This window comes from Ambystoma mexicanum, chromosome 4p (genome assembly GCF_040938575.1).
Source record: "Ambystoma mexicanum isolate Mex_15411 chromosome 4p, UKY_AmexF1_1, whole genome shotgun sequence".
In the NCBI taxonomy this organism is placed as follows: Eukaryota; Metazoa; Chordata; class Amphibia; order Caudata; family Ambystomatidae; genus Ambystoma; species Ambystoma mexicanum.
Window position 1 is genome coordinate 819,772,947 of NC_090927.1, and position 144,179 is coordinate 819,917,125.

Sequence of the window (144,179 nt, forward strand, 5' to 3'; positions counted from 1 at the left end):
GCTTGGTTAAGGAGTTGAAGAATAAGTTGCGACGATTAGGGTACTGACTGAGTTAGGAGACACATTTCATGAGCACATCAGAGACTGATTTATGGTGAAGTGTAACCAAGCCAAGATACGTGAGAAACTGTGACTCAAGAATGAGCCTTCCCTGGATGAGGTGATAAAAATAGAGTTGAACATTCTTTGAAGTGCAAATGCCCAAAAAGGAAGGGGTCAAGAATATGATGAAGATAGAAATCAGTAGTCATATCAAGAAGAAACACAAGAAGAAGTAGAAGAAAGAAATTAACAAGGAGAGAGGATTGAAAGGAGGAGAAGGAAACATCAATGAGAAAACTTGCTACAGATGTGGTAGCAAGGACATCTCTCTGGGGCATTAAATTGTCCTGGAAGAAAGGTTATGTGCAAGAAATGTAATCGGCGGGGACACTTTGCTAAATACTGTAGGAACTTTAAGGTGCACAATAAAAATGTTAATGTAGTGTACAATGACCTACATTCAGAAAATGAGTCAGATGATCGTGATGCAGGGGTGGGGGCAGAAATATGCCCTGTAAATGTGGTTGAGGAGTGATGTGAGATCGATGATGAGAGTCCTATTGCTGAGGTTAAGGTGAATGGTGTACCTATACACATGATGGCAGATTCTGGTGCCAAGGTTTCACTTATTTTGCAAGATGCGTGGAAAGGGAAATTAGGGGGGAAAGAGGGTGGGTTAATGCCTCCGGATATTAGTCTCCTATGGTACAACATGTATAAGATAGAAATTCAAGGCTATTTCGTAGAGTCTTCTAAGTGTAAGAGGAAGGGTAAAATATAGCTCAGGTCAGGGTAGCATTTAAGAGTGAACCTGGCTGGTGCCATCCATTGGAAAATGCAGGCCAGTTGAAAACACTTCTTTTTCTGACTTAAGGCCAAGCGACATGGAAAGAAATGGAAGGAAATGGGCCTACTTACACTTTATTAAAATTGACAAGTACGCAAGTGGAGAAAGGTACTTTTCACGAATGAACTGACACTTTGAAAGGCCTACTTGGCGCATTGGGGCACTCATGTTATTTTTACTGTTATATTAAATAAAGATATTACACATGGATAGATTCAAAACTGCAGCAGTACACGTGGGATGAAAAGAAATAGTTGTACATTTGGAAGCTAAAAAGGAGGATGGATACCTGACATTTAAGAAATAAAATGAAGGACATAGTGCATTCATCAGGAAGAAAGAGACATCAATCACATCATATAAAATTACAACATGAACCAAGAAGGGCCTATTTCATTTGGTGTTGATTTGAATACTGCTTCCTTCTGTAACTATGGACTATCTGTGTGGAGAGAGTGAACTTATTTCTGTTTATACAGTATGTAAAGAAAAATGGTCTTTAGGAACATCAGGCCTAAATTTAATCTCAAGTGCAACATGTTAAACATAGAGTGCCAATGGGAAACGATATTCCTTTAGGACGATGCAGTTAAATGGCTGCTGTTGTTTATTTCCTGCGAGCTGCTGGGTATCTGGAATTGTGACCCCGACCTTTGGGGGCTGGGTTCACCAAGGTGCCCGGCCTGTAAGTTCAGTTAAAATATAAAGAAATACAAAGCTAGAGATCAAATTTGTGGTGAATTGCTGATAACACAATCAGCGGACACGACCTTCAAGGTCAGGTTCCCCATAAAAATTACATTTAGTTTTGAACAAAGACCCTTTGAAATCTGAACTCCAGACCTGTTGGGGCTCGACCCACCAAAAACAATGTCTGGTTGGCAATTAGTTGCTGATAACATGTCCTGCAGAAGTGATCCTGAGGACAAACTTCTCATAAACTGTACATTAAGCACAGAGCTAGGCTCTGAAGCCAAGCAGAAGAAATGTTAATATAAACACAGATAAACCAGATGGCTGGTCACATGCCTTCAGAAGAAAATACAAATTACTGACAGGTTATGCCCTGCCATTGATTAAACATTGAATACTGTTTTTCCTTCATAAAAGGAGCAATTTCTGTCCCATAGAGCCCACTCCACGTTCAAATTAGGCAGGAGAAATATCCTATTGGGCCCCTGTAAAAACGAAATTTTTGTGATGTACTTAATTTAAGTTATGTGGAAAATTATGATTTATGCCATGTCCATACACCTGGGAAATAGGAATGTTGGCACAGTTGTAGATCATGAAAATAAATTGGAGATGGTCCCAATTTGAGCTATTTCAGCATAGCAGAAAACTGTGAAAAATGGTAGTTCTAGCTCCGCTCAGGAAGGGGCATGCCAAAATAAAATTAGTATGGTCTGATCCGCTGTAAAATATAGAACCCATATATGTATATATTCAGTAAAAAAACTTTGTTAAAGGGACGTTATGGTTAAGTTGCGCTACTAAAAACCTATGAAATTCAGTAAAAAAACTTTGTTAAAGGGACGTTATGGTTCCAAGTAAATCCGAAAACCCCCTGAAATTCATATGCTATGGTAAGCTAAGCAACCATTACTCGCGCCACCACTGTGCACTGCTAAGACTAACACCAGGACATCAAAGATGACATCACACATCACACATCACTGATGACATCACATGTCTGCCTCACCCTTTTTTCATTTATTGACATATGTAGGCCACATGGTTTTCTTCAGTAACAGTCAGGAACTAAACATTGAAAAGGTACTATATTTGTACACTTATTCTTCAAATATGTTCTTACAGAAATTCCCTTAGGGTCCAGTCACATCGTATGAAATATATATATAGGGGAAGACACAGGCTTGAAAGACAGCAATCATTTCTGTGCATGAAGATAATCAGGCAAGTTACAACTGTTCTAAGAACACACTATGTGTCCAGGATGTCTGTAAAACCCAAAATGGAGGTGTCCTGAGGACACTATACATGTCTGTACTGTTCGCGGGCAAGGTGAAACTGTTCTAAGAACACACTTGGTGTCCGGGATGTCCGTAAAACCCAAAATGGAGGTGTCCTAAGGACACTTTACCTGAAGTCCGCGGACAGTTCACGGACATCAAAAATGTTGGGGTGCTGCCCTTTCAAAATCATTGCACTTTTCTCTGGGAGGAAGTGGTGGCTCTGAAAAGAGCCTTTTGGTGGTTTATTTTTGTATTTGAAAATCTTGAAATAGTCAAAACCTACTGCAAAAAAGATGGCTGTAATTCCACAAAAGGACGCAATGCATTTTGGACATTTCTCAGAAAAATCTGATCACCAGCATAAGTAAGATGGAATCCATCTCTACGAAAAATGTATGTGCTACGAAACATAATATTTTCATTGTGAAAAGAGGATATGCCAACATCTCTTAGAAAGGCACAAACAGCCTTATTGACATTGCTCCTCGCTTTCTCTATTTGTGGACCAAATGAAGAAGAACGCAGCCACATTTGTCTCTGCGCAATGCGAGAAAATATCACTTGGGAATTTGGAAACATGTCCATGATCTTCCCAAGTCCTTCTTTCATCGTGAATTCGAATACGGGAATTGCAAAGAAATTCCTGACACATGTCCAAACTGTTCCCTCCACAATGAATTATCATTATAGCTGGATGAATCTCTGTCTCCAAACTAGCAAGTCTAGCCACTTCATTCACGCACTCCATGCCAGTGCACTTCCACATGAGGGAATCCAAGATCTGCAGCTACTCCACAGTGTTGTGCATGAACCTCCAAGCAATGTATCCATGAGTCTCCCAAAATCCACACAATCTGTTTTCTGAAACACACAGCCATAGCTAACTGTTCTTCTCTCAGGAAAAATACTTTCTGACAAACTCTCTCCTTACACAACACACCCACTAAACTTTACTAACCAATCAATTGCTCTTCTCACTCTCATTTACATGCCTCTCTACCCCAAAATCCCCATATGTAATACGCGATGTCCGCAGATTACCGCCATGTCTGCGGACATATCATAACTTGGAAAGCCCTTCCACCATTTCCACTTCACTCTCTGTGCATTCCTACATTGGATACAGCTAACCACTCACACAACCATCCACCAATCACATCCACAACTTCTACATCTAACTCCATCATCAGAGTTCAGCACTTCAAATGTACTATTGTTCACTCTGAGTACAAGTCTTATATCATTGGAAAGCACCTACTACACACACTGCTCTACAAGTCACCAGAATTTCCACTTGCAGCTACATGCATATCCACATGCATGAATGCAAACTACAGGTATGCATATTTTCTTGTACAGTATATGTACAACTCTTATAAATGCATATAAACAGAGTAACTGCCACTTAAACTGTATAACCTATAAAATGAACTTACTGTCATTTTCCTCATCTGATATAATCAACTGTCACTTCCAAACCTGTCTGCTATCTAATTTTTTTTTTACACACACACACCTATCTAAAAAATTATAATATTAGAAGATGGGAGAAATGACAATATAATAGTGGAAAAACACTTAATAGTGTATTATAAAATTATACACAGCCAGTAAAAGGTCATCTTCATACACTCACACACATAGACACTGTAATTGAAAAGCTCCCAGCTGCAATAACACCAATACCTGTAAATCACATCCTTCTGCTTTATTATCCACACCTTCACAAATGCATACATGCCATGCTTTTCTATACCGTTTCTGCCATTTACCTTATAAAAATTGCAAAATAAATATATCGTTATTTCTTCTTTCTCCTAACATCCTATAACAAAGCTTTAAAAAAATCAAGTGAGTTTCATATACTTAATATTCTGCTCATTTGCAAAGCATGTTGAACTGACATATTGTAAATGAAATATAAAGGCTGCACATAGTCAAATGAGACTGCATGCATACACTATGTTCAGATATTAAACAAGAATACTACTTCAAAAATATTCAAATGAATCTCTCAATTAACATCACTGCTATAAACACACAAAATGACTAACTTATTTATTTTACAATTGCAGTGAAGACCACTCTCCTGGAAAACAGCAGCATCTGAACTACAAACACCAACTACGAAGAAACCTGCCCATTCCACAAAAAAGAGTAAGTACAATACTACCATACTTTCTCTGCCTAGCCTTTAAATCTCTCCACAATCTTGCTCCTCCGTATCTCTCCTCTCTCCTCTCTTGCTACACTCCCTCCCACTCCCTTCACTCTGCTGGCCACTTTCTTCTCCCTGTTTGTCCTTCCACTTATACCACACCTCATTTCCGCTCCTTTCATCTCCTAGCCCCCCTGCACTGGAACTCTTACCTCTCTCACTCTGCTCTATTTCTACCTTTTCCTCATTCTACAATTTCTGCAAATCTCTCCTTCTCCATTCCCCAACATGAAACCCCTCCCACCTTCTTGCCTCCTCCCCCCTTGCCTTATCTCCTTAATCATCTCCCTCCCCTCTCCCCCATTCTCACCATCAACCCCATCTGTTTCCCTCCTCCTCCTCTTCCCCACCCTCCCCTCTCACTTCTACTGCACTACTCACCTTCTTTCCTTCACTTTAATTGGTCTACTTACTGTTTTCTTGGTCTGATTCGCAATTTTAAATTGTTTCCACTGTTACTGTCATAATTTTACTTGTTATATTTATCATCTTGTTATTAAAATGTATTACTCAAACACACTGTGCGGGTGATTCGTGTAATTTGTGCACCAAAAAAAACAAGATTTGTGTACCATTGTACCCACATATCACCATTTATTAAACAGGGATTAGCACGCAGAATGGCACACAAATCCCCGTTTTTCAGAGCACAAATAACATAACTTAGCCCCTAGAATATTAGTATTACAAAACAAAGAATAGTTTTAATTGTATACCATGTGATTTACTATTAGTGCTTATCCTCACCACTAGCTCACTCTTTACGGTCATCTGAACCGCAGCTTAGTAACACACAAATAGAAGAGTAGCCTTCCCAACTAATTGAAGATGTCCAATGCACAATCGCACACCACCAGATTCATCTTTACAATCATGCTCAAACACTCATGCATACAGCACACATACATTGCATAACAGCCCAACCCATGACTTCTATTTTTTTGTTTCAACAGACCCCAGAGAATGCCTACCAGAAAGCAAGTCTGTAGAAAGCAACGCAGAAATAGAGCAAATGAAAATAAAAATGTCCAAAATAAGCATCCATCTCTAGCAGAGTTTGTACAAAAAGTTCAAACAAAACAGCTAATACAGTCATTTAGCAAAACTAAACAATCTTCCAGTACAGAAATTTTGCCTCCTGTATCAAAATGTAAAAGAAAACAGAAAAAAGATTAACAGAAATGCAAGTACCACTACTGCTAAAACTGCTCCTATAAATGTTGATATAGCAGGAAGTAACCATACCAAAAAAAGTATATTAACAAAAATGTTCCACCACAGAGTCCTTCAGAATCTTATAAAATCAGGAGACACATCATGCACAACCCTTAAAAACTAACTAGAAAATTAATCTTAGAAGCTTTGATAGACAGTGCAGTCCTTCTCAAAAGAAAGTTATTTAGTTTAGTGTTAAACAGAATGAAACCACTAACAAAACTAAGTACAAAATTACAAAAAAGCTTCTCAATAAACAGAATGTCAACAAAAATAACTTCTTAAATATCTGTGGAGGTGAATGGAGTCACACCACAAGCACAGAACCATATTTCAATGAAGTAGCATACAAACAAAATCAAACAAACACAATTGCCATCCATAGCAGTGGACGAGGTTATGAAGAACTTAACAATACCATAATGGAACAAGAAATATTGCTTACAAAAATATCCCCAAAGAACTCAGAATCAATTCTCCATTTGACTGAACCAGAACGTCCAGTATACAAATGGTCATGCACGTCAATGTGTAACATTGCCAAAAAATCTTTCAAATCTTTACGCCAGTTCCTCAATCAATATGTGAAAGGCAAAGACAAAATCAAAATAAATTGATACTTGTCCAGTGCGCAAATACACAGGACTGCAAGGACATTCATTGGCCTGCATTTGAGGACCTATTTGCAAAAGCAGCTTCCATCATATCAAAATGATATCAACACATCATTCAAGTATAGGAAATCTAGTCTATAAACTGTACTATGCTAAAAGTCCTGCTTTAGCACTTGCCAATTTAAATAACAATCTTCTACATGGTACAGCCAAAGACCTACTCGAAGAAATCAACCATATCCAGAGTAAATATTTTGGAAGTGAAAACCACTTACAAAATGCAATATCTTTACAACAGACTAGCAACAATTCTGCACATGGCAACCTTCTAGTACACACATACAGAAAAAAAATACTAAAATTCAAAAGTACATCCGCTGAAATACCAAACCATGTGTGTGTGTGTTGCCGCAGAACTTTTTATGAAAATAACGCAAAAATGATAGACATAACATACAAAATAGAAGACAATGAAGATTCCAAATGGTTTGAAATAGCTATCTACCTTATAGCAGAAAACAAATACGAAATAACTGACCCCTTACAGTTTGCAGTTACTGCACTACAAAACTTGACATCAATCAAACTCCTTCAGGTGCTATCACAAATAATTTGGAATTATTCCCTCCACCAAAACCCCTGCAGCAACTCAATTTATATGAGAGCATCATAATTCAAACAGTACACCCATTCCAAGCAATAATACGCCTTCAACCAAAAACAGCAAAATTACCTCCCTCTGAATTGGTGAAAGGCATTCGCGGCAAAGTAGTATATTTACCATTAGATCTAAAAGAAAATGTACACACTCTGGGAGTGCAACGTCCAATAGAACAATCTTTAACTGTCTTAGTAAATGGTGTACCTAGAAAAGACAACAAATATTGGCAACAACTGGTAGATTTACATAAAGTTAGACAAGCCTAGCAGTATCTAAAAGACAATAATGAATACTACAAAGAAATAAATATTGAAGAAAACTTAAGAGAAACAACTGAACTAATACAAATGTCACCGGAAACTGGTCAATTTGAACTTCTAGATCCTGCTACAATATCCAATATTTTAGACCATTATACAATTCATCCATTACACTCTAAAGACACCATAGATGATGCACTAACATACCAAATGCGACAAACAAAAGGCTCACCAATCAGCATATGGGAAAAAAGTAAAGAAGCACATGCTTTTCCTTTACTCTTTCCTACTGGCAAAGGAGGAAGGTACGATGATAGACCCACTCAGATAACAGCATCAGCTTACCGCTCATTATGAATGTATTCTGAAGATCCCAGATTTAGACAAAATGTGGAATACATATTCCACCTAGTCTTTGAAAGTGAACTAGCAACTCTATGTTACGGAGTTGCACACATATTAAAATCAGGAACCCACTTAGAAAATATGTCAGAAACGCAATTACTACAAAAAGTGCAAAATAAAGATGAAGTTTTACAATCAAGGATTACAAATCTGTTAGCAAACATGCGTGGTACGAAAGAGTACTGGTTCCGATGACACAGAAATGTACGTTGCATAAGAAACCTTGGCCCACCCACTTGGTTTGTTACATTAAGTTGTGCAGAATATGCATGGGAAGATCTACATGATTTTCTACGCATATCAAACAAAAACAAAACAAACATAGATATACTAACACCTGGGAAACTTTGCTCTCTAGATCCTGTTAATGTTTCAAGATATTTCCATCACCGCTTCATTGCTATGCTACACTTTATTTGTAATAAAACTGTTCCTCCCCTCAGAGAAGTGCAACACTTCTTTTGGAGAAAAGAATACCAATCCAGAGGAGCACCACATATCCACGTGCTTTTATGGATTAAAGATGCTCCTAAATTTGGTCAAGACAGTGATGCCACTGTGTTACAGTTTATCGAAAAATATGTCACTTGTGAAATTCCAGCAGAAGCAACCAATAGTGATCTTCATGCACAAATTGTACAATTTTAAAGACACAAATGTGGCAAATATTGTCGTTGCAAATACAAAATCAAAGGGCAATAATACACCAAATGCCGTTTTGGTTTTCCTAGACCAGTTACAGAAACAGGTGAAGTGAACAACTTCATGTCTTCAGTTAGACATAGTGTTAAAGGTAAATCACCTAAAATTACATATTACATAAAAAGAACAGAACAAGCAAAATATATCAATGATTACAATGCAATCATTGCCCTATTGTGGAATGCAAACATAGATGCGCAGTACATTGCAGACAATTCCACTGCAGTTGCACGATATGTTACAGCCTACTTAACAAAAGCAGAAAAAACAGAGCTTCAAGACTTCTGGAATGACCTGTCATCAGACAAAACACTGTCTCAGAAATAGTACAGCTTGGACATAAAAATGCTCTCCCATAGAGAATGTGGCTGCTATGAAGCTGCAGATCGTTTAACCGGTACTGCTTTGTATGGAAAATCTGAAAATATAGTATGGTTAAGTCTTGGTCCTGCTAAATCTAGAAAAAGAGTTCTCAAATCATACGTCGACATATCATTAAAAACTCCTCAAAATAAATAACGATATTACATGTCACTGCTACAACTCTTTAAACTACGGAGAAAAGAAGAAGAAATACTAGATAACTATGACTCCTATGAAGACGCTTTCAAAGCAAATGAAAGCACTATCACCGATGTAAACTTTACACAGTACAAAACAATGTTGCACAATGAACAGCAACATGAAGAAGAACTCCAGGCTCAACTAGATAAGAACACTCCTGACGGTTGTCAACCTTCTGTAACAGGAAGCCAAGAACCACTGGGACAGCCACTAATAGCAAATGAAGCAGAATTAGCTATGACAGAAGTAGAAAACGCCATGTGTCAGTATGAAGATACAGAAGACTTAAGTACACTACAATAAAAACTAAACAATGAGCAACATAACATTTTTCAAGAAGTAAAAAAAGAAATTGCACATGGTGTACAACATGAAAACAAAGAATGTACCTGCCAAAATTACAAACCTATACTATTATACGTCAGTGGTGAAGCTGGTTCAGGCAAAAAATTCTTAAAATCATCAGCAAGTTCCTTCAACAATTGACAAACAATAAACTGTCAGCTGTTGTAACTGCCCCCACAGGTTTAGCTGCCTACAACACAGGGGGTGTAACTTTACATCGATTACTACTCCTACCAGTAGAACACCAAAACAAATTAGAATATTACAAACTTTCTACAGAAGCTGCAATGGAACTACGCAGAGTGTTAAAACAAATGAAAATGCTACTAATCGAAGTGAGCATTGTCTCCAACCTAATGTTGGCTTTGATTCACCTCAGATTACACAAAGTACTTAAAACAAACTATGAAGAGCTCTTTGAAGGAAAACACATTAGGGGTCGATTCATGGAGCAAACGTGCAACGAAAATCCCAGCGCAAGCAGGTACAAGGTGGCGCAAGCGTGAGAAACCCAGCGCACGCGTGCGATTTGAGGAAGACTCTGCGCGTGTTTCCCGCTGTCCGTGCGCCAAATCCTGCCATGGCGCACGCGGGCACACACGGCGTGCAGTACGCGCACAGCAAAAGCGCACATAGCGCAGCGCACACAACCAAAGTGGGCGGAACAGTGGGCGTAACACGCGGAATGGGGATCAACGTGTGAAAAAGAAGGCGTAACTGGGGAAGTACTGCAGGGAACTACACGGAACGGCCACACGCACGCGAACAACCCGTATTCATGGATTCGAATACGGGAAACCAGCGCACGGCAAAAGATGCACACGGGCGTCAAAGCGTCCGCCACACTAAGGCAGGCGGAAACGTCCCCGCGCACAGTATAAAAGTGCACGCAAACAACAAACACGTATATACAGCTACGATGAATGCCCCATTTGTCGCAGCACTGATCGTGGGACACCGCAGGAGGAGGAGAATAGCCAGGGCACGCATTTTCGCACCACGGACAAGCCTTTTTGGGATGCCTGACAACCAGGTCTACGGCAGGTATATGTTTCCACCCCATATCATCCTAGACCTGGTCAGGGAGTGGGAAGATGACCTTACATCCCCCACCCTTTGCTCCCAAGCATTGAGCCCCTTGGATAAGGTGCTCAATGTCCTGCATTTCTTGGCCACTGGGTCATTTCAGCGGACTACTGCCATAGTGGGGGGGGGGTCTCACAGGCCACGCAGTCACGCTGCCTACACCAGGTACTGGCAATCATGACAGCGCGCCCCTCTGTCCGCAAGCACATATACATGCCCAGAACACCTGCAGAAAGGCAGGCCGTTGTCCTGGATTTTTTCAGGCTGTCCGCAAGCACATATACATGCCCAGAACACCTGCAGAAAGGCAGGCCGTTGTCCTGGATTTTTTCAGGGTGGCACACTTCCCCAAAGTGCTTGGTGCCATAGATTGCACCCATGTGGCCCTATGTCCACCTAGGGCCACTGAGCACATCTACCGAAACCGCAAGCACTGGCATTCCATCAATGTACAGGTGATATGCAATGCAAAGGGAATCATCACCTCTGTCTATGCAAACTACCCTGGCTCCACCCATGACAGTTTCATATACAGAATGTCCACCCTGAGCCGGGCCCTGGAAGCTGGGCAGCATGGCGACACCTGGCTCCTAGGTGAGTACAAATGCCCTTGCACATGCATGCATGTCACACACACACACACAAATACACAAACCCCAATAATCACAACCATTTACACCTCCCCAGGGGACAGTGCCTACCCTCTGAGCAACCACATGATGATGCCAATCCGGAACCCCACCACACCACCCCAGGTAAGATACAACGCCGCCCATATTGCAACCATGGCCATAGTGGAGCGCACATTCGGAGTGCTCAAGTCAGGTTTCCGCTCCCTTGACCGCTCTGGTGGGCAGCTACTCTATGCACCCCCAGTAGTGTGCAGGATCATTGTGGCAGCATGTGTCCTGCACAATGTTGCAACATGGCAGGGCATACCGGTGGACATGGTGGTGCCCCCACATCCCCAACCACAGGCACAGGCGCTGCCCATGGGAGGAGACAGGGCACGTGGCGAGGAAGCCCGGACCCAGCTTGTGGCCACATTTTTCACCTAAACTCCCACCCCTGCAGAGTGCACACAGGCCTAGCACATGCCAGGTGTCAATCGATGATGACAAAGAGACAGTCAACTGTCACAACCCTACCTCCCTGAGATAGTTGCCATGGAAGTGCCACATTGTCTGCATCCCTAGCTACTTAAACACAAGCTATCCTGTGTGACCAAAAGGCACACATATGACATGATATGGCATTTGTAACGTGCCTATACACAAGTGTTTCAAGGTGCGACGAGGCAGGGAGGGGGGAACAATGGAAGACAGACAACGATACTACTAGGCCAGGTGTCATTTAGATTGCGCAAGTGCAGGGGTAGGAGGAAGGGAAAAGGGGAAGGGGAGGGGGGACTGCAGTACAGGGTAAGTAGACTAAAAAACAAATAAATAGGCCAGCTGGTGGCAACTGCAAAGGTAAGTGCAGACAAGTGCTGGGAAGGGGGGGGGGCTGTAGGGATAGAGAGACAGTCCTGCAGTGCAGGGGTTGCCAGGGAGGCAGTGCAAGTGGAGAGTGGCTGGGCCAGGGACCGAGGTTGGTGAGAGTGGCCCAGTTGCAGATCCAGTGCAGTTCCAGTGAAGAATTTAGCAAGGGAGAGGGAAAGAGAAAGCAGAAGCAAAGAGGAAGGTCTTGAGGTGCTTCCGGAACCGGAGATGGTTCTCCTCAAGTTCCAGTGAGGCAGGAAGGCTGTTCCAGAGGGAGGCACCTGCCGCGGAGAGAGATCTACCCCCAGCTAGTTGCTTTGAGAAGCGGATGACCCTGACATGCAAGGTGTGAATCACACACACCTGCAAAACAGGCCATGACCATCACTGTTATGTCACTCAAACCCTCCCAAACCACAACATGGCATGGCAAGCAATATCCATACACCAACACAGTACCAATAAGGTACACATTGCCATGTCAGAAATGTACAGTGGCATCAGACAATGATGCCTGACATGGAATCAGATGAAATGACTGACCAACAACCTCCCACCCAAAATAAGTCATTCCCAAATGCATTACAAAAGTTGTAGACGTAACATAACAATGAATGCCTGTCTACATGCACCTTGTGCATTGCAAAATCAACACTGCAGCTTCTGTGTGCTGTGTCCAACTCCTGCAACACACTGCTCAGCGCACAGCACAGTGAACAGCTATTGTGTGTGATGCACACCCTGAGCATCACATCTAAGCGACAAACCACATCAAAAAGCAAATTAGGCATGTACAGGATCCATAATTGGTCACAGAACATGTGCTGCAGGGACACAGTGGGCACCAGAAGGCAAACAGAGTGTACACGTGGATATCCAAGGGTGGTTGTACATGTAGTGCAAGTGTGTGGGTCAGTAAGGACATGCACTCAACATATGCATGCGCAATCAAGTGACCATCAGTGTCCTCTACACATCACATGTGAACATTCACCATGTGTACACCCCAGCATGTCAAACCACAACTATCCCCTCACACCTGAAAGGTAAACACAACACATGAACAGGCATTGATCAGCAGAACACAACATGTACATAGGATACCACAATTACAATGTCAGGGTTCCCATCACACTGCAGGGCAAGGCAACTATCAACAACAAAACACCCCCCTCCCTCAAAAATGACCATGACCCACTGAACAACTGCACCTGGGTCATGGAGCCTTCAACCCTCTATTTCACCTGGCCACAGGATCACCCTTCCCCTTCGTCACCATCTCCCACCTTGTGTGTAAAAAGGTGCCTGCACCCTCAGAGTCCACCATCATTTGCAAAATCACAAAATCCAAGCCAGAAAAACGAACCAGAACACCCTCCAGTAGATGACTTGACGTAGCAGTAACTCACAAAGGCCAAAAACTACCACAATGATGTAACAACCAAGGTAGCACAGTAAAACAATGTCACAACAGGATGTGAACCATGGGTGGTACATAACATAGAATGATGCACCATGTACGGATGTGTACTGTCACAGGTCCTGTGTACAGGCGCAGGAGTGGCACGAAACAACCACCCCCACTGTGGCCCGGGTGCCTGCAAGGTCAAACTCACACAGGCCTCCTCTGAGACCCTGGTGGGGAAGGAAGGTCAGGGATATGCAGTCGGGACAGGTGTTGGCACACTGGATAACTGGAATGAGTGGCAGTAGAGGGGAGGAGGAATGACACATGAAAGTAGGGAATGCACGAAAATGTACTACCTGCATGAACACATACACAATCCGAACAAACTTGGACATCATTGTCATGGCCTTCTGTAGTCCAGGCTTAGGAGTGGCACGAACCAACCACCCCCTCTAGGGTTTTGGTGCCTGCAAGTTTGGGGCTTACACAGGCATCCGCACCCCCAGCGGGGAAAGAGGGTTAGGGAACGTTGCTTGGATAGGTACGGGAAGCAGGAACACCGGGTAGAGGGTACAGGGTTTAAAATTGGATAGGACTCCGGGTGATTAGGGGAAAACAAACATACCAAATTGAATTACACATTCATCCATGCATTAGTGCACCCCCCAGCAAGCCTATGCAGAGCAGTTTGAAAGAAAAACAACAAGACACTTAGCTCTGGTTTTGAGTGCTGGCCTCCTGCCTGCGCACTCTCAGGTCCGGTTACAGGAGCACTTCAATGCTGCAAAGAGAGCCACAGTTAATAATCTGTCCGTGCCCATAACACAAAAACACACCACCAAACATGCCCCATAGCAACAAACTACTCTACAAACAGACAATCTGGTGTAGATGCTTCGTACCCATATGTGACATTACCCCTGTGATGGGTCATACACAGTCAATGCAGTAAGTCAACCGCCGGTGGGTGCGTGGCAAATGGAACACCAATGTGTCACAATTCGCACAACATGCAATGTTCCCTGGGTAAGCAGACAGACCCATATAGCAAGGCATGCCTTCAGAACAAGTCGTGTTCCACCATGACCGAAACAAAGTAAGCAGTGCATGTTTCAAAATGTACATGGAAATGAAATGCACTGCACCCGAGTATGTCCCTTGCTGTATGTCCCTGTGAGCTGCCCCTTTCCATGTCTCGGAAGGCTACATGGTTGATACAAGTGCCTCGATGGACCTTGGTGTACCGGAGGGTATGTGCCACTGCCCCTGCAGGTGCCCCAGACAACCTTACAATCAACAGCCATCAGTCCACCAACACATCTGAGCTGCATTGTGTGCTTCAACACCAATATTCTTCCAAGCTCACCCTCAGTGCTGTTACTAAACCTGCATGTGCAACTCGCCTGGTGCAAGCTTTGCTGTGTTGTGGCCCCCCTGTGCTGCTCACCTTGCCTAGAGTTCCTTGGAACACGTCAGCAGTTCTAGGATGTAGGTCTGCAATCCCTGTGCCTCTGCTTGTGCACACATGTGCATGTGGGCACCAACAAACGTGTCCAGAATTCAGACGTCCAATGGGCCATGTCTGCTGGCAAAGGTGGTCTGGAGACTCATCCCCCTGCAGAAAGGGCATGAAACACATGATTAATGCTTTAAAGTCATCTGTGTGTGTCTCTTCAGGCATCTCATTTCTGGACCATGTCAGAGACTTACATCAGAAATCACACCATCAGTCCGTCTTTCAGATCCAAAGTGTGGAACACACTATCTACGGCATGAATTGCAACAAGCACGTTTACAGTAAAGATAAGAAACATACTACACAATGCATAGCAATGAATGTACACATTAATCATGAAACACCCCATCTAGCAAAAGCTGAACAGTGGACAATAACACCGCAATCATCCCCATTAGGGGTGTCAACACAAGTTACACAGCACCAGACATGCCACAGATATGACAGTCCAAAGCCCTTGTGTAATAGGCTGTCACACCGATCCATCCTTGACAGCCCATGGATAAGGGAGGCAGGAGTGGCATATGTGAGTCAAGGACCCCAAGCAGCAAACACATACACAAGACAAGCCTGAAGGGCCCAGCTGGAACAGACAGTGGATGCCTTCAAAAGCCACAAAACACCGCACTGTCACATGAAAGCACAATAGACAAGCAATTTTAAACTATATTAACTAATTACACTAACTATCAAAAACCTACATTACCTAATTAAACTAACTATCAAAAAGAAACTTAACTAACTAAACTAAAAGAAAAATCAAAAATGGCCACATACGACCCGGGAGGGAGGGGAGGCACCCAGGAGAGGGGAGGTACAGGGTGCTGCTCAACACACACATGCGATGATGCTGAGCCAAAAAAAAAACCTCCATGGGCTCAACGCCTGCACAGCCCGACCTATGTGGGAGATAGATGGTCGTCCGAGTCTGGCTCATCCTGGAAAGGAGGACGTGGCACAGTAGCCTGGCCACGCCTAGCCGCAGGTTGCCCCTCATCGGCAGCAAGTCTGCCGGACGGGTGAGCCTGGTTCTGTGTGGCGATGTGACGTAGGTCTGCATGCAGAACCTCACGTGATACACGTGCTTCCTCTTGCAAGGTAGCACGTGTAACACGGAGTTCCTCCTGCAAGGCCTGGCTGGACAACCGCTGCACCTCCCGGCAAGGCTGTAGCTCAGCCGAGATGGTACGCTCAAGCTGTGCAAACCTCTCCTCTGCCCGCTGCCTCTGGGACATCATAAGGACACCCAGAGTGGATTTGAGGGAAGCATACTCCCCCCTCAGGGCATCCATGTGCGCCTCTGCGTGAGCAGCAATTGCTTGACGCAGAGACGACATTTCAGCCTGGCGTGCCCTGTCTGAGGCCGCCATGCCCAGCCTGAGCGAGCGGGCCGTGGACCGTGCCGCCTGCTGCTGGAGAAGCACCTGCCTAGCAGGGGGGAGCACAGATCGGGCCACACGCTCCATGCTCTCAGCAATGTTCTCCATTGCTGCCCCCTGCCCTTCTGTATTGGCAGTCATGTCTTGCTCCCACTCAGTATACTGCGGTTGCGCGCGGCGACCGCGTTGCTGGGCTTGACCCCTGCGGGACCCAAGGACCGTGTGTCCTCGGTGTGTTGGCACCGCCCGCAGCTGCACGACTACATGCCCCCGTCAACGTGATGTCCCAGGCACATCAGTGACTGGTGTGGAGGGTGACCCTGCGTCCCAATCCACCACGGGCGGAGGAACCAAGACTGTCTGATCCCTCAGTGCAGGTGTCGCGGACAGAGGAGTGTCCACATCAGAATCACTCACCCCTGACACATGGACTTGATGCTCATCCAACTCAACATGGACGTCAGAGTCGTCATCAAGGCTGGACTCATAGGCAGCCAGAGACAAGATGGACTGTAGCACTTGGGGGTTTTCGTGGCCTACCACCCCACGACCCCCACTTGTGCCGGGTTGATGTAGTGGTAACAACCCTGTGTCTGGCATGACAACACCATCCTCTGCCTCCATTGCGTCATCACCTGGAAAATAGAGAGAAAAAAAGTCACTACACATGTCAGAAGCACACAACACACACACACACACCGACAACAAACGCATCAGGCAGACATGTGACACACAACATATAACCTGGCATGCATGCTGGGTCAACTTTGAATTGCTTCTGTGATCAGACCTGTTGAAAGGTGGCAGTTTCCATGGAAGTGGGTCTATGCAGTGCAGAAAATGTGTACGCCACTCACTACCTACATGTACAAGGACTCCATGATGTGTGTCAGGAAATGTGAAGGCAGTGCAAGGTCAAATTCAGGCATCACGTGCATTGTGCATTCAATGTGTACCATATCTAGAAGCCAAGCACCCCTCCACCCAAGTACAAACGCAGGGATGCCTAGCATGGTATCAAAAGGCTGACCATAGACCTGTGTATTGACAGGCAGTGTTGACTGGCATCAACAGCTTAATGTGATTCAAGTGACAACACTGCAAATGATGATGGGACAGTAAGCAGGACACATGATGAAAACTCTGGAGGCCGCCCACGTGTGAAGAAGACACTACAACAGTTGGACAGAGTCATTGGCCATTAAACAGGTTGAGGCCTGTGAGCCACACAGATTGTCAGACCCTAAACATGTGTGCAACGCAGTACTGACCCACAGTTGACATGGGAAGGCTGATGAGATGCCATGCAATGTATGTCACCCAGGACTTGTATTACAGTGATCATCCAGTCAAGGACACATAGGGGCATGCGTGCAATGCACATGGAGCATGAATGGGCACTCATGTCCCTGCGGGACATCTGACCTATGCACAGTACAAGTGAGATACCCTGCATCAAGTACTATATCTACACAGGACGCATGAACAGGAAAGTACACATTGGCAAGATTGAAGCAGACCAGTGCAAAGGTGGAATTGGGGTGCAGAGTGGTGGAGGAGGGGCAAGGGAGCATGCCTACATGGAGTCCCCGCATGCAGGGAGAGGAGACATGCACGTCAGTCATGCAATGACATTGTGACTGGGCTGAGAGGAATGTCACCCCACGCCACATGCAGAAGGGCCAGTGAGCTGGAACATGGACCAGAGGGGCATACTTGTAACCAGCATGTCAGTAGGGTGCAATAGTGGTGATGCGGACAGTCCCCGTATGCTCCACATGTCCACCATCCAGCAGAGCAGACATGCATCACGGAAGCATTGCAGTACTTACACATCAGAACCATGTACACTTCGCATGTAGTGGCAATCATGCACAACACATCACACAAGTGAAACACACACGTCCTCAACAAACACGCATCAACACTCACTGGACTGGGCATCAAAGTCCAGCATCTCTTCCACTCCTTCGACCAATTCAGGTGGTATGAACTCCGCAACGAGTGCCTCATGCGGAGTAAGCTCTTCCTCCTCTGGTGCAGGCCAACCGCCAGTCACCAGAGTCAAGTTGTAATTAGAGGCACGCTTAGCCTTAGTGCTGCGTTTGATGTCATTCCAACGCTTATTGCACTCTTGCGCCCTGCGCACCTCATGGCCGAATGAACTGACATGTTCCGCAACATGCTTCCAGTGGGTGTCACTTTGGGCAGCCGTAGTCTGACTATTGGCACCCACTAGCATGTCACGGCTGTGGCCCCGCACGTAGCCCACGAGGAAGTCCAGTTCCTGCTTGCAGAAAGGCTTCTTCCTCGACGTGCAGGAGGTCGTGGCTGTGTGTGGGGTCCCAGCCTGTGCTGCAGGTGCAACCTTCCTCCTCTTGGACTGTGGCGCAGACCCTGGCTGGCTAATGCCGCCCTGACCAGTATGGCCAGTGGGTTCGGTGGATTGAGCCAAGGGAGTGGCAGGTGGAGGGACGACCAAAGGCCTGACTTGTGTCAGTGGCATCTGGGTGCCCTCTAATGGACCCTGCGCAGCAACATCAGCTGTGACAGGGTCATTGACCGCAACGGTCCTGGTTGGCAGACTCACAACCGGGGTGTTGTTGGGTGCATCTGCCCCTGCACTTGCCAACACCCGGCTGTTCGGGGCAGCAGATGACATAACTGCCCCAGGGACACGTGTCTTGGTCTGAGCAGCCCTGCCTGCCCCTATGGTTTCCCTCCTGGCCTGTTGGAAATCTACCAAGGGCTCCTCAAGTGCCAACGCAGCCTGCGCTGGCCGACCCTGAGCCTGGGTGGCGGTGTCCACAGCTGCACCTGCAGCTACCACTACCCTTGGGCCCGTGGCAGTCGATGGAATGGACTGCCAGGTCACACGGGCGCCAGTGCCAGATGCAGAAGCTGCATCCCCGGAACCACAGGGGGTGGTAGCATGACTGCACCGACACATGGCACAACATTGTGCTCAAGTGGTGCACCCCTGCCTCTTCCCCCTCTGTGGCCGCCCTGGACACCCTGGAGTCCCCCTACTCCCTGGTCACCACGGCCACGTCCCCGACCACGCCCGCCATGAGGAGTACACCCAGCTGAGGCGCCCCTCACCTTTGGTGTCCTCCCAACCATGGCACAGATGTAGTAGTGCCGGCACAGATGGAGTAGTGCCAGTGGGAGGTGTACACCACAATTGACCTGGGCAATTGGGGTGAAGGGGGTGGGAAGCAAGATGTTAACAGCCCCCCTGCACCTGCAAGGCTGTATGTGACCCCGGTGATGTAGTGACGGGTCACGCAACGCTCAGGCACCCCAAAACTGCAGTAAAACCGTGCACGCAACCCTGTAGCCTACGTGCGGGGAATCAACCTCCCGCAGTACGCAGTGGCACCCAGTAATACGAATAACGCGGACGCGTGGGACACGCAGGCTACAATGACATCGAAAATGGGTGCGATACACAGGGGCACCCGCAGTGGGAAAAATAGCGTGTGCGACTCACCGTCTGACTAGCGTGATGCAGAAAAACACGCATAGCCAATACCCCCGCCAAAAGAAGAGATACATCCGTGATAGCTGTGAAGTTGTGATGGCGCGCGAAACAAAAGGAAGCAGCAACACACGTCGGTCTCCACGAAAGGCACGTGCAGCAAACTGCTGCCCCCGCTCACCTTTAACCCGTGCTAAGGGAAACGCCTGTGCGCGTCATGTCACTTACGCGCATGGGCCCTTTCCTCGGATTACACTCATTCCCACGTGTACGTGCAGTTTTTCACGCACGCTGAAATGCCCATGCAAGCCTGCGCGCATCACATCACAGAGGCGCTTGCGCTTGAAGGGCCTTCTGTCCAATGAAATTGCGTATGTGTGCAGACGCGCTTACGCGCTAAGGGCCTTTCCTCGAATTACAGAAGTTTCACGTGCCAAATCACTCTGTATTAAGCTGGCCATGCGTAAGCACATGAAAGACCACGCTCCTGCCCAAAAGGCCGAATTACTGCCCCCCAGAGCTCCGAGCAGCCTCCCACAAGCCATCTGCTGCTGCCTGCCTGCCTGCTGCCACCATGCCCTGCCATTTGGTGCCTGCACATCAGCCATCTCTAGGGGTCCAGTTGCTGTGTCCACCCCTGCTGGAACAGAAGACTCCCGACTGGGGTACCATCGCTCCACAGCCCAGCCCCAGGACCCAGTTGCCCACCCACGCCTGCCTCGGGGGTCGCCATGTCGGGGCAAACACCATCCGAGACCACTAGCAACCCCCAGCCAGAGGGGCAGAGGGCCACCAGCTTCAGTCAGAAGGAAGTTGGTGTCCTGGTGGAGCATGTCCTGGGGCATTATGATGTCCTCTTCGGATCATCACGCGCCGACAAGGATGGAGGGGACAGGATCTGGACGGACATCGTGACTGCCATCAACACGGTGGAGGTGGCAGTCCGCAACTTCCAACATGTCAAGAAGCGCTGGGAGGACTTCAGGTCCAGGACCCTCAACAAGGCCCGGCGCCTCTTGAAGGCAGCGGATGCTAAGGGGCGCCGGGGCCACTTGTCGGAAGATCAGATGAGGGTCCTGGAACGCATATCCCCAGCGCTCCACGTCCAGGTCCTTGAGAGGCAGACCCGTCTGGAGTCAAGCGGTAAGTGGCCAGGCATTGCTGTGTGAGACAGGGCATGTTGTAGTGTGCTGGTTGTCTGATACTTGCCTGTATGTGTGACATAGGCCATGTACGCGTGTGTGTGTGCAGGGACATCATGGTCATGCATGTGAGACCAGTAATGTGTGAAGCACACGGTTGGTCTATGTGTTTAAATGCTACATGGGGAGCCCTATGCGGAATGGACACATGAGAGCATGCCAGTCTCTGTTCCTGGACATGGGTGGGGGTGAGGGATGGGTGATGATGCCATGTGCATATATGGTTTCCATGTCTGTGTGTCTGACCTGTGTGTCTGTGACTTGTGAATGCCATGGATGCATGACACATGTCTGTGTCAATGTTCAGATCCACTGATGCAGCCTAGCGATCCTTGCATCCTCTGTGTCTGGGGTGTACGAGTCCAGATGGATGAAAGTACGGTGAAGTGTGTGAATGTGATAGGCATGACCCATGAGGCATGTGAGTTCAAAAACAACATTGTATGTTTCAAGAGTCCCTTGGACATGTTTGCTTATGTCCATAGCATGCGCCATGCCTGTTACTGCATGTTTTTGCCTGCACTGACCCATGTGTTGTGGAGGGACATGGTGGAAGTGATCTTTGACAGTGCCACTCATCTGCTACTGCTTCCTGTCTAGGGGACCATTGTACAGTACCCTGATGCTTGTGTTCTATGTCTCCCTCTACGCAGCGCAAAGTGAAGAAGAGGGCGGAGACGGCGCTGTGGAGGAAAGCGTCAGGGATGCCCCCACGGCTGCAGCGGAAGGGGTGGGTGAGCCCCCACAGGGGCTTGCAACGGCGGAAGACGGTATGGAGCCATCCAGGTTGGTGGTTTCCACAGAGGAGGAGGAGGCCGCTACTGAGCCGCACATGGGGCCTGGTGGGGGCATCCCTGCTGGTGCAAGTGGTGCAGTCCAGGGGCAGGGGCAGGAGGCAGCACAGGTCGCCGTGGAGGTGCCTGTGCATGTCACTGTCCCTGAAACTGTGACTGCACCACCATGCACCAGCAAGGATGCCCCATCCCAGGCCCGTCCGCAGGTAGGGGGGATGTCCATGTCATCTGACTCCCCTCCACCTGCGGACGAGGGGACCCCTGGCCGTATGGAGAAGGTCCTGATTGGTGTCGCTTTGCGCACAGGTGTCATTCGTGATGAGGTGCGTGCTTCCCGGGGAGAGCACGCACGTCATCACGAAGAGCACCGTGCCAACGTGGCCCAGTTGGGAGCGGTCGTGGTCGGGGGTCTCGTACATGTGTCGGGCACTTTGGCGACCCTCTCCTCCCCTGTGGAGGCTATGCGCCAGTCGTTCTCCATGCCGTCTTCCGGCCCAGATGCCACCAGGGCCCCCTGTGGACCTGCCCCGACCAATGCAGCCAACTCGGTGGGGATCCCATCCCTGCCACAGTCGGGAGTCGGAGGTCTAGCAGGGGTGGACACACCAGCAACTGGACCCCAGCAGATGGAGGATGTGACGGCATCATCGGGCAGGGCACGTGCACGACGGCGTCGGTGGATTCCATCAGCCTGGATGCCGTCGTGCTGGCACAGGCAGTTGCGTCGGAGGCAGCAGCAGGCTCGACGTGGGAGGCATCATGGCTCGGGGCCATCAACATCAGGGGTGCAGGCATCGGCCGGAGGGCAGGAGAACCCTGGAATGGGAGTGTCTTCCGTGTGGGAGCGGTTGGGCCAGTAGATAGGTGCGGAGTGGCAGCAGGCAGAGGAGGAACGGCTCACAATGGTCAGGGTGGAGAACTCCATGCGGGGGGCGCTGAGGCGGGCTGAGTGCCTCGAGGGTCTTTGCAGGGAGTTGGAGCTGGACACTGCTTTATCCCTGTGAGACCTCGGGGCCAGGGAACATGCCCGCCTCCAAGCCATTGAACAGGAGTTTGATGATGCCCTGGCCCATGACAACCGTTCGACTAGACCGCTGCCCTTGTAAATAGTTATGTAGTTAGTGTTAGGTTTCCTTTGCTTTTTTCTTGATCTTGGACCTTTTGGACAATGGCCAACATTTTTGTATATAGTTTTTTTATTACGTAGTATTTTTAGATAGGTTTCATTTCTTCCGTTGGGATCTTGGACCCTGGATTGTTTATCTGTATATAGTTGACTGTTGGATTATGGTTTTTTTTTATTTACCCATGGAGCAATGGTTTTTGGTTTTGTTTTTCCCTTGGATGTACTTTTTTGAACTGTGACTTTGGACACCTTTCCTTTGGATTTTGATTTGTGGTTTTTCATTATTTTACGGACATGCTGCTTTTTTTATTTTAAATCCCATTGTCGTTTGTTTATTTTTAATCCCATTTATGTTGCTTTTAATACATTTTTTTCATCAAACTTCAATGTGTAGTATCATATCATTGGTTTCATGCATGTCATGATATGGGTTTTGACATTCACTTACACCCATTGTGTGTATGTGAGGGACATGTGTTCATTTACATACTTGCCATTGGGGTTCTATCATGTAATTGGCAATTCTGAGTGGGTGGATGCAATACTTGGGTGGGTGTTTGGCATGTGTAGGCTGCCCATAAGGGCCAGGGATCTAGATTGTGATGACGTGTTGGCTGGGAGACATGTGTCAGGGCCTGCTGGCAGGTGCCTCACAATGCTGGGGGTGGGGGTGCAGGGGGACATGATTGGGACATGAGTGGGGGCCTGCTGGCAGGTGCCTCGCAATGCTGGGTGGTGGGGGTACAGGGGGACATGAGTGGGACATGAGTGGGGGCCTGCTGGCAGGTGCCTCGCAATGCTGGGGGGTGAGGGTGCAGGGGGACATGATTGGGACATGAGTGGGGGCCTGCTGGCAGGTGCCTCGCAATGCTGGGTGGGTGGGGGTGCAGGGGGACATAATTGGGACATGAGTGGGGGCCTGCTGGCAGGTGCCTCGCAATGCTGGGGGGTGGGGGTGCAGGGGGACTTGATTGGGACATGAGTGGGGGCCTGCTGGCAGGTGCCTCGCAATGCGGGGGGGTGGGGGTGCAGGGGGACTTGAGTGGGACATGAGTGGGGGCCTGATGGCAGGTGCCTCGCAATGCTGGGGGGTGGGGGTGCAGGGGGACATGATTGGGACATGAGTGGGGGCCTGCTGGCAGGTGCCTCGCAATGCTGGGGGGTGGGGGTGCTGAGAGACATGTGTGGGGGCCTGGTGGAGGGTGCCCCTGACTGGTGGGGGGTGGGGGTGTAGGGAGACAGGAGTGGGGGCCTGGTGGAGGGTGCCCCACAGTGCTGGGGGTGGGGGTGCTGGGAGACATGTGTCGGGGCCTGGTGGAGGGTGCCCTGCACTGCTGGGGGGTGGGGGTGCTGGGAGACATGTGTGGGGGCCTGGTGGAGGGTGCCCCTGACTGGTGGGGGCTGGGGGTGCAGGGTGACAGGAGTGGGGGCCTGGTGGAGGGTGCCCTGCACTGGTGGGGTTGGGGGTGCAGGAAGACAGGAGTGGGGGCCAGGTGGAGGGTGCCCCACAGTTCTGGGGGGTGGGGGTGCTGGGAGACATGTGTGGGGGCCTGGTGGAGGGTGCCCTGCACTGCTGGGGTGTGGGGGTGCTGGGAGACATGTGTGGGGGCCTGGTGGAGGGTGCCCCTGACTGGTGGGGGTTGGGGGTGCAGGGAGACAGGAGTGGGGGCCTGGTGGAGGGTGCCCTGCACTGCTGGGGGGTGGGGGTGCTGGGAGACATGCATTGTTGATCAGTAGTGCAAGGTGAAATGTGGCTTGGCTGGGGGGCATGCCCATGGTAGATGGGCTGCCTGCGTACATGAGCAGGGGTGCAGGGTAGTCCCCCGTGGTGTGGGCTGCCTGCAGGGGCCGTGGAGGTTGTAGAGCAAACACCTGGGAGGACCCACACGGCCAATTCACGTGTGGTACTCCCCGGAACCCCTGAAATACACGTACCCTGCTGAAATCATGTGTGAGACTTCCCGCGCACCCCGAAATATACGTACCCAGGGCATTCGCATGTGGAACTTCCCGCGCACCCCTGAAATACACATATCCTGCTAAATTTGCGTGTGAAACTTCCCGCGCACCCCGAAATACACGTACCCAGGACATTCGCGTGTGGAACTTCCTGCGTACCCCTGAAATACACGTACCCAGCTGAAATCGGGTGTGAAACTTCCCGCGCACCCTAGTAATACACGTACCCCGCTCGCACGGGGCCAATCACGTGTGGAACTTCCCGCGCACCCCTGAAATACACGTACCCTGATGGAATCGCGTGTGAAACTTCCCACGCACCCCTGAAATACACGTACCCTGCTGAATTCGCCTGTGGAACTTCCTGTGCACCCCTGAAATACACGTACCTTGCTGAATTCGCGTGTGGAACTTCCCGCGCACCCCTGAAATACACGTACCCTGATGGAATCGCGTGTGAAACTTCCCGTGCACCCCTGAAATACACATACCCTGATGGAATTGCGTGTGAATCTTCCAGCGCACCCCTGAAATACACGTACCCTGCTGAATTTGCGTGTGAAACTTCCCGCGCACCCCAGTAATACACTACCCCGCTCGCACGGGGCCAATCACGTGTGGAACTTCCCGCGCACCCCTGAAATACGCGAACCCTGATGGAATCGCGTGTGAAACTTCCCACGCACCCCTGAAATACACGTACCCTGCTGAAATCGCGTGTGAAACTTCCCACGCACCCCTGAAATACACATACCCTGCTGAATTTGCGTGTGAAACTTCCCGCGCACCCCAGTAATACACGTACCCCACTCGCACAGGGCCAATCGTGTGAGAGACTTCCCACGCACCCCAGTGATACACGTACCCCGCTTGCCGTGCTGGTACAGGGTTAGCGCAGCCCTTTGCGCTGGATTGGGGGTTTTGATGGCTTTTACCTGTGCAAGGGGCGTTCTTGGGGGCGTAACTGGCGCTGCTGCAGGGTCGCTGCGCCACTGTGCGCCACAGCTGGTTTTGGTGGCTGGAATCCATGAATACGCTGTGCGCAGAAATGTATTTTGGTGCACGCGGCTAGCGCAGGGATTCGCACGCGCACACTGTGCGCCAGCCGCGTGCGCCACTTGTGCACTGAATTCTATGAATTACCCTCATTATTGTTTTCAGAGATCTTCAATTGACACCAGTGAAAGGTGAACCAATTTTTAAAACCTTAGGACACAAACTCTGCCGGAAAACAATTGGTAGCATAGGAAATGTCAACCTTTGGCAACATTTCCAATACAGAGAATTAAAAGAAAAAATGTGACAGTCTACATACCTCACCTACACCAACATTTTAAAAAGTATTAGAGTTGGTGTACTATCTCAAGAAGCACAAGCAATATTAAAAACCCAGCACATCCATGCACTTTATGGGCATAACTCATGTGCTACTGATGTTATGTAACAATTAGCACACAATAATATCAATTGTATGGCCTTATTGCCAACTCTTTCAAGCTGTTCCAAATTCAATTAAACAATGTTGAAAAAAGAAATGCAACCAATAATTGAAATTTCCGCAACAGACAAACTGGACGTACATGGTATGACACTATCCATGTGTGAACAAGCCACAACAAGACTAAATACCTTAGAAAATTCTATCTCCAACACAGCTGGTTTGGAAAAAATATAAAAATTATCCTTAAACTGTAGAGTAATGCTTAAACGTAACCTTGACGTGGAACAAGGACTAGGTAATGGTGCACTGAGTACAGTTGTTGGCTTTCAAACATACCCACGTGACAATAACATTCAGTTTGTCAATATTCTCTTTGACAAACTTTCAGAAATAAAAAGGATAGGCCGCTCAACAGCTCGATTCCTTCTCTTCAAAGACATACGCAGAGAACAATTTTCTGAAACTCTAGCATACGCAGTCACCATTCATAAATCACAAGGTCTTACCCTAGACAAAGCATTGATAGATATTGGTAACACAGTCTTTAAAGAAGGCATGAGCTACGTAGCAATGTCACGCTTACGTACACTTGACGGTCTATTTCTAATCAACTCTGATGCAAATAAACGCTGATATGCCTTGCATTTTAGAATACAATAGACTACGTTCTCTATACACCCCCATCAAAAAACATATCCTGTTCCATAAAAAAAAAATGTTCTAAAAGAAGCATAATTCAAACAGAAATGCAACAGGATCTCACTGCAAATCCTCCAAAAAGACAAAAGAAACGAATAATTCATCAATTACCACAACCAAAGAAGAACCAATTACTCAAAGTAACTCAGGTAGTTCTTCAAAGAAGCAACAAACACTCCTAAAAAATGACTTGGACACAGACCTATCTGGTCCATTCAAATTTTCAAATATAACTGGTATAAGTTGCTACGCAAATGTAGCAATGAATATTCTATTTCAATTACCACCAATTGTTGAGAACATTTACTTACACAATACAGACCAATTGTGTTTGCAAATGTTAGTACTTCACAGAAACGCAAAAAAAAATCCTGACAACACGTATAGTGTTCATGGAATAAGACTGTGCTGGAATGGTGAAATTCACTATAAACTCACAAGAAAATCCACAAGAATTTCTAATGTACTTACTACAAGTACTGTAAAACAAAAACATACCTATAAATGAAATCTTCCAGATTTCATACATGTGGAAACATACATGCACTCTCTGCAACAATGTGACACAGGAATAAATCCTTAATGAGCGCTTCGTGTATGTATCCATACCTAATTGTGAATCCGTTCCATTTCAGCAACTTGTACAAAATGCAAACCATGCTAGATTATGTACTACCTGCAATTCAGATAATCGATCCACCATACTAATACAAACACATAGTAAATACATAATACTAATGCTTCTACGTTATAATGCAGATGGTACCAAAAACAACTGCAAACTGACTGGATTCACACATGGTCAAGTATCACTTGGTAAGAAAACCTTCACAACAATAGGTATAATCTACCAGGCAGGAGCCACAACCAATCCAGGTCACTACACTGCATATATTAAAAAGAAATGTGGTTGGTTAGATTGTAATGACAGTACCATTAATCCAAAGCAAAGATTACCAGCAAATCTTTCAAACGCTTATTTAATATTCTAAAAACCAAAATTTTATAACTAATCTGTACTTAAACATTAACAAAACTTCAATTAAATAACTATACACTGTTTCAATACGCCAAAAGGTATCTAACTGCCCCAAGATTCTACAACAACCAAACAGATAAACGAATACCACTAAATTATAACAAGAAATAAACAAGTAAAAAACGTCAACAGGTATCTAACTGCCCGAATATTTTGCAACAACCAAACAAATAAATCAATACCACTAAATTATAACATAAAATAGACTATTAGAATACGCCAACAGGTATCTAACTGCTCCAAAAATGTGCACCAAGCCAACAGATAGAACATTAGTCAAAAACAGCAAGAGAACAGTATAAACAAACAAACAAATAGACTGTAGCATAACAAAAAAGGTTTTTTATCTACCATACAGGAGGCACAAACGATGCAGGTCACTACACTGCATATATTAAAAAGAAATGTGGATAGTTTGAATGTAATAATAGTACCATTATTCTAAAGCAGAGATTACCAGAACATCTTATAAACACTTCTTAATCTTCTTAAAACCAAAATTTTATAACTAATATGTACTTAAACATTAACAAAACTTCAATTAAAAAACTATAAACTGTTAGAATACGCCAACAGGTATCTAACTGCCCCAAGATTTTCAACAACCAAACAGATAAAACAATACCACTAAATTATAACAAAAAATAAACAGTTACAATACACCAACAGGTATCTAACTGCTCCAGAAATATGTAACAAACCAAAAGATAGAACATTAGCCAGAAACAACAAGTGAACTCTGAAAACAAACAAACAAATAGACTGTAGCATAACAAAAAAAGTTTTTTTTTTAATCCGACATGGATTTTTTTTTCTCCCACAGACCCAATGATTTGAAAAACAAACCCAGAAACTGAGCAAATAGCACAGTACACTGGTTTGTAATCTACTAAATATGAGGGCCAAAATGAATAAACAATGTCTATTATTCAATGCTATAAGTCCTTACAAACTACCAATACTAACATGATCTTTTCTTTTATCACAGAAATTGACAAAGAATATATGCACTGCAGTTACCAAACCAAACAGTAAGTATATTACAATAAGTACAACGCATAAATACTTCTCCATAACACAACAACTGAAACAAACAGTGCATATAACTTCAGTCTTGAATGCATGGCCCATGCACCCAAGACTCTAGAACCTCCACAACCACCACAGCATATCACACCCATGAAAGCTTATAACTTCGGTACCTATAACTTTGGTCTTGTGTAGGCCCTGGCCACAATCACCACATACACCCAAGACTCTAGGCCCTGACCACAACCACCACATGCACCCAAGACTCTAAGCCCTCACCACAACCACCGTATGCACCCAAGTCTCTAGGCCCTCATCACAACCACCAAATGCACCCAAGACTCTAGGCCTTGCCATAACCACCCAGGCATATCACACCCTGATCTATGGGTGTAATATGCTGCAGTGGTTGTGGCCAGGGCCTAGAGTCATGGGTACATGGCCGTAGGCCTTCAGCCATGCACCCAAGACTCTAGGCCCTGGCCCCAACCACTGCAGAATTCACACCCATAGATCACACCCATAGAATCAAACATTTTAACCATGCCATATAGCGTTTTTAATGTCCGTGGACACCATGCGTGTTCTTAGAACAGTTTCAACTTGCCTGCGAACAGTACGGACAGGTATAGTGTCCTTAGGACACCTCCATTTTCGTTTAATTATGGACACCCCGGACACCATGTGTGTTCTTAGAACAGTTTCACCTTGCCTGCAAACAGTACGGACAGGTATAGTGTCCTTAGGACACCTCCATTTTCATTTAATTACGGACATCCCAGACAGCTTGTTTGTTCGTATAACAGTATCACCTTGCCTGCGAACAGTACGGACAGGTGTAGTGTCGTTAGGACATCCCCATCTGGGTCGATTGCGGACATCAAGGACAGCGCAGCTGTCCGCGGACTCAACGAACATAACGGTGGTGCCTACCACCTAAATAGATACAATATTTGAACCATCTCTTACCCCCCCCATTATCCCCAAACAGTCTTACAGACCAACACACTTGCCAAAATTGTATTTCCCCACCATTTGTCACCGCGCAAATTTGGTGGAAATCCATCCAGCGGGTTGGGCTGTAGGCATGAGCAAAGTTTTGTCCCCATTCAGGGGCCTACTCTGAAAGTTTGGTGAGGTTTGGTTCAGGGGGCAAAGTTATAGGGGAGGTCCCAAAACGTCTTTTTTTCCCATAGACTGAATGGGGGAAAAAATTTGCTCACGCCTACAGCCCAAACCGCTGGATGGATTTTCACCAAATTTGCAGCAGGGGCAGTGGCTTGGTCCCAAAAGCGTGCTTTTGTACATTTGCTGAAAATCCGTCCAGTAGTTTTTAAAAAAATTACCAAAAAGTATGTAAAAAAAAAAAGTGTGATATCTATGTTCGGTCTGCGGACACCTTTCCCTGTTCGCTCCACGGACAGTGTCCTGATTGGTTAAACAGCTTGCGTCATGTCCGCGGACATGCGACGTGTCCGCTGATTGGATGGTGAAGAGCGTTAAGTGTGTCAGATTTTTGGAAACGCCTGCCATCTTGTATCCGCGAATGTCCCCGGACAGCGCAGTGTCAAATGGTGGGGAAATACAATTTTGGCAAGTGTGTTGGTCTGTAAAACTGTTTGGGGATGGTGGGTGCATGGTCGAAGGCCATGCACCCAAGACTCTACGCCCTGGTGGCAACCACCGCAGCATATCACACCCATAGAATCAAACATGGGTGTGATGTATCGGTGTGATGTGTTTTGGAGTTGTGGCCAGAGTGTGCCCAAGTCAGAAGTTATAACTACTGAAGTTATAAGCTACCATGGATGTGATATGTTGTGGTGGTTGTGGCAGAGTGCCTGGGTGAAGGCTGTAGGCTGTATACTCAATGCTCTAGGTCCTGACCACAACCACTGCACCATATCACAGCCATAGATCACATCTATAGATTTGATTATCTTTCAAATGGTTTCAATTATACTTACTGCATGATTTGTTGACATTCAATACATTTTTTACATGAGTTTGGTACCTGGATGAAGTATTCTTTTTCAAGTTCTGTGATAAAAGAAAAGAGCATGTTAGTGTATGTATTCTATAAAGACTTATTACATTTCATAACAGATATTTCAGATTTTTTTTTTACCCTCATATTTGGTTTACAAACCAGTGTACTGTGCATTTTGCTCAGTTTCTGTGTTTGTTTTTGAAATCATTGGGTCTGTGGAAAAAAAAATCCTTATCAGATTAGAAAACCCTTTTTTGTTATGCTACAGTCTATTTGTTTGTTTCCTTTCAGTGTTTACCTCTTGCTTTTGGTTAATGTTCTATCTGTTGGATTGTTGCAGATTTCTGAAGCAGTTACATACCTGTTCGCGTATTGTAACTGTCTATTTTTTTTTAAAATGTATTGGTATTCGTTTATCTCCTTGGTTGTTATACAATCTTGGGTTAGTTAAATACCTGTTGGCGTATTCTAACAGTTTATAGTTTTTTCATTGAAGTTTTGTTAATGTTTAAGTACAGATTAGTTATTAATTTTCGGTTTTAAGAAGATTAAAAAAGCGTTTGTAAGATTTGCTAATAATCCCTACTTTAGAGTAACCATCCACATTTTTGTTGCAGATTTCTGAAGCGTTAGATACCTGATGGAGTATTCTAACTGTAATTATTATTTGTTTTTAATTTAGTGGTATTGATTTATCTGTTTGGTTGTTATAGAATCTTGGGGTATTAGGATACCTGTTGGCGTATTCTAACAGTTTACTGTTCACTTGCTCCTGGAAGCCTCGTTTTAGCAAAAGGAACTTTTACCTGCTCTCAGCTCCTGCCACAGCACTGCGAGCTAAGGGAAGCTCTTGCTGTGCCCAGACCGCTTCCTGGAGGAGGCAGAGTCTATCGCCGTCACGTGACTCGTCACGTGATTCCAACTGGGCTTTTAGCCAGTCCCCAGCCGCCCGAGCGGGGTGTTCACTTGCTCCTGGAAGCCTCGTTTTAGCAAAAGGAACTTTTACCTGCTCTCAGCTCCTGCCACAGCACTGCGAGCTAAGGGAAGCTCTTGCTGTGCCCAGACCGCTTCCTGGAGGAGGCGCAGTCAATCGCCGTCACGTGACTCATCACGTGATTCCAACTGGGCTTTTAGCCAGCCCCCAGCCGCCCGAGCGGGGTGTTCACTTGCTCCTGGAAGCCTCGTTTTAGCAAAATGAACTTTTACCTGCTCTCAGCTCCTGCCACAGCACTGCGAGCTAAGGGAAGCTCTTGCTGTGCCCAGACTGCTTCCTGGAGGAGGCGGAGTCTATCGCCGTCATGTGACTCGTCACGTGATTCCAAATGGGCTTTTAGCCAGCCCCCAGCCACCCCTGCGGCGTTAAGCCCGACGGTGTCAAGGGCGCTGACTGTTTTATGGCTGTTTGGTGCTGGGGTGCCATATAACCTACCTACACTGGGCCCTATACAATCGAACCGAAACACTACGAACTTCAGTGGAGGTAAGGGCTGTGAAGCTGAACTTTACTATTCCATGAAATATTGCTAAGTAAGCAAATATACGTGCCATCAGGAGACTGCGGAGGTGTTAACAACCTCTTTGATCCTGGTTACCTTTTAATCGTTCAAATTGCTCAAAATGGTTAAACCTAAAACTTCCAAAACCCGCTACAACTTGAGGAGGGGTAACGGTGCCAAGGACGATCATATACCTACTGTTAAAGACAATAAGATTGTGCATGAGGGGGAGAAGCCCGATAAAGGCACTATACCTGCGTTATTCCAAAAGGTCATGCCTAAAAAAAATAAATTGGGCTCTGACCTTTTAGGTGATTCCCATGAATCTAATCACAATGGGAGTCAACCATTGGATGTTTCTAACTATGAGGATATTGATAACAACTCGCTGTTGAATCTCTGTCTGTCCATACAAAAATCTATGACCCCTCTCCCAGGAGGTGGAAATCCTGCCACCAATGGTGGTCAGACAGTTGAAGCGCAGGTTTTGCGTGCGACAGATGCATTGGCAGCATCATTCGCTGAGCCTCAAGACCTGATACCAACTGGTGGCACTATCCCTAGCAAAGTTGAAGACCTACAATCACCTCTCCCCGATATCCCATTATCTACCTCGGATAGGGACCGCCTTTCGGCCTCACCTAAACTGTATATCGACCTGGAAGGGTCAGCCGGGGCCGATGAGATCAGGGGAAATGATAACTCCCATTCCCAAGCAACATCAATTGCTGAACTCCAAACATCGATGGGCACCATGCAATTTGCCCTAAAAAGTCTACTAAAACTTTGTGGTAGAATTCATGTTAATACAGTCCTCCATCTGGGTCTACCCGACCCTCGAATCCTGCAAGACACCGCCCATCTGGAACTTGCGAGTTTCAAAGAAATCTCTACAACTGAGGCTCCTTCTATTAATGAAGAAAGGGCATCTGATTTAATGGAAGGGGAGGTGGCTCCTATATCCAAGAAGCAACGGAGACTGACTAGACGGTTAAAGAACCAAAACGTTCCTGTGATTATAGCCTCCCCACTCCCAGCAGCAGCACCCATGCCAATAAAATCTAGGAAAGCACGGAAAAGAGCCCGCAGATCAAAGAAGCGCCTGAGTGCACAAGCAGGCAAACTAACTAGCTGGTTACTGCCTGATAAACCTTATGAGATCTCGTATGTCAGTAGCAATGATCAGGAGCCAGGATCACCAATCTATTCAGAGGAAGAATCTAATGTATATTCTACTCCACGCAGGAAAGATAAATATCCACAGAAATCTTCATCAGCCGTGAAACAAAACGATAAACCTAACAATACTCTATTGAAAATATGCTACATTAAAAATTTCAATCAAATGAATGCAAATAAATGGCTGAACAGATCTCAAGTGCTGGCCAAACTTCATCTAATCCCACAACTGCGGGTTATACGGTCTGAAGATTTCTCCTTTGTGCAACCTTTGAAAGTACCCAACCACAATGTAACTGCGCTACACTGTGAGGTACATGAAACGATCGAGCTAATTCGTGCTCATAAATCTAGTCTAGCACAGGTGGGATTGGGGGTTGATGTAAACAAAGAAGAAGAGGACCCATTAATACCAAGCATAGATAGCACCAGGAAGACCAGTCAGGCCATAATGCCTAACCTCCCTACTAACAAGAAGGTACAACTAAGTGATATTCAAAACACCTTGAAATGGCTGGCTGACTCACTCCCTATGGTCCTCCAAAAGCAATGAACTTGTTCTCTTTTGTCTTGGCATACTCAAGGCTTCACTCATCTTCTTACCTCTCAGGGTTCTCTTCCGCTTATTGGTACTCAAGATTTTTTCCTACTCCAGGAGACTTGGCTCATGTCACCACTTCTCATGGATGGTTATGCTATACACTACTGTCCAGCTAAAAAAGGACCCAGGGGTCGCCCATTTGGTGGATTATTGATTGGAGTGAAGAATACCATCCCTAGTATCAGGCTATCGACAATTTATGAGGACTATATCTGTGCAATTGAAGCAGTACTAGGGATGGATGTCACAGCGATAAAAGTGCTCATAATCAATGTCTACAACCCCTCGGGTGCTAAGCATCGAGAACTAATACAAAAAGCACTCCACGATTTAATTGGCAAATGGAGAATGAACACCGCGTCTAACCACATTATTTTTGCCGGCGACTTGAATTGTCATATTATTGGGGCCCGGGGATCTGTTCACACTAATGGCCTACACCAAGACAGCATAATGGAGACTGCATTAGAGGATACTGAGGGTGAATGCTGGCGTCTATTCTTCAAATGTTGGGATTTGGAGACAGTGAATGGTCGAACCCAGAGTGATAGACCAGGAAAGAGTACCTGGCATCAGGGATTGTATCAGAGTACAATCGACTATATTTACACCAGTACCGGAGTGGCAACTAAGGTCCTCGATATGTCAGTAACCCAGAGCCCTTGGAGTGATCATAATCTGCTTATTTTGACCATAGAAACTATTCTTTCCATTCCTCAGAATATCCATAGCGGTGAATTCATTGTAAACTATCCAGCAAACCGAATTATCTGGTCTGACAATAATATTATTAAGGCCTCTAGGGTTACTGACCTATGGAACTTAGACTATGCAACAAAACTAGGTGCCATGTCGCCCGATGAAACTGAAAACTGGATAACCAGTTTCTCGGGGGAACATGCGATATGCAGACGCCCATTGGCACTGAAGGAAATGTCCTCGAATCCCCCATTTGATAAGATAATTCGCAATGCAAAACGTAAACTTAGGGGAGATATAAGGAAACTCAGAACCACTAACCATTCTTTAAATCTAATTGCCCTCAATACTCGAAAATTAAAAAATAAATACCATACGTGGTTAAAACACTATAAAAAAAATCTGAAATTGGGCAACTGGTGTAAAACAGTAAGTGTGCTTTGCTCCAGAAATTCCCGTAATATATGGGCAATCCTAGGGGGAGCAAAGAGTAAAGGGAGAATCCCAATGCTGAACCCAATAGGTGCCCAGGAATGGGTTTCCTTTCTTGAAATGTGTAATGGAAGTGGCGCTGGGTTCGAAGAGTCATCTGGTTATATCTCCCTAATACCTTCCCCCTTTACAGTCACTATTAATGATCTATTAAGTAACATGAAAAACTTTAAAAAAGTTCATCAAAAAGTAACATCAAAAAGCTCAACTTACAGCTATAATATGTAGGTTTACCCAGGATCAGAGAGGTTATTCAATCTGGGGTGCAAGACAACTTTATGTGCAGTGTTTCATACCTATGGTCACCTATGGGCTAGAATCATTGACTAACATGAATCTAGACTGGCTTCAGCTCTTGGAGGGGAAATTCTGGAGACGTATACTTGGTCTCCCCCAATGCATCCCGGTGGCAATATTACGTTTAGAACTAGGGCTTCTTTCCCTTAAATCTGTTGTATTGCGTAAGAGAGCTGAGCTTTACATTAAGATTAAGAACAATCCAACTAACCCCTTATTGAAATGTGTAAATGATCTTTTGGGAGGCTGTAAACAGTCTAAATTGGAGCAAGATATGTTGGCGCTGAGTGAGGTAAGCGGCTGGTCCCCGTGTTGGGGCCAAGATAACCAATAGATGTTTTACTGTCTGCAGAAGTCCATCGCACTTTGGGACTGGCAGGAGAATTATGTGCATTTGGCTACCTTGAAAAGTTATAGTTTTGTGACTTATGTCCTCTATACTTTCCGAAGAGTCAATTATATCTCAATCTCTGCCCTTCCCCGGCGTTGAGACGTTTCATCTTGCTCCTGCGCATCAATTATCTACCCACATTAGTAAATAGACCTTGGGTTCATGTGTCTCGACAATCTATAAAAAACTGCAGAGTTTGTGGTATTTCATCCAACTCTGAAACAGCAAGACATGTGTTAACACAGTGCCCATCGATGAGTCACCATTATTCCAAGTATTTCAGAATTTATGTACATAAAATGGATCATCTGGGATCTCATGAGTTCTGGAATTATTGTATTAACACTCTAAACTCTAGGCTCCATAACGCACTATTTAACATCTGGTTAATTCCCGAAAAACAAATGAGTAGTTGTGATCAGTAAGAGGTATCATTCTTCGCTCTGATCTTAATGACCTGACCTAAGATCTGATTAATTTGAACACCCCCTTCAGGGAAATTTGCTTATTAAGTGTGTTACTAAGGTTTTCTTCTGTCAATATACATATTAAGTATATGTATTTATACGAGAAAGTCCAATGAATTGATTGACATTTGATGTACTGATGTATTAATTATTAAGTAAGTATTCTAATTTCTTGTGCCTTCCTGTAAATTTGTGTTAAATGTGTAAAGTTTTATTTTTTTTAAAACTGTATCACATTACAATAAATAAATATTCTAACAGTTTATAGTTTTCTAATTGAAGTTTTGTTAATGTTTAAGTACAGATTAGTTATTAAATCTTTGCTTTAAAAAGATTAAATAAGTGTTTGTAAGATTTGCTGGTAATCTCTGCTTTAGAGTAATGGTACTATCATTACATTCAAACCATCCACATTTCTTTTTTATATATGCAGTGTAGTGACCTGCATTGGTTGTGGCTCCTGCGTGGTAGATTATACCTTTTGCTGTGAAGGTTTTTCTACCAAGTGATACTTGACCATGTGTGAATCCAGTCAGCTTGCAGTTGTTTTTGGTACCATCTGCATTGTAACATAGAAGCATTAGTATTAAGTATTTACTATGTGTTTGTATTAGTAAGGTGGAGCGATTATCTGAATTGCAGTTAGTACATAATCTGCCATGGTTTGCATGTTGTACAAGTTGCTGAAATGGAATGGATTCACAATTTGGTATGGATACATATATGACGCGCTCGTTAGGGATTTCTTCTTGTGTAACATTGTTGCAAAGAGTGCAGGTATGTTTCCACATGTATGAAATCAGGAAGATTTCATTTATAGGTATGTTTTTGTTTTCCAATACTTGTAGTAAGTACATTAGAAATTCTTGTGGATCTTCTTGTGAGTTTATAGTGAATTTTACCATTCCAGCACAGTAGTCCAATTTTTGTCTTATTACGTGAACACTATACGTGTCGTCAGGATTGTTTTTCTATGAAGGACTAACATTTGCAAACACAATCGGTCTGTACTGTGTAAGTAAATGTTGTCAACATTTGGTGGCAATTGAAATAGAATATTCATTGCTACATTTGCATAACAATTTACACCAGTTACATTTGAAAATTTGAATGGACCAGGTAGTTCTGTGTCCAAATCTTTTTTTCGGAGTGTATGTTGCCTCTCTGAAGAAGTACCTAAGTTACTTTGACTAATAGGTTCTCCTTTACTTATGGTGAATGATGAAGTATTAGCTTCTTTTACTCTCTTTGGAGGATTTGCAGTCAGATTCTGTTGCATTTCTGTTTGAATTAGTTTTCTTTTACAACGTTTTCTTTTTTGTGGAACAGGATATGCTTTTAGATTTGGGGTGTATTGTGAACGTAGTATATTGTATTTTAGAATGCAAGGAATATCAGCGTTGACTTTACTTGCATCAAAGTTGATTAGAAATAGACCTTAAAGTGTACGTAAGCGTGATAGTGCTACATAGCTCATGCTTTCTTTTAAGACTGTGTTACCAATATCTATCAATGCTTTGTCTAGGTTAAGACCTTGGGATTTATGAATGGTGACTGCATATAAAAGAGTTAGAGAAAATTGTTCTCTACGTACATACATATCTTTGAAGAAAAGGAATCGAGCTGTTGAGCGCCCTATCATTTTTACTTCTGAAAGTTTGTCAAAGAGTATATTGACAAACTGAATGTTGTTGTCACGTGGGTATGTTTGAAAGCCAGCAACTGTACCCAGTGCCCCATTAACTAGTCCTTGCTCCACGTCCAAGTTACGTTTCAGCATTACTCTACAGTTTAAGGATAATTTTAATATTTTTTCCAAGTCAGCTGTGTTGGAGATTGAATTTTCTAAGGTATTTAGTCTTGTTGTGGCTTGTTGACACATTGGTAGTGTAATACCATGTATGTCCAGTTTGTCTGTGGAGCAAATTTCAATTATTGGTTGCATTTCTTTTTTTAACATTGTTTCATTGAATTTAAAACAGCTTGCAAGAGTTGGCATTAAGGCCATACAATTGATATTTTTTTACGCTAATTGTTCCATAACATCAGTAGCACATGAGTTATCGCCATAAAGTGCATGGATGTGCCAGGTTTTTAATATTGTTTGTGCTTCTTGAGATAGTACACCAACTCTAATACTTTTTAAAATGTTGGCGTAGGTGAGGTCTGTAGATTGGCGCATGTTTTCTGTTAATTCTTTGTATTGGAAATGTTGCCAAAGGTTGACATTTCCTATGCTGCCAATAGTTTTACGGCAGAGTTTGGGCCTCATTACGACCCTGGCGGTAAGGGGTTTACGCCAGCGTTAGCTGCGCCGACCCCTTACCGCCAATTACGAGGTCCCCTAGCGCCATGGTGCTTTTAACACCTGCTTTTAGCAGGTGTTAAAATCCATGGCGCTAAGGGACCATGGAGTTAATTACGCCACCGTAATTTATGGTGGCGTAATTAACGCCTTCCCCACTCCCATTATGCCCTATGGGGCAAAAATGGGAATGGGGAAGGGTAAATGGGGATTGGGGACTTACCGCCCCTCCAAGGTCGGAATGGGGCGGTAAGTCCGCCAACCACCATGGCGTAAACGTAGTTTACGCCATGGTGGTAAAGTCACGGCCCAGGCGGTAACTTACCGCCTGGGTCGTAATGAGGCCCTTTGTGTCCTAAGGTTTTAAAAATTGGTTCACCTTTCACTGGTGTCAATTGAAGATCTCCGAAAACAATAATGTGTTTTCCTCCAAAGAGTTCTTCGTAGTTTGTTTTAAGTACTTCTTGCAATCTGAGATAATAATAATAATAATAATAATAATAATAATAATAATAATAATAATAATAATAATAATAATAATAATAATAATAATAATAATAATTTGGCATAAATATAGTGCTACAAACCCTCAGGTATCTGAGCGCTGCTTATTATTACCCACGGTGTGTGATGAATCAAAGCCAACATTAGGTTGGAGACCATGCTCACTTCATCTATTAGTAGCATTTTCATTTGTTCTAACACTCTGAGTAGTTCCATTGCAGCTTCTGTAGAAAGTTTGTAATAATCTAATTTGTTTTGGTGTTCTACTGGAAGGAGTAGTAATCGGTGTAAGGTGACACCACCTATGTTGTAGGCAGCTATACCTTTGGGGGCAGTTACAACAGCTGACAGTTTGTTGTTTGTCAATTGTTCAAGGAACTTGCTGATGATTTTGATTAAGAATGTTTTGCCTGAACCAGCTTCACCACTGACGTATAGTCGTATAAGGTTGTAATTTTGGCAGGTACATTCTTTATTTTCATGTTGTACACCATGTGCAATTTCTTTTTTTACTTCTTGAAAAATGGTGCGCTGCTCTTTGTTTAGTTTTGATTTGAGTGCAGTTAAGTCTTCTGTATCTTCTTCATAGTGACACATGGTGTGTTCTACTTCTGTCATAGCTAATTCTGCCTCATTTGCTATTAGTGGCTGTCCCAGTGGTTCTTGACTTCCTGTTACAGAAGGTTGACTACTGTCGGGAGTGTCCTTATCTAGTTGGGCCTAGAGTTTTTCTTCATGTTGCTGTTCATTTTGCAACATTCTTTTGTACTGCATAAAGTTCACATCGGTGATAGTGCTTTCATTTGCTTTGAAAGCATCTTTGTAGCAGTCATAGTGATCTAGTAACTCTTCTTCTTTACTCCATGGTTTAAAAAGTTGTAGGAGGGACATGTAATATAGTCTTTCTGTTGAGGAGTTTTTAATGACAATTCGATATGATTAATTAAACTTGGTTTGGTAAGTTTTACTTAGCTGCCTTCACAATCTGTCACTATATGTCTACCTTTGCTTTCATCAGGTTTTATAGTATTTTTGTATGCAAAGTTTTGGCCTATGTGGTATAGACACATGCTTCCCAAAGTGGTACTCCTGTTCGGGTAGTATGTGTCTAGTAAATTGTTTTTTAAAATGTCTTGGCTGTTTGGATCATTTTTGGCTATTGTTTCTATGTCGTCATATTATTTGAGAACTCTTTTTCTAGATGTAGCAGGACCAAGACTTAGCCATACTATATTTTCAGATTTCCCATCAAAGCAGTAACGGTTAAATGATCTGCAGCTTCGTAGGCACGATATTCTCTAAGAGAGAGCATTTGTATGCCTAAGCTGTACAATTTCTGAGATAGTGTTTTGTCTGATGATAGGTAATTCCAGAGTTATTGAAGTTCTGTTTTTTCTGCTTTTGTTAAGTATGCTGTAACATATCGTGCAACTGCAGTGAAATTGTCTGCAATGTACTGCACATCTATGTTTACATTCCATAAGTGGGCAATTATTGCATTGTAATCATTGATATATTTTGATTCGTCTGTTCTTTTTATGTAATACGTGTTCTTATATGATTTACATTTAACACTATGGGGCCTCATTACGACCCAGGCGCTAATGGGTTAACAGCGCCATAAAAGGCTGCGGTGCCGTTAACCTATTAGCGCCTAATTACGAGGTTCCTTTGCGGGACCCGACCTTAACGGCTGGTGTAGAACAGCCGTTAAAGTAGGGACCCGCAAAGGGAGCTTGGTGCTAATTATGGTGCCGCAATTTGCGGCACTGTACTTAGCGCCTTCCCCATTCCCATTGAGCCCTATGGGGCAAAAATGGGAATGGGGAAGGGTCATGGAGGAAGGGGGAATTACCGCCCCGCCAACCTTGTAATGGGGTGGGAATTCCCCCTTTCTCCATGGCGGACTCGGTAATTTACCGGCATGGACCACGGTGCTAATAGCACCATGGTCTTCTGCCAGGGTCGTAATGAGGCCCATGTCTAACTGAAGACATGGGCCCTCATTACAACACCGGCGCTAAACCATGGCGCTATTAGCACCATGGTTGGTGCCGGTGTTGTAACGGGTCCGCCATGGTTCAATGGGGAATTACCACCCCATTACAAGGTTGGCGGGGCGGTAATTCCCCATTGAACCATGGCCCTTCCCCATTCCCATTTTCGCACCATAGGGCTCTATGGGAATGGGGAAGGTGCTAAGTACGGTACTGCAAATTGCGGTACCGTACTTAGCACCAAGGTCCCTTTGCGGATCCCTACTTTAACGGCTGGTCTAGATCAGTCGTTCAGGTCGGGTCCGGCAAAGGAATCTCGTAGTAATGCGCTAAGTGTTTAATGGTGCCACGGCCTTTTACGGTGCCGTTAAACACTAAGCGCCCAGGGTCATAATGAGTCCCATGAAGTTGTTTACTTCACCTGTTTCTGTAACTGGTCTAGGGAAACCAAACCGGCATTTGGTGTAGTATTTCCCTTTCTTTTTGTATTTGCAACGACAATATTGGCCACATTTGTGTCTTTGAAATTGTACAATTTGTGCATGAAGGTCACTATTTGTCGTTTGTGAAGGGATTTCACAAGTGACATATTTTTGGATGAACTGAAAAACAGTGGCATCACTGTCCTGACCAAATTTGGGAGCATCTTTAATCCATAAAAGCATGTGAATATGTGGTGCTCATCTGGCTTGATATTATTTTCTCCAAAAGCAGTGTTCCACTTCTCCGAGTGGAGGAACAGTTTTTATTACAAATAAAGTGTAGCATAGCAATGAAACGATGATGGAAATATCTTGAAACATCAACAGGATCTAGAGAGTAAAGTTCTCCAGGTGTTATTATATATCTATGTTTGTTTTGTTTTTGTTTGATATGCGTAAGAAATCATGTAAATCTTCCCATGCATATTCTGCACAACATAATGTAACAAACCAAGTGGGTGGTCCAAGGTTTCTGATCATACAACGTACATCTCTGTGACGTCGGAACCAGTATTCTTTTGTACCACGCATGTTTGCAAATAGATTTGTAATACTTGATTGTAAAACCTCATCTTTTTCTTGCACTTTTTGTATTAATTGCGTAGCTGACATATTTTTAAACTGTGTTCCTGATTTCAATATGTATGCAACTTCATAGCATAGAGTTGCTAGTTCATTTTCAAAGAGTAGGTGGAATATGTATTACACATTTTGTCTAAATCTGGGATCTTCAGAATACATTCGTAATGAACGGTATTCTGATGCTGTTACTTGAGTGGGTCTGTCATCGTATCTTCCTCCTTTGCCAGTAGGAAATAGTACAGGAAAAGCATGTGCTTCTATACTTTTTTCTCATATGCTCATTGGTGATCCTTTGGTTTGTCACATTTGGTACATTTCTAGTGCATCATCTATGCTGTCGTTAGAGTGCAATGGATGAATTGTATAATGGTATAAAATATTGGATACTGCAGCTGGATCCAGAAGTTCAAATTGACCAGTTTCTTGTGACTCTTGAATTATTTCAGTTGTTCCCCTTAAGTGTTCTTCATTATTTATTTCTCTGTAGTACTCATTATTGTCTTTTAAATATTGCAAGGCTTGTCTAACTTTATGTAAATCGATGAGTTGTTGCCAAATTGTTTTGTCTTTTGTTGGTAAACCATTTACTAAGGTGCTTAAAGATTGTTCTATTGGATGTTGCACTCCTAGAGTGTCTACATTTTCTGTCAGATTTAATGGTAAATAAACTACTTTGCCACAAATACCTTTCACCAATTAAGAGGGAGGTAATTTTGCTGTTTTTGGTTGAAGACGTAGTATTGCTTGAAATGGATGTACTGTTTGAATTATGATGTTGTCATATAAATTGAGTTGTTGCAGGGGTTTTGGAAATAATTCCAAATTATTTGTGATAGCACGTGAAGGAGTTTGGTTGTTGTCAAGTTTTGTAGTGCAGTAATTGCAAAGTATTAAAGGGTCAGTTATTTCATATTTGTTTTCTGCTATAAGGTAGAGAGCTAATTCAATCTTCATTGTCGTCTATTTTGTATGTTATGTCTATAGTTTTTGTATTAGTTTTATAAAAAGTTCTGCGGCAACACACACACACACACATGGTTTGGTATTTCAGCGGATGTACTTTTAAATGTTAGTATTTCTTTTTTGTTTGTGTGTAGTGGAAGGTTGCCATGTGTACAATTGTTGCTAGTTTGTTGGAAAGGTATTGCATTTTGTAAGTGGCTTTCACTTCCAAAATATTTTTTCTGGAAATGGTCAATTTCTTCAAGTAGTTCTTTGGCTGTATCATGTAGAAGATTGTTATTTAAATTGGCTACTGCTAATGCAGGACTTTTAGCATAGTACAGTTTATAGACTAGAATTCTTATAGTTGGATGATGTTTTGATATCATTTTGATATGATGGAAGGTGCTTTTGCAAATTGGTCCTGAAATGCAGGCTAACGAATGTCCTTGTAGCCCTGTGTATTTACGCACTGGACAGGTATCCATATTTTGCAGCAGTTTCAGTTTGATTTTGTCTTTGCCTTTCACATATTGATTGAGGAATTGGCGTAAAGATTTGAAAGATTTTTTGGCAATGTTACACATTGACGTGCATGACCATTTGTATACTGGACGTTCTGGTTCAGTCAAATGGAGAATTGATCCTGAGTTCTTGGGGATATTTTTGTAAGCAATATTTCTTGTTCCATTATGGTATTATTATTTTTTTCATAACCTCGTCCACTGCTATGTATAGCAATTGTACTTGTTTGCTTTTGTTTGTATGCTTCTTCATTAAAATATGGTTCTGTGTTTGTGGTGTGACTCCATTCACCTCCACAGATATTTAAGAAGTTTTTTTTGTTGACATTCCGTTTATTGAGAAGTCTTTTTTGTAATTTAGTAATTAGTTTTGTTAGTGGTTTCATTCTTTTTAACACTAAAATAAATAATTTTCTTTTGAGTAGGATTGCACTGTCTATCAAAGCTTCTAATATTAATTTTCTACGGTAGGCTTTAAGGGTTGTGTACAATTTCTCTCCTGTTTTTATAAGATTTTGAAGGACTATATGCTGGAACGTTTTTGCTAAAATATTTCTTTTGGTATGCTTACTTGCCATTATATCAAGATTTATAGGAGCAGTTTTAGCAGTAGTGGTAGCTGAATTCTTGATAGTCACTTTTTGTTTCGTTTTACATTTTGATAGAGGAGGCAAAGTTTCTGTACTTGAAGCATGTTTTGTTTTGCTAAATGACTGTATTAGCTGTTTTGTTTGAACCTTTTGTACAAATTCTGCTAGAGATGGATGCTTATTTTGGATACTTCTTTTTTCATTTGCTCTATTTCTACGTTGTTTTCTATGGACATGCTTTTTGGTAGGCATTCTTTGGGGTCTGTTGAAAAAAATAAAGAAGGTATGGGTTGGGTTGTTTGGCGATACATGTGTGCTGTGTGCATGAGTGTCTGAGTATGATGGTAGAGATGTATGTGATGGTGTGTGATTGTGTATTGGTAGCTACAACTATTTGGGAAGGCTATTCTTCTATTTGTGTGTTACTATACTGGGGTTCAGATGACAGTAGAAAGTAAGCTAATGGTGAGGAGAAGCACAAATACTAAATCCAATGGTATAGAATTAAAACAGTTCTTTGTTCTGCAATACTAATATTCTAGAGGCTGAGTGATGTCATTTTTGCACCGAAAAATGGGGATTTGTGCGGCATTCTGCCTGCAAATCCCTGTTTAACAAATGGGGATTTGTGGACAGAATGGTGCACTAATCTTTTTTTTTTGGTGCACAAATACCACGAATCAACCACCCAGTATGTTTCAGTAACAGTAAGAATATTATGCCAGTATTGTACTTACTTTTTTGTGTGGAAAGATTAGGTTTCTTCTGAGTTGTTGTTTGTACTTCAGATTCTGCTGCTTTTCAGGAGAGTGGTTTTCACTGTAATTGTAAAGGAAAGAAGTTAGTCATTTTGTGTGTATATAGTATGTAGTTTCCTTTGACTATGTGCAGTCTTTATATTTTATTTAAAATATGTTTGTTCAACATGCTATGCAAATGAGTATAATAGAAAGTGTATAAAGCACGCTTGGTTTCTTAAGGCTGTGTTATTGGATGTTAGGAGACAGAAGAAATAATTATATACTTATTTTGCAACTTTTATAAGGTAAATGGCAGATACTGTAGAGAAAAGCATGGAATGTATGCATTTGTGAAGGTGTGGGTAATACATCATAAGGATGTGATTTACAGGTAGGGTGTTATTGCAGTCGGGAGTTTTTCAATGTTAGTGTCTATCTGTGTGAGTGTATGAAGGTGCATGACCTTATCCTGGCTGTGTGTAATTTAAAATACACTACTTAGTGTTTTTCTACAATTATACTGTTATTTCTCCCATCTTCTAATATTATAATTTTTTAGATAGCTGCGTGTGTAAACATTTGTTTAGATAGCAGACAGGTTTGGAAGTTACAGTTGATTATGACAGATGGGAAAAATGACAGTAAATTTATTTTATAGGTTATACAGATTAAGTGACAGTTACTCTGTTTATATGCATTCATAAGAGTTGTACTTGTACTGTGCAGAAAATATGCATGCCTGTAGTTTGTATTCATGCATGTGGATATGCATGCAGCTGCAAGTAGAAATCTTGGAGACTTGCAGAGTAGGTTTTGTAGTAGGTGCTTTCCAATGATATGAGACTTGTACTCAGAGTAATTTACAGTACATTTGAAGTGCTGAACTCTGATGATGCCGTTAGATGTAGAGGTCTTGAATGTGATTGGTGGATGGTTGTGTGACTGTTTAGCTTTATCCAATGAGGGAATGGCACAGAGAGTGAAGTGGAAATGGTAGAAGGGCTGCCTAGGTTACCGATATGTCCACAGACATAACAGAAGTCTGCGGACACCGCGTATTACATACAGGGATTTTGGGGTGGAGAGGCATGCAAATGAGAATGAGCAGAGGAATTGATTGGTCAGTAAAGTTTGGTGGGTGTGTTGTGTAAGAAGACAGTTTGTCAGAAGGTGTTTTTCCTGAGAGAAGAACAGTTAGCTACGGCTGTCTGTTTCAGAAAACAGATTGTCTGGATTTTGGGAGACTCATGGATACAATGGTTGGAAATGCATGCACAATGTGTGGAGTAGCTGCAGATCTTGGATTCCCTCATGTGGAAGTGCACTGGCATGGAGTACGCGGAATGAAGTGGCTAGACTTGCTACCTCTCTGTGCTAGTTTGCAGACAGAGCATCATCCAGACATAATTATAATTCATTGTGGAGGGAACAGTTTGGGACATGTGTCAGGAATTTCTTTGCAATTTGCGATGAAAGAAGGACTTGGGAAGATCATGGACATGTTTCCAAATTCCCAAGTAATATTTTCTCGTATTGCGCAGAGACAAATGTGGCTGCGTTCTTCTTCATTTGGTCCACAAATAGAGAAAGCAAGGAGCAATGTCAATAAGGCTGTTTGTGCCTTTCTCAGAGATGTTGGCATATCCTCTTTTCACAATGAAAATATTATGTTTTGTAGCACATACATTTTTCGTAGAAATGGATTCCATCCTACTTATGCTGGTGATCAGATTTTTCTGAGAAATGTCCAAAATGCATTGCGTCCTTTTGTGGAATTACAGCCATCTTTTTTGCAGTAGGTGTTGACTATTTCAAGTTTTTCAGATACAAAAAAATACCACAAAAGGCTCTTTTCAGAGCCACCACTTCCTCCCAGAGAAAAGTGCAATAATTTTGATAGGGCAACACCCCAACATTTTTGATGTTCGCGAACTGTCCGCGTTAAGTGTATATGTATGTTAAGTGTATATAAAGTAATACTTATTAATTGGTTTATATAGAGAAGTGACTACCATTAGGTTCACTATCTTCAGACATTTTATCACGTGGGAAATTCTCTTCAAGCCACTCCAAAGTACTGGACATTTCTGTTAGAAAAGAAAGTTATATCACTTATTTTGTATCTAATACAGACATTTTACAAATATATAATAAAAAAGAAGTACACTTACTAGCTTCTGGTAAGTTGTGTTCTTACTGTTTGTAGCTCTGATGTTGCTCCTAGTTGTGCAGTTTCTGTGAGGTAATTATGTTGGAAGACTATCTTTCTTCTTTTGGTATATTCCATTTTAGTACATATTGTATTTAATTGAATGGTTGATGTGTTACAAATATGGGTTACACTTCTTATTTATTACTGCATATAATGTGTATGTGTGCTGGTTTGTGAACTTGTGCAGTTTTCATATGGTATGATATAACAATTTAAGATACCCCCTGACTTTTTGGGTAGTGTTGCTGTTGTCCGCGGACATCAAATTCAGTAGCAGGGGTTCAGTATGTTCTATGTTACATGCATATAAAGTCAGGGATATTATTGTTAAGCTATGCTAATAAAAACCTATGAAATTCAGTAAAAAAACTTTGTTAAAGGGACGTTATGTTTAAGTTGCACTACTAAAAACCTATGAAATTCAGTAAATAAACTTTGCTAAAGGGACGTTATGGTTCCAAGTAAAACCGAAAAAAACTGAATTTCGCCAGTTATGGTAAGCTAAGCAACCATAACTCGCGCCACCACCGTGCACTGCTAAGACTAACACCCAGGACATCAAAGATGACATCACAAATGTCATTGATGACATCACTGATGACATCACATGTCTGGCTCCCTCTTTTTTCCTTTACTGATATATCAAGGCCAGTAACAGTCTGGAACTAAAAATGCACTATACTATGGTACAAACTACTATATTTGTAGACATACTTCAAATATGTTCTTACAGTAATTCACTTAGGGTCCACTCAAAGGGGAAAACACAGACTTGGAAGACAGCAACGCTTTCTATGTATGAAGATGATTAGTACGGTTCTCAACACTGTGTTATAGTTCTGTTGTTTTTTTATTACTGTACTTTCCCTGGATATGCTCATATTTGTACACATTGCACGTACAGTACTTTCCTTAGGGTCTAGTCACAATATGTGATAGTTATACATAGGTAAGTAGTAGCTTTGAAGCAGGGCAATCATTTCTGTGCATGAGGATAATCAGTTAGGTTATGAAGATTGTCGGATAATACTGCTGTTTTTTTTTTACTTCACTTTCCCTGTATATGCTCTATTTGTATGTGTTGTTGTCAGTTTGTGTTTTGTGTGCAGTAATGCAATAATGTAGTAACTGGGTTTTATTAGCTACTTATTACATGTTTCACAATATGCAAAACTCTAATAAGAAAGCAGTTATCATTTCACTATTCAACATGGCAAGATTATGAATATTCCACCTTCATCGTGTATGCTGCACACACTGCCTATGTTTCTGCATGAGTAGCTTAGTATACTGGATAGAACTTCATAATATGTTTTGCAACTTTGGGAAAAAAACGAACGCTTTTCTTGCCTGCTGCTGCCTGCTGCTGTGCCCGGCTGTCTTGCGCTGGGAGTTACCAAGAATTTGCGCTAAGTCACACGCTTGCTTCCAGGAGGAGGCGGAGCACTGTGGCTGTCACGTGAACAGTCACGTGACATTTCCTCGCCACAAAGCACAGCCCAATCCAGGCGAGCAGCGTGTGTTTTGCAACTTTGGCAAAAAAACAAACGCTTTTCTTGCCTGCTGCTGCCTGCTGCTGTGCCCGGCTGTCTTGCGCTGGGAGTTACCAAGAACTCGCGCTAAGTCACACGCTTGCTTCCAGGAGGAGGCGGAGCACTGTGGCTGTCACGTGAACAGTCACGTGACCTTTCCTCGCCACAAAGCACAGCCCAATCCACCCTTGCGGCGATAAGCCTGACGGGGTAAAGGGCGCTGGCTGTTGTGCGGCTGTTTGGCGCTGGAGGAGCGCAATACAAAGCTAACAGATTGACGGATAAACAACATCTGGGTGATCTTACCCAGAGCTGAGATTGGAGTCCGGTTGATCTCACTGCTCCGGATAAACAAGGTGAGCTAACCCCGCACTATAAGTAGATATCCGATACTATCTATTTCTGAAAGCCGATCAACAAGAGCATAACGCCAGATTCTAATAGCTTATCTTCTGGGTGGGGTGTTGTCAGGAGTCTGCGGGGGGCCTGACCCCTTTTGATCCCTTTGATCCCTAATCCCCCACAATACAGAGAGTACTCTAAATCTGAGCTGAGTTGAACACACACCTGTAGAGTCTCGAGCACTCACACCAAAAAGAGAATGACCGATACACAAGGCCCTATTGGAAAACTTAACGCGGACCTATCAGTACAGACTAAAACGGCGTCTGATGGCCGCCTACACGCGGAAAGCTTGATAACCCCCACAAACAAGATTACAGTTGCGAAGATGGAACTCGCTGGCTACCTCACGTAAACCCCCACGGCGGCAGTCGAGCAAGCCCGATTGCAAACCCGAATGCAAGTCAGACTGTGACGGTGACTGCACGGGTGAGATAAACCGTTCATCATCAGCATCTGACCCCGAAAATAGACAAGATCTAGACCAAGATCTACACCAGATGCAAATAAGAGAAGAACAACTGAAAACTAATAATAATAATAATAATAATCAGCGACATACTATAAGTCTGCAGAACGCGGGGGAAAACCGGATAGCAAGCTGCCCAGCGGCGTTACGTCTCGCTCCCCTTAACACAGAAGGAGCCCCAGAAAGTGATCCTTCAAGCGCGCTCCTGAGTAATGATATCTGCGACGCCGAGTCAGGCACTAATGGTTCTCCTCGTAAACTACTTCTAGAAATCGACATGAGCCAGGCCTTGATCCCCGATGAAAGTGGCATCTCACCACAGATCATCGAGACAGAAGTGACGAAGGAAAGCCTAACCACAAATAGATATGACTCCTCCTCAATCTCCTCGAAGAGCTTACCGGCAAACGGAGAAGCGCATCTGCATCTAAAAATGGGACTTAGGGACGATTGGGTCGGTTCTCCTAACGACGATGAAGTTTTCCATCAAGCATGTCATGACACAATCGAGACCCTTCGTATCAACGAGCCTACTGCTATGGGATCCAACAGGAGAAATTCACTGGAGGTCGTTAACAAGATACTAAATGACATCACACTAATAAATAAAGCACGAGGCGCCTCAGCAAAAGACAGACTGGTCACTCCGATCCACGAGCCCAGTGTCACCGAGGCCATTGAAGATATTGTAGATGTAATGAAGGAGACCTTGGGAGCTCCGCCTCTATCACAATGGAAAAACGCCCACGGGAAACGTAGGCGTATCAACCACAGCCTATCTCCTACCCTACCGTGTTCATAGAGAAAAGGCACAAAAACCCCTCTACAGACTTTAATGAGACCAACAACACCCCCATCTAGGCATGGAGGTGCCCCCGAGATGAGACAATCACCCCCCCCTTCGTCATCACAGTCAGACTCTTCCTACTCAGAGTCACAGTACAACAAACCAAGGTGCCCCAAACCTCGAACGCACCAATCCCCACAAAACAAGCATGAGGAGTTTTCCTCTGAACTAGTCGGATGTATAATGAAAGAGATTCAACCGCTTGTAATGTCTTCTCTCGCAATATCTATAGCTCCGTTCCTAAAACTATACGAGCAAGTAAATGGGAACCTCAGAGATCTGTCCACACTAGTTGCAATGATCAACTCAAAACTGGTAGGTCTGGACATGGAAATCACACTAACAAACCAAGTGCAACGAGAATCCAACAAAAGAATTGAGGCTTACCTGAATACTCTTCTGAATCAAAGGAAAAATAACAGATAGGAAAAAAAGTTACTGGCAGAAATCGCTAAAGAAGCACTCAACCTTCTAAAAACAAGGAAAACCCCAACGGAGTTTGCCAACGATGAATGCATTAGTATCCATCCGGATTCTCAAGAGCTGACCTGCATGAACAACAAAACATGTCCTCAGGCGAGCACCAACCTGGAGCCCGATCTGAATAAATGGGTTTCTCCATCGCAACAATCCGAGAGCATCTCAATCGGAAGCCAAGGGGTGACGAGCCCTCTGCCACCACCTATAGATCTAACCAAAGATGATGCCACACAGCAGAAAAGTTTACATGAAGACATAAGATCGGAGGAGATAAGAAATCCTGAAGTACTTGATAACGCGACAAAAGTTATTTCACCTAGCATGCACCTATAGGATCAACTTAACAAGCCTTGCTTTCAAATAATCTTAGATAAAACGAGATCGACACTGAATCCAGCTTCCCTCGATCCACAAACACCAACTACCTCAACTGACATCGAGAAATGTGCCAGACTGCAAGATTGCGTCTCTGGCCATCTTGACACTGAGACTGAAAGGAACAATGGCATCTTTGCGATCTTCAAGCGAAACACTAATCAGACTACTGGGACACACTTAAATCAAACTAGTAAGCAACCTCAAATTAAAAAAACCAAAAATCAATGCACTAAGAACTCTCGACGTGGCAACAACCCCAGAAAGTTCTTACGTAACATAAAAACAGTAAGGGGGTAATTCATAGAATTCGGCGCACAAGTGGCGCACGCGGCTGGCGCACAGTGTGCGCGTGCGGTAGTCTGCGCCAGCCGCGTGCGCCGAAACATATTCAGGCGCACAGCGTATTCATGGATTCCAACATCCACAACCAGCAGTGGCGCAGAGTGGCGCAGCGACCCTGCAGCAGCTTCAGTTACGCCCCCAAGAACGCCCCTCGCGCAGGGAAAAGCCATCAAAATCCCCAATCCAGCGCAAAGGGCAGCAGCAAACGCAGAGCGGGGAGCGTGTATTTCAGGGGTGTGCAGGTGTTCTCACACGCGATAGGCCTGGGTACGTGCATTACAGGGGTGCGCGAGAAAATCTACACGCGATTGGGCTGGGTACGTGGATTTCAGGGGTACGCGAGAAATGCTACACGCGATTGGCCTGGGTACGTGGATTTCAGGGGTGCGCGAGAAATTCTACACGCGATTGGCCTGGGTACGTGGATTACAGGGGTGCGCGAGAAAATCTACACGCGATTGGGCTGGGTACGTGGATTTCAGGGGTGCGCGAGAAATGCTACACGCGATTGGCCTGGGTACGTGGATTTCAGGGGTGCGCGAGAAATTCTACACGCGATTGGCCTGGGTACGTGTATTACAGGGGTGCGTGAGAAAATCTACACGCGATTGGGCTGGGTACGTGGATTTCAGGGGTGCGCGAGAAATGCTACACGCGATTGGCCTGGGTACGTGGATTTCAGGGGTGCGTGAGAAATCCTACACGCGATTGGCCTGGGTACGTGTATTACAGGGGTGCGCGAGAAAATCTACACGCGATTGGGCTTGGTACGTGGATTTCAGGGGTGCGCGAGAAATGCTGCACGCGATTGGCCCGGATACGTGGATTTCAGGGGTGCGCGAGAAATCCTACACGCGATTGGGCCTGTGTGAGTGGGGCAGTGTATTACGTGGGTGTGCGGGAAGTTGAAGAGGTGAATTGCCAGTGTGGGTCCTCCCAGGTCTCCCCTCTACCCCCTCCACGACCTCTGCAGGCAGCCCACACCACAGGGGACTACCCTGCACCCCTGGTCATGTCCCGCAGGCAGCCCATCCACCATGGGCATGCCCCCCAGCCAAGCCACATGTCCCCTTGCACCCCCGCCCCCAGCAGGCCCCCACTCATGTCCCCTTGCACCCCCACCCCCCAGCACTGTGGGGCACCTGCCACCAGGCCCCCACCCATGTCTCCCAGCACCCCCACCCCCAGTCAACAGGGGCAGCCTCCACCAGGCCCCCACCCATGTCTCCCACCACCCCCACCCCTCCAGTCACCAGGGGCAGCCTCCACCAGGCCCCCACCCATGTCTCACACCACCCCCATCCCCCAGCCACCAGGGGCAGCCTCCACCAGGCCCCCACCCATGTCTCCCAGCACCCCCACCCCCCAGCACTGTGGGGCACCTGCCAGCAGGCCCCCACCCATGTCTCCCACCACCCCCACCCCCCAGTCACCAGGGGCAGCCTCCACCAGGCCCCCACACATGTCTCCCACCACCCCCACCCCCCAGTCACCAGGGGCAGCCTCCACAAGGCCCCCACCCATGTCTCCCACCACCCCCAGTCACCAGGGGCAGCCTCCACAAGGCCCCCACCCATGTCTCCCACCACCCCCATCCCCCAGCCACCAGGGGTAGCCTCCACCAGGCCCCCACCCATGTCTCCCACCACCCCCACCCCCCAGTCACCAGGGGCAGCCTCCACAAGGCCCCCACCCATGTCTCACACCACCCCCACCCCCCAGTCACCAGGGGCAGCCTCCACAAGGCCCCCACCCATGTCTCCCACCACCCCCATCCCCCAGCCACCAGGGGCAGCCTCCACCAGGCCCCCACCCATGTCTCCCAGCACCCCCACCCATCAGCACTGTGGGGCACCTGCCAGCAGGCCCCCAACCATGTCCCACTCATGTCCCCTTGCACCCCCACCCCCCAGCAGGCCCCCACTCATGTCCCCTTGCACCCCCACCCCCCAGCACTGTGGGGCACCTGCCAGCAGGCCCCCAACCATGTCCCACTCATGTCCCTTTGCACCCCCACCCCCCAGCAGGCCCCCACTCATGTCCCCTTGCACCCCCACCCCCCAGCACTGTGGGGCACCTGCCACCAGGCCCCCACCCATGTCTCCCAGCACCCCCACTCCCAGTCACCAGGGGCAGCCTCCACAAGGCCCCCACCCATGTCTCCCACCACCCCCACCTCCCAGTCACCAGGGGCAGCCTCCACAAGGCCCCCACCCATGTCTCCCACCACCCCCAGTCACCAGGGGCAGCCTCCACAAGGCCCCCACCCATGTCTCACACCACCCCCATCCCCCAGCCACCAGGGGCAGCCTCCACCAGGCCCCCACCCATGTCTCCCACCACCCCCACCCCCCAGTCACCAGGGGCAGCCTCCACCAGGCCCCCACCCATGTCTCCCAGCACCCCCACCCCCCAGCACTGTGGGGCACCTGCCAGCAGGCCCCCAACCATGTCCCACTCATGTCCCCTTGCACCCCCACCCCCCAGCAGGCCCCCACTCATGTCCCCTTGCACCCCCACCCCCCAGCACTGTGGGGCACCTGCCAGCAGGCCCCCAACCATGTCCCACTCATGTCCCCTTGCACCCCCACCCCCCAGCAGGCCCCCACTCATGTCCCCTTGCACCCCCACCCCCCACCACTTTGGGGCACCTGCCACCAGGCCCCCACCCATGTCTCCCAGCACCCCCACCCCCAGTCACCAGGGGCAGCCTCCACAAGGCCCCCACCCATGTCTCCCACCACCCCCACCCCCCAGTCACCAGGGGCAGCCTCCACAAGGCCCCCACCCATGTCTCACACCACCCCCACCCCCCAGTCACCAGGGGCAGCCTCCACAAGGCCCCCACCCATGTCTCCCACCACCCCCACCCCCCAGTCACCAGGGGCAGCCTCCACAAGGCCCCCACCCATGTCTCCCACCACCCCCAGTCACCAGGGGCAGCCTCCACAAGGCCCCACCCATGTCTCACACCACCCCAATCCCCCAGCCACCAGGGGCAGCCTCCACCAGGCCCCCACCCATGTCTCCCACCACCACCACCCCCCAGTCACCAGGGGCAGCCTCCACCAGGCCCCCACCCATGTCTCCCAGCACCCCCACCCCCCAGCACTGTGGGGCACCTGCCAGCAGGCCCCCAACCATGTCCCACTCATGTCCCCTTGCACCCCCACCCCCCAGCAGGCCCCCACTCATGTCCCCTTGCACCCAGGTCCTGACGAAACGCAATCATGGCAGTAATGGGCAGCATACCCAGCACAAACACCCAGCCAAGGATTGCATCCACCCACATAGTAGATGCAATTACATGATACAACCCCAATGCCAAGTATGTAAATGAACACATGTCCGTCACACACACATATACAATGGGTGCAAGTGAATGTCAAAACCCATATGATGACATGCATGAAACCAATGAGAAAATACCACAAATGTAAGTAATAAATATATGTATTAAAGATGAAAATGAAGTAAAGAAATAAAACACACAACAATGGGGATGACAAAACAAATGGTCCATGTTCGAGAACTAATAGAAAAAATTAAAAAATAATGGAATCCAAAAACTAATGTAGTCCAAAGCAAAATAATGGGGGGTAAAAATAAGGAAAAACCATTGCCTCATGGTGAACACAAATATAAATCCAACAAATGTTTTTCAAACATCAAACTATGCACAAGAATATCCCAGGGTCCATGAGCCCAACACCATAAATGAAACCTACTACTACTAACTAATAAAAAAAATATATACAGAAAAGTGGCCATTGTCCGAGCGGTCCGAAAAAATATAAAAAAATAAAGGAAACCTAACACTAACTAACTAAAGAACTATATACAATGGCAGCGGGCAAGTCCTGCGGCTCACTCTGTGATGTTGCCGGCCAGGGCATCATCGAACTCCATGTCGATGTCCCGGAGGCGGGACTCTGTCCTGGCCCCGAGGTCTCGCAGGGACAACCCCGTGTTCACCCCAAACTCCCTGCGAGCTTCCTCGAGGCACTCAGCCCGCCTCAACGCCCGACGCATGGAGAACTCCGCCCTGACCATGGTGAGCCTCCCCTCTTCCGCCCGCTGCCGCTCCGCACCTATCCGCTGGACCAACTGCACCCACACGGAAGACACTGCCATCCCAGGGTTCTCCTGCCCTCCGGCCGATGCCTGCCCCTCTGATCTTGATGGCCCCGAGCCATGATGCCTCCCACGTCGAGCCTGCTGCTGCCTCCGACGCCACTGCCTCTGCCAGCACGACAGCATCCAGGCTGATGGAATCCACCGATGCCGTCGTGCACGTGCCCTGCCAGATGATGCCGGCACATCCTCCATCTGCAGGGGGACAGTTGCTGGTGTGTCCACCCCTGCTGGACCTTCAACTCCCGACTGTGGCAGGGATGGGGTCCCCACCGAGCTGGCTGCGTTGATCGGGGCAGGTCCACAGGGGGCCCTGGTGGCATCTGGGCCGGAAGACGGCATGGAGCACGACTGGCGCATGGCCTCCACAGAGGAGGAGAGGGTCGCCAGAAGGCCACACACATGTAGGAAACCCCCGACCATGGCGGATCCCAAATGGTGCACGTACGCACGGTGCTCTTCGTGATGAATGCATGCTCCTCCCGGGAAGCATGCACCTCATCACGAATGACAGCCGTGCGCAACGCGACACCAATCAGGACCCTCTCCACACGGCCAGGGGTCCCCTCCTCTGCAGGTAGAGGAGTGTCAGATGACATGGACATCTCCCCTACCTGCGGACGGGCCTGGGATGGGGCATCCCTGCTGGTGCATGGTGGTGCAGTCACAGTGTCAGGGACAGTGACATGCACAGGCCCCTCCACGGCGACCTGTGCTGCCTCCTGCCCCTGGCCCTGGACTGCACCACTTGCACCAGCAGGGATGCCCCCACCAGGCCCCATGTGTGGCTCAGTAGCGGCCTCCTCCCCCTCTGTGGAAACCACCAACCTGGATGTCTCCACGCCGTCTTCCGCCTTTGCAAGCCCCTGTGGGGGCTCACCCACCCCTTCCGCTGCAGCCGTGGCGGCATCCCCGCCGCTCTGCTGCACAGCGCCTTCTCCGCCCTCTTCTTCACTTGCCACTGTGTAGAGGGAGACATAGAACACAAGCATCAGGGTACTGTACAATGGTCCCCTAGACAGGAAGCAATAGCAGATGAGTGGCACTGTCATACATCACTTCCATCATGTCCCTCCACAACACATGGGTCAGTGCAGGCAAAACACATACAGTAACAGGCATGGCGCATGCCATGGACATTGGCATACATGACCAAGGGACTCATGATTCATACAATGTTGGTTTTAAACACACATGCATCATGGGTCTTGCCATCACATGCACACACCTCACCGTAGTTCCATCCATCTGGCCTCGTACACCACAGACGCAGTGTATACAAGGATGACTAGGCTGCATCAGTGAATCTGAACATTGTCACAGACATGTGTCATGCATCCATGGCATTTACAAGTCACAGACACGCAGGTCAGACACACACACATGGACACCATACGTGTACATGGGACCAGCACCCATCCCTCACCCCCACCCATGTCCAGGAACAGAGACTGCCATGCTTCCATGTGTCCATTCCGCACAGAGCCCCCCATGTTGCAATAGAACACATGCACCAACCATTTGGTTCACACATCACTGTACACACATGCCTGACCATGATGTCCCTGCACACACACATACGTACATGGCCTATGTCACACATACAGGCAGGTATCAGACAACCAGCACACTGCAACATGCCCTGTCTCACACAGCAATGCTTGGCCACTTACCGCTCAACTCCAGATGGGTCTGCCTCCGAAGGATCTGGGCGTGGAGCGCTGGGTCTACGCGTTCCAGGACCCTCATCTGGATGTCACTCAGGCGTGCCCAGCCCCCCTCCGCGAGGCGCCGGGCCTTATTGAGGGTCCTGGACCTCAAGTCCTCCCAGCGCTTCTTGATGTGCTTGATGTCGCGGGTTGCCACCCCCTCCGCGTTGATGGCAACCACTACATCGTCCCAGATCCTCTCCCGTCCTTCCTTGTTGGCGCGTGGTCTTCCGAAGAGGGCATCATAATGCCCCAGGACATGCTCCACCAGGACACCAACTTCCTTCTCACTGAAGCTGGTGGCCCTCTGCCTCTCTGACTGGGGGTCGCCACTGGTCTCAGATGGTGCTTGCCTGACATGGCGACCCCCGAGGCAGACGTGGGTGGGCAACTGGGTCCTGGGGCTGGGCTGTGGAGCGATGGTATCCCAGTCGGGAGTCTACTGTTCCAGCAGGGGTGGACACAGCAACTGTACCCCTGCAGATGGCTGATGTGCAGGCACCAAATGGCAGGGCACGGTGGCGGCAGGCAGGCAGGCAGGCAGCAGCAGATGGCACGTGGGAGGCTGCTCGGGGCACTGGGGGGCAGTGATTCGGCCTTCTGGGCAGGAGCGTGGTCTCCCGTGTGTTTTCGCGTGGCCAGCTTGATACGGAGTGATTTGGCACGTGAAAAATCTGCACGTCAGCGTGTAATTCGAGGAAAGGCCCTTAGCGCGTAAGCGCGTCTGCACGCATACGCATTTTCATTGGACCAAAGGCCCTCAGCGCGTGAGCGCTTCTGTGACGTGACGCGTACAGACGTGCATGGGCATTACAGCGCGCGTGAAAAAATGCACGTCCACGTGTAATGCGCGTAAGCGCGCGTGAAAAACTGCACGTCCGCGTGTAATGCGCGTAATCGCGCGTGAAAAACTGCACGTCTGCATGTGACGTGACGCGCGCGTGCGTTTCCCTCAGCACGGGTTAAAGGTGAGCGGGCCCAGCAGTTCGCTGTACGTGCCTTTCGTGGAGACCGACGTGTGTTGCTGCTTCCAGTTGTTTCGCGCGCCATCTACTTCACAGCTCTCAAGGACGTATCTCTTCTTTTGGCGGGGGTATTGGCTACGCGTGTTTTTCTGCATCGCGCTAGTCAGACGGTGAGTCGCAAACGCTCCTTTTCCCACTGCGGGTGCCCCTGTGTATTGCACCCATTTTCGATGTCATCGTAGCCTGCGTGTCCCACGCATACGCGTTATTCGTGTTACTGGGTGCCACCGCGTACTGCGGGAGGTTAAATCCACGCACGTAGGCTGCAGGGTTGCGTGCACGGTTTTACTGCAGTTTTGGGGTGCCTGAGCTTTGCGTGACCCGTCACCACATCACCGGGGTCACATACAGCCTTGCAGGTGCAGGGGGGCTGTTAACATCTTGCTTCCCACCCCCTTCACCCCAATTGCCCAGGTCAATTGTGCTGTACACCTCCCATTGGCACCACTCCATCTGTGCCAGCACTATTACATCTGTGCCATGGTTGGGAGGCCACCAAAGGTGAGGGGCGCCTCAGCTGGGCGTACTCCTCGTGGCGGGCGTGGTCGGGGACGTGGCCGTGGTGACCAGGGAGTAGGGGGACTCCAGGGTGTCCAGGGCAGCCACAGAGGGGGAAGAGGCAGGGGTGCGCCACTTGAGCAGAATGTTGTGCCATGTGTTGGTGCAGCCATGCCACCACCCCCTGTGGTTCCGGGGGATGCAGCTCCTGCATCTGGCACTGGCACCCGTATGACCCGGCAGTCCGTTCCATCGACTGCCACGGTCCGAAGGGTAGCGGTAGCTGCAGGTGCAGCTGTGGACACCGCCACCCAGGCTCAGGGTCTGCCAGCGCAGGCTGCGCTGGCACTTGAAGAGCCCTTGGTAGATCTCCAACAGGCCAGGGGGGAAACCATAGGGGCACGCCGGGCTGCTCAGGCCAAGACACGTGTCCCTGGGGCAGTCATGTCATCTGCTGCCCCGAACAGCCGGGTGTTGGCAAGTGCAGGGACAGATGCACCCAACAGCACCCCGTTTGTGAGTCTGCCAACCAGGACTGTTGCGGTCAATGACCCTGCCACAGCTGATGTTGCTGTGTAGGGTCCATTAGTGGGCACCCAGCTGCCACTGACACAAGTCAGGCCTTTGGTCATCCCTCCACCTGCCACTCCCTCGGCTCAATCCACCGAACCCACTGGCCATACTGGTCAGGGCGGCATTAGCCAGCCAGGGTCTGCGCCACAGTCCAAGAGGAGGAAGGTTGCACCTGCAGCACAGGCTGGGACCCCACACACAGCCACGACCTCCTGCACGTCGAGGAAGAAGCCTTTCTGTAAGCAGGAACTGGACTTCCTCGTGGACTACGTGCGGGGACACAGCCGTGACATGCTAGTGGGTGCCAATAGTCAGACTACGGCTGCCCAACGTGACACCCACTGGAAGCATGTTGCGGAACATGTCAGTTCATTCGGCCATGAGGTGCGCACGGCGCAGGAGTGCAAAAAGCGCTGGAATGACATCAAGCGCAGCACTAAGGCTAAGTGTGCCTCAAATTACAATTTGACTCTGGTGACTGGCGGTGGGCCTGCACCAGAGGAGGAAGAACTCACTCCGCATGAGGCTCTCGTTGCGGAGTTCACACCACCAGAATTGGTCGAAGGTGTGGGAGAGATGCTGGACTTTGATGCCCAGTCCAGTGAGTGTTGATGCGTAGTTGTTGAGGACGTGTGTGTTTCACTTGTGGGATGTGTTGTGCATGATTGCTGCTACATGTGACGTGTACATGGTTCTGATGTGTAAGTAATGCAATGCTACCGTCATGCATGTCTCCTCTGCCTGCATGCGGGACTCCATGTGGGCATGCTCCCTTGCCCCTCCTCCGCCACTCTGCACCCCACTTCCACCTTTGCACTGGTCTGCTACATTCTTGCCAATGTGTAGTTTCTTGTTCATGTGTCCTGTGTAGATGCTAACTTCCATCTTAGAAACTGCCAGACATATGCCGTGTGGTACAGCCTTAGTACTCGATGCAGGGTATCCCACTTGTACTGTGCATGGGTCAGATGTCCCGCAGGGACATGAGTGCCCATTCATGCTCCATGTGCATTGCACGCATGCCCCTATGTGTCCTTGACTGGATGATCACTGTAATATGAGTCCTTAGTTACATACATTGCCTGCCATATTATCGGCCTCCCCATGTCAACTGTGGCTCAGTCCTGCGTTGCACACATGTTTAGGCTCTGACAATCTGTGTGGCTCACAGGCCTCAGCCTGTTCAATGGCCAATGACTCTGTCCAACTCTTGTCGTGTCTTCTTCACACGTGGCCGGCCTCCAGATCTTCCATCATGTGTCCTGCCCACTGTTCCAGCATCATTTGCAGTGTTGTAATTTGAATCACATTAAGCTGTTGATGCCAGTCAACCCTGCTTGTCAATACACAGTTGTATGGGCAGCCTTTTGATACCATGCTAGGCATCCCTGCTTTGGTACTGGGGTGGAGGGGTGCTTGGCTTCTAGACATGGTACACATTGAATACACAATGCATGTGATGTCTGAATTTGACATTGCACTGCCTTCACATTTCCTGGCACACACCATGGAGTGCTTGTACATGTAGGTAGTGAGTGGCGTACACATTTTCTGCACTGAATAGACCCACTTCCATGCAAACTGCCACCTTTCAACAGGTCTGATCACAGAAGCTATTCAAAGTAGACCCAGCATGCATGCCAGGTCATATGTTGTGTGTCACATGTCTGCCGGATGCCTTTGCTGTCGGTGTGTGTGTGTGTGTTGTGTGCTTCTGACATGTGTAGTGACCTTTTCCTCTCTATTTTTCAGGTGATGACGCAATGGATGCAGAGGATGGTGTTGTCATGCCAGACACAGGGTTGGTAATACCACATCAACCCGGCACTAGTGGGGGTCGTGGGGTGGTAGGCCACGAAAACCCCCAAGTGCTGCAGTCCATCCTGTCTCTGGCTGCCTATGAGTCCAGCCTTGATGACGACTCTGACGTCCATGTTGAGTTGGATGAGCATCAAGTCCATGTGTCAGGGGTGAGTGATTCTGATGTGGACACTCCTCTGTCTGCGACACCTGCACTGAGGGATCAGACAGTCTTGGTTCCTCCGCCCGTGGTGGATCGGGACGCAGGGTCACCCTCCACACCAGTCACTGATGTGCCTGGGACATCACGTCGACGGGGGCATGTAGTCGTGCAGCCGCAGGCGGTGCCAACACAGCGAGGACCCCCGGTCCTTGGGTCCCGCAGGGGTCAAGCCCGGCAACGCGGTCGCCGCGCGCAACCGCTGTATACTGAGTGGGAGCAAGACATGACTGCCAATTCCGAACGGCAGGGGGCAGCAATGGAGAACATCACTGACAGCATGGAGCGTGTGGCCCGATCTGTGCTCCCCCCTGCTAGGCAGGTGCTTCTCCAGCAGCAGGCGGCACGGTCCACGGCCCGCTCGCTCAGGCTGGGCATGGCGGCCTCAGACAGGGCACGCCAGGCTGAAATGTCGTCTCTGCATCAAGCAATTGCTGCTCACGCAGAGGCGCACATGGATGCCCTGAGGGAGGAGTATGCCCCCCTCAGATCCACTCTGGGTGTCCTTATGATGTCCCAGAGGCAGCAGGCAGAGGAGAGGTTTGCACAGCTTGAGCGCACCATCTCGGCTGAGCTACAGGCTTGCCGGGAGGTGCAGCGGTTGTCCAGCCAGGCCTTGCAGGAGGAACTCCGTGTTACACGTGCTACCTTGCAAGAGGAAGCACGTGTATCACGTGAGGTTCTGCATGCAGACCTATGTAACATCGCCACAAAGAACCAGGCTCACCTGTCCGGCAGACTTGCTGCCGACGAGGGGCAAGCTGCGGCTAGGCGTGGCCAGGCTACTGTGCCACGTCCTCCTTTCCAGGATGAGCCAGACTCGGACGACCATCTATCTCCCACATAGGTCGTGCTGTGCAGGCGTTGAGCCCATGGAGGTATTTCTTTTTGGCTCAGCATCATCGCATGTGGATGTTGAGCAGCACCCTGTACCTCCCCCCTCCTGGGTGCCTCCCCTCCCCCCCGGGTCGTATGTGGCCATTTTTGATTTTTCTTTTAGTTTAGTTAGTTAAGTTTCTGTTTGATAGTTAGTTTAAATAGGTAATGTAGGTTTTCCATAGTTAGTGTAATTAGTTAATAGTCGAGTTAGTTTAAAATTTGTAGTCTATTGTGTTTTCATGTGACAGTGCGGTGCCTTGTGGTTTTTGAAGGCATCTACTGTCTGTTCCAGCTGGGCCCTTCATGGTTGTCTTGTGTATGTGTTTGCTGCTTGGGTTCCTTGACTCACATATGCCACTCCTGCCTCCCTTATCCATGGGCTCGCAAGGATGGTTTGGTGTTACAGAATTTTACACAAGGGCTTTGGACTGTCATATCTGTGGCATGTCTGGTGCTTTGTGACTTGTGTTGACACCCCTAGTGGGGATGATTTAGGTGTAATTGTCCACTGTTCAGCTTTTGCTAGATGGGGTGTGTCATGATTAATGTGGACATTGATTGCTATGCATTGTGTATTATGTCTCATATTTTTCCTGTACACGTGCTTGTTGCAATTCATGCTGTAGATAGTGTTCCACACTTTGGAAGTCAAAGACGGACTGATGGTGTGATTTGTGATGTAACTCTCTGACATGGTCAAGTAATGAGATGCCTGATGAGACACACACAGATCACTTTGATGCATTAATCATTTGTTTCATGCACTTTCTGCAGGGGGATGAGGCACCAGAGCACCTTTGCCAGCAGACATGGCCCATTGGACGACGGAATTCCTGACCCGTTTGTTGGTGCCCACATGCACATGTGTGCACGAGCAGAGCCACAGTGATTGCAGACCCACATCCTAGAACTGCTGACATGTTCCAAGGAACTCCAGGCAAGGTGAGCATCACAGGGGGGCCACGACACAGCAAAGCTTGCACCAGGCGAGTTGCACATGCAGGCTTAGTCACAGCACTGAGGGTGAGCTTAGACGAATATTGGTGTTGAAGCACACAATGCAGCTCAGATGTGTTTGTGGACTAATGGCTGTTGATAGTAGGGTTGTCTGGGACACATGCAGGGGCAGTGGCACATACCCTGCATGTAGCCTTCCGAGACATGGAAAGGGGCAGCTCACAGGGACATACAGCAAGGGACATACTTGGGTGCAGTGCATGTCTATTCCACGTACTTCATGATAAATGCACTGCCAACTTTGTTTTGGTCATGGTGGTACGCAACTTGCTCTGTAGTCATGGCTTGCCATATGGGTCTGTCTGCTTACCCAGGGAACATTGCATGTTGTGTGAATTGAAACACATTGGTGTTCCATTTGCCACGCACCCACCAGCGCCTGACTTACTGCATTGACTGTGTATGACCCGTCACAGGGGTGATGTTATATATGGGTACGAAGCATCGAGCACTGATTGTCTGTTTTAGAGTAGTTTGTTGCTATGGGGCATGTTTTGTGTTGTGTGTTTGTGTAATTGGCACATACAGGTTGTTGACTGTGTCTCTCTTTGCAGCATTGCAGTGCTCCTGTAACCGGCCCTGAGAGTGCGCAGGCAGGAGGCCAGCACTCAAAACCAGAGCTAAGTGTCTTGTTGTTTTCCTTACAAACTGCCCTGCATAGGCTTGCTGGGGAGTGTACTGATGCATGGATGTATGTGTGGTCCTATTTGGTATGTTTTTTTCCCTATTCACCCGTGATCCTATGCAATTTTGAAACCTGTACCCTCTACCCGGTGTTCCTGCTTCCCGTGCCTATCCAAGCAACGTTCCCTGACCCTCTTTCCCCACTGGGGTTGCGGATGCCTGTGTAAGCCCCGAACATGCAGGCGCCAAAACCCTAGAGGGGGTGGTTGGTTCGTACCACTCCTGAGCCTGGACTACAGAAGGCCATGACAATGATGTCCAAGTTTGTTTGGATTGTGTATGTGTTCATGCAGGTTGTACATTTTCGTGCATTCCCTAGTTTCATGTGTCATTCCTCCTCCCCTCACCTGCCACTCATTCCAGTCATCCAGTGTGTCTACACCTGTCCCGACTGCATATCCCTGAACCTCATTCCGCACCATGATCTCAGGGGCCTGTGTGAGTTTGACCTTGCAGGCACCCGGGACATGGTGTGGGTGGTTGTTTCATGAGACTCCCGCGCCTGTACAGGGGACCTGTGACAGTACACATCCATTCATGGTGCATCATCCTATGTCATGTACCACACATGTCTCACATCCTGTCGTGACATTGTTCTGCTGTGCTACCTTGGTTGTTGCATCATTGTGGTAGTACTTGGTGTTTGTGAGGTACTGCTACGTCAAGTCATCTACTGGAGGGTGTTTGGGTTCGTTTTCATGCCTTGGATTTTGTGATTTTGGAAATGAGTGTGGATTCTGAGGGTTCAGGCATCTTTTTACACACAAGGTGGGAGATGGACACGAAGGGTAAAGGTGATCCTGTGGCCAGGTGGAAATGAGGGTTGGAGGCTCCATGACCCAGGTGCAGTTGTTCAGTGGGTCATGGTCATTTGCGAGGGAGGGGGGGGGTTGTTGTTGATAGTTGCATTGCCCTGCAGTGTGATGGGAACTCTGACATTGTAATGTTGTTGTCCTATGTACATGTTGTGTTCTGCTGATCAATGCCTGTTCATGTGTTGTGTTTTCCTTTCAGGTGCGAGGGGATAGTTGTGGTTTGACATGCTGGGGTGTACACATGGTGGATGTTCACATGTGATGTGTAGGGAACACTGATGGTCACTTGAGTGCACATGCATATGTGGAGTGCATGTCCCTGCAGAACCACACACTTGCACTCGGATGCACTCCATGTACTCCCACCCTTGCATATCCACGTGTACACTGTTTGCCTTCTGGTGCCCACTGTGTCCCGGCAGCACATGTTCTGTGACCGATTATGGTTCCAGTACATGCCCAATTCGATGTTTGATGTAGTCTGTCACTTAGATGTGATGCTCAGGGTGTGCATCACACGCAATGGCTGTTCACTGTGCTGTGCGCTGAGCAGTGTGATGCAGGAGTAGGACACTGCACACATGAGCTGCAGTGTTGATTTTGCAATGCATAATGTGCATATAGACAGGCATTCATTGTGATGTTACGTCTACGACTGTTGCAATGCATTTGGAAACGACTTATTTTGGGTGGGACATTTTGTTGGTCTGTCATTTCATCTGATTCCGGGTCAGGCTTCATTGTCCGATGCCACTGTACATTTAGGACATGGCAATGTGTACCTTATCGTTACTGCGTCGGTGTATGGTTATTGCTTGCCATGTCATGTTGATGTTTGGGAGGGTTTGACTGACATGACAGTGATGGCCATGGCCTGTTTTGCAGGTGTGTGTGATGCACACCTTGCATGTCCAGGTCATCCGCTTCTCAGAGCAACTAGCTGGGGGTAGGTTTCTCTCCGCAGCAGGGCCCTCCCCCTGGAACAGACTTCCTGCCTGACTTGAACTTGAGGGGAACCATCTCCAGTTCTGGAAGCACCTCAAGACCTTCCTCTTTGCTTCTGCTTCCTCTCTGCCTCTCCCTTGCAGAATTCTTCACTGGAACTGCACAGGAGCTGCTACTGGGACACTCTCACCAACCTCGGTCCCTGGCCCAGCCACTGTCCACTTGCACTGCCACCCTGGCAACCCCTGCACTGCAGTACTGTCTCTCTATCCCTACAGCCCTCCCTTCCCAGCACTTGTCTGCACTTACCTTTGCAGTTGCCACCAGGCGCCCTATGTATTATTTTTTTGGCCTACTTCCCCTGTACTGGACTCCCCCCCACCCTTCCCCTTGCACTTTTCCCTTCCCCCTACCCCTGCACTTGCACAATCTCAATGACACCTGGCCTAGTAGTACCGTTCTCTGTGTTCCCTTGTTCCCCCCCCCTGCCTCATTGCGCCTTGGAATACTTGTGTATGGCCCATGTCATGTCACATGTCATATGTGTGCATTTTGGTTGCACAGGATAGCTTGTGTTTAAGTAGCTAGGGATGCAGACGATGTGGCACTTCCATGGCAACTATCTCAGGGTGGTAGGGTTGTGACAGTTGACTGTCACTTTGTCATCATCGATTGTCACCTGGTATGTGCCAGGCCTGTGTGCACTCTGCAGGGGTGGGAGTTTAGGTGAAAAATGTGGCCACAAGCTGGGTCCGGGCTTCCTCGCCACGTGCCCTGTCCCCTCCCATGGGCAGCGCCTGTGCCTGTGGTTGGGGATGTGGGGGCACCACCATGTCCACCGGGACGCCCTGCCGTGTTGCAACATTGTGCAGGACACATGCTGCCACAATGATCATGCACACTACTGGTGGTGCATAGAGTAGTTGACCACCAGAGCGGTCAAGGGAGCGGAAACGTGACTTGAGTACTCCGAATGTGCGCTCCACTATGCCCCTGGTTGCAATATGGGCGGCGTTGTATCTTACCTGGGGTGGTGGGGTTCCGGATTGGCATCATCATGTGGTTGCTCAGAGGGTAGGCACTGTCCCCTGGGGAGGTGATAATAATTGAGATTATTAGGGTTGGGATATTTGTCTGTGTGTGACTTGCATGCATGTGCAAGGGCATTTGTACTGACCTAGGAGCCATGTGTCGCCATGCTGCCCAGCTTCCAGGGCCCGGCTCAGGGCGGACATTCTGTATATGAAACTGTCATGGGTGGAGCCAGGGTAGTTTGCATAGACAGAGGTGATGATTCCCTTTGCATCGCATACCACCTGTACATTGATGGAATGCCAGTGCTTGCGGTTTCGGTAGATGTGCTCAGTGGCCCTAGGTGGACGTAGGGCCACATGGGTGCAATCTATGGCACCGAGCACTTTGGGGAAGTGTGCCACCCTGAAAAAATCCAGGACAACGGCCTGCCTTTCTGCGGGTGTTCTGGGCATGTATATGTGCCTGCGGACTGAGGGGCGCGCTGTCATGATTGCCAGTACCTGGTGTAGGCAGCGTGACTGCGTGGCCTGTGAGACCCCCCCCACTATGGCAGTGGCCCGCTGAAACGACCCAGTGGCCAAAAAATGCAAGACATTGAGCAGCTTCTCCAAGGGGCTCAATGCTTGGGAGCAAAGGGTGGGGGATGTGAGGTCATCTTCCCACTCCCTGACCAGGTCTAGGATGATATGGGTTGGAAACCTATACCTGCCGTAGACCTGGTCGTCAGGCATCCCAAAAAGGCTTGTCCGTGGTGCAAAAATCTGTGCCCTGGCTATTCTCCTCCTCCTGCGGTGTCCCACGATCAGTGCAGCAACAGATGGGGCATTCATCGTCGCTGTACATACGCATTTGTTGTTTGCGCGCACTTTTATGCTGTCCGCGGGACGCCTCCGTGTGGGCCGACTCGTTGACGCCTGTGCACGTCTTTTGCCGTGCACGGGTTTCCCGTATTCGGGTGTCATCGCGTGTGATCGGAGGGGAGCGAGCGTACACGCGATTGGCCTGGGTACGTGTGTTTCCGGGTGCGCGGGTAGTTCCACACGCGATTAGCCTGGGTACGTGTGTTTCCGGGTGCGCAGGTAGTTCCACACGCGATTAGCCTGGGTACGTGTGTTCCGGGGTGCCGTGAACTTTCACACGCGATTGGTTGAAATCCACGTGTGTTCTGTCATCACGTGCAATGAGGGATACACCCTCACACGTCACATCACAGACGCGCTCACGTGCTGAGGGCCTTTGGTCCAATGAAAATGCGTATGCGTGCAGACGCGCTTACGCGCTAAGGGCCTTTCCTCGAATTACACGCTGACGTGCAGATTTTTCACGTGCCAAATCACTCCGTATCAAGCTGGCCACGCGAAAACACACGGGAGACACGCTCCTGCCCAGAAGGCCGAATCACTGCCCCCAGTGCCCCGAGCAGCCTCCCACGTGCCATCTGCTGCTGCCTGCCTGCCTGCCTGCCTGCTGCCACCGTGCCCTGCCATTTGGTGCCTGCACATCAGCCATCTGCAGGGGTACAGTTGCTGTGTCCACCCCTGCTGGAACAGTAGACTCCCGACTGGGATACCATCGCTCCACAGCCCAGCCCCAGGACCCAGTTGCCCACCCACACCTGCCTAGGGGGTCGCCATGTCGGGGCAAGCACCATCTGAGACCAGTGGCGACCCCCAGCCTGAGAGGCAGAGGGCCACCAGCTTCAGTGAGAAGGAAGTTGGTGTCCTGGTGGAGCATGTCCTGGGGCATTATGCTGCCCTCTTCAGAAGACCACGCGCCAACAAGGAATGACGGGAGAGGATCTGGGATGATGTAGTGGTTGCCATCAACGCGGAGGGGGTGGCAACCCGCGACATCAAGCACATCAAGAAGCGCTGGGAGGACTTGAGGTCCAGGACCCTCAATAAGGCCCGGCGCCTCGCGGAGGGGGGCCGGGCACACCTGAGTGACATCCAGATGAGGGTCCTGGAACGCGTAGACCCAGCGCTCCACGCCCAGATCCTTCGGAGGCAGACCCATCTGGAGTTGAGCGGTAAGTGGCCAAGCATTGCTGTGTGAGACAGGGCATGTTGCAGTGTGCTGGTTGTCTGATACCTGCCTGTATGTGTGACATAGGCCATGTACGTATGTGTGTGTGCAGGGACATCATGGTCAGGCATGTGTGTACAGTGATGTGTGATCCACATGGTTGGTGCATGTGTTCTATTGCAAAATGGGGGGCTCTGTGCGAAATGGACACATGGAAGCATGGCAGTCTCTGTTCCTGGACATGGGTGGGGGTGAGGGATGGGTGCTGGTCCCATGTACACGTATGGTGTCCATGTGTGTGTGTCTGACCTGCGTGTCTGTGACTTGTAAATGCCATGGATGCATGACACATGTCTGTGACAATGTTCAGATTCACTGATGCAGCCTAGTCATCCTTGTATCCACTGCGTCTGTGGTGTACGAGGCCAGATGGATGGAACTACAGTGAGGTGTGTGCATGTGATGGCAAGACCCATGATGCATGTGTGTTTAAACCCAACATTGTATGAATCATGAGTCCCTTGGTCATGTATGCCAATGTCCATGGCATGCGCCATGCTTGTTACTGTATGTGTTTTGCCTGCACTGACCCATGTGTTGTGGAGGGACATGATGGAAGTGATGTATGACAGTGCCACTCATCTGCTATTGCTTCCTGTCTAGGGGACCATTGTACAGTACCCTGATGCTTGTGTTCTATGTCTCCCTCTACACAGTGGCAAGTGAAGAAGAGGGCGGAGAAGGCGCTGTGGAGCAGAGCGGCGGGGATGCCGCCACGGCTGCAGCGGAAGGGGTGGGTGAGCCCCCACAGGGGCTTGCAACGGCGGAAGACGGCGTGGAGACATCCAGGTTGGTGGTTTCCACAGAGGGGGAGGAGGCCGCTACTGAGCCACACATGGGGCCTGGTGGGGGCATCCACGCTGGTGCAAGTGGTGCAGTCCAGGGCCAGGGGCAGGAGGCAGCACAGGTTGCCGTGGAGGGGCCTGTGCATGTCACTGTCCCTGACACTGTGACTGCACCACCATGCACCAGCAGGGATGTCCCATCCCAGGCCCGTCCGCAGGTAGGGGAGATGTCCATGTCATCTGACACTCCTCTACCTGCGGACGAGGGGACCCCTGGCCGTGTGGAGAGGGTCCTGATTGGTGTCGCGTTGCGCACGGCTGTCATTCGTGATGAGGTGCATGCTTCCCGGGAGGAGCATGCACATCATCACGAAGAGCACCGTGCGTACGTGAACCATTTGGGAGCCGCCATGGTCGGGGGTTTCCTACATGTGTGTGGCCTTCTGGCGACCCTCTCCTCCTCTGTGGAGGTCATGCGCCAGTCGTGCTCCATGCCGTCTTCCGGCCCAGATGCCACCAGGGCCCCCTGTGGACCTGCCCCGACCAACGCAGCCAGCTCGGTGGGGACCCATCCCTGCCACAGTCGGGAGTCGAAGGTCCAGCAGGGGTGGCCACACCAGCAACTGTCCCCCTGCAGATGGAGGATGTGCCGGCATCACCTGGCAGGGCACGTGCACGACGGCATCGGTGGATTCCATCAGCCTGGATGCCGTCGTGCTGGCAGAGGCAGTGGCGTCGGAGGCAGCAGCAGGCTCGATGTGGGAGGCATCATGGCTCGGGGCCATCAAGATCAGAGGGGCAGGCATCGGCCGGAGGGCAGGAGAACCCTGGGATGGCAGTGTCTTCCGTGTGGGAGCAGTTGGTCCAGCGGATAGGGGCGGAGCGGCAGCGGGCGGAAGAGGAGCGGCTCACCATGGTCAGGGCGGAGTTCTCCATGCGTCGGGCGTTGAGGCGGGCTGAGTGCCTCGAGGAAGCTCGCAGGGAGTTTGGGGTGAACACGGGGTTGTCCCTGCGAGACCTCGGGGCCAGGACAGAGTCCCGCCTCCGGGACATCGACATGGAGTTCGATGATGCCCTGGCCGGCAACATCACAGAGTGAGCCACAGGACTTGCCCGCTGCCATTGTATATAGTTCTTTAGTTAGTTAGTGTTAGGTTTCCTTTATTTTTTGAGTTTTTTTCGGACCGCTCGGACAATGGCCACTTTTCTGTATATATTTCTTTTATTAGTTAGTAGTAGTAGGTTTCATTTATGGTGTTGGGCTCATGGACCCTGGGATATTCTTGTGCATAGTTTGATGTTTGAAAAACATTTGTTGGATTTATATTTGTGTTCACCATGAGGCAATGGTTTTTCCTTATTTTTCCCCCCATTATTTTGCTTTGGACTACATTAGTTTTTGGATTCCTTTGTTTTTTGATTTTTTCTATTAGTTCTCGGACATGGACCATTTGTTTTGTCATCCCCATTGTTGTGTGTTTTATTTCTTTACTTCATTTTCATCTTTAATACATATATTTATTACTTACATTTGTGGAATTTTCTCATTGGTTTCATGCATGTCATGATATGGGTTTTGACATTCACTTGCACCCATTGTGTTTGTGTGTGTGACGGACATGTGTTCATTTACATACTTGCCATTGGGGTTGTATCATGTAATTGCATCTACTATGTGGGTGGATGCAATCCTTGGCTGGGTGTTTGTGCTGGGTATGCTGCCCATTACTGCCATGATTGCGTTTCGTCAGGACCTGGGTGCAAGGGGACATGCGTGGGGGCCTGCTGGGGGGTGGGGGTGCAAGGGGACATGAGTGGGACATGGTTGGGGGTCTGCTGGCAGGTGCCCCACAGTGCTGGGGGGTGGGGGTGCAAGGGGACATGAGTGGGGGCCTGGTGGGGGGTGGGGATGCAAGGGGACATGAGTGGGACATGGTTGGGGGCCTGCTGGCAGGTGCCCCACAGTGCTGGGGGGTGTGGGTGCTGGGAGACATGGGTGGGGGCCTGGTGGAGGCTGCCCCTGGTGACTGGAGGGGTGGGGGTGGTGGTTCGACATGGGTGGGGGCCTGGTGGAGGCTGCCCCTGGTGACTGGAGGGGTAGGGGTGGTGGTTCGACATGGGTGGGGGCCTGGTGGAGGCTCCCCCTGGTGACTGGGGGTGGGGGTGCTGGGAGACATGGGTGGGGGCCTGCTGGCAGGTGCCCCACAGTGCTGGAGGGTGGGGGTGCTGGGAGACATGGGTGGGGGCCTTGTGGAGGCTGCCCCTGGTGACTGGGGGTGGTGGGAGACATGGGTGGGGGCCTTGTGGAGGCTGCCCCTGGTGACTGGGGGTGGGGGTGCTGGGAGACATGGGTGGGGGCCTGATGGCAGGTGCCCCACAGTGCTGGGGGGTGGGGGTGCAAGGGGACATGAGTTGGGGCCTGCTGGGGCGTGGGGGTGCAAGGGGACATGAGTGGGACATGGGTGGGGGCCTTGTGGAGGCTGCCCCTGGTGACTGGAGGGGTGGGGGTGGTGGGAGACATGGGTGGGGGCCTGGTGGAGGCTGCCCCTGGTGACTGGAGGGGTGGGGGTGGTGGGAGACATGGGTGGGGGCCTGGTGGAGGCTGCCCCTGGTGACTGGGGGTGGGGGTGCTGGGAGACATGGGTGGGGGCCTGGTGGAGGCTGCCCCTGGTGGCTGGGGGATGGGGGTGGTGGGAGACATGGGTGGGGGCCTGGTGGAGGCTGCCCCTGGTGACTGGGGGTGGGGGTGCTGGGAGACATGGGTGGGGGCCTTGTGGAGGCTGCCCCTGGTGACTGGGGGTGGTGGGAGACATGGGTGGGGGCCTTGTGGAGGCTGCCCCTGGTGACTGGGGGTGGGGGTGCTGGGAGACATGGTGGGGGCCTGGTGGCAGGTGCCCCACAGTGCTGGGGGGTGGGGGTGCAAGGGGACATGAGTGGGGGCCTGCTGGGGGGTGGGGGTGCAAGGGGACATGAGTGGGACATGGGTGGGGGCCTTGTGGAGGCTGCCCCTGGTGACTGGAGGGGTGGGGGTGGTGGGAGACATGGGTGGGGGCCTGGTGGAGGCTGCCTCTGGTGACTGGAGGGGTGGGGGTGGTGGGAGACATGGGTGGGGGCCTGGTGGAGGCTGCCCCTGGTGACTGGGGGTGGGGGTGCTGGGAGACATGGGTGGGGGCCTGGTGGAGGCTGCCCCTGGTGGCTGGGGGTGGTGGGAGACATGGGTGGGGGCCTGGTGGAGGCTGCCCCTGGTGACTGGGGGTGGGGGTGCTGGGAGACATGGGTGGGGGCCTGGTGGAGGCTGCCCCTGGTGGCTGGGGAATGGGGGTGGTGGGAGACATGGGTGGGGGCCTTTTGGAGGCTGCCCCTGGTGACTGGAGGGGTGGGGGTGGTGGGAGACATGGGTGGGGGCCTGGTGGAGGCTGCCCCTGGTGACTGGGGGTGGGGGTGCTGGGAGACATGGGTGGGGGGCTGCTGGCAGGTGCCCCACAGTGCTGGGGGGTGGGGTGGTGTGAGACATGGGTGGGGGCCTTGTGGAGGCTGCCCCTGGTAACTGGAGGGGTGGGGGTGGTGGGAGACATGGGTGGGGGCCTGGTGGAGGCTGCCCCTGGTGACTGGGGGTGGGGGTGCTGGGAGACATGGGTGGGGGTCTGCTGGCAGGTGCCCCACAGTGCTGGGGGTGGGGGTGCTGGGAGACATGGGTGGGGGCCTTGTGGAGGCTGCCCCTGGTGACTGGAGGGGTGGGGGTGGTGGTAGACATGGGTGGGGGCCTGGTGGAGGCTGCCCCTGGTGACTGGGGGTGGGGGTGCTGGGAGACATGGGTGGGGGCCTGGTGGAGGCTGCCCCTGGTGGCTGGGGGATGGGGGAGGTGGGAGACATGGGTGGGGGCCTTGTGGAGGCTGCCCCTGGTGACTGGAGGGGTGGGGGTGGTGTGAGACATGGGTGGGGGCCTGGTGGAGGCTGGCCCTGGTGACTGGAGGGGTGGGGGTGGTGGGAGACATGGGTGGGGGCCTGGTGGAGGCTGCCCCTGGTGACTGGGGGTGGGGGTGCTGGGAGACATGGGTGGGGGCCTGCTGGCAGGTGCCCCACAGTGCTGGGGCGTGGGGGTGCAAGGGGACATGAGTGGGGGTCTGCTGGGGGGTTGGGGTGCAAGGGGACATGAGTGGGACATGGTTGGGGGCCTGCTGGTAGGTGCCCCACAGTGCTGGGGGGTGGGGGTGCTGGGAGACATGGGTGGGGGCCTGGTGGAGGCTGCCCCTGGTGACTGGGGGTGGGGGTGCTGGGAGACATGGGTGGGGGCCTGGTGGAGGCTGCCCCTGGTGACTGGGGGTGGTGGGAGACATGGGTGGGGGCCTTGTGGAGGCTGCCCCTGGTGACTGGGGGTGGGGGTGCTGGGTGACATGGTGGGGGCCTGGTGGCAGGTGCCCCACAGTGCTGGGGGGTGGGGGTGCAAGGGGACATGAGTGGGGGCCTGCTGGGGGGTGGGGGTGCAAGGGGACATGAGTGGGACATGGGTGGGGGCCTTGTGGAGGCTGCCCCTGGTGACTGGAGGGGTGGGGGTGGTGGGAGACATGGGTGGGGGCCTGGTGGAGGCTGCCCCTGGTGACTGGAGGGGTGGGGGTGGTGGGAGACATGGGTGGGGGCCTGGTGGAGGCTGCCCCTGGTGACTGGGGGTGGGGGTGCTGGGAGACATGGGTGGGGGCCTGGTGGAGGCTGCCCCTGGTGGCTGGGGGTGGTGGGAGACATGGGTGGGGGCCTGGTGGAGGCTGCCCCTGGTGACTGGGGGTGGGGGTGCTGGGAGACATGGGTGGGGACCTGGTGGAGGCTGCCCCTGGTGGCTGGGGAATGGGGGTGGTGGGAGACATGGGTGGGGGCCTTTTGGAGGCTGCCCCTGGTGACTGGAGGGGTGGGGGTGGTGGGAGACATGGGTGGGGGCCTGGTGGAGGCTGCCCCTGGTGACTGGGGGTGGGGGTGCTGGGAGACATGGGTGGGGGCCTGCTGGCAGGTGCCCCACAGTGCTGGGGGGTGGGGTGGTGTGAGACATGGGTGGGGGCCTTGTGGAGGCTGCCCCTGGTAACTGGAGGGGTGGGGGTGGTGGGAGACATGGGTGGGGGCCTGGTGGAGGCTGCCCCTGGTGACTGGGGGTGGGGGTGCTGGGAGACATGGGTGGGGGTCTGCTGGCAGGTGCCCCACAGTGCTGGGGGTGGGGGTGCTGGGAGACATGGGTGGGGGCCTTGTGGAGGCTGCCCCTGGTGACTGGAGGGGTGGGGGTGGTGGTAGACATGGGTGGGGGCCTGGTGGAGGCTGCCCCTGGTGACTGGGGGTGGGGGTGCTGGGAGACATGGGTGGGGGCCTGCTGGCAGGTGCCCCACAGTGCTGGGGGTGGGGGTACTGGGAGACATGGGTGGGGGCCTGGTGGAGGCTGCCCCTGGTGGCTGGGGGATGGGGGAGGTGGGAGACATGGGTGGGGGCCTTGTGGAGGCTGCCCCTGGTGACTGGAGGGGTGGGGGTGGTGTGAGACATGGGTGGGGGCCTGGTGGAGGCTGGCCCTGGTGACTGGAGGGGTGGGGGTGGTGGGAGACATGGGTGGGGGCCTGGTGGAGGCTGCCCCTGGTGACTGGGGGTGGGGGTGCTGGGAGACATGGGTGGGGGCCTGCTGGCAGGTGCCCCACAGTGCTGGGGCGTGTGGGTGCAAGGGGACATGAGTGGGGGTCTGCTGGGGGGTTGGGGTGCAAGGGGACATGAGTGGGACATGGTTGGGGGCCTGCTGGCAGGTGCCCCACAGTGCTGGGGGGTGGGGGTGCTGGGAGACATGGGTGGGGGCCTGGTGGAGGCTGCCCCTGGTGACTGGGGGTGGGGGTGCTGGGAGACATGGGTGGGGGCCTGGTGGAGGCTGCCCCTGGTGACTGGGGGTGGGGGTGCTGGGAGACATGGGTGGGGGCCTGGTGGAGGCTGCCCCTGGTGGCTGGGGGATGGGGGTGGTGGGAGACATGGGTGGGGGCCTTGTGGAGGCTGCCCCTGGTGACTGGAGGGGTGGGGGTGGTGGGAGACATTGGTGGGGGCCTGGTGGAGGCTGCCCCTGGTGACTGGGGGTGGGGGTGCTGGGAGACATGGGTGGGGGCCTGCTGGCAGGTGCCCCACAGTGCTGGGCGGTGGGGGTGGTGGGAGACATGGGTGGGGGCATGGTGGAGGCTGCCCCTGGTGACTGGGGGGTGGGGGTGGTGTGAGACATGGGTGGGGGCCTTGTGGAGGCTGCCCCTGGTGACTGGAGGGGTGGGGGTGGTGGGAGACATGGGTGGGGTACTGGTGGAGGCTGCCCCTGGTGACTGGGGGTGGGGGTGCTGGGAGACATGGGTGGGGGCCTGCTGGCAGGTGCCCCACAGTGCTGGGGGGTGGGGGTGGTGGGAGACATGGGTGGGGGCCTGGTGGAAGCTGCCCCTGGTGGCTGGGGGGTGGGGGTGTAAGGGGACATGAGTGGGGGCCTGCTGGGGGGTGGGGTGCAAGGGGACATGAGTGGGACATGGTTGGGGGCCTGCTGGCAGGTGCCCCACAGTGCTGGGGGGTGGGGGTGCAAGGGGACATGTGGCTTGGCTGGGGGGCATGGCCATGGTGGATGGGCTGCCTGCGGGACATGACCAGGGGTGCAGGGTAGTCCCCTGTGGTGTGGGATGCCTGCAGAGGAGGACCCACACTGGCAATTCACCTCTTCAACTTCCCGCACACCCACGTAATACACTGCCCCACTCGCACAGGCCCAATCGCGTGTAGGATTTCTCGCGCACCCCTGAAATCCACGTACCCAGGCCAATCGCGTGTAGCATTTCTCGCGCACCCCTGAAATCCACGTACCCAGCCCAATCGCGTGTAGATTTTCTCGCGCACCCCTGAAATCCACGTACCCAGGCCAATCGCGTGTAGAATTTCTCGCGCACCCCTGAAATCCACGTACCCAGCCCAATCGCGTGTAGATTTTCTCGCGCACCCCTGTAATACACGTATCCAGGCCAATCGCGTGTAGAATTTCTCGCGCACCCCTGGAATCCACGTACCCAGGCCAATTGTGTGTAGCATTTCTCGCGCACCCCTGAAATCCACGTACCCTGCCCAATCGCGTGTAGATTTTCTCGCGCACCCCTGTAATACACGTACCCAGGCCAATTGCGTGTAGATTTTCTCGCGCACCCCTGAAATCCACGTACCCAGGCCAATCGCGTGTGTGACTTCCCGTGCACCCCCGGAATACACGTACCCCGCTCAATCGCGTGTGTAACTTCCCGCGCACCCCCGGAATACACGTACCCCGCTCAATCGCGGATTTAACTTCCCGCGCGCCACTTTTTTGATGCGCTGGGACTCTACCGCCTGCCTTCGTGTGGCGGCCATGTTTCAGCTTGTGCGTGTCTTTGGCTGTGCGTGGCTTTGCCCTATTCGATTCCATGAATACGTGTGGTTCGAGTGCGTGTGGCCGTTCCGTCTGCTTCCCTGCAGTACATCCCCAGTTACGCCCTTATTTTCGAGTGTTGTTCCCCATTCCGTGCGTTATGCCCCATGTCCCGCCCACTTTCTGGTGTGTGCGCTGAGGTTGTGTGCTTTCACTGTGCGCATCGCGCACGCCTTTCGCGATGTTGCAGTGACTTGTGCGCCATGCACGGGTTTGGCACACATCCCGCGGTGAACACGCGCAGGGACTTCCATGAATCGCACGCGTGCGCGTGTGCCTGTTTTTTTCCGCTTGCGCATGCTTGCGCATGCTTGCGCGAAGATTTTCGGCGCACGTTTGTTCCATGAATCGGCCCCTCAATGTAACTGTAAATCAGAACATAAAACCTGTGGATCCAACCCCGACTAAAAAGAGCTCAGAAAAGGAGGTGACAGGCGAGCTTTCAGATCAAAAAAGTGAGGAATCTGACAAGGAAGCCGAACAAATGAACGAGCTGATAAATATGTCAACTTATGAGGACACTGACGAATTGGAGTTAATGGACCCTAAGATATCAATAAGGTCATCTTCGAGTCATAATGATCCCTCACAAGAGACAGAAAAAAGGAGTACAGAATTAAAACCAACATCTACATTGTTGTCTTCACATGTTACAATGCCACAAAGAATTTGTACAATGATCCCCAAGATCGCAAACACCGAAAAAGCCCTACCGGTGGAGGCTATCTCTATCTTCCTCACTCTGACAGAAAGACGGGAAATGATGCTCAAGAAAAACGAGGTTAGAGAGTGTCAAAAGACAAAAGCACTCAAAAGCCTTCCCCAGCCAGAACGCAGGAACGAAAATCGAGAGCCTTATGCTGATGTTTGAAAATTCGCACCAAACAAGTGCTATGGGAAAGGACCTTCGGCGATCAAAGCTCCTGCCATAAAACAAGCGCCTTGCGAACATAAAGGAAGTGCCCCTCATCAAAATGAGCAGTTAGACAACAAAACTTCCATATCCATCTATAAAATAAAGATTGAAAGATTAGAAAGTCAAGATGACGTGATCATGAACCGCAATAATGTTCTACGATTACTCCACTGCATCCCGCGTCTGAGAACGATACAATCGTATGACATCCAAACAGTGGAATTTCCACAGGAAGGCCAAAATGATCTCGTATTACTACATCTGAAATCAAAAATGATAACCAACAGTATCTTAGATGCAACGCCTGAGCTGATGTCGCTTGGATTCGACATTCTGGAATTATCCAATGAAGATAACCATAAAAGCCACTCTAATAAAACTACAAAACCACAGCTAGTCTCACCCTTTTGGAAGAAAAGTAACGAAGTGAAGAGCTCTGACAAAACGCAAGAGGTTAGCCAACATAATAGAAAGCTGAGCATCGACAGCGATTGTGGCCTAAAAAAAGCGGAATACGTCCAAAACGACTTGGTGGAACAAATCCAAATCACAGTCGTTGGCACTCAAGCCATCAACAAGAAAAACTGCACAGTGGAACTGGAAAATAACGAAAACGAATCATCGGATAACTGGGGGTGGCTTGCAAAAGCCCTGAATAAAACAACTCAAAGCTAATGCCAACTAGAAAACTCGCCCCCGACAGTCAAGTTTGGCTCCTGTAACACCAGAGGATTTGTGCACTTATACCAAGAGAGCTGCTTTCCAGGGTTGGATGTCGTGTGCCTTCAAGAGACATGGCTGGACAACTGTCCCATCTCGGGAGAATATGAGATCGCATTCAATCCAGCTATCAAACAACTGATGGGTAGGCCCATGGCAGGCCTTATTACCATGGTCAAAAAAAGCTCTGGATATCAAATCCTCAATACTGAAAATGTGACTCCCTATATGCAGGCAACGACAATCGCACAAAGCAACGTAGGAAACAAGAAAATCCACATCCTGAATTTATACTGGAACCACAAGATAATAAGCGGCAATGGATATATAGACCAAGTTACAACTGTCATAGATGATTGGTTCGAAGCAGACTTTGGCTCTGATACTGTGATCTGTGGAGACTTGAATATGAACTGTCTAACATCAAACAACAAATCGAATCAAAATAACTCTAACAAAACACAACTCGCCAGTCAATGGGCAACAGAGATGGAGCTAAGAAACCTCATGCTGATGAACGGAAACTTAGCAGGTGATATTCCAGCTCAACCAACTTGGTCTAGAGGCACCCAACGATCGACCCTTGACTACTTTTATGTCAGTGAGAAAATACATCAACATGCAATATCACTAGTGGTGCACCCTATGACCAATAGCGATCATGACTTAGTCATTCTGTCATGTATCTCAGCTTATGGAGCTAAATCCTCAACATGAAAATTCCCGGTAATGATTGAATCCAACAGGGTCAGACTGAAACTAAAGAAGACAGAGGTTAAAAACATACTAACCACATACGTGGAAGAGCAAAAGGAGACTGAATATATCCATCTCTTAGACGATTTCAAAGAAAAACATCAAGGATCCAAAGCTCGTGGCTTTATTGTAAGACATAAATTTGATCTAGAGCTGAGAAAAAGAAAGAGAGAATTAAGAGCACAAATAAGACATCTACCGAAAACTGACTCCAATAGTTATCTAACTGCAAAAAGAGATTGCAAACAAAAGTACAAAAACTGGTTACGAACACACAAAGCAGATATGATGCAGAACGATTCAGAACTAATAATGGAAAAATTGCAAAACAAAAATTCCTCTGATTTTTGGAAGATAATCAACAACGAGGGAGCCCCGCAAATGGCATTACTGACAAATGCAATTACTGAAGCTGAGTGGATACAACACTTCTCGAAGCTGTACAGTAAAAGAACAACCGTAGTAGAGACATCATCATCTATCCTAGAAAAATGGAAGTTAGATTTTGATAAAAATGACATCGAGGAGATAATAAAAAGAGCTAGCTCCTCCAGAGCACCAGGCCCGGACGGTCTAACAAACCACACAATCAAAGAAAATCCGGAGCTGTGGGCGGAGCTATGCAACACGATGTTCAAAAGAATAGTAGCTAACTGTAAAAGCCCGGATTCATGGAAATGCGCAATAATCATTCCAATTTTCAAGAAAGGGAATCGATCTCACCCGACAAACTACCGACCCATCGCGCTGCTAGATGTGCTAGGAAAAGTGTACCCGACTCTTCTACAACAACTTGTGAAATGGGCAGCTGACTCAAAACATCTGGACCCACGTCAGACTGGTTTTGTCAAGGGTGTAGGCTGCGCCTTGAATCTCCTCCTAATCAATCTCCTCAAAATGGAAGCCATAAGAACAAGAACCAAGGTGTACCTCGCACTGATAGACTTCTCACATGCCTTCGACAGCATAGATAGAGAGCCACCATGGGAGAAAATGAAGACGTGGGAATGTCCGTAAGATCTGATAGCGGCCATCAAAGAGCTCCACACTGGTACAAGCATCAAAATTCGCCTGGATCAAAAAGGCACCCTGTCCAAAGCGATAAACACCTTTTGCGGGGTTAAACAGGGTTGCCCACTGGCTGCTATAATATTCAACTTATTTTTATCGGACATTGGAGGAGCAATTGACAGCGTACGTTCCTTCTCTCCAAAAATACACAGAGCCCCACTAAGTTGGATGCTATATGCCGAAGATATAATATTGTTAGATGTAACACCTATAGGCCTACAGCGAAAGATCGACGCAGTAGACCTATATGTGAGAGCTAATGGCTTACAAATCAACAAAAAGAGGTGCTAACACTGCAAAACTTGAAAACATCAAAGCACAAAAAACCTAAATGGCACTTGGGAAAAGAGTGGCTAAGTAACACAACAAACACAAGATACTTAGGCATGCAAATCAATTCAAGCCTGAACGACAGTCAATGGGAACAGGTAGCCAAAACCAAATGCCGGCAATTTGCATGTCAAGCTAGCGTATTACACAAGAAATACGGAAAATTCTCAATAAAACCGGTAAGGAACTTCTACTGCCAAAAGGTAGTGCCGGCCCTGATCTTTGGCGCAGAAAACGCTCTCGGATGCTCTGCGGATGTCTGGTCCACCCTAGAAAACATCTTCTGGGTAAGAGTTTTGCAACTACCAAAGGGTACATCAACTGCATGTATCAGATACGAGCTAAACTTAATATCAATCAACGCACGAGTTAGCTGGAACCTGTTGAGCCTCTCCAGAAAGGTGACCATGAAGAAAGTGGCCTTGCAATTTGAAATACTACAAAATCCTAGCAAAGGAAATTCCAACTGTCTGCTGTCATTGTGGTACAAACGCTGTGAGGAAATTTTGGCTTTTTACGACATCGACCTAAAAATCCTACACGACAACCCGGATGCTGCAAAAACTAAGGTCTGGCGAATGGACTGGATCGTGACTGGGAACTTAAGATCAGCTAACAATTTAATGAAGGAGGTGTTGTGTGAAGCAAGAAATCTAAACACTCTACAGTCTTATATCGAACTGTTCCCAGATAACGGCAGCAGGGCCCTGTTTCTACACTTCAGACTAAACACATTTAAAACAAGAGAGTGGTCTAGAGAGCTACGCAAAACAGAAGAACTTAATGTAGCCTGTAGATTTTGCAATCAGAACGAAGAAACTTTAAAACATCTGACACTCCATTGCAAGAGTCTACATCGAGAGAGAACACTGACTTTAGGGCCTCATCTAACGAAATTTCAAACGCCAAGTGCGGATGACTGGTGGCAAGCCCTGTTCGACAGCCGGGAGAAACATCTGAACTATGCGTTAATTCGCTTCCTGAGCCTGTTGAAAAAACTACTGACATAACACCTAAAACAAGGGCAAAACTGTGAGACTGCATCAAAGAGGCTCTCAACTGGCAAAGGCTTGAATATGACCTGCTATCTTATGATGTTAAGGTTTCAACAGACAAGAGTTACCCGGACATTTTTAGGAGAGAAGAGAGAATAAATTGTAGTGTAATAACTGTTCTCCTTTTTTAAAGACATTTTTGCCAATAAAAAAAAATAAAAAAAAAATAATAATAATGCTATTTATATCAATGCATTGCTTAATGCACTAATTAACACATGATATTTATTCCAATGATCCTTGACACTTTTTTGTCAACATTATAATGAGAATCCCTTGTACAGAGTTTTCATGAAAAGTACATGCACATGTGATGTCATCAGTGATGTCATCAATGACATTTGCGATGTCATCTTTGATGTCCTGTGTGTTAGTCTTAGCAGTGCACGGTGGTGGCGCGAGGTTTTTCGGTTTTTTCGGTACCATAACGTCCCTTTAGCAAAGTTTTTTGAATGAATTTCAAAGGGTTTTAGTAGTGCAACTTAACCATAACGTCCCTTTAACAAAGTTGTTTTACTTTATATTAATATATTTATATATATATACATATATATATACATATATTACACGGCCACGATAGTGGCTGTGTAATTATGGTTAAGTTGCTGTTTCCATAGGAAGAGCACTTTTTGGGTGGGTTATAACTCCGCTCCCACTGGATGAATCCTCACCAAACCTTTCAAAAAATAGTATATGGGTCACTCTGAATTTTTTTGCAAAGTTTGGAGATGTTTGGGCCAGGGGGGCAAAGTTATAGGGCGGGTCCCAAAACATCTTTTTTTCCCATAGACTGAATGGGGGAAAACCTTTGCGCACGGCTACAGGTGAAACCGCTGGACGGATTTGCAGTGCCAGGGGCAGGGGCTTGGACCCGAAAGCGTGCTTTAGTAAATTTGGTGACAATCCGTCCAGTACGTTCCTTTAAAACGACCAAAAAATATGACTGAATAAATTAGTGATATCTATGTCCGCTCTGCGGTCACATTTCCCTGTTCGCTCCGCGGACATGATACCAATTGGCCAGGGGGGGTGGTGTCATCACCGCAGACACGCGACGTGTGCACCGATTGTCTACAGTGAGCCGTGATGTACGTCAGAATGTGTGGATGCGCCCAACATCTTGGATCCGAAGATAGCACGCTACTTATCAGAGGTGAAATGCTGTTTTCGAAAATGTTTACTCTCCTATAGTGCGTGGGGAGGATCACAGAGTAAGAGACGGATGAAATACTGTATTTGTTTGGCCGGCAATTGTCTATTATATATTCTGCATTGACGCGTTCTTCAGAATGTTTGTACGTGGAGAAAATGAGGGATCTAATAAGGCTGCTATTTGAGTCCGTGCTGTGTACAGGCACCTTGAAAATGTACGCAGGACACGCGTGGCGTTAGTGACCATTAATTTTAAGTGTATTTCCTTATTATATTACAGTTTGCTATGGGTGTGTTGTTGCTTAGTACACCACCATGGTCGTGACATGCTGCAGTGGTTGTGGCCAGAGCCTATATAACCTGCATTGGCGCCTTGTTCAGGATGTTTGTACGTGCAGAAAATGAAGGATCTAATAAGGGTACTATTTGAGTCCGTGCTGTGTACAGGCACCTTGAAAATGTTCGCAGGACACGCATGCCGTTAGTGATCATTAATTGTGAGTGTATTTCCCAATTACATTATATTTTCCTATGGGTGTGTTATTCCTTAGTACACCATCATGGTCGTGACATGCTGCAGTGGTTGTGGACAGGGCCTAGACTCTTGGATGCATGGCCGTAGGCCGAAGGCCATATTTCCAAGACTGTAGGCCCTGCCCACAACAACCGCTGCATGTCACGACTATGGCTACATGTGTAGTAATCATTATCGGTTACATGGTTGAAGGGAGAGTGTACAGTGTTGGGTGCATGGCCAAAGGCCATGCACCCAACAAGAAAGTTATAAGCACTGGAGTTATAAGCCAGTGCACATCAACACATTGCAATAATATCTATGTACAAACAGGTAGGAGTGCAGTGTCTGACGAGAATAAGTGAAGCATAGCACACCTATCAATACATCGGTACTACTGTACGTCACTGAGGTGATTTTGGGCAGAATGTAGAGTTTTGCTTCCATGGCTGCAGCACGTAGCCCATACATCATTGTCGTAAACCTCTAGGCCCTGCCCAGAAACACCACTTCATATTACTGCAGTGCATGCACTCGTCTTATACGTTAGTATGCCAGATGGTTCTGGGGAGGGTGTACATTGTTGGCTGCAAGGCCGAAGCCCATGCACCCAGTAACGACCTTGTTAGCGGTGGAGGCATAAACCATTGTACACATATACATTCAAAAGTACATGGACATATATCTTACCCTCTAGGTCCTGGCGGCACCCACTGCAGCACATTCAAGAGGGACATTACTGACTGTGTTGCTTTGGTGGAGTGGCTGTTTTCATAGGAAGAACTGTTTTTGGCTGCCTTATAACTGTCGTACCCTTGGACTCATCGTCGCCAAAGTTTAGAAAAAAAATATATCGCCTGCTCTGACTTTGGTTGGAAAGTTTGGTCATGTTTGATGCAGGGGGGCGAAAGTTATAAAGGGGAGGGGTTCTCTAAATGTCCTTTTTCCCCTTACACTGAACGGGGGGAAAAGGTCGTGCTCACGACCATGTGGCTCTTTCCCAGATTGTTTGCAAAATAGCGTGTTGTAAGGTACCTTTGTTCGGTGGCCCCCTCTCTTCTACTGATGTTTTCGTGTGCACGGATACCACCAGAAACAGTTCCAAAACAAGACAGCATTATAATTCTCACACTCAAGTAATAGTATTTCACAAGTTGACATTTCAGGGGGCCCAATGAGCTGTGGCAGCACAAAGTGAAAAAGTGCAGTTTTCTTCTCTGCAAAATGATACGTTTAAATGGAAGTTCATGCTCACTGCACCATGACCAATTATAGCGTGTGAATTAAAATGTGTTTTGCACTACTATTTCCCTCACATTGGCCTCTACAATTTTGAGAGCTAAGGCTACCATCTGCACTGTTTGCTTCAAACATCGCTTCTGAAGCTGTATGGGAGTACAGGTTGTTATAATTAGATTTCATTATGTTGCTTCAAAGCAAGAATGTATTTGCCTTCTGAGTGAAAGCCACACAAGTTGATTTTTTGGTTGACCGCTCAGTACGCCCATGCATCCGAGTGAAAGTAAAGGGGCAATTGTTTTTTGACCTTGAGCCCAAGACAAACTTGCGTGCTATTCACGGAATTAAAGGGTAAAAAAAAACAATTGATAAGGTTATGTATTAAAAAGTTTGTAAGTGACATGCATATCAGTCAAGGAAGATTCTTTGCTGCATACACATTTGTGACTGACTTGCCTAAAAAGAATGGAGGCTGTAAATATTTTGTAAGTGTACTTTGGCCCACTGTACAGCAATCCGTGCTTTATTTTTACATAACCGCCCATCTAATTGTGCTAATATACTTAACGTATTATTTTTCTGCCCTTGTACAATTTTCCTGTAATGTTGCAGAGTGCACACGTTGCTCATTTGCAGGGTATGACTGCACTCAACCTTTTTTACTATTTATGTTCCTAATTTGAAATGCTTAAGTTTGTCCACATAGGTTTGTGTATAACTTTGCACATTTTTCTGGTCTTCTTTGAAATGACGAGACGTCATTTTTTTTTATTTGTCCACTCGTTTTGGTTTCATACCTACATTATCGTCTTTCTGTGTACTTGCCATTTTATTTTCTCTTACGGTGCATGCAAAATCTCACCGTTTCTAACCTCCACCTATAGGTACATTTGGACATTAGTAATATGTTACTAAAATGTCAAATTTGAGCACGTACTTTTGTGTACCACTTTGCACAGTTTCGATTTGATCTTTTAAAAAATGTTGGTACAATTTGGTTACTGACACTTATTTTTTGTAACTTTTCTCAATTAGGTATATTGTGCCGTACTGTGCGTGCCATGGTTTTCAAATCCCGAGTGAGGGCTTCTTCGGATGGCAAATACAACTGCTGGTGAGCGGTTGCCTGTCCATAACAATAATGTGGAATGAAACTGTAAACCCGCTTTGTCCATTCGCTGAACTTGTTATTCGGAGCAACTTGACATCATTTACGGTCCTGTAGGCTGTACGTCATGACGACGTCTGGGAAATAACTGTGGAAACAAAGCGACCGCTTCAACGAAGACCCCAACATGTTTGTTTGCGCAAAAAAAACAGCCTCCTTATCTTCAATGTTTGCAATGCCTACCTAACCAGCATTGTAATCATTGCATTGCTTATGCGACTATTGCGATGCTCTCTGCAAGTTTGTTATTTAATAAATCTAGTTTGTCACGTGTTCTTTACCATTCCTCTGTTTTATTTGCAAATGTAATTTATTAGCTTGTACGTCTCTCAATGTTTATTTACAGTTTCTGCGTCACGCCACGTTCTTGTGCTTTTTGCAACCTACAATGGAAAGAGAAGAGGGCCTATGTATGCAATAACTGCCCTCCCTTTCAATGGCGGCCATCTTGAAAGAGGATTTTGTTTTGTGATCCTTACTGCCAAAGTCGCCTGTGATTACAACAAGTACACGTGCTTTTTAGTAGCACACGTTACTGCATTCGTAATTTAGACTATTGCTGGCAAAGATTATTGTGCCTATGTACTTTACAGAGAAATAAGGAGTGCGTGAAATGTATTGAAGTTTTATTTTTTTTTCAATTATACTGTGAAAGGTCGTTGTTAACCCATTATTAACTTTGTTTACTGGTATCTTTATTTTATGCCACGGCAGGAAATAAGGTAATATACGACCAGCATTGAGCAAAAAGGCATCAAACGGTCATATGAGTGACTGTATGTGTGGCAACAATTTTTTTCCGTCTGTTATGTGCTAGATAGCAACACAGTTTCTTATGCTTTTGCATTACACCACTGCTGCTGTTTCTTAGGGCGGAAGACTGCATTTAGCTGATGTCTTTTTCAGATAAGTAAAACTTTCCCTACCAATTTATAATGTGTATTGCATTCGCAGTCGCTGCATACCAGTACGTGTTGGCGTTGTTTAAGGCAAATGTTGAAGGTATACGTTCCTACTTGAATATAAAATCTATTTCCACATTGCTCAACAGGCATACTTCGTTCAGGTAAGTGTGTACTGCTTCTGGGACATGTCACAGTGCTGTACGACAGTATATTTTCATGTGGCATTCTTCAGAAGCTATAAATTGTTAACCAAACAACCCTTCCTAAAGGAACCTGTTGGTTATGTTGCACTATTTGCACCTGTCATTTTGGAATGATGTATCTAGCCTCCTCCCTCAGCCTATATCATACATATCTCCCAACTTCTGGTCCTATCAGCAGCCAGTGGGTGTCTTGGTGGGAGGTGAAGTGAACGGCCAATCCTGACCGTGGGAATTATGACCATGTTGCAGTGTCACTAGTCCTATAAAAAGGTATGTTTGCATCAGAACAGGGCTGTTTGTGAATCATTCCTGGAGAGAGTTGCTGCTGGACTCTAGCGAGGAACAAATAGCAGAGAGGCCTCAATCCTTGCATTGGAGACATTGGCTGGGACATAGATAAGCTAGCTGGGACCCAAACCAGAGGAGCAGAAGGAGTCTGGGTGCAGGAGGAAATTCTTGACGGAAAGCCCTTGACCAGAACTGTGCTGTCCGCAGAGGAGCCCTGCTGTTTTCCCTGACCAAAGCCTCCCATGTAAGTAGATATCCCGAAGCCTTCAATTGTGTGGGGAGTCACCTGCCTTCATCCCTTTCCATGGGTGGGACAAGGAGAGGGGAAACCGGATAGGCCCTTCACACAAATTATTAAATCCATTCAAACTCATTTCCCCATAGAAAACTACCCTCTCTGTTGAAATTGCATTGTGATGGGAGCAGCCATCCATAAACCTTTCCATTAAAGTGTGGGGTAGGGGAAGCTGTGTAGATCCTTAGCACATTGGATTGAAGTAAATCAATTCATTCCCATATAGAAAATCACGGGTTGAGTGTTGTTAGAATTCAAAACTAACAAAATTCATGCCTAGTGTGTCATAGCCCATATAGCACATAAAGACTTGGTTGACTGTTTCTGAAATCCTTGACTTCCACATAGAAAGAGGGGATGTCCCTAATCCCAAAAATAGGTAATCCACAAAACAGCACCTTTCAAGTCAGTGTGGAGGGTGCAAAAACAAAATTTCCCATTCATCCCCAATAATTTTAAATAAGAATTACCAAGTATTGCACCTCATCTGTGTGTATGTACAAAACGAAATTTCCCCTTTGGTTCCCATTTTTCTCTGATCCCAAGTTATCAAGTCCTGTTTTTTTTCAAGTGTGTTGAAAAAAAATTATCATTTGAGTTCCTTTTTCTCAACCTTGCCTTTTGAATAAAAGCTGAAAAACGATTTTCCCATTGTATTCCTTTCCCGAATATTACATTTCTAGTAACAAGCCCACAACTATTTTTCCCATTGAATTCCATTCCCAAACAGTGCCTCTTTAAATCAGCAGCCAAAACAATGTTTCTATTGTGCTCTCACTTCCTGCACCTTAACTTTCAATCAAAGGGGTCATATTTAATTGAGGCCTGGAAGGCGGGGGTTGCTGGGAGAGGTGTATTGTTTCAAATTAAGTAATTCCTGTGAACCCTGTATCATATTGTAAATGTTGTCCATTGCTTAAATCAAAATTAAAGCTGCTGTAAATTCTTATTGTATGTTTCAGAATGTCATCTGTGTTGTTTGAATAGAGTTATTGTTGTGATCTTGGGTGTTGCCACAGCATTGGTGGCTGATGTTAGCATTGTGACAAATATTAAATAAATAAATATTCTTCCTGTATACCGGCCTGGTTCCTAGTCCATTGATGACACAGGGTATTTGTTGGGGTTGGGTGGTAGACGGGTCGGAGGCCTCACAAAATTGAACCTGAAATAAAAAGTGCTTTATTGTGTGACACCTTGGTTGGGGTGGGGGACTCCTTGAGTTCAGTGTGACTGCATAATAATCCTCAACAGAAGTAATTGGAAAGATATATGTGACGAGAAAGGGGGCTGCATTGCTGAGCTGAAATGTTACCGTAAATTTTAATTTAGTTTGGATCCAAACCCAAATGAACAAGTTCTTGCTGTCACATGCAAGGTTGACACAGCACCGTAAGTGTTGAGGCATCCCAAAGTATTCTATGATGAGGTGGGAAGACTAAAGGGGATGGTATACACATTATGATGAAGGAAAATGTGGTACCTGTGGTTGCTAAACTGAGAGTGGTACCTATGGTGTTGAGAGCAGTTGTGAGGAGAGAAATAAAAAATGATGTGATTAAGGGATAATAGAGCATACAGGAGCAGTTGAATGGCTGTCTCCATTAGTAGTTGCAAGTAAACACAATGGTGAAGTGAGGCTGTGTATGAATTTGCCTGAATTGTAGGGATGCACATTCAGGTCTCAGCCACTCCCTAACGATTTATGTTGCAGAAAATATACTTTATACGTGGGGAGCATGTAGAGGGTGGTGTGGGAGGTCGGGAGGTAGTGAGGGAGGGAGAGGGGACTCTTATGGCTAGAGGTGACTGGTAGGAGACACATGTATTGTGGAAATATATATATATATATATATATATATATATATATATATATATATATATATATATATATATATATATATATATATAAGGAGAACTAACCAATTGCTTTGGGATAGTGTCACATAGAATACATTGCATGAGCACGACATCTATAACATGAAATAACACTGTATCTGAGAGTAGGCCTGAATTCTCACAGGCCGTGGTGGAAACACTGAACAATGAGGCCTCCTCTCTAGCTAGATCATTACATTCCAATCCCAAGGCATGGCAGGGAACATGCATTTACACACACAGATACATGTATCCAGTTAGACCTTTCTGAAATTAGGCAGGAATGCAAACAACCAAATGGGAATAGGGCTGCGGCCCAATATGAAGACTGCACTCATTGTTGCCAGTGCAGAGGTCACAAGCTGCCAAAGCATGAGCTGAGATTTAGGATACCATCACCTCAGGATAATGGTTATCTTATTTGAACTACCAGATGCCTAGAAATAATGCCCCTAAATCATTCATGAATTGGATGGATTAGTGGGACATACAGGGATTCCAGGCCTATCCTTTGGGATGAGTAGCTGATAAAAGGGGGAGCAGAGAGCAACTAGGTCCATGATTTGTACTAGGGAGAGCAAAGGGTGATGCCAATGTTCATAGGAGTGCAGCAGGAAAGCATGATGGGGCGCCTGTGTGGCTGGGATGAGAAAAGAGTTGCTTTGTTTGCAAGGACCAGGCTGACCTCGAGTTATCTTCTAAGCCCATGTTGACGACCAGGTGCACATCACGTGGTTAAGTCTTAAGACAGGGTGGCGCATTTTAAAGTCTATACAATCATTTTTCAGTAACCTGAGGTGAAGAGGCCGTTACCCACGTTTGAGAAGATGATACGGCCAATGGGAGAACGGTCCACACCTGAATATTAGCATGTAAATAGGTGGTAGCCAATGAGGGTAGGAGATGAACACTGTATATCGAATGTGTCATGAATGATGATGTTTCTGTTTATAGCGTGATGCTCACTTTGATGAAGAGAGAGAGCTCTGTGTCAGTAGAGTTATAATACCCAATAGCCATTTCCTTTTTTTATATAAAATAAAGCTCTTAGCCTTCTCGAAAAAAGGTTGCACTGAGCTTTTTTCCCTAGTGGGTTGTATTTAAGTGGCTGGTTGTTGTGAGGTTACCCTACAGAAGGGAACACGTGTATAATAGTGGAATGATATCCATCATTGTATATGGGAAAGTTGTTGAGTCTTATTGGAGATGGTAAATTAGATCTTATCTCAGCATACCATCAAGTGCGATTACAGCCGAAATTGACGAAATACACTGCATTCATATCTCTTCCAATTTTGACGCATTCCTTTTGGGCTGGTGTCTGCGGCATAAGTTTTTCAAAAGGTGATGTACATGTTACATGTTATTCAGGGATGTAAAGAATGTATTCTGTTTCCAGAATGATATACTGATTAGTGGGAAGAATTATGCGGAACAAGGTAAGTCATTGGATGAGGTCCTGAGGATATCGAGTGAGAAATGTCTCACAGTAAAGAAGGACAAATGTGTATTTAGGAGGGAAGAAGTTGAACATCTAGGGCACAGGATATCAAAGAAGGTATGATGCCAAAAGAAGAGCTGGGGTACACTATAAAAGTGATTAAGGTGCCTACGTTTAAAGTTGAGGTTAGCTCTTTTTTAGGACTTCTATCAGAAGTTTATAAGGAATTTCTCAAAGAAAGTAGAAGGAATGAGAGATGTGTAAATTCAAATTTAAGACCATAAAGGATGAAATAGATTTAGCAAAGTGTTGGGTCAGTTTGGGCCAAGAGATAAAACTTTTATCACTACGGATGCGAGTGACACCAGTTTAGGGGCTGTGCCATTCCAAGTACAGAGAGATCAGAAGGAGGTAGTTATAGCACACGCTTTATAAGTGTTGAAGGGTGTGGAAAGCAGGTACTCAGGAATTTTAAAAGAGACTCTTGGATGTGTTTGGGGAGTTGAAAGGTTTTGAACTTTTGTGTGGGGTACAAACTTCACTGTGAGAACAGACAATAGGCTGCTTAAAGCAGCATTCGGAAAGAAGGGTATGGAAAAGGTATCCCGGAGACTCGCAGGATGGGTGACATGCATGCAGTGTCAAGGTTTCAAAGTGGAAGTAGTGCCAGGTAGGAGAAATGTTTTTTCAGACCACCTGTCAAGAATAAGGATTGATGGAAATGGAGGAAGACATGTTGCAGAATGGAATGAGCAAGTGTATACCAGGTACAATGGAATCATAGGAAGACAAGAGTGGGATGCAGAGTGTGATAATTACTTATGTATCAATGATGTAAGGCAATATGCGCAGGGTAGGTGGCCAAGGAAGGCTAATTTGCCTGATGAGCAGAAAAGGTTTTGGGAAGTGATCGAGGAGCTTAGTGTAGAAAACAATTTTTTATATCGGTCGGGTAAGGTGGGGACTCCCAGTGGACATAGAGACAGATGGATAGATATTGCCCACAATGGGCATATTGGAGTGTCGAAAAATAAGGAAGTGTTGAAGGCTGATTACTGGTAGCCTGGTCTGAACAAACATGTGGAGAAAAAGCTTAACATGTATGGAAGTTGTAGGGAGTCAGGTAAGGGGCTGGTGGCTAGGAAACATCCTTTAGTTATACCCAAACAACTGAATTGAGTGTGGTAGGAACTGGCTCTGGATATTCTAGGACCAGTGGGAAAAGCCTCGCAAAAAAGTTAATTTGGTGGACTTATTTTCCCAATAGGTTGAAGTGACGGTTGTGAGGCAGTTGATGATGAGCAGTGTGGAGACATTTTGTGATGATGTGTTTTCCCATGAAGATATTGCGAGAAGTATCTTAACTGAAAAAGGGCTTTAATTTGTTGGAGATGATATGAAGATGTTCTTGGAGAGTAATGGAATCAAACATAAGCACACAGCTTTGTATCTACCACAAACTAATGGTAGTGTGGAAAGTGTGAAAAGGTGTCTTGTGGAAGGAATATATATGGCGGAAGTAAGTGGATGCAATGGAAGTACGAGATATATATGAGCGTCAAGGCATTTGGGCACCCACTGCACACTGTGATGGGAGAGGTACATTTTGAGTTGATATGGGGAAGGAAAGCAATCATCAAAGTGTGTACTCCATGGCTTGAGAGGGGTGGAACAAAAGAAATAGGCATATAGGTGATCAAGGAGAGAGTGATAAGTTTCAAAGTGAAAGCGAAGGAAAGGTATGACAGATGATGTGTGTCAAAGAAGTGGTAGCCAAAGATAGCTATGGTGGGTAGCTCAGCAGCAACATGCTCGCCTTGGAAACAAGACGACAAGAAGCAACACAGGTTCGATCCCCGGGTCCGCGCTGCATATTCCTGTAACAGCACTTCGATGCCCCCAGGCTGTGTGAGTGCTTTAAAAATGCAAATAAATAAAAAATAAACAAAGAAGGATATTTGGTGAGAGTGAAGAAGAGTGTTGTGATGAGGAAGATTCATGTGTAGTATATTATCTCCGGAGAAGGTGAAAGAGGTCTTGAGTGCAGCCGTTAGTTTAGAGAGTGGACAAGTGTGGAACTTGAGGAGAGTTGTGAGAGTTGTGAGAGTGTGATAGTAGTTGGAAGTATGAAGTGGGTACATAGTTGCTATATTTAGGAAAGTGTTACAACAAAAATAAGATGTGCATGTTTAAAGTAAACTAAAACATATGTAATGAATATATGTTTCTTATATAAGGAAAGGGGATCTGTTATATCACGTTAAATATGTTGATGACTCTTCTCCATGGTTACATAGAATGTTTGGGTAGAATGTGTGCCTGGGTTCCAGCAATGGCAGTTGAAAGTGAAGGAGTGCTGTGGACAACATGGAGCAGGGGCTCATGTACCAAACTGAATAAAGCATATTCTAATCCCTTATCATTTCAGATTGATCTCTGCACACAATGCTGTCTACAGTATCATGTACTCATGTTGGAGAGTATATGTAAGAGAAACAATAAGAGAGAGAGACAAATAAAATAATTAGTGAACATAAGAGTGATATTGTGGACGTTAGACACCCTGGTAGTCTATAATTAAAGGATGATGACATCATCTGGGCATGCAATCAGGTATGAGAGGGATACTGAAATGAATAATGATGTTCCTTTAATGAATGACTCAAGCAACCTGATATGTCATGTATCCCTAGTGTTGATTATTTTCCTTTAAATCCTAGTGGACTTGCAGGATTTTTCTTCCCAATGGACTGGCACAGGACAATGCTGCTGGTAGGTGTAGGGGGATAGTCAGAATGTGTGACATTCGCTGAGTCTAGCACTTTGGGTTCAGTGGGTGAAAGCTGTTTGGCCGCTACCTTCGGATTGTGCCACTTTTAACCAGTTAGGACAATGGTGCTCACATTCTAGACTGTGAGTTCATAACAGGGTAGAGTACCAATGAAGACCAGAAAACGACATGCATGTCAATCTTAACTGGAAGTGGATGGACACATGTTCCCTAGAAGGATGCGGACATAGGTGATGGGCAAGCGCCGAAATACAATTGATTTCTTTGTTAATGGAAGGCAGGAACATTACACCAGAATGCCCATCATAGATTGTGGGGTCAGGAAGGCAATAAGTGACAGTCGAGCTGGGGAAAGGGTGGGTTAGTTGGGCACTGGAAAGGTCGGGCTGCTGTTTGTTTTATCAAGACAATGGGCCTCATTACGACCCAGGCGGTAAGGGGTTAACGGCGCTGTAAAAGGTTGCGGCGCCGTAAAAGGTTGCGGCGCCGTTAACCCCTTACCACCAAATTAGGAGGTCCCTTTGCGGGTTCCCACCTTAATGGCTGGTTTTACCAGCCGTTAAGGATTGGACCCGCAAAGGGACCTTGGAGGTAATTACGGTACCGCAATTTGCGGTACCGTAACTACCGCCTTCTCCATTTCCATTGAGCCCTATGGGGGCAAAAATGGGAATGGGGAAGGGCCAATGGTGAAGGGGGAATTACCGCCCCGCCAACCTTGGAATGAGGCGGTAATTCCGCCATTCACCATGGCGGAATCGGTAAAATACCGGCGGCAACCATGGCGCTACTAGCGCCATGGTTACCGCCTGGGTCGTAATGAGGCCCAATGAAAACAAGAAATTGTTGCCTTGTCATCCAATGAACCTAACCTGGTCAATTTTCTGTTATGTTCATAGATGATGCTCATGACTTTTACTTATCACGCAACACAGAGTGTCATTGAATCAGGAGCTTCATCCTCCTGAAGAACCCCTGTGCTCAACAAAAAACTAGATAGGAGTCCTTGTCAAAAACTCCAAGGTGGGGCTGTCGCAAGGAGGATATCAGAGCGGGTGATAGTGCACGCAGGGCCACACTATGGACTGAGGGTATTTAAATAGATGCAGAGATGCATAGGCAAAGGGGAGACTTGTCTAGGGGGTATGCTGAAATGGGGTGGAGGTTCTGGGCTGTGCATATTGTGCTGGTCGTATCTGTTTTATTGCACTGATTTCCTTAAATAAATCTCTCAAACTACTGGAATTAATGATTTGGCAAGCTGGTTTAAAGTATGCTTTGCTTGACCAAATTCACTAAGGTGCTCTTATGAGAAGGTTTCTGCAGGAAACATCGCTGTATTATTTGTATTTGTGCTGCTGGTTTATAATAAGGAATGAAAACAAGGGGGGCTCACAAACTTGCAACAATGACGCCCAAGTAAACAGGGACAGATGAATGATTGCAACTTCAGAGCCCATATCCCTGTCAGGACCACTCTGGGCTGTCTCTGGTTATCGGTTCTCTCCCTTCTCAGGACCGCAAAGTGATGGAGTCAAAGATCAAGTGGAACAGGGGCAACTGGGTAGCAGGCTAATTGCAGAGTGAGAGACTGATAAAAATAGGGACAGAAAAGGCAAGGAACAGTCAAAAAAGACGAAAGAACTCCCAAAGGGGTCACCCGTCCATATTATGTATACTCACTTTATCAGTGCTACATTTGTCTTTTTGGACTCTTGGCAATATCTGGTACAACAGAATAAGCATACTTAATTTCTGTTTGAAGGGACTTTTTATCTAGATAAGTTAGTAGCCCTTAGGTGGGCATTGACGGAACATAAGGGGAAGGCAACTCCAAAGCAGTGGAGAGCATTTGCGACTTGGTTGGGGAGGTGACAGCATGAAGAAATTACTGGGGGGCGTGGCCAGCACGCATGCTGTGAAGTCGCACCTCAGTGAAGCTCCTGTCCGCGATCCTTATCGCCACCTGAATTAAGCTGTTAACGCTAAGCAATCGTCACGGAAACAACATCTGCTGAAAGAAGAACCTCCTTTCGCTGGAACGCTTCAACTCCCGATTAAAAACGGAGTTGGTAGAGCCAGAAACGAGCCAAGAGAAGAGGCACCCACACGAGCGTAATAAGGAAGCGCCTCTACCCACCAAGATGGCGGCGGCCTACAGGGCTACAGGGCTCCCTGTGCCTTCAAGTGAGAGGCGTGAACTCGGCTCCCAGCCTAAGCAGTAATTGTGCTTCTACACCTGCTGGAGGGGAACCCTCATCCTGCGGCTGCGACCCGACCTCTGAGGAAATCGGGGTCCGCGACTTCGGAGGCGAGGGAGATAAGGAAGCGCCCCTGCACACCCAAGATGGCGGACTCCAACGCGAACTACGGCCACACTATGTGAGCGACGAGACTGTGGAAACTATCTCCGCTTGCTCCTCCTGCAGGTCCCGCTCGTCGCTACAGACCCTGATCCTGGCCACACTTGGATCGGCACTGCCCACCGACCCGGTCGCCCCCCTGGTCCCGGTTCTGGGAGTGAGCGGGGTACCCGGAACACGGCGGCATAAGCACCGGCCGCACACGAAAGACGGGGCACAGGAGACGGTACTCCACCGCGGCGCTCCTCTGCAAGGCCACAACTGGGTTGAATTGGCTAGACCACACAACAGGCAGGTCTCGCAACCATACAGGTGCCCATAGGACAGAGAAAGCCGCACACTGCCCCTAAGGAAAGTGATGTTGCCACCCAAGGCCAAATCCAAAACAGCAACAATGGACTCTTTCACGACGGTAAGGCCCAAGCAGCTGCCGCAATTTGACCCCGCGGCCGACACCGGACCCTCGAATCCAGAAGCAGCGCCCGACAACACACAGGTCCTCTGGGCCATATCAGAGCTCCGCACCTCCATCGAAAACAGGATCGATGAAGTAAAATCGGACATGCAGCTTATGCGCCGGGACGCCCGCAACCTAACGGAGAGAGTGAACACTAATGAAGCTGTCCTACAAGAAAATGTAGAAAACACTACAGAACTGAAAGCGCAGGTCCGCGACCTAGAACAAAAAGTAGCAAGGCTGGAAGCGCGCTCCGAGGATGCAGAAGGACGCGCTCGGCGCAACAATATCAGGATCCTAGGTGTCCCCGAAGACATGGAGGGCCCGGACCCGACAAACTTCATAGAGACAATGCTGCAGCAGGAAATTGGTGCGGGTAAACTCTAACAAGGATTCTCGGTGGAGCGGGCCCACAGATCTCTTCAAAAGCGCCCACCACCAGGCTCGCACCCGTGACCGATTATAGGCAAGATCCTCAATTTCCGGGACAGGGAAATAATATTGAGGTATTCCCGGGAAGGCGGAGTGATTAGAAAGCAAGGCTCCACGATAGTCATATATCCTGACTATACCCCTGCAGTGCAACGCGCCAGGAACTCCTTTATTCCAGTGAAGGCGAGACTGCGGACACTTAATCTTAAATATATGTTGCTCTACCCATCTCGCCTCAAGGTCCTATATAAAGGAAAAGCAGTCTTTTTAGAATCCCCAGCGGCCGCAAACATGTGGCTCGAGCACAATAACCTGGCGGACGACGACGAGGAACCTCCTAAAGCGAACAATAGATGAACAAGAAACCGGACTCACAAATATTGGCGTCAGACCCCACACTAAAGCACAAGGCAGTCTTTTAGCTTGCACCTGGGGTTACAACACAAAGATAGCTGTATCGGACAGGAGCACCAGAAACCACAAGCGGACATGTTAATGGCCCACCCCTATGAGACATGTGCAGGTCTTATTCCCGCACAACGCCCACGCCGGAAAGCCTGGAGAGGCTCAGAAAGCTTGGGAGCCCCTGAGCGCTGCACGTTCATTGCAACTGCTGGGGGCAGTTTGCAGTTACACAGTCCGACCTACTGGTTTGTTGGACTGTTAGTTAACAAAGTTGACTGTTTAAGCTGCGATAGTTGTCGCAGCAGTTTTCATTTGATGCTACAGCCTTCATGCAGAACGAGGAACAAGGAACGGCGGCCAACGAACCGAAGACGCAAGAAAAGAGGTGAGAGGGCGAGAGTCAAACGGAGCCCCCCGGGGGGGGCACCCTATGCATGGCAATGCAACTTCGAATACTAACTTGTCATGTGAGGGGTTTGGGGTCCTACCTGCGCCGGAACAGGGTCAGGTCCTATCTCCGCAGGAAGAAAGTAGACATTGCGATGCTCCAAGAGACTCACCTCACAGTGTAGGACCAGACGAGGCTACAGGAGCACTGGAGAGGTCAAGGACAGGGGGCCCCGTACTCCAAATTCGCTAGGGGAGTGTATACTTGGATTAATCCTGAGGTGCCCTTTCAGGTGTTAGGGACCGAAGCAGACACAGAGGGGAGATATTTGATACTGTGGGGAGTGCTTGAGCAAGTAGAAATCTGCCTAGTCAACACATACTTCCCAAATCATGGTATTCCGTCCTTCCTTGCTAGGCTGCAGACGAAACTGGCGAGAAACAGAGACAGCCTTTACATATGGGGCGGAGATCTCAACTGTGTGAGGGATGGGAACCTAGATAGGTCCAAACCCCCGCTGGAGAGAACGGATAGGACCTCAAGGGTGCTGAACAACTTGATGGAACAACTAGACCTCGCAGATGCCTGGAGGGAACACCATCCCACAGACAGGGGATACTCATTTTACTCCTCCCCACACAACCTCCACACGAGAATCGACTACATGTTTATAGATAGAGCACACCTAGCTCAGGTAGGATCGGTACAATACATGGGCAGATCGATTTTGGACCACTCTCCCCTGCTTATGCACTGGGCCCTGAGACACTGAAGGACCCAACATTTAAGGAGGAGCTGGGAGAAAAACTAGTAGAGTATGTCACCAATAACAGTGGAAGTGTGGACCGCTGGAGCACAGTATGGGAGGCCCTGAAGGTGGTAACGAGGGGAGAAGTTATTGCCGGGACAGCGGGAGTGAAGAAAATGCTGAGGAGGGGATTGGAGGAGAGGGAGGAGGAAATAAGGCTGGGAGAAGCTAATAGCGCCGGAACTAGAGGGGAGGAGGAGATTTTGCAGGAGGCTCAGACGAAGTGTCACCAGGCGTGGGGGCGGCTAGCAAAATTCGATCACGCAACACGTACCACTAGAGCACACATAAACTGGGACAAACCAGGTAGGCTACTGGCCTGGCTGTGCAGGCGTGAGCACCCAAAACACCAAGTGACCGCGATAATAGACAAGAAGGGAGAAATAAGAACAACCCAACACTCAATAAACACCACATTTGCTGACTTCTACTCCACACTGTACGCACACGACACCCAAGTACCGCTGACAGACATACAAGACACCCTGGAAGAGATAGGACTCCCCAGGCTGAGTGACCAACAACGAGACTCATTAGAAGAGCCTCTTACGCCTGAGGACATCACAGACGCTATTAGATCCCTGTCCACATGCAAGACCCCAGGAACGGACGGGCTCCCCCCGGAGTTCTACAAAGCATACGAGACGACACTAACCCCAATACTACACGAGGTATTCCAGGAAGCCTACGAGACGGGAACCCTACCCAAGACCATGAGAGAGACGCTAATAGTCCCGATACCCAAACCGCACAAACCAACTCATGAATGCGACTCTTACCGACCGATAGCTATGCTAAATTACGACAGTAAGATACTGACCACTATCCTGGCCAAGAAATTATCCAAAGTGATAGGAAGTCTGGTCCATGAGGATCAGAATGGTTTTGTCCCTAGCCGCAACACACCAGCCAACCTGAGGAGACTACAGCACATTATAGCGCACACAGAAGGAAGCCAGGAGCACATGGCAGTATTGTCTTTAGACGCCATAAAGGCATTCAACTCCATCTACTGGGAGTGGCTGATAGAGGTGCTAAGGGAGTTCGGATTCGGGGAAGGATTTGTGCGCTGGATCAAGGTACTGTACAATGATCCAACAGCCAGGGTAAAGACGGGCAAATGGGTATCAAGATACTGGAACATACAGAGAGGCACTAGACAGGGCTGTCCCCTTTCGCCCATGCTCTATATTTTGGGGCTGGAGCCAATCGCAATTTATATAAGGAAGCAATTCTGGGATGCTGGAATACGAGTGGGAAGGGGGCACCACGTTATCTCACTATATGCAGATGATGTCTTGATCTACCTGACAGACCCAAAAAACAATGCCCCTACAATTTTGGAAGTGCTACACAACTTTGCTCGCTACTCAGGGATACACTTTACCAGACAAAAGTCATGCATGTTTCCACTAGCGGGCTTGAGGGGGGTAGGAGTAGACGACCTACCGCAGGTTGGGGTGAAGTGGCAGCCCAATATGTTCATATACCTGGGGGTCAGGATCAGACATACACCTGAACTCACGCACGAACAGAACACACTGTCGGTAACTCAAGGGCTCCATAATTCGATGAAATTCTGGTCTAGACTACCACTCTCAATGATGGGCAGGGCATCAATAGCAAAAATTATCATACTGCCTCGATACCTATACTTTTTCCAGACCATCTGTCACTACATCAGACCACCTTTTTTCCGAAAATTAGAAGCCCAGATCAGAGACTTCATATGGGGGAAGGCACGTCACAGACTGGCACTGAATATCCTGACCCTTCCGCATGATGCAGGGGGCATACAGCTCCCGGACTTTGAAAGGTACTATCTGGCTGCCCAACTCAGCCACGTTACCAAATGGCTGTCGGATGAGGCCACCAATGAAACCGGCCTACTGAGTGATCTCGTCAAACCCATATACCTCAAGGAAATAATATGGGCGCCTCAGGATCGAACCGATAGGGCCCCAATACTAGCCGAATTGGGTAGACAAGTATGGGAGAGAGTTAAAACCATCACACACTCGAGGAACCCTTACTCCCCGGAAATTCCATTAATGGCAGGCATGAGAATGACACCAGCTGATGTCAATACGCTTAGGCAATGGGAGGGTCTGGGTATTTATGCCTGGGGGGACATGTACGAGGATGGGGAATTTAGAGAGCTGGAATCACTGCATGAGATAGAGGGCCTACCTATGGGGCAATTTCTATGGTACCAGAAACTTAAGCACGAGGCGAGGGTGAGATGGACTGACTGGCCAGAGGAACCAACGATGACCCCCCTAGTGACAGAGATGTACAACCTGAGCGACGGGTGGAGGCCAATGTCGAGAATCTACGTGCAGCTAAACGACAGGCCCAACCCCCGCAGTGCCATACTGAGGGCCAAATGGGAAACAGACACTGGCGAGGAGATCTCAGACAATGACTGGGGAAGGGCACTGCAATACCCAAAGGCAGTGTCCAGAAACGCCAGGTTCAGGCTAATTCAAATAAACATCCTATATAGAACATATATGACCCCGAAAAGGGTAGCAAGCTTCAAACGGCAAGCGGAGGCGCACTTCCCATGGTGCACTAATGACGAAGCAGGCCTAATACACATGTTCTGGGGGTGTGCAAAGGTAGGCACCCTCTGGGCCAACATCAAACAGACATGCATGAAGGGCAGAGTAAGTAGATATGAGTGGACAATGAAGGAATGTCTGCTGGGCATGTATCCCAGGTTAAGCAAAATAAAGCACATTGTACGGGTGATGGACATGGCATGCATACTGGCAAAAAGGGAGATAGCGATGTCGTGGAAGTCAAAAAAAGGCCCACAATACACGAGATGGAAGAGGGAAATGGAGCGATGGACGGCCGCAGAAACAGAAGCATGGGGGATAGGGATCGCCGGGGATGAGGGCGATACTATGCTAAATTTGATGCATGGAAGGCCGTGGTGAGAGACATGTTCCTACCCTCCGATGACATGCCCCTGTGAACCAACAGGCGGGACGAGTGGTGCACAGTCACACGAAGTGCGAGGCTCATAATGAAGTAAAGAGGGAGACGCCACACAATGGGGCAGATAGTCAACCCCACCCGTCCCCCCCCCCACCGGATAGACATGGACAGGCCACCAGGTGGATCCAAGATAACGTAATCGCCACAATCGTTCAGCATGAGGACAGTTCAAGCTTTTCAAATGTTGTTGTTTTGTTCAGTTTGTTGTTACTTTTTAGGAACCAATCGAATACGTTTTGAAATTGCAAAATGGCGCAAGAAATCAGTGGGAGAGGGAGATTGACACTGATGTAATGCTAATTTCAAAATGCCAATAAAAACATTTTAAAATAAATGAAGAAATTACTGTAAGGTGAAGGGACTAGGGGAAGTTAATGATAGGTTGTGAGGGCCGACAAAATACTTAAGAAAAAGAGAGGTGGGAAACAGAGACACACAGTTATGCCCTAAAATACCAGTAGAGAAGGAAAAGGGGGAGAAAGAGAAGGACAAGACGGTAGAGGATCTGGAGGAACTAGACAGTGAAATAGCTGAGGATATTGTTTCGTTTTTTTACGGGTATGTGAACGGGTGTGAGATATGGTTAGAGACAAAACCAGCAGGGGGTGCCAGCATAGGAGGGGGCCAATGCCCAGGTTCTTTTTCTGATCCAACCCTCTGTGCCTAAACCACCAGGGCCATGCAGTCTAGCAGCAGAAGGGGGACATATGTTAATCAGCTCACTTTTCTCTCATAATCTGTCGATAATGAGGGGAGGCACATTTTACGGCAGAGGCGGGAGAGACCCGAGAGTCTTGCAAGCACCTCTTAGGCTAATGCCTCAAGGTAATCAGCAGCCGGGCCTCGTTACGATACTTGTTCCATGTATTCCAGGGGATTTAAGAAACCTGGCAAAGGAGTTGCCAGACATTAAAGAGGAACCACAGCGGTTTGTAGAAAAGCTACAGATGGTCCTCCACGACAAAGAAGGAAAGGCTTCGGGTTCTGCGTGCCACCTAAAGAAAAAGAGAACCTTGCATTTTAGGTGGGAGGCAAAGATGTCTACTTTTGTGGGTTCCAGAGATAGATTCTAGAGCACAATAAACAGGCTGCCCTCAAAGATCCAGCCATCCTCGTTATGTAGGTACCTGAAGATGCAATCCTCCATTCAATTAGACAACCCTGGGAGATGTTCTGCCTATAGAGTAACTTATCTGTCTGGGTATGCCATATATTCTGAAGCAGGTCTGAGAGAACCTTGAATTTGCTCTTCCTGCGGTGGTTTAAGTAACAAAGCACTGACATAGTGGCCATGCTTTATCTCACAGGCTATCTGTATAAGGAAATATTTTCTGTTAATATTTAGACTCCTAAAACATGCATTATGCAACATTGGAAATTAAATGCATGTAAAGTGACAAATAATGAAATTCATTATCCTCTCTAATTTTAAAGATTTTCCTCAATTAAGAAACCAAGAGATTTCAATCCAGTGAAGCAGCACCAATTACATGCATACACAAATGATATATTAAAACATATGAATTATTAATACATGCACATATGCTTTATTAACTCTGTTATGCATAAAGCTTTAGAAACATGAAGGATATTTCTAAGTCCAGGATTTTGTAGGGATTCTGAATCTGTGGTTCTCATTAATGACACAGGTGCATAAGGAAAAGAAATACTTCAGTCCAATTTGACCATAATTCCTAAAGATGGGGTAACTCACAGTTAAATAGATCGCTTATGACATAGCAAAAGACTTTGGGCCAATCAAAGGAAGGAGGATAATTGTAGTGGTTGTGATTAAGTGAAGCGAACCTAGCATAGACTCTGTTCAATCCAGAATTGCCATCTCATAAGATGCTGCATCAGGCATCAGTGAAGATTGCTTGGTATTTGAATTTAAACATGTAGAAAGAAGAGAGTTCTTGGGAAGCAGCAAAGGAATTGATCCTGTCTGACAGGAGAAAAGTTGATTAGGATTCCACTTGGAAGGAGGTGATGGAGATTCTCCATAAGAAGGTATTTTCCAGAGGGAGCTGTATGCAAAAGCCTTTACCAAGACAGAACCACATTGGCAGAGAGGGATTTTCGAGTACGGGGTGTGGTGGGTCAGAAGAAGGATGCAGACTCTTGTAAGACATTTCAAGTGTGTATTTCTTAAAGAAACGGAAAATGCCTATCTCTCCCTACTTCTATGGGGTATTCCCTGCCTAACAAGCTAGCTAAGATGCTCGTCACTCATCAGTGAACATCTTAACAGCATATGTCCACCACCAAAATAACCCTAACTGACCCTACCACTATCTTAACAACTAAAGACAGGAGAATGACTCCCTTCTCCTGGATTTTGCTTCCCGCAATCTTCTGTTCAATAGCTGATTTTCAAATAGTCTCTTGTGACTTATTTGATCAGTTTGTACAGTTCTTTCAACACTTTATTATGCTTTTGACCTTAGACTTATATCTTCTCTCTTGTTAATGGTTTCCATTTGTTTACTGCTCCCCCTTTACTTTTACTACGAAGAGCTATTCTTCTTTTTTCCCAGGGTAATGTTATCCAACCTTTTTGATTCTCTCCCTTGACATTCTCTTCCCTTCTGTTTAATTTACAACCCGTTTTATCTTTATTATAGCTCTCTTTGGACATATATGTCAGTCCTTCTCCTCAGGACTTTCATAGCGTTGCTTTCTTTCTTAATTATACTTTCTTTAATTTGATTGTGATGAGTATGAGTACTCCCATTTGCAGGGCTCCACTCTCATTATCTTGACTGGGACAAGCGTGAGTAGTCTGATAATGTGGTCTGTAACTAGCCTCAATTTTCTGCCAGTCAAATAGTATCTTAAGTGGGTGATGGCCCAATTGATGACCAAAGCTTCCAGCTCAACAGTTGCATATGTTTGTTCCCTGGGAAAACAGTTCCTGCTAGTATACAGCACTGAATGTTCAATGCTGTCTAGTTCTTGTAAGAGTATTGTCACCTATTCCTGTCTTAGAAGCGTCCTTTTGTAAGATAAATTCTCTATTGAAGTCTGGCATCTTCAAGACAGGTACAAGTCCTACAGAGGATATTTTTTTTCAGTCCATCAAAACATACTTAACCTTCCTTACCCCACAGGAGCTTCTGGGGTTGTGCGTTCTTTACTTTATCCATTATGTTAGCAGCTATGCTAGGGTAATTAGGTATAAACCTTCTATAGTGCCTGTTAAACCTAGAAAAGCATGTAGTTCCCTCTTGTTCTTGGGTGGGGACGTTTGTTGGACTGCTTTGACTTTTTCACTCTGTGGAAGCATTAGACCATTCCCCACAAATAAGCAGAGGTATTTAACTGCAGATTGTGCCAGTTGACAATTTTGGAGGATCGCAGTTAGACCAAATTTCCTTAAGGCACAGGTAATTTAATAGACATGATGTACATGCTTGGGCCAACTATTACTATGTAATGTAATATCTCATTTGTATAGCGTCTTTTCACTTTGGTATGGCCTCAAAGAACTGTAGGTGAATGCCCTCGGGGACCGAAGTGCAGGATATGGGTAATTCACCAGAGGAGATTAGAATGCATCTGTGCATTTTGCCAATTGAAAGGAAAGGGTAGCCAAATCCCTGTAAGCTATCCATGTCGAGCTGTAATGTGGATGGGTGCTGTGAGACGGTCGGGAGAGTATGCAAGTGCATGAGCCCCATTATGGGGCTGTTGTGGGACATAGATGCATTCTTATGGCAGAGGTGTTGTGGTATGTGTCTTAAAATGTTGTATGATAGCAGATGCATGAAGGTGGGTGGCCATGTCTTCGGTAATTTTTCATCAATATGGAGTGTGATAAGAACCCGTGTGTGCTGGCTGGTTTCTTGGTTTCGTAGATGTGGCGAAGATTCTGTCCTGTGGTCTGCTGAAGATTTTCTGCTCCGTTGTTCTATACAATTCATCAGGGGTTCATTGCTACATCAGCCTATGTGACAGGTGGTTAAATAACCCAAAGTGTGACATAGGTACGTCAGGATGAGGGGAGAAAAGCCAAGTCATGAGGGCCTTGCCGAAGGTGAGGTGATCCTCTAAGTGGTGGATCCTAAGGGGAATTGAGTTCCAGATTGTAGGGGCTTGGACGTAGAAGGAAGATCCCCCTAATCTAGTTGTTTTGGAGGGAGGGATCACAAGGAGGATTGCAGTTCCTGAACACATGTTTCTATCGTGTTGGTTTCTGCTGAAGGTATTCTGTGCCTGTCTTGTGGAGGGCACAGTGAGTGATGCACATGTCTTTGAGGGTAGCATGTCGCCCGAAAAGGGAGCCACTGGAGGACATGGAGACATGGAGGGTGGGTATGATGTGCCCTCTTGGGCAAGGGCCAGGAGGAGCCTAGCTGTGATGTTTTGGAACTATTTGTGCTTAACACACAGGGGCACCCAGGTAAAGGGAACTAGTGTAGTCTAGGCAGGAGAAGACGATAGGCTTTGACTTTGTGCGGGTAGGAGAGGTAAGGGAAGATGCATCTGAGAATACAGAGGAGTAGATAGCAGGATTTAGACACAGAGTTGATGTGGTGTGAAAGTGTCAGATCAGCATCCATAGTGAATCCCGGGTTCTTTACTGAGTTGGATGGTCAGGAGGAGATCCTAGGCAGGACGGCCAAGGAGTGAGTTGGGGGAAGAGAGTGATGTCTTCCCACAGATTATGATTTTCTTTTTTCTGGGGTTGAGGAGGAGGTAATTAGCCATCATTCAGTAGTCAACAAAGTGGGAATTTTTGCTCATGGAGTTATTTTCATTTATACTGTATTACTAATTTTATAATTAATAACAAACCTAATTAACCAACGACTTACTTTTCTCTTTAGCCCCATCTCTAGGTACTGTTCACAATACATTAGACAAAAACACAGGCTTAGTTAAGGCTTATTTTAGTTAGAGCCAGTTAGAGCAGCAATCTACAACCCTTTGCTCCTCATATGTTTTGCACTAATAGTCCCAACAGATCTCAGAAGGTAGTTAGTAAGGTCATGGAGTTTTAGCCCTTAACATCTGGAGAGTAACTGGTTGCATATTCCTAGGCTACAGTAATGCCATTCATTTAGAACAAGGATTTTCAGAAGAAACGTAAACCTTGACAGGAATTGCAGGCAGAGAAAGAAATGAGTTGGCAGCTACTAGCTAGACATAAGTCACTACCCCCGGCATGAATGTCACTTCTCAACATTGACAAGACACCATTTCTGACACTGAAAGAGTGAATTATCACTCTCCATTAACCACTGAAAATTGAGGCCCATTCTCAGAGTATCTATTCAATTCTATGGGCCTCATTACGACCCAGGCGCTAATGGGTTAACGGCGCTGTGGAAGGCTGCTGCGCCGTTAACCTATTAGCACCTAATTACGAGGTCCCTTTGCGGGACCAGACCTTAACGGCTGGTGTAGACCAGCCGTTAATGTAGGGATCCGCGAAGGGACCTTGGTGCTAATTATGGTGCCGCAATTTGCGGCACCGTACTTAGCGCCTTCCCCATTCCCATTGAGCCCTATGGGGCAAAAATGGGAATGGGGAAGGGCCATGGAGGAAGGGGGAATTACTGCCCCGCCAACCTTGTAATGGGGTGGTAATTCCCCCTTTCTCCATGGCGGAGTCGGTAACTTACCGGCATGGACCATGGTGCTAATAGCACCATGGTCTTCCGCCAGGGTCGTAATGAGGCCCTATGTGTTTTGCAATGCACATTCTTGTATACAAAAACGTCAGAGTGCCAGAATAGAGAGTGTGGCATAAGCAGAAAGAAGGGGTGTGAAACAAAGGTGATAAGAGGTACAAGTAGATCAGAAGGAATTCACAGGGTTGCCCACAACACATTCCCCCCAACCAGTTCCAACCAAGTTCTCCCTCTCACCGGGCTCCTCTATGAAAGAGGTGTGACATTAACAAGGTCCCACCTAAAGACTGATTTTATTGGACTTGTGATTCCTTCTGCCTGCGGCAACAAATATATGTTGACCTTTGCTTGCCTATTTACCAAATGGACTAGATGTCTCCAAGCACCAAACGGTAAGACAGAGACTCCTGCCCCTTTATTAATCAGCCACATCTTTTCTCTTTCCAGCCTTTCTCAAAGGAATTGATTCTGATCAGGGTAGTCCAGTGAGTGATGACTAACATGTGGGAAATTCTAAGCGGGAAGAGGAAAGTATACACCACCTACTGCTCAACATTTTTCAGAGTAGATCAATAAAACAAGATAATTGTATGAATTCTAAAAAGGGTTGTGGTGGATTTTGGATTGACTCCGACTCATGATTACCACTGGTTCTGATGGCTCTTAGATCTACCTCTATTTCAGCCATTGAAATGTTCCCTTTTGAATTTATGACCTTTAGGAAAATGGTATTACCTCAGCTTTCCGTATACTGAAAATGGCTCTGAACTACCACTACTTACACTCCTCAAATGTCCCCTTTCAATCTCATGATTTGTTGGAAAATAGTTTAAATTCATCTCCTGTTATAGTGAACACAGGAACAGATGTTTGTTAATGCCTCTGCTACTCATGAATATATTGAATATTTTTGAAAACACCTTTTCTGCCCAACAAAACTAAAGAAATCTGCAGTCAGCACAAAGTCATACTATGCCCTGAAAACTCAAAATGGGAATAGGAAATAGGGGACAGAGTATATCTCTGTAAGGAAGGCGTGCTATCAAAGTAAGACAGACACAAGTGATGACAGTTCATGGGTGTTTATTAAACTGTGAAAAGGGGTGAGATAAATGCCTTAGCTAAACCTAACTCTAGGACGGGAGCAAACTACGACCATCAAATAATAATAATACCGTCCTAGTGGTGTCTAGTCAAATAAAAAGTCCTATACTTGAAAAAACTATTGCCAATCCTTACCACTACGTTTACAAAAGAGTCTGGGATAATGTTCAGAAGAAAAGAAAGAAGTGTTCACAAAATCATAAGTCAGGATTTTATGGCCGGGGTCTCCCTTCCCCACATTTTTAGCTCGGGACAAGGTGGGACTCTCTAGCACACCACACTCCTTGGCTTCTCCAGCACGAGGTTGCAGTTCCTCTTCCAGTATCAGGATCTTCTGTGCTTAAGGCTCTTCTCATGCAAAGTCTTGCGCTTCAGAGGGCCTGATAAGCCCTCTGAAGCACACGTAATCTCAATCATTAGTCTCCCTCAGTCGGGCTCAGACCAAACAGAGCTCTTGCTGATTCAAAAAGAGACTTCTGATGGGCGATCTCGTCTTGCTGGGTGACTCTGTTAGACGACGGCAAGTGCATGCTTTTTACCATCACTGTTCGCATGGCGTTCCCCTCAGACGAGCGAAAATGCCAATTTGTAACAATAAAACCTGTCTGCAACATGTCAAGGATTTTCAATTGTACAAAGGGAGGATAGCTCAGGGGCAATGTGCTCTCCTTGGAAGCAAGATGACACAGAGCAACACAGGTTCGATCCCCAGGTCCACGCTTAGAAACCTCTGGGTATTAAGCTGGTTACAAATAACCAATAATATCCTAAAGGATTTGACTTGAGCTTTGCATGACCACCTTAACACCTTCTAGCATGGCCTTCCCCATGGCCTCTTAGTATTTGTAATTTATTTACACACAATATTCAATACAGTCTCTTTGTTCAGGAGAGGGGTACCAGTCAGAGACCTTTTGACTGAGCGCCCACGTGGTGCCAGACCACTCTATCTCTGGTACCAAGTTTGTTCACAAAAGACCTCTTGTCTATTTATCTTCTTAATGTTTCCACTGCAACTTTGAGCCTAATACAGACCGGTTGACTATCAGGTTCTCTGACGCACCAGCTGTGCTGAACTCGCTGGCAGTTCCTTTGCCGCTGGAGTCAAGGACGTTACCACAATGGCAACCATGCCTCCCTGCCCTGGCTATCAATGCGGCAGGGTGCCATCTACTGTTGAGATCTGTTACACCGTTCGCCAGCTGCGATTCCCAGTCTTATGTGTCTTTCATCGAAGGCTTTGCGGGTCTAGGTTGAAAAGGGCAAGGGCAACTCCCTTGTTGACATCCTTTCAGGTCACACCGCCGTTCTCTTCTGTTTGAACTGCCGTCCTCGAATGGCTACGTCCTCGTGCGCAGGGCTGGACTGGGAACTAAAAGAGGCCCTGGAAATAATTACTGGGGACCAAAAGAGGCCCTGGAAATAAAGTTCAAAGTGGCCCCATATGACACATTTCAGCAAGCCCGATGCTTTTCCTATGAGAACATTTGGAAATACCACAAGAAAAGAGGCCCAGGGTGCAGAGGCCCACCGGGAAATCTCCAGAGTTCCCTATAGGCCTGTCCACCCCTGCTCGTGCATTCGGCCTTGCTCTGAGTCCGCTCCACCTTTTATCCCATGGGAAGGGAAAGTGTAGTCAGGTGTGTGTAGTTGTCAGTAATTGCCTGACTCTGCCTGAACCTTGTGTTGGGGTATGTCAGGTAAACGGCTCAGGTATTGGTCCATTGTCATTCAGGCTGTGAGAAAGTGTTCATGTCGGAAAAGGGGGATAGTTTCTAAGTATCCTACCGGGCAGGATGGGGAAAAGGTGTCATAAGGAAGGGGATACCGCTTCTCACCCTTCGGTGTGCCCCTTCCACTCCTCGAGGACCCCTCGTCCAGGTGATGCTCCTCCACTGGACCACCCCCAGGAACTGGATCCAATAGCGATGGCTGTGTCCTGGCCACTACTACCTTTAGGATCGGGTTCTGGAACAGGGTTTGTTTTAAGGTGTTATAACATATGTCATCTTCTTCTGTACAATGAAGTTCCTAGGGTTCAGCATTTTTGTGTTCATCAGTTAACCTAGCTGTTTTGTCAAAAAAAACTCGGGATAAACCTATGGTAATATCCTATTAACCCTAAAAAGGCTCTAAGATCTCTCTTAATATTGGTTTTGGTGTATCTAAGACGGCTTTCACTTTCTCGTGCTGAGGCTGTACATTACCATTCCCTACAAAGAACCCGAGGTATTTCACGGCTGATTGGGCCACTCTGCATTTATATGGATTAGCAGTTAGGCCATCCCCTCTGAGGACCTTCATAATAGTATAAAGAAGGAAGAGATAGTCTTCCCAGGGTTTTCTATAAATGACGATATCATCAATATAAGCTCCACAGAAATCGGAATAGGGTTCTAGAATTTTATCAATGAGGCACTGGAACGTGGCTGGTGCATCATGTAAGCCGAAAATGAGGATTTTGAATTGAAACAGTCCTAGAGGCTTTGACATTGAGAAAGCTGTCCTGGCCACCTGGATGACAGACCCCCAGGAACTAGCAGGTGAGACACCTTCAAGTTTCTCACACTTCCAAAGGAACAAATCTAAGGAGCAGACATTTATGCCTTCTTTGAGGACACCCTTGGAAATCATAAACACAATACCTCTGGTTACCAAGCAATTAAAAATACTGAAAGAGAAGCAGACAGAAGACTGTTTGGCACACATTGACCGTCTGAAAACCTGACATCTACGTTCATTTCTCAGACAAATGCAGTAATTATCTGAAACCCTACTTGAGAAAACCTCTAATTAAAGATGGAATCTGCAGTAGAGATGTAAACGTGGTTAGATGGGGTGTCCTTTTGGGCTTCCTTGAGGCTTTGTAGGAGTAGTCTGGTATATGCTGTGCAGTATAGGATCCATGCTCTGCAATAGTTGCATAACCCTAGGAATTTTTGCATGTCTTTCACTGTGAGTGGCTTGGGAGTGGAACGCACTGTAGCTGCCCTGTCGGGAATGATCTGCTTACCATCCTTGGAAATGAGTTGCCCTAAGTAGAGCACTTCCAATAGACAGTACTGGAGCATTGCTGTGTCCACCTTGTACACTTTCCTTGCTAGTAACTGTAGTAGTGCAATGGAGTCTCTTTGACAGCTCTGCACACTGTCGCTGCAGACCAGTAGGTCATCTATGTATTTAATGATTGTGCTTGGTACTTGGATGTTCCTTAGATCCTCATGCAGTATCCTGTTGAAGATGCTTGGGCATTCACAGTACCCCTGGGGCAAGCGTCGGTGTTCATATTGCTTCCTGCCCAGAGTGAATGCGGTAAGGTACTGTGAGTCTGGATGGAAGGGCACTGAGAAAAACACAGGTAAAGATAGATGTGAGGACTCTTTATAAGACAGTCAGAGAGCTATGCTCTATTGGTGGAATTTGTAGGAAGTAGAGTTGGGAGAGCCAGAGAATTCCTGAGATGGGCCAAGTCAGGGCTGAGACATAGAGTCACCATTGCTGACACTCTGCCAGCTTACAGTGCACACCCCCATTACTGGCATCCTGCCTCCCCAACATCCCCACAAACTTCCAACTTGGGGCCTGCCACACCCTAGCACAAATATACATGGCATTCCACCTTCCACCTCAACAACACAAATCCCCTAACTGGAATGCTGCTTGCCCATCCCCATTAAACATACATTCTTGCATGGCCTCCCATCTCCCCAGACCACGCAGAGAGACAAAAGCCTGCACCTACTCAGAGCAATCTGACAATGAAGGCAACCAGAGCCAGAAAATGGTTCTGCTTTAACGAGGAATTAAAAAAAGAAACGATCAGGTAGTATTTAATAAATTGCCTTTTTGTTCTGCAAAACTTAGGACTATTCCTCTGAAATATTTCCTTTAAAGCATTTTTATTTTGGTTTGGCTAGTGGCAGTGGGTTCAACTTTCACATAAAGCAATTCTCTAATGGGAATGTGCATTTAAGGGCTTTCTGTCTAGTTACTATGAGCACCACACAGGCAAAAAGACAAAATTGACAAAAGCAACAGCAAATATGGTTGAAAACTGCAGCACATATGTTAGTTACAATAGGACTATATTTCGATCAAGTATGACGTAAATGTTAAAGTATATTTTAGTGCTGTTATAATTTGTTTAATTATTTTGATGGCCATCAGAGTTACATAAACAAACTTCCCCTCTGTATGATCCAGCATGGTTATATTTTTTGTATTTTTTTAATGCAATGAATAGTTAGACCTGATGTGCAAAATCAATTGTAATACATGAACGGATGCTTACCCATTCACCAAACACCAACAGCCTCTCTGGAAAAGTCCTCTCCTTTGTTTGGCCTATGGAGGGTTAGGGTGAATAGTTGTGAGATGGAGTTCACGCATTTCAGATTTCCTCTTAACTTGTGTCCTGCATGAGCCGACATGAACCATTTTATACATTTCTATGTGAGCTGCAAAGAAGTTTTGAAACTCCACCACAGCAACTTTCCAACTGGATAGAGAATGCAAAGCGTCTGATTCACAAAGGTAGTTGCAATTTGCAATATCTATTTTTTTCATTGCAAACTAGTCCTCTTGCATTTGTGAAGCCTCCTACTTTGACTGGCACTGGTTTTGAATATGCAACAACCCTCATGTTGATTAAATCTGCTATTTTTCCTGTTTTTTATACTTTAAATAAAGATGCTGCATTGATTACCATAAAGAGAAATATAAGTATAGAATGCATTTAAAATGGTGCTTTATTTCTTTTTTAAATAAGTGTTTTTTTCAAGTTTGGAACATGATTTATTAAATAGAGCAACTATTCGCCCGAATAGTTTCGGATGAATACTAAATATGCTATTCGGCACAGCCTTACTTTTGATAGATTCAAAATTGCAACAGCACACATGGGAAAAGATACATTGAAATGCTGTGTCTTTGGAAAATAAAAAGGAGGATGTGTGCTTTACATTTAAACAGTGAAGCCAAGTGACATATTTCATTTAACACATAGAAAGACACTTACCTTCCACAAATAAACTGACATTTAAATCGAAAGCCTTACTTCGTTTTAAAAAGGGACACTGGTTTCCCTTGTCAATTAATAGCCTATGTGTGGACAAGTTAAGAGGAACACTCATGCCTTTTCAACCAGGAGATTAAATAAATATATTAACATATGGACAGAAGCCCTATAGGCAATGTAAAATGTTCCATATAAACACAGTTTTTCAATTTAAAATAATATGGGCCTCATTATGACCCAGGCGCTAAGTGTTTAATGGTGCCGTAAAAGGCTGCGGCGCCGTTAAACACTTAGCGCCTAATTACGAGGTCCCTTTGCGGGACCCGACCTTAACGGCTGGTTTTACCAGCCGTTGAAGTAGGGTGCCGCAAAGGGACCTTGGTGCTAAGTACGGTGCCGCAATTTCGGCACCGTACTTAGCGCCTTCCCCATTCCCATTGAGCCCTATGGGGCAAAAATGGGAATGGGGAAGGGCCCATGGTGAATGGGGAATTACCGCCCTGCCAACCTTGGAATGGGGCGGTAATTCCGCCATTCACCTTGACGGACCCTGCCATGGACCATGGTGCTAATAGCACCATGGTTTAGCGCCAGGGTCATAATGAGGCCTTATTTGTCTAAGAATTATGCATGTAACTTGCTGCTGCTGCTTCCCCACTGAACTGCTGTGTATCTGGACTGTGACCTCCAGACATTTGGGCTGAAGCCCTCTAGGAGAAAAAGGACTGGTGTTCGGTTAAATGCTACGAAGTACAGAGAATTAGATTGGAATTGTGGTAGTTGCAGATAACACAGCCAGCAGAAATGGCCTTAAGGTCACACCTCCCCACTTATTGTCCCTTAGCCTCGAGAAGGGCCTTTTGAAACCAAGAAGGGGAGGGAAGGGTAACATGAGCCAGACAGATGGTCCTGGTCAGCTGACAATGGATAAATTAAACGTAGGAATTGGTGGGGGCTATGTGAAACTGAGGCCAATATGTGACGTCTTGCCATTGATTAAAATTAGACTCCTTTTCTCTGAAGAAAAAGAGAATTGTATGTTTCACTCAGCTCATCCTGGACTCAGATTAAAGGGGATTAGAAGCCCATTGGGTCCCTGTAAATATGAATTATGTGTGATGTTTACAATTTCAGTTATGAAAAGAAATATGATTCTAGCATTCTCATAATTCATAGGAACTGGAAATTTGGCACAGTGTTAGATGGTGAAATTAAGACTTGAAGAGTGGACTGTCATATATTTTTTCCTAGTGTGGTGCAGTAGCAAATCATGAAAAGGGTCGCTCCTCTCAGGAAGGGTGTTTCAAAATAAGATTCATATTTTCCAACTTGCCGTAAAATATAGAACTTGAATATATATATGTGCCTGAAGTTATCTGAAAAATTAAGGTAGCTGCCATGTTGTTAGTTTTTTTAGTAACACTGAAAAGTTAAGCCCACTTTTCATTTTGGGATGATGAATCTTTCTCCTCCCTCCGCCTCCATGATCCACACCTACCAACTCCTTATACTATCAGCAGGCAGTGGGTGTACTGGGGAAAGGGAGAGGAACAGAGCTACCCAATCCATATCATGGGAATTATGATAACAATGGAGTGGTAACAGCCCTACAAGAGATCAGTTTTCAATCTGAACGAGACTTTTGGTTTGACTTTTCCACTTTATTCCTGCAGGTAGTTTTTTTCTGGACTTTTGCAAGGAACAACTAGCAAAGAGGCAAGGCGAGCTACCCAGGACATCAGGGTAAACCTTGCCAGGGGCGGAGCTAGTTACATGGAAAGGCCTTAAACCTTGCATGGGAGACAGAGACTGGGAAACTTAGAAGCTAGCTGTGACTGTCATTTGAGGAGGCAGAGGAGGACTGGGTTGCTGGGGACTATCCTAGACTGAAGCCTTTGACCAGATCAGTGCTGTCCTCAGGGGAGCCCTGCAGTTTCCCTGGATGTCCGATAACAAAGGCCTCCCATGTAGGCAGAGTAATTCAAAAGCCAACAAAAGTGTGGGGGCAATCTGCCAGCCTTAATCTCCATCTCACAAAGCGAGTGGGGGGGGTTGAACTGGGAACAAACTTCCCCTCTGTATGACCCAGCATGGTTATATTTTTTGTATTTTTTTAATGCAATGAATAGTTAGACCTGATGTGCAAAATCAATTGTAATACATGAACGGATGCTTACCCATTCACCAAACACCAACAACCTCACTGGGAAAGTCCTCTCCTTTGTTTGGCCTATGGAGGGTTAGCGTGAATAGTTGTGAGATGAGTTCACGCATTTCAGATTTCCTCTTAACTTGTGTCCTGCATGAGCTGACATGAACCATTTTATACATTTCTATGTGAGCTGCAAAGAAGTTTTGAAACTCCACCACAGCAACTTTCCAACTGGATAGAGAATGCAAAGCGTCTGATTCACAAAGGTAGTTGCAAATTGCAATATCTATTTTTTTCATTGCAAACTAGTCCTCTTGCATTTGTGAAGCCTCCTACTTTGACTGGCACTGGTTTTGAATATGCAACAACCTTCATGTTGATAAAATCTGCTATTTTTCCTGTTTTTTATACTTTAAATAAAGATGCTGCATTGATTACAATGAAGAGAAATATAAGTATAGAATGCATTTAAAATGATGCATTATTTCTTTTTTAAATAAGTGTTTTTTCAAGTTTGGAACATGATTTATTAAATAGAGCAACTATTCGCCCGAATAGTTTCGGACGAATACTAAATATGCTATTCGGCACAGCCTTACTTTTGATAGATTCAAAATTGCAGCAGCACACATGGGAAAAGATACATTGAAATGCTGTGCCTTTGGAAAATAAAAAGGAGGATGTGTGCTTTACATTTAAAAATTGAAGCCAAGTGACATATTTCATTTGACACATAGAAAGACACTTACCTTCCACAAATAAACTGACATTTAAATCGAAAGCCTTACTTCGTTTTAAAAAGTGACACTGGTTTCCCTTGTCAATAAATAGCCTATGTGTGGACAAGTTAAGAGGAACACTCATGCCTTTTCAACCAGGAGATGAAATAAATATATTAACATATGGACAGAAGACCTATAGGCAATGTAAAATGTTCCATATAAACACAGTTTTTTTCAATTTAAAATACTATGGGCCTCATTATGACCCAGGCGCTAAGTGTTTAATGGTGCCGTAAAAGGCTGCGGCGCTGTTAAACACTTAGCGCCTAATTACGAGGTCCCTTTGCGGGACCCGACCTTAATGGCTGGTTTTACCAGCCGTTAAAGTAGGTTGCCGCAAAGGGACCTTGGTGCTAAGTACGGTGCCGCAATTTGCGGCACCGTACTTAGCGCCTTCCCCATTCCCATTGAGCCCTATGGGGCAAAAATGGGAATGGGGAAGGGCCCATGGTGAATGGGGAATTACCGCCCCGCCAACCTTGGAATGGGGCGGTAATTCCGCCATTCACCATGCGGACCCCGGCATGGACCATGGTGCTAATAGCACCATGGTTTAGCGCCAGGGTCGTAATGAGGCCCTATTTGTCTCTGAATTATGCATGTAACTTGCTGCTGCTACTTCCCCACTGAACTGCTGTGTATCTGGACTGTGACCTCCAGACATTTGGGCTGAAGCCCTCTAGGAGAAAAAGGACTAGTGTTCGGTTAAATGCTACGAATTACAGAGAATTAGATTGGAATTGTGGTAGTTGCAGATAACACAGCCAGCAGAAATGGCCTTAAGGTCACACCTCCCCACTTATTGTCCCTTAGCCTCGAGTAGGGCCTTTTGAAACCAAGGAGGGGAGGGAAGGATAACATGAGCCAGACAGATGGTCCTGGTCAGCTGACAATGGATAAATTAAACTTAGGAATTGGTGGGGGCTATGTGAAACTGAGGGCAATATGTGAAGTCTTGTCATTGATTAAAATTAGACTCCTTTTCTCTGAAGAAAAAGAGAATTGTATGTTTCACTCAGCTCATCCTGGACTCAGATTAAAGGCGATTAGATGCCCATTGGGTCCCTGTAAATATGAATTATGTGTGATGTTTACAATTTCAGTTATGAAAAGAAATATGATTCTAGCATTCTCATAATTCATAGGAACTGGAAATTTGGCACAATGTTAGATGGTGAAATTAAGATTTGAAGAGTGGACTGTCATATATTTTTTCCTAGTGTGGTGCAGTAGCAAATCGTGAAAAGGGTCGCTCCTCTCAGGAAGGGTGTTTCGAAATAAGATTAATATTTTCCAACTTGCCATAAAATATAGAACTCGAATATATATATGTGCCTGAAGTTATCTGAAAAATTAAGGTAGCTGCCATGTTGTTAGTTTTTTTAGTAACACTGAAAAGGTAAGCCCACTTTTCATTTTGGGATGATGAATCTTTCTCCTCCCTCCGCCTCCATGATCAACACCTACCAACTCCTTATACTATCAGCAGGCAGTGGGTGTACTGGGGAAAGGGAGAGGAACAGAGCTACCCAATCCATATTATGGGAATTATGATAACAATGGAGTGGTAACAGCCCTACAAGAGATCAGTTTTCAATCTGTGAGAGACTTTTGGTTTGACTTTTCTACTTTATTCCTGGAGGTAGTCTTTTTATGGACTTTTGCAAGGAACAACTAGCAAAGAGGCAAGGCAAGCTACCCAGGACATCAGGGTAAACCTTGCCAGGAGAGGAGCTAGTTACATGGAAAGGCCTTAAACCTTGCAGGGGAGACAGAGACTGGGAAACATAGAAGCTAGCTGTGACTGTCATTTGAGGAGGCAGAGGAGGACTGGGTTGCTGGGGACTATCCTAGACTGAAGCCTTTGACCAGATCTGTGCTGTCCTCAGGGGAGCCCTGCAGTTTCCCTGGATGTCCCATAACAAAGACCTCCCATGTGAGTAGAGTAATTCAAAAGCCAACAAAAGTGTGGGGGCAATCTGCCAGCCTTAATCTCCATCTCACAAAGCGAGTGGGGGGGTTGAACTGGGAAGTTCCTTTGCACATTTTATTAAATATAACTCAACTTAATTCCCCATAGAAAACCACCATATCCATTTGAATTGAACTGTGTGGGGAACTGCCTGCCGTTATCCTTTCCATTAAATTGTGGGGGAGGGGTAAAGCGGTGTAGACTCTCAGGGCATTGAATTCAAGCAGTTAAATCAATTAATCCCCATATAAAGAAATCACAGGATGAGTGTTGTTAGAGTTCAAAACTAACAAAGTTCATGCCTAGTATGGGAGAGCTGGCATAGAGAATAAAGTACTTGGGTGACTCTACCTTTCTGAAACCACTGTCTTCCTTATCAAAAGGTGGTGTCCATATTCCAAAAATAAGTAACCTTAAACCACCGCCATGCAATTGAGCGTATAGTGTGCAAAATGACATTTTCCATTTATTCACTTGAATTCCAAAACAGAATCCCAAGGCCCTGCATTTTATTCAAATAAAAAACCCAAAACGATGTTCCCATTGAGTTCCTTTCCGAAACATTGCCTTACAAATAAAAACCCCAAAATGATTTTCCCATCGGCGTTCCTTAACCAAACATTGGGCCTCATTACGAGTCCGGCAGTAACCGAGCTGGAAAAACCAACAGGTTACCACCTGACTCGTATTACCATTCTGCCTCTGTGATTCCCAGAATTACCGGGGCATTACGACCCTGGTGACCCGGGAATTCCAGAGGCGGAATTCTGTAAGTCCCCATTCCCATGGAGTCCCGTAGGACTACATGGGAATGGTGAAATGGAAACACTGGCACCATGTTGTAATGGTGCCGGTGTTTCCATGTCCGCCAGCAGGCGGGTGGTGTTAAACCCGCCCGGTCAGACCTGGTGGGAGTGACACCTCCCGCCTGCAGGACTCTTGTGGCGGATTTACCACCACCATTGTTTCCGGACCGGCTGACTCGTAATGAGGCCCAATGCCTTTCTAATGAAACAAAGCCACAACAATGTTTTCCTTGTATTCCCACTCCCTGTACCCTGCCTTCAAACCAGAGGGGTCATATCTAATTGATGCCTGGGGGTGGGGATTGCAGGGAGAAAAGAGCCTAATAACAAATAAAGCAATCACTGGGTGAGTTATATTGTTCTATGGGTGCAATTGCAAGACATCTGATGTAAAGTGATGACTGTCCATTTCTAAATTTTATCTGTGTGTTGTAGTATCTGTAGGTCCACTACAAATATATGTCAGTTAGTTGGTGCAAGCAATTTGAAATTGTGATATTGTGTAGTGCCACGGTGTTGGCGGTTGATGTTTTGGATGTTCTAGTATTCTTTGTCACACCTTAAATAAATATATATTGTTACTATACACCGGCATGGTTCTTAGCTCATTAGTGGTAAAGAGGGTATTTGCTGAAGGGTACGAAATAGGTTGGAGGCCTTACTAAAGTTGAATCTGCAAAGCGCTTTGCTGTGTGCCATCTGGCTGGAGGGGGGAAGGAATGCCCCGAATTGAGAGTGACTCTCCAATAAATCATGACAATTGTTAGCTCCCAGCCTCTCCATATTTGCTTTGAATTTTTTGGGCCATTTATAGACATCAGTGGGAAGCGAAGGAAGCAGTAATCGTTGTGTGACAGGATCTTCTGTTTAAAAAAAAAGAAGAAAATAATGATTTATTTTTTTCTTACAGGTGTAGCAAGGGATACCATAGGGGTAGCAAGGGAGACCACAGGGGTCATGGCTGCAACCCCTAGTGACCCGAAAAATGACATCCCTGGCTGAGTTTCCTTGAGCTGTTGATATCCTTACTTACCCTGGGCCTTTGAGAGACACACCAAAAGTGAGTACAATTACCGCTGTGCATTTAGATACATTAATTAAATCCCACATAGCAATTGAAATTCTTTTGAGGGAACCCTGTTTACAAGCTATGTCACTAAGCCTGTAAATTGAACTTTGTGGAAGAATAGTTTAAACAGATTGTCCTAGAGTCCAAAACAGTGTCCAATTATTAATTTATTCCCTGAGTTGTCAAATAAACAAATTATATCTGGGTTTGTTAGGGTGGGGTACAGTGTGGCTCACAGATTTTCAGGGATTGATAAACTTCTTGACATGTGAAAATAATACAACAAATCCTGGATAGTTTTCTACTCCTCAAAGTGGAATACGAAGGAGGTTAGTTTCTCTGCTTCAGTTCCAAGAAAATGTTAATTTAAATAACCAACATAATTGCTTCAAATAATATTGCACAGAAATAGGATCATGCCTTAAGTGGACTTCTCATGACATTTAAAGTTCATGCATTGATTCTTTTTCTATTTCATGGTCATAATTTCATGTTTATATGACCCTTCAATGCATCACATTATTTTGCTCCCCAAGATAAAAGCTTCCAGAGTGAATTTTAGAGTTGAATCCGCCCTAGGAAAGTAAAGTTAATATTTCCCACTGATATCATTATTTGTTGATGGCTTCAAAGAAAACCAAGTGAATTGCATTGTTGTAAAATGTATTCTATGAATGTTTTTGTGTTTTCTTTTACATTTGCCATTCAATGGTAATGTGTGTGTTTAAATTGAAGTGGATTTTACTAATTTGCCTAGAACAGTTATTCAGATTTGCTTCTATACAGATGGATATTTGTGTGTATTGTGAATGCATATATTAGGAAGATAATAACTGACAGGTTGTATTACTTTTCTTTAGACAAACTCCCTGTATTTATGTGGAACATTTTGGGTGACTTCCCCAGCATTGAAAGTTAATGGAACACCTTTAATTTCTTGATATATTATTTTATATAAACCAGAATATTCTGATTAAAAACAGCCTGTTTCATATGCCATATTTTGGGGTGGGGATGTCATAGTGGGAGGTGTTACATTAGGGATATTTCTCTCTAAAATGAATCAAAAGTTGGAAATTTTGATATATTCCATAGATCAAATTCATTACAATGGTTTGTACTGGTCAAACAAAACAAGCCTCAATGTACAGGGCTGGGACAAACAGACCTCATGAGCTTTGTGAAACAATGCAGGTGTGGCGAAGAATGTGAAGGCATAAAACTGCGCAAACAGCCTCTACCTATGAATGCCGGAAAGACTTACCAAGAAACTCCAAAGAGTGCAAAATACAGCAGCCATGGTCCTAGTAAGACTAAACAGAAGAGGCCACATCACTCCAGCACTGAAAAGCCTACACTGGTTACCAGTATAAAGGCGCATCAAATTCAAAGCACTCTGCATTGCCCACAAGGCCTTGCACAGACAAGGGATGGAATTCCAAGGCAGCATCAGCCGGTATCGCTGAGGAAGGGAACTAAGATATAGCAACGACTTACAAATAGAAGCAAAACACTATGAAAAAAAGGAAATTCGGTGGAACAGCATTCTCACGTCTAATTGCAAACATCTGGAACAAGATGCCCAAAGAAATTAGAACCACAGAAGACCACATCCCCTTCAAGAACCGGCTCAAACCCTGGCTATTCAGCAGACAATGACAACCTCGAAGAGACACCAACACCAGCAACACCACAGACAACCTGAGGGGAAACTAGATCGGCCAAAGAACCACAAACAAGTGACTGGATGGATACCATCAAGCGGCAACCAAAGAGCTGCGCCAAAGGCCCCAACAAGCCGACCGACTTACTAACCCACTTTACCCTTCCTGCTCCTCCAACATATTTGATGCCACTACAACAGAACGTGGACTAGCCGCACTGCACATAAACATGCAGATGCTGAAGCACACCTAAAGTGAACCACCCACATTGTCTGTAAAACCATCAACAACGGAACTACACACTAAGATACCGGATTACCTTACAGCTATGGACACCTGTGACTCTGGATCCCTTATCTAACCAGTGCGCACAACCAAACACACCATAATCCACACAACACACCAACACAAAACACTGCTACACACAGGAGGCGCTGAATCTTACCGATATGGTTACAATGCACGAGGCCTCTGGCACAAACTACCACATGCAAAACAACACTCACACCCCCACGTCCTTCTCTTGCAGAGCCACACAAGCACTGGATACTGCCTCTGGGTGGTAGCTGTGTGTGGTATAAATCAACATAACATAACCGTTTACAAATCTGCAAGCGAGCAGTGTCATGGGGTAAAGCTGCTTGACCACCCTCTTCATCACCTGCTCCTTATAAAGCTTGCCTGTGACACCCTCCATTGTCACTGTTGACCACAGCCAATGCATTTGGATAGTAGATCAATAGCAGTGAGGATTGGGGATTATTGTGGATGTTTCTTTCCACACTCTCCACTTCCACAGACTCCACTTTGACAAATGCTGTGTGGGCTGCATTTGTTCCTTAAAGATTCAGCTCACTTGTAGTCTGGCAATCAGACAGTTGTGCGATTACCTCAAGAGACATCGCCAGCTTCATTAAGGTGGTGGCATTCATGGAGCATGAGTTTGTGTAGAGCAACGATACTACAGCTAAGCCAGGCACTAGACTGCACTAGACCTGCACCCAGATGCTTTGCCTCCACGCTCCATGATGTGCATACCTTGGTCCAGGCAGGTCACTTTGCACATCACAGCTCTTAACTTTTTCCAGGAAAAGCAGCGTGCTGCTGCTGCAGTTTTAACTCCAAGTCCCACTTGTCTATGCCGGAGGTTTTGAGCTGTACCTAGTCACGAGCAGGCTGTTTGATTTCCTAATTTTCAATCAATAATTTGGTTTTGACTTGTAACCGTGCAACTAAATACATTAAACATAGTTTGGCTTCAAAATCATGTAATGTTATTTACCTTACCCTACAGGGTTTTAATATGTGCACAGGTGTAATTCAGTGTTTTTATCTTTCTTCTTTTTCCACTGCTGCTAAGCTAGCTCACTTAACATTGGTGTGTATTTCGCGCCATGATGCTCTCGAGCTGTGCGCACTTTACAAATCCGAATAAATAATAAATAATAATAATTTGGCAGGTCACAGGTTCAAATCCCACTAATTGCGTTCAGAGATTTAATTTGCTGCTGCAGAAATGTTTGTGGAACCTGCAGTTTATAAGTTCTAACCCCTTCAATATATCTTAGTAGTTTAATGCAGGTGCACCAGTGATGTGTATGTAACATGTTGCCACATCACTGAATCCTTGATTACTTGGCAGCATTGGCAGATGTTGGATCCAGAGTATGAATGGATCCAACCCACCATGCACCCCAATATCACTTATTAATGTGACTGCTGTCTGTGACTGGCACTTCTTCTATGGGTTTGCTTATGATCATTTGTATCATCCTTTTTTAAGTTCATGTATTTATTGTTTATTTATTTGCAGAGGAGCAGCTGAATGCCTCTCAGGAAGTCCCACCCCCATCCTTCCTATATGTCGGAAGACAGAAATCATGACACGCATGACAGCAGTGGATTGTGTCTATTCCACAGAGAGCCTTTGAGAAAAGGTATCCATTGAGAAAACCCTATGTGATTTATCCCCGTAGAGATGACAATCTCCTGGAGGAGATCCCTGAAGGAATATGAAGATGAAAGAAAGCGAAGTTGGTGGTGTCACAATAAGCCAGCGTGACGCACTGAGAAGAGTAGCTAAAGAAGAAGAAATGGAGAGTTTATGGAATCTGATGACGAAATAAAGAATCGAGTAGACGTTCATATGCAGAAAGAAGATTGCACATGTGAAGAGCACTGCAGTAAATGCAAATCGTTTAATAACTGTACAAATGCAACAACGCAAGTAGACTGAGTAATCATAACGGCTGGCTATACATAGTGAATAGACTGCAGGCGGTGCTGCCATTATATAGAAGCAGGACATCGGTGTCAGATGTTTAGTAATCTCAAACCCGTAAAGAAGGAAGAATCAGAAAAGCTGTGTTGCAGCAACATGAAGCTAAAAGCATGAAAGGCCTGGAAGAGCTGTTTGGCCTGGTGTCAAAGGATGAAGTAGCCAAGAACTGGTTATCTATCCGAAAAGAACAGTAACTGTGAGATGCTGTATTGCTTCGTATCAAGGTACAAAGAAAGAACATTATGAGTGCCAAGTTTTTAAATTAAAGACAATTAAATGCTGCAAAACAGGCCGAAATACAGTCTGCTGTCACGTGAGCTAAGGATGAAATAGAAGGTAGGCATGCTGCTCTGGACTTGAGATAGTGTGTGCATGTACTCCCGTTTATTCCCAGGAGCAAGGATACTTTGCAAGGCCAAGTTCAAAGACAATTTGAATTGCAGAAGGCATGAGCGATGAGAGATGTTGGGCTAATTCGGTGGTGAGACATGGTCAAAGTCCACCGACTGGCACATGGGGTACCAGTTTACATGGTGCTAGTGAGCCGAATGTTCCAGAAGGGTACAAGCGTGCCAACCAATTATAGAGGACCATATAACAAAAGGCTGTATATTTTGAGAGCCAATAGTATGCCATTTACCTAATAACCGATGAGGATGACTTGCACTAGGGGTGGGCAAAAGTTATCCATCTGACTTTAGAGACCCAATCACAACCCATCCTATATAGAAAGTAAACTTAGATGTTCCCTTTCACCATATCACAAACCCCATAGGTTTCTCGTATTTGCCACATAGTATGACACCATGTATCACACATTTTTGCTATATAAATGTAATTTTTTATTAAATGTTTTGAGAGAACTTAAGCAAACGTCCATTGATGTCAGTTGTAACTCCCTGTTTTAGACAATTGATAATAAAACAGTCGGAGGAGACTTTTTGACAGCTTCCTGAGTCGGTCTTATTTGGTGTAAGAGTTATTCTGCATCCCATCCATGCATGACGTGTTACTGATATAATTACCCCCTTGGTTCACGTGGTAGCATTATCGGATGGTTTGATAGAAGACCCATCAAGCTGTCAGATCCAGTGTTTCGGACAATCGGACATCCTCTGCCATCTAGCCAGAAGATCGCAGGGCTTCCTGTGGAGAGCGGCTGAATAGGAATCTTGCAAGTAAAATCGAGACGGTGGGCAGGGTTCCTCTTTGACAAAATCCCTACCTGGTTTCCAAAGGCACTTTTCAGACGGAAGGCGAAACTGGTCGAGTGGAGGAGGAGACGATACCGAAGGCCTCGAGCCAGAGCGATTGAATGATGAGTAGACTGAGGGGAATGGCAAATTAAGGGGACGGGGTTGTGATAATTTTAAAAAGAAACTAAAGTAACAAAAGTAACAGGCGTAACAGGTAATATTGTGTAAAGAAAGAGATATAACGCCCAAGAGTCCTAACCCAAGTTGGTTTTAGAAGAGTGTGGGCCTCATTACAAGTCCGGCGGAAACCGTGCCTGAAATTCCGGCAGGTTACCGCCGGACTCGTATTACCATTCCACCTCAGTGATTCCCGGAATTACCGGGGCATTACGACCTCGGTGACCTGGGAATTCCGGAGGTGGAATTCGATAATCCACCTTTCCCATTGAGTCATATGGGACCCAATGGGAATGGGGATTTACCGAATAGGCAAAATAGGCAAAATAGTCAAGCAGGCCTGCCTTTCAGGAATGCCCCGGTAATTCCTACAAAACCATATGAATATCATGCCTCACCTGCAACTATGCTTGTAATTGTGTATCCATAAGACCTCTGGTCTCATGCATATCTGCTGAATTAAGAATCCAACACTTACTTGTAACAGCGCCTCGATGTCCATGGGCTGCAAGTGCACTATACAAATGCAAATAAATAAATAAATAAAATAAAAAATTATATTAAAAAAAGACAGTCACAAGGGTGCTGGTGCCGGTATTTCCACGTCCGCCTGCAGGCAGGTGGTGTTAAACCCACCAGGTCAGACCTGGCGGGAATGACACCTCCACCTGCAGGACTCGAGATTACCCAGTATGGAAACCACGGTGGCAGCAGGTTTACCACCACCGTTATTTCCATACTGGGTGACTCGTAATGAGGCCCTTTGTCTCACACTCCAATCCGAGTAAAACTAGGATACGTGCAGGACAGGTCCGCCTAAGGAGACATCCTAAACACTGTGATCAGAGTATTAATTAGGAGCAAAAGAGGAGTAAGTGTGATCACCATGGTTTTTATGTAACGGGTCAACTAGTTTGTCTGTTTATGTATTTGTGTTGAATTAAGGTGTTGAGGAGCGACACAAACAGTTGTGTGAGAATTAAGAAAAAGTTAAGAAGTTATACTATCTATCTAGGGAAGTGGTTGGTACCGATCCAGAGGTAGACGGAGAACATTGGAGAAATAAAGGTTTTGAGTGGCGATTGTTGGAGCACCCTCATATTTATTGTTTTTAAGAATCGAAAAGTGGCAAAGGTATTTTATATATTTTGATTCGTATTGACAGTCAATTGAGACTTGTCACAATGGGAGATATTACTCCTCTAATGCGTTTATGTAAGACATTGCCAAAACACATGCCCAAGCTCAAACAGTATAGTGTGGAATGAGTGAAAGGCACATCAGATAAGATGTTCATGCCATGGCCACAAGGGGGATTGCTGTCAAAAGCAGTATTGCAACACATGACCACATACTTGCACACTGCTTACAAAGGAAAGAAATTAAAATTAGAGAAGAGGTTAGCTATTCTAGAGCTCTGTAAAATGTACCAGGAAGAAAGAGAGGATCCGCCACCTGAGGAGTGGATGCTTAATCAGTGTAAGGAGGATGGTGTGAGCCCTCAGCTCCCCTTAACTCACCAAAAGTAAAAGGCAATTGTACAGAAGACATAGGATTGTATCCTTTAAAGGAACTGAAAGCAGCGATGGGATATAGAAATCCGATATATGAACCGCCAGCTTATAGCAGTGACAACAGTCCAGAGGAGAGTAAGAGAAAATAGGAGATCTTTAAGATCATACAAAACAGGGAACAGAAAAGTAAAAGTGAACGATCTAACTTATCGACAGAGATAGAACGGGAGATTAAGAGATGGAAAGGAGAAATGTATAAAGCTGATGATGTAGCGCTCGTACAGAACGAATGGATAGTAGGACAGATACTGCTCAAGCTAGGTGGGAAAAGTATTGAGGAAGTAAGGCAAAAGGGTGATCAGGATGAACAGGAAAGGAATGACACGGAACAAGAAAAAATATGAAAGGAAGATGAGCCTAAAAGAAAGAGCAGACATCGGTGAGATGTATCAGGAGGAGCAACAAAAGAAAGAAGAAAGGGCAGAGGAGCAAAGAAAGCATGACAACACGCAAAGAGCAATGGAAGAATGGGATAAACAAGAAAGGAAGAGAGAAGAGGAGGAAGCACTGAAATTAATGGACAGAAGAATACAGAGGCAAAGAGAAGAGGAAGAAAGGAGAGCAGGAGTTAGGAGAGAAGAGATAAGACAGGAAAAAGAGAGAGTTAGATGGGAAGCGAGAAAGCAGAGAGAATTAGATGAAGAGTTAGAACGAAAGAGGAGACAACGGGAGCTTGATATTAATTGTATTCAAAAGAAGATGATGGAACTAAGTCCTTCAATATGATGGGAAAGAATGGAGGAGTGCCTTCCATTAAAGGGAGAGATGTCAGGGCCATCTGGAGCAGTCCTAGAAGAGAACTTTGATATAGGAAGGATATATGCTGTATTCTCGACAGACACCAGTTAGCGTTTTGGGAAGAGATTTGATGACAAAACCTAACATGACGATTTCATTTACTGACAAAGGTATTGTGTGTTCACTCCTGGAATACATTACATGAATGTAGACAATTTTATATTGACATTCACAGGGCAAGTAGCTCTACGGGGCGTTCCAGTAGAGCCAGAGGTTTTCCTTTATGGGGTGAGAATTCTATTAACGTGGTTACCTGGCTTAGTGGGGAAGACTATGTGAATACCTGACAAATTCCTGTTCAGACCACAAATACCCATGGACAAAGAGGGGGGACAGACTATCCCTATAGAAGCTAGGGAAGGATTTGCCCAAGATCAGACAGTGTATCAAACACAGATGCTGCAAATGCAACAGGCACAGCAGCCACAGCAAGCAACAATTAATCCACCACAAGGGCAGTAGTTGCACTCCCTTATGCAAACACAGCAGTATGCAAACATGGGACAATTGTTGACACCTAGGATATGGAGTGTCACTGTAGTGGGAGGGAAACCTTTCACAGGTACAGGGGTATGCATGTATCTACAATAGGACAGCTCACAGGGTGACTTGATGCATTCAGTTCTATCTGTGACACCAGACCCCCAAGAGGAACCAAGGGTCGATGTGACAATAGAAAGCAAATATTTTTCTTTTTTAGTAGACACTGGGGCTACTTGTTCATGTTTACGAGGGGGAAAATATTCAATATCGGGAAATTCCATGAATGATCAAGGGTTCTCTGGAGCTCCTTTTACTGTCGAGTTCCTTTTACTGATGAATTACCAGTCTCTATAGGAGAGTGTGACTTGTCTGTTCCTTTGTTGTATTCTCAACAGACACCAGTTAGCATTTTGGGAAGAGATTTGATGACAAAACTTGACATGATGATTTCATTTACTGATGAAGGTATTGTGTATTCCACTCCTGGAATACATTACATGAATGCGGATGATTTTTTATTGGCATTCACATGGCAAGTAGCTCTACTGGGCGTTTCAGTAGAGCCAGAGGTTTTCCTTAATGGGGTGAGAATTCTATTAACGTGGTTACCTGGCTTAGTGGGGAAGACTATGTGAATATTTGACAAATTCTTGTTCAGACCACAGAAACAAATGGAGAAAGAGGGGGGACAGACTATCCCTATAGAATTAGAAACGGCCATAGTATGAAGAGAAATAGTTATGCTCGAAGGAACAGATGACTAGGGTAGACTGTGGAGAACAATAATAGCTATTGAAGAGGGGTGCTGATTGACTGACATTACTGATGATGACATTTTTAGCGAGGACCCAACAGACGATGAAGTAGTGTTCTTTATGAGCATCACTTACAGGATAAGATTCGAGAAAAAAGAGATCCCACAGTGAATGGTTATAGTGTGGCAACGCCCAGCATTTTTTGATGTAGCCTTGGAGTAGGTGCCAAGCGTCCTACGGACTACAGGCCCTTATGACATAGGTCTATTAAAAGAAGTAGGCGAAGTCAAAATAAAGATGAAACCAGGAGCGATTTTACCTTGAGCAAGACAGTACCCTATGTCTCGAGAGGCTGATGAGGATATTTTTAAGACTATCTCAGCACTGATAGAACAAGGTATTCTGGTGCCACCAGAACCATCATGGAATACTACAGTGTATCCTGTGAAAAAAATCAAAGGGAGGGTAAAGGAGATTCATGCAGGACATGAGACCGATTAACCAGATTGTAGATGAGGCGTTTCCTTTAGTTCCTAATCAGTATACCAGTAGAAGAACGATATTTCACAGTGATTGATTTGAAAAATGAGTTTTTCTCAATCCCATTGCAGAAGGACTCACAAGACTTGACTTCATTTACGTTCCACCAGACTCGCCTGAAACACACTAGGCGGCCCCAAGGGTACTGTGAGTCTCCATCTCTCTTGAACAGGTCCTCCAGATTGACATAGGTAATATTGATTTGAAAAGGGCCATGATACAGTATGTAGATGACATTTTAATTTGTAGAATAACAGAAGATGAATTCAGAGAAGACTCGATTCAGATGATGACTATCCTAGCAGACAACGGATACAAGGTAGATGAAGAACAATTGCAGTATTGTCAAGAAGAGGTGTTATACATAGGACAACTGATCTCACATGAGGGAAAGAAGGTGACACCTGAAAAGGGCTGAGGCGATTATGAAAACCACAAAACCACACACAATAAAAACAGGTGCAACCATTTTTGGGGCTATGTAATTATGTAAGAGCCTGGGTGTTTGACTATAGTTCGTACACAAGACCACTTCTGCAGACTTTGAAAAAAGCACCGGTAGACAAAAAAATGGACTTAGGAAATGGAGAAGGAATTTTCGAGGAGTTGAAAAAAGCAATCTGTACAGCTCCGGTTTGAGGAATTCCCAATTATGCTGTGAAGTTTTTCTTATTTTCACACACAAAATGGGAAAGTTATGACAGCAGTGCTTACACAGAGGACCACGTTGGGGTACAAACCCATCTCATATTACAGTGGGATTCTAAACCTAGTTATGAAAGGACACTTTCCTTGTAAGCAATCATTGACAGCCGCTGCTTTCACAATTGACAAGTCTACAAGCATTGTAATGGGCTGCTCTATGATGCTTTTTGTGGAACATCCTCTGTTTGCCATTTTATAGAAACCCAAGGGTACATTGACATCCCAGAGAGCTTCTGCTTACAAAGTGATCATTTAAAAACCAGCGATTAAAATGGTCAGATGTAAAATAGTGAATAATGCCACGTTTATAGCTGAGCCAGTGACAGAAAGTGTCCAGGTATATGATTGTGCAAATTATATAGAAATCTATGATCATTTACAGCGCGTGAAAGAAAACTTGTTGTCAGGAGGTGAAATCCTCTTTATTGATGGTTCTTCTAAAATTGATCAAATCAGTGGAGAAATCCATCCTGGTGCAGCCGTTGTGAGGCATAGAGCAAATGGCGAGTTCAAAGTTGTAGTAAGTGCAAGACTACCGTCTCGCTTTTCGGTGCAAACAACTGAATTGGTAGCACTTATTGTCATGCTTGAGAAAGACAAAAGGGCAGGAAGTGACGGTGTACAATGACTCCGCCTATGTGACATCAACCGTACACACAGGGCTAGCACATTGGAAAAGGAGGGGCTACCTCCAAGTGGACGACACTCCAGTGCAGCACGCATACTTATTGAACAGGCTTATTAAGGCACTACAACTCCCAGTAGCCATAGCGTTAATTAAATGCACCACCCTTACTAAGTGTACAGACTTTATTTCTTGTGGGAACAAATCTGTAAGACACAGAAGCCAAGAGGGTTGCATATTCTCCACAGATTTCAGATTTTAATACTCCAAATGTTAAAGAAAAGATAGTCATGATTATAGTAGTGAAAGAAGGATTTAATCATTTGTCAAGAACCCAATTAGTGGAGATTCAAGGAAGTGCACCACAGGAAGACCAGGAATTATGGAACCGAAGGGGGTGTTCTTTATCCCACACTGATGTATTATGGTGACAAGGTAGCACTGGAAAGCCAGTGATGACAGTAGCATTGTTTAAGGTAGCGCTTGAACAGCTGCCCTACCCTGCACATGTAAATAGGGTGAGTCTTGCTGCAACAATTGCAGATGACTGGTTTGTTCCTGGCCTGTTAAAACACGTTGTATTTTATGTAGTAAACTGCATCGTCTGTCATATGTTTAGGGCTGGGCATACACTGTGAACTATTAGAGGAATTATTCCTTGACTGAACGGTCCATTTCAGCATTTACATATTGACTTTGTTGATATGCTGCAGGTGTGTAGTTGATATAGGTATATGCTAGTGGTGGTGTGTCACTTCTCCAGGTGGATCGAAGCAGGTCCATGTACACACCCTGACATCACTTGCACAGCAACGTTTCTCTGAAGTTTTTCCTAGATGGGGAGTGTGTGAAGTGCTGAGATCCGATAATGTCCCACATTTTGTTAATGAAGTATTTGAACAAATAGCATTAATATAATATTAATATATATTATTAATAATACGTTTTCTTCTGCTTATCACCCGCAAGTGAACAGAGTATGTGAGAGACGCAATGGCCTCTTTAAAGAAAGGATTTGCAAACTCAAGCTTACATTAGAAAAGGGATGGCTATGTTGCCTGCCTTTAGCTTTATATGCCCTAAGGAATCACCCTGTTTCAGACCACTGCCTCACATCCCATGAACTAGTGACAGGGAGACAAATGAAAATGCCTCTTACACCTCCATCGAGGAGTAGAAGTGATGCCCAGAGTACAGCAGAAATGTTAGGAAATTAGTTATGTGCATATTTGACATGTATGACTGCTAGTACCGTTCTCATTTCAGATCAACTCAAGCGCCAGGGGGGTTGGTCTGCGAACACACATGAAAACCATTCAGCAACCCTAGGGCAAGTGATCTATTATCAGTACCAAGACTATTTCTTGGTGAAGCCATGCTAATCAGAAACTTCACTGAGAAGTGGCATGAGCTGAGATTTAACGGGCCGTTTGTCGTAGAAATTGTTACTCCTTCAGCATTAAAAGTCCAAGGCAGGTGAGCATGGATACATCTAAATAACGTAAAACTACACACCGGTGAGACCGTAGCACCCCCAGTCATCAGTCCAGAAGCAGGACAAGAAGAAGAATTTCAGCGTGTGCAGACTCAATCGATGACAAAGAAGAAGGATGATTAAACTATAAACTAATAAATGCAGATTTGCATTATCGATTGTGACTCCCCGTGGACACTCCTTATAGATATTATAGCAGGTGTGCAGATCTTTGCCAGAAGTCACAGGAATTCTGAAAAATGAACTTTAGAAAAACATTGATGTATCATGAATATGCCTGATTTGGATTTCGAGTTCGATAACTGGAAACGTGACCAGTACCCTGATTCGTTTCTCACTGAGCATTTGTTTGGCTGAATATATGGTCTTGTCAGATGAAGATGTACATTGACTCGTACTTGCTGTTTTTGTGTTTATCCTTCAAGCTTATCCTGCTCTTGTCAGAAGAGACGTGGACGTTCAGACTTGTATACAGGATCCTAAGAATGGCCCTGTAATCAGAAGGCTGCTTACAGCAATCGTAGGGGAATTACTGCAGCTACCAAATTCATTACAGTTACCGGAGTAAATTGTTTTTCCTTCCTTAAATTACAGTAAAAATGAGAAATGTTGCAGTTAACATGATTTCAGACAATGAGCAAGCTCAAGAAGTTCTAGAATGGCATAAGTGGTGGGGATTAATATGTTGGTTTCCGATATACATATGCACCATTATGCTTTGTGTTTTCTGTTTCTTTTGATTCGCCTTTTCTGTCTCATAGATCCAAACAAGGCAGGAGTCCTGTTTATCCTCCCCACTCCAGGAACTCTTGTTGATTTTCCCATTACCAATGAGCCAAAACCCTTTGTGTTCTCACCCCATCATAAGGCTGATTTAGAGTTGTTTCCATGGGCTGCTAATATTTTGAAAGGGAGATACAGGAGACGTGCAGAAGTGACAATGATGGGATCAACACATATTTAGATAGTACAGCACACTTGGGTAATAACATGTGGTATCAACCCATGAAAAAGGTGGGAGAGAGACAATCTAAGGAGGGTTGCTACGTTTGCGCTCTCGTACCTTCTACCAGAATACAACGCCAGATGTCTTGTCCACTTTTCTGCATGCATGAGTCCAGAACAGTTGCAAGGACATTGGGCCACTCTACGATGGAGATCGAAATGGTCATTTCCATTCCAGGATGATTATATCAAGACTACACAGATGGAAAAGGAGCCTGCATGGAAGAGCAAGATGCTCACGTAACATAGGGCAGGACAGTATGAAGTGGTCATAAAAGAAATGAAAATAATTGAGTGTCCTTATAAACCAGAGATAGCTTGAATGCTTGGATGCTGGAGAAGAAATCAGGTGCTAGTCTATGGACAAGTGAAGTCCAGGAAAGGATGGGAAGAAGGATTGATCCCCTGTACAGCTCATATATTGAAGCAGGAATATCTGCAAGAAGTACAAATGATAAATGATGGGGGTTTGAAGTCATGGGCTGAACTTGCCACGCTGCCGTCCTAATGGATCGATATTGGGCTTGTGGCTCCAGAGCCTACATGAAACTGCCCAAGCATTGGGGAGGAACGTGTTCCTTAGTGCTTGTCCATGCTCCAGCATTAGTGATGCCTAAGAGTGACCTGAACATTGGAGAGTTTCCAAAAGCACATGCCCATTTAAGAAGAAGAAGATTACTTGAATTCCGCAGTCGAACAAAGAGGGAGAATTATTTCTCAGCCAAATCAATAGAAGCCTTTAATGTTTTTCCATATAAGCACAGGTTGTTCAGCAACACTGCTTCAGTATTCCTGACTATCTTTATGCCTGGGATCCAGACGATGGCCAATGCGAAGTGGTTGCAAATCACTTACTGGGAGCTCCTGCAGACAATCAACACTATCATAAAGGGATTCAATGCTGTCAGTAAAGAATTGAGGGTCAAATGATTGACGCCCCAGAACAGATATGTTCTTGATATGATTATTGCAATGGATGGAGGAGTTTGTGCCAAAATCGGACCATCATGTTGCATGTTCCCACCTTCTCACGATGATGAGAATGTGACCTTGACAGAGGCCATAACGTTGTTGAAAAGGCTGCAAAGCAAAATGGAAGATGAGACAGTATGATGTATCCCTGTAGCGATGTCAATCTCTTGGAGGAGATCCCGGAAAGGATATGCGTAAGAAAGAAAGAGAAGTTGGTGACCTCACAAGAAGCCAGCGTGACACACTGAGAAGAGTGGCTAAAGAAGAAGATATATATACTTTGTGGAATCTGATGAAATAAAGAATCGAGTAGATGTTAATATGCGGAATGAAGATTGCACATGTGAAGAGCACTGCAGAAAATGCAAATCGTTTAATAACTGTACTGATGCAGCAAAGCAAGAAGACTAAGTAATCATAAAGGCTGGCTACACACAGTGAATAGACTGCAGGCAGTGTTACCATTATATAGACGCTGGACATCGGTGTCACACGTTTAGTAAGCTCAGACACATAAATAAGGAAGAATTGGAAAAGCTGTGTTGCAGCAACATGAAGCATAAAGAATGGAAAGGCCTGAAAGACCTGTTTGGCCTGGTGTCAAAGGATGAAGTAGCCAAGAACTGGTTATCTATCTGAAAAGAAGAGTAACCATGAGACGCTGAATCGTCTCATGTCAAGGTACAAAGAAAGAACATTATGAGTGCCACATTTGTTAATTAAAGACAATTAAATGCTGCAAAAGAGGCCACAATACAGTCTCCCGTCACGTGAGCTAAGGATGGCAATAGAAGGTAGGCATGCTGCTCTGGACTTCAGATATTGTGTGCCTGTACTCCCTTTTATTCCCAGGAAGAAGGATAGCTTGCCAGGCCAAGTTCAAAGACAATCTGAATGGCAAAAGGCATGATTGATGAGAGATGTTGAGCTAATTGCTTGGGTACACATGGTCAAAGTCCACCCCCTGGCACCTGGGGTACCATCTTACGTGCTGCTAGTGAGCCAAATGTTCCAGAAGGGTACAAGCATGCCAATCAATTATAGAGGACCGTATAATGAAAGGCCGTATAATTTGAGAGCCAATAGTATGCCATGTACCTAATAACTGATGAGGATGTCTTGCACTAGGGGTGGGCATAAATTGTCCACCTGACTGTAGAGACCCAATCACAACCCATCGCTATATAGAAAGTATACTTAGATGTTTCCTTTGAGCGTTTCACAACCCCCGTTGGTTTCTCATATTTGCCACGGAGTATGACATCGCAGATTATGACTTTTTGCTATATAAATGTTATTTTTTATCAAATGTTTTGAGAGAACTTAAACGAACGTCCGTTAATGTCTGTTGTTCATGTTTTTCCACCTGTGATAAAATGTATTACCTCCTTTGGCTTACAGGGGCTCTTCCTCCCTGTTTTAGATAATTGATAATAAAACTGTTGGAGGAGACTTTTTGCCAACTTCCTGACTCGGTCTTATTTGGTGTAAGAGTTATTCTGCATCTCATCCATGCATGATATGTTACTGATTCAAGGACACCTCAGGGTTCATATTGTTCACTTGTTAGGCGTTTATACAGGAAGCAAATACTGTTTCAAAGCGCCCACAGGGCAACAGGGAGGGGACATGGCATGGAAGAAAAATGTAATTACAACAACAAATAATGTCAAAAATGAAGATAGTGGGGAGAGGAAGACAGAATTAGGATGCCTTGTGAGTGTTAAGAACATGCAAGTGCAGTGGAGAGTGGTATGTGATAGGTGCTGTGGTGCTCATGGTGAGCAGCAGGGGAAGTGCTATGAAGAAAGGGTGAGCTGAGGCAAGTGCAGAGGATAGTTTATGATAAACTGCCAAAGCCTGCATTTCTTCACTGAGCTTAATAGATTTATTATCAGATGAACACATGTATGTTGACATATATCAACCTTATTGTAACTGAATTAATTTGCAATGGAAAAGAAGTATGAATCAGAGTGCAGCTAATCCAGTCATGTTTTTGTTTCAGGTCACATACTGGTATTAAAGTTGGCAATGGTAACTTACTACCCTTGGAATTGAGAATAGTACGAGAAATGATAACCTGTTTGTAGCCATTGGTGGTGACCATGATCAATCTGAAAGAGGCGTGGCATCCTCCTGGGCAGTGGTGTTGGGGGTTCCGCTCCAGGATGTTTGACGAGCACTTCTTCGAACTTCACAATCCATATGGACATCCCTCTGGGATTTTCACTTGAGGATTTGGGTCTGACTATGGTTCTCCAAGCTGTTTTACCTCAGCTTGTAGTGTAAGGTTAATATGACAGATAAATATATTTGAGTGTTGCTACATTGATGTAGCTCATATTTGTACTCAATGTGGCGCATTACGAGGATGGTAGTGACAGGAAAAAAGTGGTAGTAACGGAATTATCGTCACTTTTCCCGCTCCTGCATACTCTGAGTTTGGCCCTGGAGTAGGGGATTTACCTCCAGCATCATGCTGGAGGCAGATCCTCCTACTTTCTGCTGAAAAATCTGCAAAATTGGTGAGATTTGGTGGACAGGGATGGGGGTGCAGGGGTACAGATCCAAATAACTGGAAATGTACAACTCCTACCCAAATTGTGTCCCTCCTTTGCAATCAGTGGAATCAGATGTGTATTATGCAGGCTGCATTTTATGTCTGCCCTTACCACACAAACTCTACTGTGAGGTGCTAAGCGTGGAAACCAGTCCAAATGTAAACAGTACATGAAACAACACAACCACAAAAGAAACATGGACAACCAAGTCAACATGCAATTTAATCCTCAAACAAAATCCGCACCAGAAAGACTCAGATTGAGTTAAAAAACGAAGCATGCTCTAGCCAATATTTTACATAAATGATTGCCTGGTTTTGGGGCCATTCTCAATGTTGCATGGACGTTGCCCACATCTTGGCTTGGGCGCCCTTACTTCGAGCTGCCCAGTGCTCGCAATAAGGCAGTCCTCCTTCCAATTCATTAGCTCGCACATTGGGTTGGACATTGAAGGGTGCTGCCCGGAGAGAGCAGGTTCTGTCTCCCTCGCACCCACTCAGATTTTGCTTTGACTCGTGGCTCCCCATTTTGTTCGAGACACTTGACTGTTCCTTTTCAGCTAGCGCATGCCCGCGTTCCAACTCTTCAGACGCCTCTGCTGTAGCTATTTTCGCAGCTAGGTTTATTCTCGACTCTCATGCTGCAGGTGCATGCTTGCCTTTCAGCCTTTTGATGAGCCCTGCTCAACCTCATTGTTCTCCCCCTCCGCATTCTGGTATTGATGGAAGCATGCAAAGGTTGTATGGGTGCCGTTCTTGCCATTGTGCACCTTCCTTGGTGGCTTACAATTGAATTGAATTTCTTATTTTTGTTGTCATTCGGAGGACTATTTCCCTGATCTTACATATGCCACGCATTCAATTTTCTGAGTGGTTTTGTCAAAGGCTTCTATTGTTGAATTTGTGCATTTTGCTATCACAATTGGCATTTTGCTTTGAATTTCGCAATCTTATCGAAGCCTTCGTATATTTCCTTATCTTGACCCTGGGAATGTTGTTGAATACTAGCTCTCCATTATGCCTCTTATGCAAGCTGGCCCTCTTTGGGCTGTATGTAGGTATGCATCAAGTGTCACTCAAGGTCAAGTGGCTCAGGCCTAAGGAATCTCCAAGACATTATTAATCTCACAGGACATCGAAGCGCCTCAAGCTTGTTTATTCTTTAAATTCACACAAATAAATTCATTCGACACCTGCCAAGCAAAGATACAGCTATTTTGGTGAATTCGTAATGCTGTTAAAGTACAGCATGTGGTAATGGCTCGAGCGAAGCAAAGGTGTTAATGAAAGACAAAAGGCCGCTCCCACGAGGTACAGCCTGCCCCTTATGTGGTCACCACCATTAACACCCGCTACTGGTGATGAAGCTGCTAAAGAGCACCAACATAAAACTAAAGGAACAGAGGAGAACTCAGGAGAGGTGTGTGTGGGAACATGGCAGACTGAGGTGCAGATGTCTCAGCATGCAGGCGGGTCACCAGAAAATAGCGCCAGCATTCCGTAACACCTCCAGGGTGCTTCTTTTGCATAATCAGTGTGAGGAATTGCCCTCTGGCAAGGGTGTGAAAGGCCAGGATTTTTTATTTGTATTAATTAATATAAATGATGCAGGTCATTCCATCTCTGAAAGGGCAATCTGCTGATCAGATTTCCTTTTCATAAACTCCATGCCAAAAGCATAGTGTGTGTCTGCGTCCTGCTGCATCAGTATCCTGATGTGCAGCACCTGAACTACCAGTGGCACAGACCAGGTTCACAGCTCATAGTGGCCCATTTGACAGCTGCAGGGACAGCCAGCTCTCTGTAGCGCAGGAGCTGCAGTGAAACGATGCCCCCCCCCCATACCAAACCTATGATGATCCTAAGCACCCCAGCAGGGGTGCTGAGGATAAAGAAATGCCTGACTTAAGGCATAGTGCATGGCACTACTCATGATCATTGCAGCCACATCCAATTTGATGTCACACATGTGTCAGCTGCTGTGAGACATGTTCATCTGTGGATGGTGATGTGTATTTGGGTCAGACGGGTTGGACCTGCCAAATGAGAGCACAGGAACCTGAATGGCCATGCTTCTTCTTTCATCTTTTTGTGAGATCAGGTAACACCGTCCACCAGGGACATCCACCCAACAGGCAGCTTCCCTGGGCACAGGCATCAAAGGAGCACACCCATTCATAGGGAGTAGCCTCACAGCAGGGCGCTCCATTTCTAAAGACCATTCATCTCTGTGAGAAGGGAAGGGGGCATGGTTAGAGTAGTCAGGAGGCATATGTTCAGTGGAAGAGGACTTCCACCGATGTGTTCTTCTTGCCTCTCTACTTCCTGTCCTTTCCACTTCCTCTGGAACAAAGCACTTTGGGTGTGATGTCATAAGGGCAAAGCCCATTCTTTCAAAAGCAGGATTTGTACAACTAAGGCAGGCTAGCATTAGTACAATCACCTGCAGGCATTTGCCTTCAAAAGAAAGAGTTGCCCACCACTTCATTGATTCACTCTGGAAATACACCTGAGAAGGATTTACTGGACCTCTTTGGGGAGAGTTGTACTTTCCAAAGCCCTCAACCACTGATTTGAAGAAGTAGCAGAGCAAGGCAGAAGAGAGCTCTGCCCTCTACCCACTCCCAGGGCACATTGGGGGTGACCTTTGGTGTGGACCAGAACCTGCCACTCTGTGCCAGAATCCTCTAAAGCTGGGAGAGCAGACCCTGAATGAAGGCATTCTGTCCTTGAGTGCCCCCTCAACAGGCCTCATGCATCCGGATGACCAGACCAGCTGAAAATACCTGTTCTGCTGCACCCAACCAGTCGATCTGTGTTCACCGCCCATAGAATCAGGGAGAATATGCCAGCAGCGTCTTTTCTGCTCCTCCACCCATTTGAACTGCACTGTCAGTATCTCAAACTAGCACGATGTTGCATCTTGCTACCACCTGCTAGGCTTGAATCAACTGCTCGATGCTGTGAACCAACTTGCCCTTGACACAGTGCTTCACCAACGCGCATGTCGGAGCAACCTGATCTCCAATTCTACAGCCATCACCCACCGACTCGCACCAATTGAGCATCAAACCTTGACCCTTCCCGGAGAGGACAATCAAACCCGGGCCAGCTCCACCTCGAAGAGATCCTGGTGATTGCACCAACCTGCATCACTGAAAGACCCCCTTCAAACTGCACAGAGCAACCGCATTCGACCCTGCTCGCTGCCTGCTTGCTGCTTGGTTCCGCACGATCCATCGTACTTGAACTGAGATTGATCCGCTCACATCAACTTTAGAAACTGTGTTTGACACTGTTAACCCACCAAAGAACCGAAAATAACTGCCCCCTTGGTCTGGTCTTGGGCCCTGGAGACTAGTTATGTCACTACTGCACCTTCTTTCCCCAAAGACATATCCTTTTATGTGGTTGATATTTACCCTTGTATTAACTGTCAGAGTGCTACTTTCTTTAGTCAGTTGCATGTTCTCTGTCTTTCTACAGGGTGGGTTTTGTACAGAGTTTTTTAGTTCTATTGCAGATTATGTGTTTTATAAAAGTATAAATAATTTAAAAAATCTTGATTGGACATTCCCTTTATTTTGGACTGGATTACTGTGTTGTTTGGGTCACAACTGGATCACACCCCTCTTGAGAGTATAGCCTTCCCTCTGCCCACGATACCACAAAGGGCGAACAAGGTATTTCTCTTATCTGTGCATGTTTTACCTTTATGATTGTGGTGGCTCTTGGGTGGTAGGAGTGTAAGGGCTGAGTGGACATTTTTTACACCTACTCATCCTTGCACTCCTACAGAGCAGAATCCAACTCATTACCCTCAGGTCATGCTGTTCTTTGGTGGGTGTCCCTCGGTTTATTTTTGGCCATTTGTGCATAGTTTTCACCAGTCCTCAGTGGTTTGGAACCAGCACCGATGTTGGATCACTGTTGACTGCCCGTGATTCAAGTCACTGACATTTTTACTGTTTGATTTGTGCCATCGATGTTTTGTGCCCAAAATCTCCCCTTCAATTACATATATGTTGCTGCTGAATATAACTTCCTGAATGTCTTTCCTATCGTATTGCTGCTGAAATTGGGGCAGTTAGTACTGACCCTTTTCCTATTGAATACCCCTCCCCATTGGGTTTTACGTCAACCTTTACCTTCAGAACGTTCTGTTTTGGCTTTCTATTGTCTGCTCATTTCATGCAGAGTGGCCTTTCCTCTTCTTTCGGTATCAGGCAATATTGTCCTCGTATGTAATGTCGCCATACACATAGTCGCCGGGAAATGGCATAGGTGACATTATATATGGGTACAATATATGGGGTTACTGAGAGCAGGGGTAGAGGGGGTGTCTCGCGCTGCCTTTAAAAAAATAAAAAATGCCAAAGGTTGCGGGTGTGTGTCCCGCATATTCCGTATGATAACGTGTCCGCAAAAAAGCGGCACCATTCTTGCATGGCAACATTTCCGCAGGGACATTATCACATGGAACCCTTCTTTCTTCGTACATTCTCATCTTTCAACAGGGACACGGAACCCCTTCCTGTTACTCTTGCCTTTTCATACTCCATGCATTTTGTTTCGCTCTCCCTCTGCACCCCCTTCCCCCGGCATTCCCTTCTTCTTGGGAACAGAAGAGAGACCCTAACATTGTCCTAATTATGTTCCCATGATCTGCCTTCCTCTGTAGGTCCTCCAAGAGTCTTGAACTTGGAGAGGAGGGAAATAATGATAGTACTGCCATTATTACCAATGTAGTACTGCCATTATTTGGTACAGCATGGTTTGATTGTTTAAAAGTCTTGATGCATTGACTTTTACCTGTTTATGTGAGGTAAACTTACTTGGATGTTGCATGCACCCACATTTGAGGCTTTCGAAGTTTTAATAAGACTGCTCAAATTGACATGTATGAGGCCGATCAAACGAAAGTCTGTGCATTTTCCATTGGACAAATAAAGGTATGTACCCCTTTCCAACATAATTAGATATGTACAGGACACCTGCCTGCTCACCAACGTGGCTGTGAATCTATGACCGTTTACACAAGAGTCCCTAACATCGAAATGTTGGTGTGTGCATGACACCTCCCTGCCAACCGACATGGCTTTGTTTCTATCACAGTTTGCACAGGGTTCCTATCATCAGAATTCTGGTGCAACTTGCACTTTGCACTGAAATGCATTGGACTGATGGAATTATTTGAAAAGTCACTGCAGGCGAAGGGTCATTTCTGTAGGGAACAAGACTGACAAATACTGGTGGGAGTGTCCAAGCAATGATCATTTGAGAGATATAGGAACAAGTGTGTGGTGTACATTAGTCAATTAAATTCCTGCACAAGCAGAGGAGGACTGGCACCATTTGGCCTGGGGGTGAAGTTCGCTTTATGGCGCAAAGTGCAATGGCCCAAGCTCACAGTGCAGCGGCCCCAACTTCCAGAACAAGTAAACTCAATACCAACCTCTTTCCCTCCCACACATTCTCAATATATATAGTAGACATTATTGACATTACTTGCCTTTTATGCAACATATTTTTTCAGTTATGTTTCGGGTTCCTTAGTGACCTGGACTCCTACTGACCAAACAGTAAAATTAATTCACTAGGATAATATAATTGGTGAAATGTGAAAACTGGGATTTAAACCCAGTTTTCATTGTGTTGCATTTTACAATTTGACAGCAGGCTAAACTCCTCCCATCCCATCTTTAGTTTTATTACAATGTAAAGAGGTGGCAAAGCTAGAGAATTAATTGGCAGAGCAGAGCCATTGCTGAACCAGAGGATGTGGGTTTGCGCTGATAGCCAAATATGATCTGGCATTGCAAACTACACAGACCTGGCTTCCTACCTCTCCAGCCTGCAACACAAACCCCATATCTGCACCCTCTGTACCCATCCCCCACAACATAATGCCCTCACCTGTCATCCTGCCTGCTCACCAATATGATCACATGCATTGGGGGTCATTACGAACCAGGCGGTAACCATGGCGCTAGTAGCGCCATGGTTGCCGCTGGTATTTTACCGATTGCGCCATGGTGAATGGCGGAATTACCGCCCCATTCCAAGGTTGGCGGGGTGGTAATTCCCCATTCACCATTGGCCCTTCCCCATTCCCATTTTTGCCCCCATAGGGCTCAATGGAAATGGGGAAGGAGTTAG